Raw genomic sequence first — 144,179 nt, 5'->3', positions numbered from 1 at the left:
CACACAAAAAAATAAAAATAAAACACATTGCGGTAACGGAACAAAACTAGAAGAAAAGCTACGGATCGCTTTCGTTTTTTAGAAGTTCATGATATTTAGACGAATTCATTTCAGTTGCAATTGAAGCACGCAGCTGGTTCCACTCAATAATTTTTTGGGGTATGAATGATTTCGCAAAAGATGAAGTGCGGCAAATGATGCGTTTGGTCTTGAAAGGATGGTCACGGCGTGGAAAGACCGCCGATGGTGACTGAAAGAAATCGTCATGAAGCAACGGATGATGGTAAATGTTGTGATAAAGTGTTAAGCGAGCAAGTTTGCGACGATGGGAAAGGTTATCAAGGCTAGCACGAGCCTTTAACGCTGTGACGCTAGTGAAGCGTGAGTAATCTGAAAAAATGAAACGAGCAGCACAGTTCTGCAGGGATTCGATGTTATCTATGAGGTAGGTTTGATCCGGGTCACATATGGCTGAAGCGTACTCGATTTTAGGTCGGGTTAGGGTGATATAAGCAAGTTTACGCACAGGTGCCGGAGCGTGTCGAAGGTTACGTTTTAAGAGGCCAAGAGAACGATTAGCAGCTGCTAGAATCGGATCAATATGATAGTTCCAGGTTAAGTCGAACTGAAGATGAACTCCTAAATATTTGTAAGTAGAAGCTGCCTCAACTGTTGCGTAATTAATAGTGTATGCGGTTGGGATCCGGAAAGAGTTTCTTGTAAAGGAGACCAGCTTTGTCTTAGAGTGGTTTAGAATCATTAGCCACGGTGAACACCAAGTGTTAATTGAATTGAGGTCAGTTTGTAAAGATTGGTGGTCAGTTTCACATGTAATGACTCGGTACACAACACAGTCGTCAGCGAACAGTCTAATTATGGAAGATACACAATTGGGTAAATCATTAATAAATATTAGAAAGAGCAGGGGACCAAGCACGCTCCCCTGGGGTACACCGGATGTGACTTGAGCCATTGAAGAGTTAGAAGCATTAACAGCGGTGAACTGCACGCGAGATGAGAGGAAGTGTTTAATCCACGCTAAAACCTGAGGGTGAACATTGAGATGCGATAACTTGAGTAGCAAATTATCGTGGGGGACCCGATCAAATGCCTTAGAAAAATCAAGAAACAAAGCGTCGAGTTGAATCCCGGCGTCTACTAAAGTAAATAAGTCGTTAGTAAATCCAGCAAGCTGAGTGTCGCAAGAAAATCCCTTGCGAAAACCGTGCTGATATTTAAATATGATGTTGTGATCTTCAAGATAATTAATGATATGGGTGTGTATGACATGTTCAAGGAGCTTTAAGTTGGTGCAAGTCAATGAAATGGGTCTATAGTTTAGGAGATAAGAGCGGCTGCCAGATTTGAAAATTGGCATAACTTTAGCTACTCGCCAGTCATGAGGGGTGCAGCCAGATGATAAAGACTGAGAAAAAAGTGCAGATAGGGCTTTAAAACTACTCTGAGATATATTTCTAAGTATTTTGTAGGTAAAGCCAAGCGGGTCCGTGCTTGTAGTATCTTTAAGGTTATTTAATAAAGAAAGAATACCATCATCACTTATGACTATAGAGGGCATGGAATAATTGTGAAGTAAACTGAGTTCTAGAGAAGGGGTAATGACTTCATGAGTGAAAACAGACGAAAAAGCGTTGTTAAAGAGTTGAGCAGAATGGGCATCGTCCAGCTCGTAGTTACTCGCAACAGTTTTTACCCTGACTGAAATACGGGAACGACCCGCGCTGCTTTCCAAGCCTTTGGGAATGTGTTCGTGTTTAAAGCAGAATAAAAAATACAAGGGAGCATTGGAACAAGCAAGGACCCGTACGTCTTAATCAAAGCAGATGGAATGTCATCAGGACCGCACGAAAAAGACGGTTTTAATCGTTTGATGCTCTCAAAGACAAGTTCCTCTGAGATCGATAGACTTCAATCCATGGAAGGGTGATTCGAAAGCTCACTAACTCCGTCACTGTACGCTTCACCGTGCACAGACCCGAAATGTAGGGCGAAGGCGCCCGCGACATCTGGGAAAGGTTGGCTGTGGCCACTAAGTAGAGAGATATCTCGTTACGTATTGTTGGATGGCTCTTCACGAACGCGTCTGCAAAGATAATTTGAATTTTTAGAAGTATTAGCTTCCACATGTGCTATATAGATGGAATGATCAAGCTTGTGAAGACGTTTTCGAGTGCCCTGTACCTTTTAAAATCTATACGCCAGCGTTCCTGATTCGTACGCTGTGACTTCCTGTGAGCATGAACTTTAAGCTTCAAAGTTGCTTTCAGTTGAACAGAAAACCAGTGTGGAAATTTAGAGCGTTTAGCACCTTTTAGTGGTAAAAAGTTGTTCATTCCATCGTGAATAATATTCGTGAACGCCGTGACTTGGTCATTAACATCTCTTCGTTCTACTACTGAAGACCAGTCCGCATTCAGTGTTAAAGACCTACGTAATCTCCGCTTGAGAAATTAAAAGACCAAGGTGTTGCGGTATCCTTTAATCTCCTGCTACTAGGTATCGCGAATAGTAATGAAATATATGGCGGTGGATGGTATTTACCTGCATTAACAAGGGGAAAGTCACCATTCGACAATTCACAGCTACTGCGTTACTAAGGCATAGGTCTAGTACATTGCCACAAGAGTTCAGAATATTGTTAAATTGGCGCAGATATGTAAAAGATATAAGATCAAGTAACAAGTTGCACTTGGCAGATAAGTAAAAATAGTGGGTTGAAATTTCACCAGTTTGCCAGGAAATGCCAGGCCTAATAAAATAACCAATTATGAGTAGTTTATGGTTAGCATCGACCAATATTACACTTTCAATAGTGGCTAGAATAGTCATGTAGATTTCAATATTCATATCAGGCGCAACATAGAAATTCCCTACTTATACCCTACTACTACCAGCACCAAGCATCTCCGCCCAGACGAATTCCTTTGCACATTCTAAATGAGGTGCCAAACGGATCTGAATGATTGATTGATCGCGATCAGGACCCCACCGCTCTTTGATTTCGGTGAAGAAAGATCGCGGGCTTGTCGGAAAACTTGATAAGTGGGCGGTAAGTATGAACTAGATGATATTTCAGGGCACAACCTGGTCTCTGTTAAAGCAATGGTGGGGAAAGAAGATGAAATGACGTTGGAGAAAAATTCGTTCACCATTGTGCGTAATACACGAACATTATGATAGAAAACTCTCACATAACTGATGATTCTTTTCATCTTGCTAAACATTTTTCAGTAGCATAGTGTCGTAAAGTTCACCTCTGAAAGGCTTGTAGACGCAAGAGCTCAGCCACAGTGAAGCATCCCTTAGACGTTGATAGCAGTCCTCATTAACAGACACATAAAATAACGCGTAGGAATCGTACTTGGTTTTTAGTCGAGTGCAGGACAGGGGTTTTGCACCAACTGCTGATAGGTAGGTGGTCAGCTCTAAGGGATGAGTGTCAGGTGCAAGCTTTGTCACAAACATAGCCCGAGGGCGCACAGTGCGAGAAGCAGCAACAATCCCAGCGTTGTCGGAGCCGCAAGCACTCGGTGTTGACTTTCACTTCAACGTTGGCTGACTGGCAGGTGTCAGGTCCACTGAAGCAGGTAGGCACAGCAACTGGTGAGCAGTCAAAACACTAATCTTGGTTAAACAGAAAGCCCAGAATGGGCTTAAAGACGGTGTCTTTTTCCGAATACGTACGCTGAACGCCCACTGCGAGCAGTTGCCGCGACGGAGTCCCCCGAACCGGTTGCTTGCGTGAAAAGTAGGCAATCGCTAAGAGCAAACTATGTGAAATGTGTTCTTGTAGTGGGCTCTATGGGTCACGAAATAGAGCGTAACAGAATGAAGCCTCAATGCAGCGACCGCACGGGTTTGCAAAGACCGACTGCGCCTCTGTATATGTCCGCGCACCATGTTCAGCTTTCGCTGTGAGCAGGTTTTCGCACCGTGCCGTGAGCTTTAGGTCATGGCATATGAGCATTTAACAATGCGCAAGCAACCATTTTTGTGTGGATGCTATGAAAGGTGTTGAAAAATAATTTTGCTATAACTAGGGACTTCGACGCCTACGGTGACTTCTGATATGGCATCAGGACGATTCAATCTTTTTCTTCTTCCTTCTTGGGCGTTTTATTATAATCATTTGTGAACTTGCATCGGACTGTATGTTTATCGGGCTTCTCAGCGAGCAATCTCCCGATGCTTTTTTTTTCTTAATCCATTACATTCATTGTTTGCTGCTAACACAAACATGAGCATATGCCATGTCGTTTTTAATGTGCTTCAATTACCATTCCCTTTCCATTCCAGTGAGCTTGCCAGTATCTACCATCAAGAAGTTCATAGACCAGAGCTTCATAACATTAGCCGGGCAACGCGCGCAGGCGAGCGAGCGTCTCAGTGCGCTCTTTCTACAACTCACCCAACAACGCAGCCCCGACGCCGTAGCAGAAATCTTGCTCGCGGAAATGCTTGCTGCACACCGTCGTTGTAGCCGATGGCTGCTTAACGGTTCCAAGTTTCGCGATCCAACTTCACGCAGCTTCTCGTTCGGCGGGTACGTGTGAAGGCTGACACGGGGCTCCGTTGCGTACGCCCGGAACTGCGGCATGCTGGACCATGTTGGACGCCTTCAAAGGCAGCAAGCCACTACCTGACATCGCGCTTTCGACTGTTAAGCAGACATCCGAAGCTGGAAAACCTCCCTACTTAATCAGAACCGCAGCGCAGGTGGGACTTTAAACTTTCGTTTTCAGCTTGCTTCAACACTCCCGAAGCAGCTGATGCGGACGCTGTGTCCACGTGACCTCTCATACCACGCCACGCCGACGGCAGCGCCAGCTTTTCTAGTGATGGAGCTCACCCCCAATAGCGCAGCCACCTCGCACAATTTTGTTTGAAATATGAGTTGATGCGTCAGGAGACCCGCAAAAGTAGATGCTTTTGATACGAAAACTGAAAAAAGAAATCTGGCTGTGGCTTAGCTCAGCTAACCCTTTATATGCAAAAGGAAAGCTTGGTTTAGCCTAGTTAAGTCTCGGTTTCACTTGGTTAAATTTTGATTTAGCTGTAATTACTATACTTAGGTACACAATCATCGTTAAGCCAGGTATGGCGGCTGTGCCTAGGTCGGTGGCTATACATGACTGTGATTAGGCTTGGGTACGCACGCATCGTTCGAGGGTGGGATGCCTGTTGTGCCACAGGGATAGCGCCCGCTATAGCGCCCGCAAATCATAGCGCAAGTGCTAGACATGCAAAGAGACGCCACGAACATGCGCAGCGTCGAAGCGCAAACGGACAGGGCGCGAACGCGGTCGCTACATTGATCTCGACGGTGCGACGCCTGTTGCATTCCGAACCCTCTTCAATGAAGCAGTTCGCGTGGCACTATCCGTGGGGTGGTTTGATGCCGCTTGGCGACGACGCCTCAAAGCCTTCCCTGCTCCCGCGCAACGCTCAGAGAAGATGACCCCGCCTCGCTCTCATCCATGGCCAAGCTCGCACTGCCTAGGCGAGCGTGGCGCTCCTCTTAGCCAGGCGCGCGATGTGTCACGTGGTGAGGCGGCGACCCACATGCAGAAAGCGCATGCGCCAAGCCGGTGGCGAAGCTCGGCGCGGTGAGTCACGTGATGCGTTTCCAAGGCTATGGCGCAGCTGCGGTCAAATGAAAGTGCAAGTCATGGCGACCGCGAAACTCGGCTCGACGAGGTTAGTAAAGCTTTCGCTTTAAATATCGACAGAACCCATCGTACTATGACTCTCAACGATAATGCGTTTAGCACTGAATCAATGTAGTGATACACCGTATCGCCAGCGTCGAAACAAGTTCGGTATGAGGCGTGTACTGCAGCAGCATTCCTCTTTTGAGCTTCTCTGAATACACTCGGCGCCATCTAGTGGCGCCACCGCGAAGCCTGCACGTGACCGCAGAAATGCATAGCGCACCGGTTCGTGCGAACGCTGAAAAACGCGTCACGGGGTGACCGGGCTCCCCTCTCGCAATTCTTTCCGGAGACGCTGTGCCCTCTAGTGGAGCTGCCAAGAAGTCCGCGTATGGACACTGGGACGCGAAACGTGGAGCGCTGGTGCATGCGAACCATGAAAGAAAGAAAAAACTTAGGAGAGGCCCTGATGTCACTGTTTGGGAAGCCTCCATGACGCCGAAAGTTGGCTTTACTCCGCCATTTTGTCCGGGCATATACTGCTCTCTTGTTTACATTTCTCGCCTCCGGTGTGTAACAAGTTGCGACCACGCCGTGATGCGCGCACATTCGAACTGTAGCGATCCCATTAATGAATCCAAACGTTTTGTACCATCGCGATACTGTTGCCAAAGTCATGCCGCCTGAGTTTTGGGCTGTAGCGTTGAAAGTTACTCCGCATATTTGACCACGAGGCCGGTCCCCGCGGCTTTTGTGAAAATAAATCTGAGCATTTGTGTTGCTCTGCATGGACTCAATGGTAGATCCGCACCAGGGCCGGATGGTATCTCCAAGAAGACGTTGCGAAATCTGGATGATTAATGAATCCCCTGCCTCAAAGAGGAAATTAATAAAAATTTGGAGGAATGGAATCGTCCCATTGCCTTGAAATACTGCTATCCCAGTACTCATCCCCAAACGTGGCAAAACACCTAGCGTCGACAACTTGAGGCCCATCTCGCTTACATGCTCTTTGGGTAGGGTAGCAGAGCATGCGGTCCTGAATCGGCTCCCACGGTTCTGAGAATAACGACATTTACCCCCACAGTATGAAATGGTTCAGAGCGGGTCTGTCACCACATGATATTATGAAACTGATTAAGCACCAAATCATAGACAACGACTTTAACAACAAATGGGCCGCTTTGGGATTTTATCTTGAGAAGCCCTTTCATAACGTCCTACATTCGCATATCCTAGCCTAGATATCTCGGCTCAATCTGGGTGAGAGATTTTACAACTACGTCAGATCGTTTCTTGCGGATAGGAAGCCTACCCTCCGGGTGGCCAATCTCGAATCACAACTGCAGGAACTTGGCGAGAGGGGCACGCCAGAGGGGCGGTAATTTCCCCCTCTTTATTCAATATAGTCATGGTCGCTCTTAGCAGAGAGCTTCTCGAGATTGAAGGCGTAAAACACACCATGTATGCTGATGATATCGCTATATGGTCCACAGGAGGCTATGATGGTCAGGTTGAGGGAGCCTTACAGGATGCCATGGACACTATCAAAACTTATCTCGAACCCACCGGTCTCGGATGCTCCCCCTTGAAGTCGGAACTCTCACTGTATAGTCGAAAGAAACATGGCCCAAGGCCCAAAGGATGGACATCGTTAGAAGACAGAGACATCAACCGATATACTAGAAACGGTGGCCGCATACCCATGGTCGATTCAATCAATGTTTTTGGCATGATCGTAGAGTCAGGGGGTACAAAAGGCAACACTATAGGCAAGCTAATTGCTAAAACTGAAAGTGTCGTTCGTTTAGTTCGGATGGTATCAAATCGGCATCATGGACTCAAGCAGGATAACATCAGTCGACTAATCCATGGTTTCGTTCTATGCTACTTTACATACAAGCCAGCCATGCATCGATGGAAACGGGCAGAGCGGGATAAATTGAATGCACAGCTTAAGAAGATTCTAAGCGGGCTCTCGGGTTACCCGTATACACTTTGCAGGACGCTTAATGCAACTTGGCATTCACGATACTCTGGAAGAGATTGCAGAGGTCCAGGAGTGCGCACAGCTAACTCGCCTCACTACAGCGAAGGCATGGAGATCCATCTTGCAGGAACTCGGATATCACACCTATAGAATAGGGGAGTTCTCTGACGTTCCTCCGTCGATTCGGGAGAACATTACGGTGGCGCAAATATCTAGAAACATGCACCCCGATCATAATCGCGGTAGGAGGAGGGCAAGGGCTGCCAACCTCCTTAGACAAACAAATACACAGTGATCAGCGACAGGCCAGCTTTGTGGATGCCGCTTGTTGTAAGGGACGTCGGGCGTACATCATCGTCAGTGTCGATGGTGGGCAAGGAATCACCAATGCTGCCTTGGTTCGGACCAGGGATTCGGAAATTGCTGAACAAATGGCTATTGCACTAGCCCTGCTTGATATCTCACGGGATGTTATCTATAGCGACTTAAGGGCTGCAGTTAGAGCATTTCATAAAGGCACCGTTTCCAAACAGGCCCTGAGACTTCTTGGGGGCAAGGAAATCACGCACCACTTCATTTATTAGTTTCCCGCACATCAGGGTCATATAGAGGGTGCACCTCCCAACCTGAACCAGTCGGTTCACAGGGCTGCGCGCGAGCTTGCTGACCGCGCTACCCTTGACCAATCGGAAGCCGACTCCCCAGAGAACAGGGACACGCCTTCCACATACAACGAGATTACTAAACACTACTATCTGAGCCTTAGAACCTACTTTGTTCCTCATCCGCGGCTCAGTAGAGCTCAAGCATTAACGGTCCATCTACAACAACCGAATACGCATCCCAATCCGTCGCTCTTAGATACAATCTATCCGGATACTTACACCGATGGTACATGTCGCGATTGTGGAGCTCAGCACTTGTAGAACAGATACTCTGGCGGTGTGCCCGGTCACTCTCTGTCATCGATGACAGCTCGGCCAGATGGGAGGCGGTTCTCCGCAGCCCTCTTCTGGTTGACCAACTCTAGGCTCTCCAGCAGGCCCAGGATGCGGCCGAGAGGCTTGGCCTTCCGGTTCCCATGTGGGAGCGGCCCGCTTCGTGATGACTCACGATCTGCAGGACTTCAATAAATTTGCCACACCATATCATACCATTTTCACTGTACATCAAGAAATCACGGGCCATGAACGGCAACAAACTTTACGTACATCACGACCCATCGACTTATGGCTAGGCCATTTGCAGTTTAGGCCCACATATTGCAGTCGTAGTTTGAGGCTTCGATTTGCTTTAGTGAACAAGTTTTTAACGGCTGCGCACCGCGGAAATGTGACGAGCCACAGTATGTAGACGAGGAGGCCAGCAGAAGAGAACATGTTATGTACGTGTCCGCGTGTTGTGGTGTATCCTTCTGAGGGTATAGTGAAGCCTCACCAAAACAAATTTATGTGGCAGTCGCCGCGCGGTGCTAAACAGTGCGTGCGGCGTGCGGCTATCGAGTTGAGCGGGTTCTCTACTTGCGCTCATAAGCCGTTACATGTGCGCGTAAGCACACATTCTTCTGTTGAGCCTTGCTCTTATTAACGCTTGCCCAGCATGCTCCAACTTTCACTTCCCTGCGCCGTTAAAGCACACAGATAATATATCTGCGGTAAGCAGGGTTCGCCCCTTTAATTAAGCAAGGTTCGCCTCCCCTCTTTCCGCGTGCCTTTATTGCGTACAATTCCTCTCCATCATCATCATCATCATCATCATCATCATCATCATCATCATCATCATCATATTTTACATCCACTGCAGGACGAAGGCCTCTCCCTGTGATCTCCAAGGACGCCTGTCTGCCGCCAACTGATTCCAACTTGCACCGGCGAATTACATAATTTCATGACCCCACCTAGCTTTCTGCCGTCCTTGACTGTGCTTCCCTTCCCTTGGCACCCATTCTGTAACTCCAATGGCCTATCGATTATCTATCCTACGCATTACATGGCCTGCCCAGCTTCATTTTTTTCTCTCAATGTGAATTAGAATATGGGCTATCCCCATTTGCTCTCTGATCCACCCCGCTCTCTACCTGTCTCCTAACGTTACGCCTAACATGCTCTTTGCTCCGTACTTAACTTGTTCTCGAGCTTTTTTGTCAACCAAGTTTCTTCCCTATATGTTAGCACCGGCATATTGATTGCACACCTTTCTTGGCAGATGTTGGCAGCTTCCAGTCTGCCAATCTATGATCAGGGTCCCCTGTGAGCAACAGACCTAGATAAACGTGCTCGTTCACAGTCTCTAGAGGCTTATTGACGATCCTGAACGCTTGTTCTCTTGCCAGGTTATTGAACATTATCTTTGTCTTCTGCATAATATGCTTCAACCCCACTCTTACTCTTTTCTGTTGAATACACCTGTACAATCTCTAGAGCCGGACTGACGATCCTGAATTCTTGCTCGCTTGCCAGACAATTGTATCTTACCTTCAACGCCACTCTTACACTTTCTCGATTAAGGCCCTCAATCATTTGTCGTTATTCGTCCCCACTGTTACTCAACAGGACAATCTCATCTGCAAACCAAAGGTTGCTGAGATATTTGCCGTTGGTCCCCACTCCTAAGCCTTCCCAATTTAATAGCTTCAACACTTCTTCCAAGCCTGCAGTGAATAGTATTGGAGAGATTGTGTCTCCTTGCCTGACCCCTTAATTATAAGTATCTTCCTACTTTTCTTGTGGAGAATGAAGGTAGCTGTGAAATCTTTCTAGATATTTTCCCTGATATTCCCGTATGCCTCCTCTACTCCTTGATTACGTAATGCCTCTATGACTGCTGGTATTTCTACTGAATCAAATGCCCTTTCCTATTTTATGAAAGCCATATAGAGAGGTTGATTGTACTCCGCAGATTTCTCGATTGCCTGATTTACTTCATGGATGTGATCCATTGTAGAGTATCTATTCCTGAAGCCAGCCTGTTCTCTTGATTGACTGAAGTCAAGTGGTGCCCTGATTATATTGGAAATTATCTTGGCGAATATCTTATGGAGTACTGAAAGTAAGCTAGGTGGGCCTATACCTTATCAGTTCCTTAATGTCTCTTTTTTTGTGGATTAGTATAGTGTTGGCATTCTTCCCTTTCTCTGGACCCTTTCAAGTCATGATACGTCGCGTATAAAGGGCCGCAAGCTTTTCGAGCATGATATCTCCTCTATCTTTGATTACACCGCGTGGTATTCCATCTTCTCCTGCCGCTTTTCCCCGGTTCATATCTTGCAAGGCCCTTCTAACTTCACCGCTATTTATGGAACGAGCCACAATTCCTTGTCCGCCGTCAAAAGCACGAACACTACAAAACTGTCTCCGGCATGCAAGGTGCTCATCGTACACTCTCAAGCCCAGCGTTTTCAGTCTATGATGGCCCGCTTGTACGAAACTGTCGAAGGTGTCACACCATTCCCAAATTATCCTTTGCCTGTGACGCGCTACATGGTATACAGCATTGTATACGCGCTCGTTACACGCTTTTTGTTTCTTCGAGTCCGACCTGGCCACAGAAACAATTAGGAGAGCACGGTTTAGCTACCACGGCGCCACAAAACACGGAGACCAACGCAAACCTACACTTATGGCACCTTTACCACGGTACGAGGCTTACGGAGCAGCGCACACATGAGCACACACCCCCATAACAAAACTGCTATTGTGCCACGACACATGGCCACTATGGCGAAAAATACCACGTGACTTCCTCCACACTTTTCCCGTAGCATGCGGACTGGGTAGGGTCTCTCCTCAGTTTTAAAGCGCAGCCCTTAGGCGCCCTTTCCTGCGGCGAGTGTCGGCGTCGTCGGCGTAACCGTGCGAACGAACACAGCCAAAGATGAAAGGGCGAATGCGGAGCTGTATATGAAATACGCGAGCCGCGAACGGCAGAGACCAATGAGAGCGGCCTCTTCAGTGACGTGCGCGATGGAAACTGGCGTCAGGTGGACCCGCCCATAGAGTTTCGTAAAAAAATTACTACAGGGAACTCTGGCGCTAGTGTCTACAGGAGCTGCAATGGCAGCGGTTGTCCCAGCATGGGAATTATGGGAAGTACATGGATTTGCCTTAACTTCGTTCTTTTGGCTTCAAATGACTTTGTGACTTTGGACACTCCTGATTTTCAACATTGTATTGCGTAATAAGTAATAAAATAAACATCATTAAAATTGCCTGACGGCAGGATTCGAACGCAGGGATTCTAGCACAGAAGCCTGATAATGGAGCCATTCAGCCACGGACTTTTTTGCCTTTATTCATTAAGCGACGGACGCATGCATCGACAAGCGAATGAAACGCCCTTATGAATTTATCGCGGGCATGGCAGTGCCTTGAGACGCTTGACGCGTTTGGATTTGGCCACCTGGACAAGCTCAATCGTTGCAATTAATAGCAATTGTACGCGTTCCCGGCGTCTTCCGCACTTCGAAGAATATAGATTGCGCTGAAATATACGATAATGAGATTTATATAGCGTAATATACAAAGCCACAAGAACGTCTGAATCCACAAGCACGAAGATCAGACAAATCCATGTACTTCACATCATTCCCATGGTAGGACAACGACTGCAGCGCCAGAGTTCCCTCTAGTAATTTTTGTAGGAAACTCTATAGACCCGCCCAACCGCTCGATGCGTACTCGTAAGTGATCTCAGCCGGACCGCTCCTTTCGTACTACCATCTGCTCGCGTCAGCTCTCTCTGGCGCTTGTTTGGTTTGCTTGGTTTAGTCTCGCTCTCTCTGGTTTCGATTGTCATGGTTTGCGGTTGTTTTATCATCTGATTGTATGCGGGACTCGAATTATGCAGTGCTTTCTGGAAGCCACGCGACACCAGTGATCACAGTAGAACCTACGATGAGTCATGTATAAAAGCTGACGCGCTTGACCCGCATATCAGATTTTGGACGATCGCCGACTCTGCTACACGTTTATCTCAAATTCACTGCCTCAACATATCGCGAAACTAAAACGCGTGTAGAGCTGCGCTTAAAACTGCGCATAAGCGAGTATCGTAATGGTGAATAGTTTAGGCAATTGTTTCTGTGGCGAGCGTCGGCATTGTCCCTCGTAACGGAGCGAAAGAACACAGTGGATGATGACAGCAAACGCGGAGCGCAGGGCGGAACGAAAGGCGGCGATAGGGAAAAGAGGGCGAGCAGGAAAACGTGAGAAGAAAAAGTAGTGCCGCGCAAGGGGTATCAAGCGAAATCGCTACGAGATGGCGTCAAAGTACCGCGCGTCGTCTGCTTCATTATTTGTCTTGGTTCGGTCGCTGCTTTTCACCGGCTAACAAATGTTAAACGTTATATATGTTATCCCTCGACGCACGACGTGCCTGCATGTATCAGAAGTTTCTCCAATGTTATCAATATAGTTCTATCCTTTGGCTGTTGTCAACAAAGCTTTTTGTAACCCGATTGTATGCGCGACGCGAGTTGCGCAGCACATCCTCGAAGCCACACGGGCACGACTACATAGATCGGAACCTTCGACGAGTCATGTACTCGCATAAAAGCCGACGCGTTCGACCCGCAGGCCAGATTTTCGATGACCGTTGACTCTGCTCACCGTTATCGTTGCGCTTGAGTGTTACTTGTCTTTCTGGGCACAAGTCACTCTAGTAAAGTTAAATTTGTAACTCACAGTTTCGACGCTGTCGCTCTTCACTGTCACTACCACGTGACAACATAAATCATGATACAAACGAATTCTTTTGGCGCAATGAGCGGCGCAACCGGTGAAAGTGCTTCGTCTGCCGCAGAGTCTCAGCGTCGCCGCCGAGAGAAACTTATCGTTCCGAATCAAATTCGTTGCCACGATATATCGCGAATCCGAAACGCTTAAACAGCTGTGCTCAAAATTGGCATTAGGGAGTACCGTAGTGTCCCGTGAATTTGTTTCCTTCCTCCATGCTGCGAACTCTGAGAATTGTTCGTTCGCATGCCGTGCACTCAGTGACACATAATAAGTGACCCACGTTGGCCAGGGCTTTATTTAAAAGCGGCGCATGCGCAGTGCATTCATGGCGCAGCTCGCTAAAGCGTTGGCGGGAAGGACGTTGATTGAAGGGCGACAAATATGCAGTGCGTTTGTGGCGCAACCTGCTAAAGGGGCGTCGGGCTGCTGCCCTTGAGAAACACTCGTGACATCGCTTCGATTAAGCTTACCATAACAGACATTCAAGGGAGCCTTTTTTCTCATTGTAGAGTACTCTCTCTGGAACATACCTAGCTACCCAAGTTGGCGTCAAGGAGTTTCAGTGAACAGCGGCACCTACCCAGTCCCGCATTTACAGTGACGTATGGTGGAGGGAAAGGTGTTCCTTGAAAAGCGGCTCGTATGTAATTGCCAGATATTCAGTCCCCCAGTTGGCCGACAGTTGGTTTCGAACTTTCGAACCTTGTTCCCTCAGCCTAGCAACCAGATGCACTACCCTTTCGACCAGGGACTACCAAGTGACTGAGGTAAGCGGGAAAAAGGTTAGATACATAGTCAGCCACTGTAAAGTGCGCAAAATACCCGAAGAATGGTATCGCTAAAGAAACGATAACCTTACCGCTCGCAGAAAGTGACACACGGCTCGGAACATGCGGCTCATCGGCGTGACCTCCGAGATCGGCACGCAAGCTCAAGCGGTCTCAAGCGTTCCTACAGTTCCGTCGCATTTGGAAAAGTGTAGTAGGTAGGGCTTATGTGGCCTTCTGCATGCCAGAATGCTTACACCATGGTCGCAGACTCTATTCTTATGTGAACATTACCAGAAAGGTAATCCGTACCATGAGCGGGAGGCCTTCTAAGCTATAAAATACGCAAGAACAAAACACGGGTGCCGCCTTAAAGTTTCCAAATCAACTCGCCATGACCTCGCAGATCTTGATGGTGTCTGTTCAGGCATAATACACTTATTTATCGGTAAACGTGATGCGCACGGTGTTCAAGATGATCCAGTAGCCAATGTTAGCAAGCCTCGAGTACTGTCACTGCGTCCGCAGCCACAAAACTACAGAAAAATACATTGATGCATGTGGGGTTTAGCTGGCGTACTGCTGCCGTTTCAGCGCGAAATTCAAGAAACGGAAGTGCAACGTTTATTTCTTTCCTGTACGAAAAAGCCTCGTCCCACGAAATGAACAAAAATGAAACTTTCAAAGCATGCTTTATCGATATCAAATAATTTATTGTTTGCTATAGTGCCCCTTTAAAGACTGCTCGTAATACTAAGGCGTTCCTTAAACACTTTATTTAAAACGAAATTAATTACTAAGGTTTTAGGTGGAGAACTTAGGATCTGATTATGAGGCACGTCGTACGGGGGAAGTATGCTTTAGTTGCTGACCACTGAGGTTTTATCGACGTGCACATAATTCTAAATTCACGAGTGTTTTTGCATCCATATATATCATATCTCACAGGTTCGCCTGTGAGATACACCTCTCCTTTACTTTGCAAACAAAAAAAAAAACACATCAAATGGACTCGCGCATGAAGGATGCGCAGGAAGACCACCGCCAAGAACAAACAAACAAGCGGAGTAAAGTAAAGATTTCTAGTAGCGTTTTTTTTTAATTAGCTTTGGAAGAATTATGGAGAAATATATATTTGCGGAACAATCGCAGGTTCTTTTGGATCCCTCCTTCACTATTCTACCAATTTAGGTGCCAAAACCGACTCTTATTGTTACTTGGGAGCTTCCGTAACGATGCATGGTCAGCATTCCCGTTTACAACCGCTTAGAGCACAGGCCGCAGTGGTTCTAGACGTACTCCGCCCACCGCGGAAGGTTAGAAAAACACCTAGATTAGCACAGCATAGTAGTGGCTACGTCAGGAAGCTCGACAGATAACTGTAGAAGCGTCATTCAAAACACACGGAATTATTCTCAACTTCCGGCGGCATTTTCTCTACTTCCTTTTTAAATAAAACAATGTTGGTCAATAAATATTTTTCACAAATAACTGTTAAATTTGTTGCTTTTCGCTTTTCCTTCCTGTTTGGCGCTTGCCTTGGCTTTCTCCTTTAGTAGATCGTTTAATTTCTCAACTCCTTGCCTCTCTTGTTTCCAGTTGCAAATTTTGCACAAAAAGTGCTGTACAATTAGGGAAAAGCCAGGCGAGGTAACGGGTGACAGTCATATTTCTTACGGGTTTAACGGTTATTGCAGGGTCTTATGATTGACGAAGTCTTGAATTAGCTTATTTTCCACCTTATCTAACCGATGTCGCGGCTATATGGTTCCAAGGATGTACCAGTGTTGCGGCGAGCCGCCACTCGAGGAAATAATGAAGCAAAAGAAAATTTTTAACGCAACTGGCGTTCTCTACGGCCACAACTCGTTCCGCGAGCATGCAGACCAGCTGACTACGAACCGAATCCCTTTCCTGCCACTGGATCAATACAAACAAAGAAGGTTGAACTAACGAAGCAACAGCAATGCGGGTGATTGCTGAATAGATGGTGATATAAAAATTGTGTTGGGCATTATAAATAAAATAATATATCTGAAGCAATAAACTACGCAGTGCCTGATGCAATAGATGGTTACAGAAAGAGAGAGGCATAAAGCAGAGATGTATAGAGGGTGACAACTGAACTCATATCGAGTTAATCGCGCGAGCACCGAATCGATGAGAAAACTGGTCTTCACAACACACGAGATGTCGATAAATACCGCCATCCAAAAGGAGTGAGAAGATTGACAACCATTCCACTCTGTGAAGATGGAATGGCAGCGAAAACTGATGAGAGTCAAAGCTCTCAAACGAAAAGCAAAATGTTTCGCTTCCGTGGCGGGTCGGCCTGAAGATACAGCAACACCGGGATCGACCCGTGGCAAAGGTGAAGCAGGCGTTAAGCACTCCCCATACGTGGGCCAATCCCGACGGTAGTGAAATGCCGGGTCGACCTGCGGCAAAGCAGACATTAAGTATTCCCCACACATAGGCTGATTTCGAACGTAGTGCAATATCGGGCCGACCCGCGGCGGAGGTGAAGCAGGCGTTAAGCACCCCCCATACGTGGGTGGATCCCGACGGTAGTGCAATGTCCGTCCGACCCGCGGCAAAGCTGAAGCAGATGTTAAGCACCCCCCATACGTGGGCCAATCCCGAAGATATATTACAACACCGGGCCGACACCCCGGTGGAGGTGAAGCAGGCTTTAAGCACTCCCCATAAGTGGGTCGATACCGAAGGTAGTGCAATACCGGGCCCACCCGCGCCGGAAGTGAAGCATGTATTAACCACTCCCCATACGTGGGCCCATCCCGAAGATCACGAAGGACGCGTTATATGTTCCCGAACCCACAGGAGTATGTGCCATTGAGCTTGTACCTTTTCAGCATTATCATTAGGATCGGCCCACATGATGATTTTTCTGGGGACGGACGCCGGAAAAACTACGGAAGTTAGTCATATACTGCTTTCGCTGTAAAAGGCATGAAATTGTTGACCGCCGAGTAGATTGATTTGGCGGCGCTTTAGGAATATGTGTCAGGAGTGGTGGCGTGGGCGGAGTGGGGGCAGGGGGGGGTGTATACCGCTTAATTTCTGGGGGCCCGGGCCCCCCCCCCCCCCGGGGCCGCCCCCCCTTGGGTACGTGCCTGTAGCTATTACAAAATTTATCATATAGCTATTATAGAGTTTTGAATTACCGAACAGCAATGTTCATTCGAACATGCTTACGTGAACGTGTACAGTTAACAAACACGTTAGTTCCTGGCTTTGCAAATGCGTAGTAAACTTAAATCTGCGTCCTCAACCTTGCTTCGCTTTACGTTTTGTCTGCCCAGCGTACTGTGACGCCGTGATTGGGACTGCAAGCTGAAGTCATTTCTTTACTCAAAAATCTGGAGGACGCTTAAGCTTCGCCTTTAAGACTGAAAAGCGACAGTGTTGAAAGATCCGTGACTGCTTCTCACGTTTCCCGGCTACTGCAGCTTATGCAACCGAACTGTTTACCGGGAAACACTGGCCGCGAAGGCTGTGCATGAGGGCGAGCTTTCTGAGAAGACGAAATGATTCTCGTAGAGACCACTGTTCCTTCGCGCTGCAGTGTTTTCGGCTTTTCCCCGTGTTTTACTGGGAGACGCCACTCCCATTGTCACGGCAATGGAAGTGGAGTCGGCAAAATGCCAACGCGACTGCTTCGCTTCGGCAGTCTGCTTCGGCAGGTGCCGGCCCGAGGAAGAGAAATTGCCCTCCTAGTCAAGCTGACAGCGAGGACACTGTGCTGCACTCCTGCTCAAGCGATGACGCCTCAGATAACGAAGGCTTCGAAAGAGTGGTAGATCGCAAAGCCAAGAGAAGAAACATCAGAGGACGGTCATCGTCAAGTCAGTCTACCGTCATGCCACAGCGAAGGCCATCGGCGTTCACAATTCTTTTTGCGCCGGGCACACCTGCCGACAACCTCAACAGCCTTAATAGACAAGCGATTTCTGTTTCTCTGGAGGCTCTTGTCCCAGGAGAAATCAAGGATATCAGAATTATTACTTGAAAGAATGTCCTGGCTATTGATGTCCACAACCAAAGCGCAATCAATGCTTTGATGGCAGTAAAGCTCCCGTGCAACATCAATGTCCACTACCTTATTCCGCAGGACAACGAAACCACGGCTGGTGCCGTTTATTATATTGACACATTGATTAGCCACAGCGACCTGCCAATTTTAATCAAACCTGCCACAGATGGTGTTGCCTTACTACAAGCTCGGTGCCTTGGCAAGTCGACATGTGTAAGGCTCGTGTTGAAAGGTGACTGCCTACCATCACATGTAAAGGTCGGCCACTTTAGGCATGTGGTACGACCATTCGTACCCAAACCACTTCAGTGCAGAAGGTGTCAAAGAATTGGACATGTGAGTGCTGTCTGCCGAAATACAGCGACATGCCCATGATTTTCCGAACAACACGACACTGACACTTGCCGAGCAACAGAGCTCAAATGCCCAAATTGTCAAGGCTCGCACGCCGCATCCTCAAAAGACTGTCCACGCCTAAAGAAAGAGCAGAAAATCTTCTGAGAAATGGCCAGACACGGATCATCACACAGAGATGCTTCTGCAGCGATAAAGCGACATCGCTCCCGGAAACGAAGTCTACGAAATCCTCTTTCGGTTCAAGGGAAAAGTCTCGTCCGCCAGCGCCGCCTCCTGTTCCATCTGTCTCCGGTAAGAGCACGAATGTCAACGATAAAAACGGCCCTGCTATTCCTGCTTCGTCAAGTGAGGCGCGGCCAGCACTGCCAAAGACATGCCACGCGTCAGCGCCACAGCACACGATTCGTCACTTAATGTCAAATGTCACTTCATTTGACCAAATGCGAAACAAGGATTCACAAGTGATTGCTATGCTCAAATCCCTCACGAATGTCATGCGTCTACTACTGACAAACATGGACATTCCGGCTGCTCGTAGCGCACTGCAAGTGCTGGATCCGCTGACTCCAGTACTTAAAAGCATCGCATAGCACCATGGCCCACCCCTCGCTGCCCTTCCACAAGGAAGTCAAGAGAGCATCTCTATTGCAGTGGAATGCCCGTGGTCTCAAATCGATAATTTCAGATTTTAGACACTATGTCTTCGAAAACCGATTTCCCATCCTCGTAATTTGCGAACCGAACGTGCAGAATGTTATACGCATTTCTGGCTATGAAGCATTCATGTCTTCTACTTGTGGTGAGGGGAGCAAGGTAATTGTATATATTAGATGTGATCTGACATACGTGTTGCACCCAGTCCCGCCTCACGACGACAACCCGTACGTTTGTTTAATTGTGAAGACGAATAAGCTTACGTTCACACTTGTCGCTGTTTACATTGCTCCTTCAAGTGGCTTCGACTCTAAACGACTGCATGACGTGCTATCAGCGACACCCGGCCCTACGATTCTCACCGGAGATTTTAATGCTAACCATCCGCTTTGGGGGAGATTGAAGATGGACTCCAGGGGAAAGGGACTAGCATCCTTTGCCACACAACACGACCTTTACTGCCTCAACGACGGTAGTCCAACATATTTACGCGGGCTTACATACAGCAGCTGCCTAGACTTGACCCTGGTTTCTCGGCGTCTTGAAAGAAACGTTCAATGGTTTCCAGACATCGAATCACATGGAAGCGATCACATTCCGACGTACCTGAAGATTGAGGGACTATGTAAATGCCCCTCGACGAACCTCCGGAGAAATGACTGGTCGGCGTTTCGGTCGCACATGGAGGAAGTATGCCAGCAAGGGAACCATTCAAGTCTGGAACACGAAATTCAAAAAGCCATGCAAGATGCTACGCGTGCTTTTCAGCCTTTCCCGAAATACGAAGAATTTGAAGCCGAACTGCAACGACTACGAGCGATTCGCCGGCAGGCTGAAAGAAGATACAGGAGAACCAAATTCATCCATGATCTCAGACAGGCAAGGCGGATGCAAAAGAAGATTCAACGTCGCATTGATGCACTACAATCTCAAAGATGGAAACGTTTCTGTGAGTCGTTGGATCCACGTCAGCGATTATCTCAGATATGGAGAACTGTGCGTGGACTTCGCGTACCACCGCAACAGCGTGTTCCCTTCAAGTCCCTCGCTTTGCACCAAGGTCGCAGCCAAATAGACATTGCTGACGAATTTTGCTCAAGACTTACCAGCTCGCAGCTCCAACGCGCACTCACACCATGTGCCAGTCCTGTGCCACGGGATTCCCGCATGGATGTAATGTTTTTCGTGGAGGAGCTTGAAGCGGCACTGGCGACTTGCAGGCGCTCTTCGTCACCTGGGCCGGATGGCGTTACCTATGCGGCGCTCACCAATCTTGGGCATAAAGCACGACTCATGCTGCTAAACATTTACAACGAGTCTTGGCACAACGGTTTGGTTCCACGTGAATGGAAATGCAGCCGCTTGGTTCCACTTCTCAAACCTGGTAAATCACCGTTAGATTTGTCATCGTGCCGCCCCATCGCTCTGGCCAGTTGCATAGAAAAAAATAATGAAAAAATGATTTTGACTCGCCTGGAACGGTACCTGGAAAATTACAACGTGTACCCAGATGCTATGGCTGGCTTCCGGCGTGGGCGCTCATCCATAGATAATGTCATCGATTTGGTCACGCTTGTTCAACATCAAAAACGTCTGAAACGACTCACTGCGGCATTATTCCTTGACATAAAAGGCGCCTATGATAATATAGCACATTATGCTAATATAGAGGCTCTGATTGAAGCTGGAATCGGTGTCAGCACTTTTCAGTGGCTGTGCAGTTATTCGACCGACAGGCATTTCTTCGTGATGACCGAGTATTGCGCCACGACTCAACACCAAGCGTTCCGTGGAGTACCGCAAGGCGGAGTGTTGGGGGGGGGGGGGGGAGCCCGACGCTATTCAACCTAGTGCTCGTTGGCCTAGTCAGATGCTTGCCCAACACAGTTCAAGTACCAATCTATGCTGATGACATGTTCATTTGGGCTTCTGCTGTAACACGACTGCAGGTACGAGCACGGCTGCAAAGGGCAGCCACCTTAACATCACTGTACTTGCGAAAACAGAACTTACAGCTGTCTTCAGAGAAATGCTGCCTTGTTACTTTCACTTGGGAGACAATGAAGCGTTGCTCTGTAAGTGTCAGCAGACAAGCAGTTCCAAATGCACGGAAACACCGCTTTTTAGGGGCAATTATTGACGGCGACCAATCATGGAGCCCGCACGTTTCATAGCCAAAGAAGAGGTTGATGGCAATAATAGATCTCCTAAAATTTCTCGGCGGAAAGTCATGGGGCACATCGGTGCGGTCAATGTTGGAGCTTTATAACGCCTTGTTCCTCGGTTTCGCAAGATACAGCCTCCCTGTGCTTGTTAACACCTGCAAAACAAACCTGCGTGTACTCCAGGGACTACAAGCTCAAGCCCTAAGGACGTGTCTCGGTCTTCCGAGGTGAGCGTCTACAGCGGCAACGATTGTCATAGCTCGAGATCACCCAATATCAACGTACTTGTTAACCGACGCTCTCAGAGCGCATATTCGCTACGTTGCCCGACTGCCTTCTCACCATCTTGCCGCTCTACACGCAGAAAGGCCACATGCAACTATCAGTCGTATAATTGTTGCCAATCGTACCTCATTGCCACCGAACTACATGCCTGCAGCAAGACAATCCTCACCTTTATGGTGCATGCACAGACCTGAAATACGCCTCACCATCCCAGGAATCACGAAGAAGTCTAACATTCCGTCGTTTGCCCTGAAGCAGGCTACATTAGAACTTTTACATGAGGTGCACAGTGGCCGCGTACACGTTTACATCGATGGCTCAGTCACATCTGCAAGTGCGGCTGCTGCTGTGGTGATATCAACAAGATCCGTCAAAATACAGCTAAAAATGTCACATGTATAATCAACGACAGCTGCTGAACTGGTAGCCTTACGTGCGGCTCTTCATTTCATGCTGGAGGAACCACCCCATGCATGGTCAGTCTTCTGTGATTCCGAAGCAGCCCTACACAGTGTACTCTCAGCACTGCGCCATGGATCACATGAACAGCTCGTCACAGCGATCAGAGAAGTACACCATCGCATAGTTGACGAAGGACATGATATCAGATATCAGTGGTTGCCTAGTCACTGTGGCATACATAGCACTGATCGAGCAGAGGCAGCTGCCCGATCTGCCCATGACAGCGTCAACTGCGTTGCCATTCCTCTTTCGAGAGCCGACGCAGCGAAAAAACTTGCCGTACTTGTACACGTCCTGACATTAACTCAGTGGAATTCATCCGATTTCAAAAGTGCACACCTTCATACCCTGGACCCTAATTTACAACTGCGTTTCCGCCCGAGCTTCCACGACGCGACTGCGCCCTTCTATTTCGTCCATGGCTTGGAGTAGCATTTTCAAACGCGTACTCATTTCTTATTGGAATGTCCAACAGCCCACTTTGTGACTTCTGGCGGTGCAATGAAACAATCACGCACCTTCTTTGTCAGTGCTCTCGCAAAGACCCACAAAGAGCAGTCCTCTCAGCCACCCTAGACAAACTGGACAAGCGCCCAATGACAGAAAACAAGATCCTTGGAAACTGGCCTACGCGAGCATCGGCGCGATCGGCTATGACGGCGCTGCTGCGGTATTTAAAAGACGCTGGACTTTCTGACAGATTGTGACTTCACTGTGTGACGCAGGATTATAACGTGACACTGCATAACACTAGGAACTCCTATGCGGGCTGCGTGACAGTGCCCACAGAAACAGTTTGTGTGTACACGTGCGTGTGTAGTTTTCTTTTAATTGTTCTCTCTCTCACCTATCGCATCCCCTCGCCCCTCCCCCACTACAGGGTAGCCAATCAGAGATGACCTCTGCTTAACCTCCCTGTTTCCTTTGCCTTTCTCTCTCTCTCTCTTTCTGGTAGAAACGCGGATCCCGGAGGCCGTGCACAGCTGCGCCAAACCTCTAACGGCAGCGGGAAAATGGGGTTTTATTTGAGTTTCCGCGTAACATAATTATGTTCTAACGCGATAGCGTTAAGGAGCTCGTGTCGCAGAAAAGCCGGTGTCGTCGGTGTCGGCATCCGCGGCGTTGGCCGTGAGCGATAAATCACGGCAGGCACTTCATAAATAAAAAGCAACTTCCAAGATGGGCTGGGTGGGAATCGAACCAGGGTCTCCGGAGTGTGAGACGGAGACGCTACCACTCAGCCACGAGTTCGATGCTTAAAAGCGGTACAAAAGCGCTTATAGTGAATGCGGTGTTGCCTTAGAAACGTGCCGTAGAAAGTTATACTGCGGTGTATATCGGTAATTATGAGCATGTAACTTACAGAACTCGCAGTTACACGAGTAGCGAAGTACGTTTCCGCTGCATTTCTTCTGCGCTTACCGCACACGCAGAGCCATCTTGCGGCAAACACAGAAGACCCCCTCCTCACAATGTACGGCGCTGCCCCGACAAGTGGCGCGCCACGCGCGCATTGGGGCTGTGCGGAGACCCGTGCCAGGTGCGTCGCGGCCCCCACTCCCTCTCCCATGACGACGCTTCGCCGTGCTCCCACACGGGTTGCAGAATCAAGCGCCGTTTCTTTCTTTAGATTACTATCTATCTATCTCTCTGCCCGTGCCGATCACCACGTTTGGCTGGCGCAGATCGTTTCCCGCTCCGAGACACCGAGTTCTTTGGTTCGTTCCGTTTGCTGAGGCGCACGTTTCGTTGCCGCGCCGAACGCTACGTTGCTCGACGCTCACCGCGTGATAGGTGGGCGCAAAGTCCGATGCGGGGCGTCTCATAAGTGATCGCTGCGCCGTAGCGCATTGTCTTACACCCCTTGGCGGGTCGACGGGAACGCTGTCGCGTTCCACTCTTGAAGGCGAAGCTTAAGCGCCCTCCAATTTTGCTTGTATATTCAAATTACATCCCGATGCTATCATGTCTGTAGAATATATGCAAGTCGTATTTAACGGATTTTCTGACACATTTTACCTTGGAAGATTCAATTACCTCAGTAACGCTTATGTGCCACGCGGAGCGCGTGCGTGGTCCGGGATGCGTGGTGCGGGATTGCTTTTCTGTCTTGGAGAACGCCGCCGACGCCTACGATGAAACCAAACTTTCTGCATTGAAGGCTATCGCGCTAAAATTATGGTTCGCAGTACAAAAAAATTGGTGGCTTCACCTGAAGACAAAGCGCTCAAGGCGATACGAAGGCTTAGGGTCGCGCAGAATTCGTCTGAGAACGGTGGAATCGTGAGGATTGCCGCCAACGGCGAGGCAGGCATGGCATCTTGACGGTGCACGATATGACAACGAAATAAAACAATCAGCTTTCATGAGGGGCCCAATAAGGGTGACGCATATAGGGTGTCCCACGTAACTTAAGCGGAGCCAAACATTAAAAATATGCAAATGCGACGTAGCTGCGCAAAAGCAAGGTAATGTTGTTTGCCGTCGCTTGGAGACACTCAGATTATTTTTTTTACTCTGCGCCTATTTGCATAACAGGTGTTGATTAATTATTCAACTTCTGAAACATTATAATTATATGAAAAGTGCCAAGGAGAAAATTAACCGAGAAAAAATTCAGGGCCATTTCGCCCTGCGAAAGGTGGATGACCAGCGGAGCTGTAGACATCGTGGTAAGAAAACTTGCTGTAAAGGCTTTATTACTCATTGCGACTTAGTAACGACGGTCACAATAGCTTTGTGGTCATTATGATATACACTGACCGGCATACTCGCCACTGCAGACACATTTTTCGATAATGTCAAATCCATGCACGTACGCCACTGGCTAGTCGGTGTGGCCGGATCGGTGCGGCATCGCAGGCGAAATCTGTCCAACCCGAAATGTGTTAACCACTCCCTTTTTGGATAGCAGGATAGTAGTTGTATCGGCCGCATAAACTTGTAAACATAGACACAATAACTAAATTAGGAAGCATGGTGTCACGCGCGCACAAGCAAACGTGAATATGTCCCACTCGATGACCGCGAGAACTCACTGCCAAAACACTGCAGTGAGGAAACACGGCAGCAGCAGCAGCGATGTGAATTGACTTTCATGCTGCCGGTCGCATCAACGCGCACTATGACGCGAAAACACAGAGCCGCTCGGACTGTGTGCCCGTCGCAGGTGGCTTTCAAGATACAGCGGCCCAGGCGGCCACGCCTGCCCGCACAGCTTATGTAGTTGTAATGTTTACCGGGAAACGCTGGTGGCGAACGAAGGCGAGCTTTCTGGTAGAAACGCGGTCTCTTGCGTGGGCCGCGATGCGGAGGAGGTGAGCGCCATCTCGAGGTGTTGCAAAGAACCGTGCGCGCCGCTTATTGCCTTTGAGATTTGCGCGCGCCGGCGGGCGCATATCTCGGAGGTCACGGCCGCTCAATGGATGGCATAAACGCTGGAAAATGGGTTTGTGTTTCGAGTTTCCGCGTGAAAGAATTAGGCTTTCTCGTATATTCGAATTACAATCCGACGCTATCATGTCTCTAGGTTGTGGGTAAGTCGTACTTTACGATTTTTGTGAGGTATTTTACTGGGAGAAATTCAATTAGTTCAGTAATTTTCTTGGGCTACATAGAGGGCCTGCGTGGTTGGGTATACGTAGTTCGACGTGATTTTTGCCATAACGACGGTCGATGCGTGGACGCCGACGCCGGATTTTCTGCAACACGGGGCTCTTAACGCTTTGGCGTTGAAATCATTATAACGAATATCGTTTTTTTTTCAATCCTCGAACTTCAATTACAGGTCGCTTGCGCCTTATTTTGGTGTTGCTGTAGCAGCGTTGGTGCATTTTCGCTTAGCAAAACACGGTACACGCTCTGCGTAACTAACCTAGGTTAACGCTTCGCTTCCGCCTCGGAGCGATGTGCACAACTCAAGTCCCCCTCTGCTCATGTACCAGGTAGCACGTGCCGTTTACATGCATTGCAGAAAGCAGGACCTAACTAACTGGTCGCTCCAGGAGAAATACTACTCCTTATCGCGTATATCACGGAATAGAAGTCCGGCACAGGTATACCATTTCGTAGGAACTCATTTTGCATTGGATGGCTTCGGATTTTATTTCGGAAAGCGGGACATTTTCCAAAACCGTCGCACTTAAACGTCTTCCCAAGCAAACTAACAGCTCCGGTCGGTGTCTATCGCGTGAAATCAGGAAGTGTGCACAATGCCAGGCCAGCGTCCTTGGCGCTGTGCAAGGAACGCTGTTGCCCCAGGACGCGATAGTGTTCGGTGCTGAGTCACGTAAAATCATGCGAAAGTGATAGCATCCGCGAAATAATCTACCGAGTATAGGACCCCTAGTTTCATGGTCTGACAAATGCGTGTCACTTGCTATTTCAACAAGACATCGAATGAAATCGTGGTAAAGCGCCGGAAAATGCGTAGGCCGGAAAATTTTATCGGACGCTCGCAGGCTTCAATTACCCTTCGCATATTGTAAAAAACTGTTGATCGGAAAAGGAGCCATTCTCCATAACAGTAACACTATATTTCGTGGTACGGTGAATTAAAATCACCATGTAGGTACTTTTTATGATGCAAAGGCCAGATATGGTCGAAGAGCGACAATTTTTTTTTAGAAGATTGGAAGAAATCTGTGATAATGGGGTCATGAACAAGATGGTAATATGTAACAAATAGTTGGATGTATATATGTCTAAAAGCTACATTTATTTAGAGGGGGATGTCCGTCGCAAGGTGTAGGCGATGATATGTGAGTGATAAGTCAAAATGCTAAATTGGAATGACATTATAAAAGGGGCTTGGCTATTGCAACCCGGAGATAAAACTTGTATTGTGTGCATCTGAAATTTCAGTGATTGCTTTGCTAAGCGATAAAAATGAGAAGACAACATACTTTGAAACAGTGTATTTTATCTACAATACTGCTATTTTATTAGTACAAATTTATCTACAAGGCAGTTATACACGACCACAATGCAACCCTGAGTTGTAAAGGTGTAAAAAGGGCATAAAATGCATACAGCTGTTCTTTATACCCGTTTTGTTCCATACATTCTAAAACACAGCACAAGACAATGCAGACAACAAAAAAGAAAATGAACTGGCAGCCATATATGTAAATGGCGCACGTAGTTTACATGGTGCCATATTTTACATGCATAAATTATGGCTCGCACCGTTTCCATTCTGAACGGCAGTCAATTTTACAAGAGGGGCGCGTCGACGTGATAAATATACGCGTATAGCTTCCTTTGTTTTCATTCGAACTGCAATAAATGAAACAGGACAATGGAAGTGCCGCAACTCAGAAACTACGGCATAATGAAATTCAAGTTCTTGTGTGTTCAGTCCCCGAGACCTTGCAGAGTCGGCCACGCGCGAATGAATGGTCAGATTGCTATCACACCACTCGTCTTGCAGTAATTTACCCTATCTGAGATAAAAATATCGCGACAGCTCCACTTCACATTACATTGTGTGATGTGCTGGTGAAAAACGCAACAAGGCCATCGCACTATTTGAGCATTTTCGATGCTTTCATTTGGAAGAAATTACTCGCTTCAAGATAAATAACAATTTAACAACATTACATCAGACAACGTCGGCATATAACGCAATCGATGGGGTAGACAGACAAATTTTTCGAACAAAAAAGTGATCAGCAAGTTTGTTGTGTGTCATACGTCAAGCAGCATGTTCTGCTAGCGAATTCGCTGGCAAAATACAGGCCAAATTCACTGAAGGCGCGACTGGTTGTTTGCACGTACATGTATAACTCGCTGCTAGGTTTCATGGAAGGTTACAAAACGCAGCGCGACCGGAGGCTACAATTTAGTTGTTGACAGCACTGCATTGGGTAGCCCTTGAACCGTTCAGTAGCCCTCTCTATGGAACCCGTATGACCATTGTAAAACGCGAAAAAAGAAAAAGCAAACAAAACAATATCTACTTACGAATAAAAAAAGCACATCACACTTTTCTTTGCATCTCGACCTTCGCCCGAGGGCTTTTTATAATCTCTTGCATCAGAAAGTATATCCACGCGAAAAACAGAAAAAAAATACAAGTTTCATGACACTCCACGGGAAATGAACTGCAGAAATATTGAATTAAGTCAGCGAGTGTCCATAATAGTGCCTTCTTTTTTTTCAAAACTTAGTACTGTAGGGTCCATCCGACACATAGAAATTTTATTTGGAAGCCTTAGTCAGCTTCCTAGAGTCATCGGCTACAATATACCACAAAGATATAAACGCCAGACCACGATGAAAAATGAAATTAACGCCGAACGGTGTACTGTAAATAAAAAAAAATATGAAAGTTTTTCAAGCGACTAGAATAACATACAAAACAAACATACCGTTGTTTCACAGACATGATTTAGAGCAGCGCTTTTACTTTGAGCATCTTGGGAGTGTCGTGCACATAAAATGCATTTCTGAGTGCTTCATAAAACGCCAGATACTGGCATGCATACTATGGAACAAATGTTAACGACCTTTGATGAACAAATTTCGCACCAACTTCCCAAAAAAATGACGCCTAAAAATGCTCTCAAAGGCTTTGCAAAAACATGTTAATAAACACCGCAGGTTTACAACTTAACGAAGTCGCGAGAAAATGGGGCATTGCCCACTTCAAATAAAATAGTTAGCGCGCCCTGCGGTTGTAGCCTTCGCCAGCTTGGCGTTCAGGAAAAACAACAGCTGGAAAAGGCATTCGTATTGTCTAACGAGACCCGTGCGGTCAGCGTACGCATCAACATTTACACTAATTTATGGCTTTCCCGCACGTACAGTAAGGAAATCGTAAAGAAATACGTGATGGAATGGATTCCTGCCGCTCTTCATGTAGCACGCCTGCATCCTAGCTGAAACAGTGTCCCAATACGCGGATTCGGTTTCTTCCAACGTTGAGCTTACAGAGGCGTAACAGTGCCAGCCGACATAGATGAACCGGCCGAAGTGCATACCTTTTGGCGGTGAGGATTTTCCGTTAGAATGGCGGACTGTCCTCGTCGAATGCCCTGATAGTCAAGACTTGAGGCAGTATGAACGCAGTCGTCCACTTCATTAGAATACGCAGACAAGCATCATAGAAGCGAGCGACCACTCCACGAATCGACATACTGTCCTTCACGTGCTGCGAGCACTGTCAAGACTCAAGCCTGAATAGGAAGTACATAACGTGGTTGGCGTTGCTTCATCTTCACAATTTACTACACCTAAGCGAAAACGAAAAAAAGACGAGGGTTTCAAGTACAACGCCTTGCAATTCGCCACATAAAACGGCAGTTTGCCTACGCGGTGCACTTCATAGGCTACAGGCTGTTTTTTTTTAAACATTAATCGACCACATTCACTCTGTGACTCAAAGCATCAGTGCAGCGTCGGCAGTCATAACTTCGTGAAATACGGTCTTGAACAAGTTGGCAGCATAAATGCGGGCATCGATCAGGAAGATAGCAAATAGCGGACTGTAAAAGTGCTGGCTACCATGCGTCAAGCAGATCCCACTGGATAAATAAAAATTAATGCAAAAGCAAGAAAGAGCAATTTAAACTGGTATGTCAGTGCCAAAACTAATTGGATTATTCCAAATGAAGCTTCGAATGCGGGACATTCAGGAATAGGGCACCATAATAACACCGTGGTCTCCTATGTTTACTTGATGGCTGCAAGTCAAGTGAGCAAACATTCAGCCTTAGTTGCGCTTTTTTTTTGCACGAGATGTCTAGAACCATCATCGGAGGTTTACATAACCGGTCTTACCACAACCTTTTGTGACCCTACCTATGAGATGTGCAAATGAAGTTCCGACAGCTTTGACGAAAATTGCTGCTGTTACCTGCCGAGTAGTGGAAGGCGAGAACAAGAATGTTCGTCACCATCAAAAACCCTTGCGAAAGATTTCAAGCATTAATGCAGACATTAGAGTCCACCATGCTCAAGCGCAGTGGTACCGAAACTTATCTGAAAGACGTACTATGAGAACATGGATCAGGAGTCTTGGACATTGGGATACGAGAATGACAACTTGGGCAGGCCAGTGCTCATACGACATGTTATAAACAGAAGGTCACGAAAAATTTTTTATAAAGACGCCAGACATGCCCAATTGCTAAGTGCTTACCTATCCTTCTATTCTTACTTGTCGTCTTTCACGTTGTCTAAATCAGTTAGAAATACATCCAGAATTATAGTTACAAGTTTCATACAAGCCCCTTGACTACACTATATAAGCGCATCACCTTTCATCCTAGTCAAGAAATCTGTCAACACATGGCAGCTCTTGTCACACAACTCTGTCATTGGTGAGGGAAAGACAGTGCATAGAAGTCTACAGAAGTCGGCTGCCCGTTGGAGCCATACCTGTTGCGTCTTTCCAACCTGAAAGCATGTTGGTCAGTCAATTGGATTCACTTGGCGCTCGTCAGCCACTGAACGCTCTTGGCGCAGCTAAGAAACCGCGAGGAGAGCGATATTGCTTGTGTAAAGACGCACCATCACATTTCTCCCACGCCAATCCGTCAAACAAGAGACGCAGCATCAAATCCAATAGCAAAACTCCAAACTACGGTCAAACTGGAAGGCCTCCTGACGATCTAGCACCGCTGTAACAGTTAACACCGGAAGCTGGGAAATAATCCGCCATATCGTAAATGACCAGCCCTCAGCTCAGCTTCTGTTGCCTTCGTTCATAGCGCATCAGAGGCTGCGCTGTTTACCTGAAGCCGGTTGGCCAAGATCGGTTGTTCCGACCATGCGCTGACAGATCGACATGTCGCCGCTGCTGGCGCCAATCTCAGTGCCCAACACAGCATATGACAACACACCACAGCATATTCTGATGACTCCGATCCCCGCTGTGGGTTTAACGACGCCATACGAAGGGCCTTAAGGATGCGCACGCCACGTGAGCAGTGACAGTGCCAATCTGTTGGCACACAATGCTTGCACAGCCAAACGTGCGAAACGCGACTGGCAAACCTGTGTCGCAGCGCATGCTCAAGAGCAAGTCGTCAGTCAGCGGACTGCGAAATGGCTCTCATCGTGCGCGCTGCTTCGGTGCTCTTAAAGAGCGCAGCACTAGCTACGCTCCTGGAGCGCGGACCCTTCCGATTGGCCCGCGCGATCAGTCGGCGTGCAGCAGGGCGTCCGGCTCCATGGCTGCCAGCGCCGCCTGGTCGAGCCCCAGCGCAGCGGCGACGGCGGCCACGTCGAGTCCGAACGAGCGCAGTAGGTCGGAGAACCGTAGCTCGCGGCCGGTCATCGGATCCAGCATGCGCGGGCAGCGGCGGTTGCACTGTGGCCAAGCGCAGCTGTCCATGAGCCAATGTTGACAGAGGTCTTCGTGCAGCCGCCAACGGTGCTGGGCGTGCCGGCTGCCGGGCCGCTCGCGAGACCGACGCCTTGGCTCCTCGGGCCTCAGAGGCCCTGACGTGGCTGCTGCAAAAGACCAAGACGCCATTAAGCAAAGTGGCGGCGATGCGGGCTACATATTCCGACCGGTGGAAGCATGCGTTATTTTTTCTAGCAGGGTGGCATACGTAGACAGCGGGCGCTCGTGTTTTCTTGTAAACTGAGGGATAGTCCTGCCTGATAGAATTTTTTCGAAGGTTACTTCTTGCTGTATTTGCTGAGTGTGCTAACGAATAAAACTAGGCAATGAACCTGGGCCGGAAACTTGTTTGGGACCTACACCTGCTGCAATACAAAGAACACCAGCGGGAATGGAAGTGCGATGGTGGTGCGAGCATCCATTTTATATTCATATAAAGAAAACAAGTGAACGCGAGCACTTTTCTTTCGTAATGTTCTTTGGTCGTCCTGCATAGTTAAATGTAAAAAACTGGTTGACTGGTTGAGGAATTCGTTGTGGGTGCTCTGAAACGAAGAATAAGATGGGATATATAGGTGAATTATGTTGTTTTAAGACAAAGATCTAGCGAAATAACTAGCGAGGAACTACAGAAATATTGACTCCGTAGAAAGGATGAATACGTTGTCCACTTACAATATTCTCCTTTCCTTGCTTTCTTCAGGCCCTTTCTGTTGTGCCTGCAGTTCTTTCGTCTTGTCTTCATGTTTCGACGTCGTGTTTTAGTTTTTTGTGTATGGCCGTTCGTCATTACTGTCGCAGATACGTCTCCAAGTTTTCTGTGTAGAAAGCTGTAACGAAAGAATGCACGTCCGATATATGCGCAGGTAAATTATTGACAGTGTAGGCTGAAATACTCTGTTTTATTGAGTGTAGTAAGGAATCACGGCACGGACAAGGGTCTAATAAATCTCATTATGCTGGATGTCTATGGTAGACTTTGCCGCCATACAATATTTTAAAGCGGTGAAGCATCCGCAGTAATGTGGTAAAGCAAAAGGACGTTTTGACTTGTGTATGACCAGATCAGTTGGACGGGATACTGAGAGGACACGTAGCTATTATTGTAGAAATATTTCAACATTCCAGAGAACTTAAACGGCATGAACTACGGGTTGGTAAACAAAACATTACTTTCTTAATGCTAAGGTCGCATAAAACAAGGGGATAAATCGCGAGAGCCACGTCAGAAACAGCCTTCAATTGCTGCCAGTACAGTTATTAAGTGTCTCGGTGCTGGTACTGCGACCGGAGTTGGCGAGTGCGCGCAATATTATTAAGGAACACATACTGTGCCCCGTGACAGCGGCCCATTTCCACAATTGATATGCTTCAAGAAAATACATTGCGTATGTTTGACCGCGTAACATTACTCTATTACGGAAAAGCTAACTTTAGGAAACCGGCGTTATGCAACGTTTCTAGACACTTATCGCCTCACTTACCATTTCAATTATTGCTGGATAACTATAAAGGAAACGAGACGAACTTTAACCAGAACGTGCATCCGGAATGCTTCAGAAAGATAGTGATAACATATGTCATATTTGTCAGCAGCCAAAAGAACTTGAGCGCAACAGTGGGAACCTTAGCTTAGCGATGTATTTAAGGCGAAAGCCTTAAGTGTCACAAAACCAAAATAGTCTGGAAAACGCGGCGTGTGGTACAAAAGGTCATGCAAGTTTACCACACGCAAACACGCGCTCGTGCCACTGCTCCAGGTTACAGCTGGCTCCGATGCCACTCATCACGCAAAAAACGACATAATTAAGATATAGTTAATTCAGGCACAGGAACCCATGACCTGCAGTGGGAGTCGAACCCTCTAGCTTATGTGGAAGTCGAACCTACGACCTTTGGTGTCAAGGTGAAGTTAATGAAGGCACATATAATTGTTATAGAGTTAATTAATACACTCGAACCCTATACCTTTGGTGGGAGTCGAACCCACGACCATGGGTGTTAATTAGGGCGAAGTTAATTAAGGAACAGTAAATTAAAGTAGCGTAAATTAAGGCACTCGAACCTACGCCCTTTGATGGGAGAAAACAAGTAATAAGTAACAACGCATTCGAACGAGACTGGAAAATAATTTAATAAATGTCTCCTGAACAGACAGGCTTTCGTGTTCAACCTCTATATATATATATATATATATTGTGAGCGCGCCGCATGACCGACGCTTCTTCATCTTTACACATCATCATCACTTGGACAGATTCCTCATCTGTAATTATCATCACCAGGGTGGGCCAGTCCTGCTCTGGTGAGGGAATGCGTTACCGGTTCTGATCACCGGGGTCCAAACAGGCCGCACTCCAGGCCTGTTTATACAGTTTTATCAACACGCGGATTTTTTTTATTCCGGTGGAAAATTGCGCGGCACCGGGAATTGAACCACGGTTCTTTTTGCAAGCGAGGCGGATGCTATACCTGTGCGCCATCGCTACGCCACCATTAAGGGTTACGGACTGGATTCCAAGAGAAGGGAAGCGTAGCAGGGGGCGGCAGAAAGTTAGGTGGGCGGATAAAATTAAGAAGTTTGCAGGGATAACATGGCCACAATTAGCACATGACCGGGATAGCTGGAGAAGCATGAGAGAGGCCTTTGCCCTGCAGTGGGCGTAGACAGGCGGCGGCGGTGCTGCTGCTGCTGCTGCTGCTGCCGCCGCCGCCGCCGCCGCTGCTGCTGATGATTATGATTGGTGGAAAGTGTTTTTTGTTCCCGCGATCTCTCGCCCTTCTCACTGGAGCTCCGCTCGGGTCGCCGCATAGCACCTGTTGCCATGCTTGCTCAAGACAATCCGAGCCCGTCCGTTACTACCACCCCCTCACAGCCTTCGCCATCCGTCGTGGCCATCCACAACCGCCACCGTGACCCACCAGTCTTCGCTGATCTGCGGGGAGATGACGTCGACAAATGGCTCCAATACTACAACCTGGCAAGCAACTTCAATAAATAGGATAACTCACAGAACTTGCACAACGTGCCCTTCTAACTCACCAATGTCGAGACAACCTTCTTTTGGAACCATCAGCCTGATCTCCCCTACTGGGAAGCGTTCACGCAGCAAGTTTGTCAGATCTTCGGCGCTTCGGCTGTCTACACTGAGGTCGCAAGAAGCTCGGTGAGTGCGTTGTTTCCCGGGAAATCGTACATATCCTACATTGAGGATGTGCTAGTCTTGTGCAAACCTGTCCACGCCACCATCTCGCAGACCGACAGCATACGGCACATTTTTAAAGGCATAAACACCGTCCCGTTTAGCGCGCTCGCCAGACAAAATCCTGCCTCCATCTAAGATGTAACAGCCATTTGCCAGCACCTAGAGGAACTTCAATCTCTACGGCTATGCACGGAGAGGACAGATCTTCGTTTGCCTTAAGCAGTAGAATTCAGCACAATCATACGTGATATCGCTCGGGAGGAACTTCACGGGCGCTGCTGTTACTGTGCGCCAGAACCTGGCGTCGCCGCTTCTCCGACCGGCTTACGCGAGATAACCAAGCAAGAGATCGCCTCTGCGTCGCGTCCCACGTGCTCCGACGGCCCCTCCGCTCGACAGGTGCCAACATACGCCGACGTAGCGGCGCTCACTCCGGTCACCGCGGGGCCCCTCTACAAACGGACCACTATGTCCCTCTTGCTTCACTGTCGCCGCGAGTGCCTGTACAGCCTTACCACTTCGCTCCACTTACTGCTCGACCCATTTGCAATTACTGTGGCTACCGCGGGCATATCTCTTGGTTCTGTCGACGGCGTGAACCGGATGAGCAACGTGGGTATACATCTGAAGAGCGAACAGGCGTCCGTGCAGCAACGGGTTGCCAAAGAACCTCCTACCGCTCTTCATTTCACCGATCCCCCTCTCCTCCGTCCCCTACCAACACCCCTCTGAATTCTCGAGAATCTCGCCGCAGGTCGCCTTCTCCACGTCATCGTTCCGTATCACCTCTCCGACCTGCTTCTCACGTCTCTAGCGCTCACTCAGAAAACTCTCCGATGCAGTTTTAGGAGGGGAAACTGCATCCACCGGACAGCCTACAATTCCTCCAGAGCGACCGTCGAACTTGTCAGCGGTTGCGGAAGCTGCGCCCGTCGAAGCTTTCGTTGACACAGGTGCCGCCATTTCGATTATTCGGGCAGATTTTTTTCCTGATTCCTGAAAGTGATGGTGCCGTATCGCGGCCCGTCTCTTCGTGCAGCGACCAACGCCGTTCTTCGTCCCATCGCGCAATGTACAATTCGAGTATTCGTTCACGGAATACGTCATCACATTGCTTTTGCTGTGTCTCCCGAGTGTTCCCACGAAGTTATTGTAGGATGGGATTTCTTGTCTTCCGCGTCCGCTACTGTCTCTTGTCGTGAGCGACTCGTACGCGTGAATGCCACCGGTTACTCTCTTCCTGATTATGAAGAACGCATGCGCCTCGGCACCTTCTCCGATTATGTTCTTTGGCCATCAAGGGAAGAAATGATATGTGTCAATTCCAGTGCCATTGGAGATGACGACGTTCTCATTCTTCCCTACGATCATACGCTATCCGAAGGAATCCTCATTACTCCTGGCCTTGTTCGCTTCTCTCATGGCTCTGCATTCCTCACCGCGTTAAACCAAACTACCGATCCTCGACTGCTACCCCATGGATCAAGTGTCATTTGCGCTGTTGATACGCAGCCTAATGCAGTTGCTGCCCTTTCGACTGCACTACCAGAGTCAACCTCGTTGCCACTCCCTGCCTCGTTCACACCGCTGTCGGCAACCACAAGCCCTGATTTGACCCCAGCCCAGAGTCGCGATCTGCTTGCACTATTAGAAAAACACCGTCTTTGTTCGACATAAATTCGCCAGCCCTCGGTATGACGGCTTCTGCGACTCATCGCATACACTCTGACGGCTGCCGCATTGTTCGCCGGCGGCCATATCGCGTGTCTCATAAGGAGCGTGAAATCATCGACGGAAATGTATCGGACATGCTTCGACGGAATATGGAACGACCTTCCTCGAGCCTTTCGTCCCCTCCAGTTGTTCTAGTGCAGAAGAAAGACGGTAAAGTGCGTTTTTGTGTCGATTACCGTGACCTGAACAAAATCATGCGCAAGGATGTTTACCCTTTGCCACGCATCGACGACGCACTAGATTCTTTAAAGGGTGCCGATTATTTTCCTAGTCTTGATCTTAGATCCGCCTACTGGCAAATACCCATATCAGAGTTCGACAAGGAGAAAACCGCTTTTGACACCCCAGATGGGCTATATAATTTTAATGTGATGCCCTTTGGGCTCTGCAATGTGCCTGCCACCTTCGAATGCATGATAGATAATGTCTTGCGCGGCTTAAAATGAAAGACCTGCCTTTGCTTCTCAACGACATTGTAGTGTTTTCAATCACGTTCAAAGAACACATGCAGCGTCTTGAACAAGTGCTAACCTGCCTCGCAAACGCTGGCCTACAGCTCAACACGAAAATATGTACTTTCGCAGAAAGACAATCAAAGTTCTGGACCACTTAGCAAAGATAGCCCACCCCCGTGCCGTTCCATACTGCCGAGCTATTCTCGACCGCATACAAGGTTCTACTTCACCTCCGAACGCCCGACTCCGTCGACAACTTAAACGATTCAAGCTTCACGATGGCGCTTTGCATCGCTATATTTATCACGTCGATGGCAACAAATGCGTACCTATCATACCACGTTGTCTGCAACGTGAGGTGCTTGAAGCCTTTCATGATGATCTGACGGCAGGTCACCTCGTATACCGCAAGTCATACGACAGAATACGAAGTCTGTGCTCTTGGTCTGGCCTCTCTTCCGCCATAGCCAGGTACGTCGCATCATGCGCTCTTTGTCAACGCCGCTAACGACCTACGACTTCTCCTTCTGGTCCTTTGCAACCTCTTCCTTGTCCCTCTTCGCCTTTCGAGGTCGTCGGAATAGACTAGTACGGTCGTCTTCCCAAGACCTCTAATGGCAATCGCTGGATTGTTACTGTCGTACACCATCTGACACGCTAGGTCGATACAGCCTGTACGCCATCTGGGAGTGCCGCTGAAGTCGCCGATTTATTTCTACACAACATCCTCTTACGTCACGGCGCTCCGTGTGTTCTCCTCAGCGACCGCGGCAAAGCTTTCCTCTCGTCTTTTCTTGCCGAAGTTCTGCGCGCCTCAAACACTGTTCACAATACCACTTCGAGTTACCACCCGCAGAATAAGGGTTTGACAGAGCGTTTTCGTCGTACTCTATCGGATATAGTTGCAATGTACATCGGCTCCGACCGCGCCCACTGGAATGCATTCGTGCCGTTTCTGACATTTGCTTACGATCAGTTGTACTTCACACCACCGGATTTTTTTCCATTTTTAATCGTCTATGGCCGCCCACCAAGTTTCATCCTCCATGTCTCGTTTCTTACGGCTCCCGTGTCCTCCGCAACGCCCTTCTCCGAACATTTTTTGTCTTGCTTCAAAAAGTGCCGTCATCTGACCGCATTAACACCGACAACGCTCAGGATGTGCGGAAGCATCGCTACGACTCGACTCACCGTGTTCTCACTTTGACCCTGGTGACGAAGTTATTCTATGGGCTCCTCTGCGAATTCCCGGTATATGCGAAAAATTCGCGAGTCGTTTTATTGGACCCTACACGGTCATTGAGTAGACATCTCCGGTTATTTACCGCGTCTCATTCCTTAGACTTTCTTCCGACCACCGTTGCCGTGGTACAGAAATTGTTCATGTATCGCGCTTAAAACCGTACACTCGCCGCGTTTCATCATAATGCCGCGCGACCAGGCGGCCGCTTCCACCGCGGGAGGGAATTAGTTTGAGCGCCACCCGTGACCGACTGTTCATCTCTACGCATCATCATCCCTTGCACAAATTCCTCATCTGTAATTATCATCATCAGCCGCACAGCTTGTTCTTCGTCGTAGCTCGCGCTCGGATGGATGAAACGGTTCTTCATATGTATATATACCTGTATATAAAAGTAGAACTATTGCAATGTCGAAAATGCATGCGAAACACCGCATAAAATTAAAAATGACATGATAGTTGCTTCAATCCACCGAGGTTGAAGATGTCACTGGTAAATAGCATAGTGGACTTTGAAGGAATTTGGAAACTGGCACCATTCTTGAAAATAAGTGCTGTCGAAATTGGGTAAAATTTCACTGTTGTTCCACTTCTTTTGATTTTTTAAGGAAAGTGCCTTTTCATTCATTTAAGTTCAAAAGTATATCCACACCAATGCACTTAATCGCACCCCTTGGGAACGCACATCTCGAAGCTGGCTCTTCAGTGAATTCGTTCCAAGTGGATATTACTTGCGAATAATGCTACTACAAATCGCAAGTACTAATATCTGCAGTGATGTAATTCGTTCAAATGTAAATTAGCAGCATTTCGGTAATTCGGCATTTATGCATTTTCATTTTTCACACAAAATATGTCCACCTTTTAGAGTAATCGATCTCAACAAGTAAAACGAAACCCCGTGCCTGTGGTGGTTTAAGTACTTGTGTTAGTTTAACGAAACGCCCTTTGCAATGGGAATGTCAAAACTTTACTAATGCTAACGAGCTTGCTTTTATTATTTCTTTTTGTAGTGACGCTGATCAGGCAACAGATATATTAGATGAGGTAGAATTTCAAGAAGCTGGGTGTGGTAACGTCCTCGTTCAAATGTCATGTGTTCCACGTAACTTGTGCCAAAATTTCAAAAATATATATATGCGAGTATACATTGTTGGATAGACCCAATATAATGATATTTGCCGTCGCCTCGGGGAAGTCAGAATATCCTTTCTCTCTCACCTAGCTATATTATTCATTATTATTAATTATTCAACTCCTCAAATATTACAATGTGTATTCGAAACGTTCGGGGGCCGTTTGCTTATATTGAATTTATTCGCGGACCAGAACAAAGTCGTACACCTACAGCGCCATCTGTTTGCTTCTGAAGGCACTGAAGTTATTGTTTTAATTGAGCTGTCATCTGCTTGTCGGCTAAAGCAGAAAACAATGTTTGCGAAAATCGTTGCTCCCGCCAGTTGCGCAGTGTGTGCTGTGATTCCATTTTTTTGTGCGCAGAGGGATCATCAGCTGCCGAAATTCATCGAGGGTTGTGCTCAGTTAATGCACCTTAGTGAAGGAAAGCTTAGACAGCGGTGTCGATGCTTCAGAAATGGCCGCACAGATGTGCATGCTGAAGAGCGGAGTAGTGAGCCCAGTATCCAGACCAAGGAAATTGTTCAACAAGTGAAACGAAAGAACTCGAATTTGATCGACGACTGACGATTAGTGCTATGGCTAATGAATTTCTTCCTTCCAGACGGCGCACTAATTAGACTAACAGAAAAGCTCGAATATCACAAATTTTGTGTAATGTGGGCAGCGAAAATGCATACTCACCAACACAAAGAGCAAGGAATGTCATCTGAATGATAGTTCTCGCGCCGCTATCGACAAGACGGATATGACTTGTGTTACTACATTGCCACGGGTGACGAAAAATGCATATCTTACACCAACGCATAAACAAACTAACCGTCAATACAGCAGTCCCATTCTCCTTCACCATAAACATAAAAAAGTCGTACAGTTTCCTCACTAGAGTCGGAAAATGATGGCTACCATTTTCTGGGATGAGAAGGTCCTTCTTATGGTTGATTTCATAGAAAGTTTCACAAGAATTACAGCAGACGTGTAGAGCGAAACGCACATCAAACTGAGACGCGCGATTGAAAATCAACGGAGCGGGAAACTTTCGTGCGGAATAGCCCTCCTTCATGACAACGCGTGTCCTCACACCACTGCCTGAACCAGGAGAGAATATTCAAGATTTTGGCAGAGGACTTTTTGATCACCCATCCTAGAGGGCTGAACTTGCACAGAGCGAGTATTTCCTCTTCTTGCACCTGAAACAGTTGATTGGTGGACAACAGTTTAAAGGAGACAAGGAACTCAAGACAGCCGTTGTCAACTGGTTCGATTATCAGGCAGCGAACCTCTGTGCAGAGGGACTAATAAAGCTGGTGCAGCGTTACGAAAATTGCTTAGAAGTTAACGGCAATTATGTGAAAAGCGAAGTAGGTTTCTTGTGAAGCTAAAATCATCAATACTATTACTAACGAATATGCTTTTTTATGACCAAATGTCCCTTACGTTTAAAATATGCCTAGTATATTCATAGCAAGTGTCAATGGGAAAATGGGAGACCATCGTGAAAAAATTCCCGTTCGAGCTTTTTGTTGCTCAACAAGCGCTACATAAACATTTTTTCCAAACCTGAAGGAAAGCCCGCGAAACACGATAAAGTGCGGCGCGACACTTTTGCTCTGAATATTTGAGGTGCAAAGTCAAGATAATATCTAATTATCTGTTTAGGCGGAACACAAAATAGTCTGGCTAGATCCAAACGACCGCAGACAACGTTACCTTGGTTCTGTTCAGCTACATGGCATTTGCAGATTTTTATATTCGGCCACAAGGTTACATGGGCAACATGGTATATGAACCTTATTAGAGCTTGCATGATTGGTGGTGGAAGAAAAGGTTACCATCTAGGCCATATTGTGTTTATGGGGTGAACAATTCCTTGAGATACTGAACTTAGAGCTAATTTTGGATTCGGCGTATATGCCCTCGGGAACTACAAGATGCTGAACCGCGAGGTCATGTACACAGGGCACTCTCTCACCTCGTCTCATTCTCTCTAGCCGGGAGCCGGTCATAAAGGTTGTGATTCGAGTGGTGCTCATGGTGGTTGTGTTCATGTTTCTGTAGTTCCCAGCAGCGCAGGGCCTGAGGCAGAGATATTCCGCAGATTTCGATCGCCTGCCAGTTTCTGAAAAAATAAAATAAAAATGCGACGGTGAAATGGGCAACGAGCTGGTTGCCATAAAAGAAAGAACCTTCGCTGATATGTGTCAATCTAAGCACCTCAACATATTTAAGATAGCGAAACTTTATAATTGACTTTTCGGGGTTAAGGGCTTTCGTGATACTAGGGGTCCGTTTTGCCACTTTCCGAAATCTAGCCTACTTTGCAAACGCTCCAATATGCCAGCTGCTATTCCCTCTCTATTCAAGGGCGTTTTCATATGCTTCGCTATGCCGGAGCTTGGTGCGCCGTTAGTCTGCGGCATATCCGTCACGTGATCCTTCATTCTGCGCCGCTTCTACCTACGCCGGCGTTTGGCGGTGTGTTCTAACAACCTCGTAGCTCTGCGCAGCTCGCTATTTCTAGTGATACATCATCACCGACGCCCTGATCATACAGCCACCTCGATGCAGGCTGTGCTTCTGACTGCTTCTTCATTTACAGTTTTGCAATAACCACGCCGTCAGCCTTTCACGGCCACAGCCATACAAACTCCTAGCTGGCCACCAACGCGGAGCAGGCAATACCCGACTCGAGAAACGAGAATGACGGATTACTGCATAAAATAGGCAGCGGAAAGAAGTTTTCGTCTATCCGGATGAGGTATACACAAGGTGACGTTTTTATTATGATCATCGATAACTACGTGTCCAACCAAATTCGGGGCTTTGCAAAGTATTACTCGATTAACACTTGATACCACCGGGCCATCGTATGAAAAACCGCTGAGGAACTCCCCTAAACGCTTCACTGTAAAAATAAACTGAGCCCTTTCTCAATACCACTCAGCTACTCGCGAATACAGTTCATCTACATCCATTCCATCATGGCCTTTAAACGTGCAACTAAATCTAAGTATACGGGTGTTTACGCATTTCGATGGTGGCGAAACGCGAAAACACCCGTTGTACTTAGGTTTAGGTGCACGTTAAAGAACTCCGGGTGGTCCAAATTTCCGGAGTCCCCACTAAGGCGTGCCACATAACTATATCGTGGTTTTGGCACGTAAAACACGATAATTCCTTTTAAAAGCCTCAAATGGGTCCTTCAGCATAAACTCAGCTGTGCGTTTCAATTTCCAGTTGCAAACAAGTGAACATTGGTGTTCAGGAAATACACGAAGAATGTGTCGAGGGCGAGGGTAATCAACAGGTGCTTTCAAAGAAATTTAGCTTGAATTCTGCTAAAGTTGCGTCTGTATGTTTTCGGAACCAAATGCACCCTGACGAGGGGAATAAACTTACCTTTTAGTGAGAATCTCGTGTGAAATACAAGACGGTGCGAATAAAGCCCTGAAAAGAGAGTAGGATTGCTGCATTTTCATGAGCAGTTGCAAAATGTGGTAGGTAAATATGATTGTTCATTGAGATACGAGTCAACAGAACAGACATCGTAAGTTACGGCTTGGTACTAGATATAATATGAATAACTCTCAAGCGCCATCTTTGTTAGGCATCATTATTTAAGGAATTTTAAAGCAACGCTTTCGCACTAAGACTGTTTGACGGCGCTGCTATTCCGTGCGCTGCTATTCGTGGGCTTTCTGTTTGTAGGAAAAAGTAAACACGCGATGTGTACGTTGCTGGAAACACGTCGTTTTAACGCGTGTTATGAATCTCTGCCACCGCGCAATAGATGTTTTGAAAATTAGAGCAACAGTCTTTCTGAGAAACTCATATGAGTTTCATTTCTAGCTTCGTGCTACATTCGTGTCGACTACAATTTTCCCTGTCATAACTATTAAAAAAGTTAGATAACATGTACTGAATAAATAACTATATTCCAGGGAATAATAATTATTCGCGCTTCCTCTACAAGGCCCTGAACAACCTGCACTTGGTCTTATTCATGTAGAATAACCCACGTTTTTTAAATCTTGGTGCCTTACAGCTGAGCACTCAGTATATTGTTTCAGAGCATGGTATTGATATGTGGAATGTAATGAAGTTGAGCTTACGTCACATTCATGAGAGTGCTACGAAGCTTGCTGCCCAAGGCATGAATGTAGTCCCAGTGGGCCTTGCTTGAAGGGGCAGCGACATTGTTCACAGCCATCTGTGCTTCGTCAAACACCCACTGAAATACAAATGTTGGTGCTGCAAAAGGAATACGAGAAAAGAGAAACGTGTCATTTCTGCCTTCTGGTCAAAGTTCTGTATAAGTAAGGTTTGTACTAAGGTAGGCTCGCCACAGGTTCTTAGTTTTTAACAGACATAGACGAACAGTAAATCGCACGAACACGAGCGCTGTGTTTGCGTGATTTAGTTTTCGTCACTCTCTCAGCAAGTGAGCTCGCTGCCTTTGCAATGATAATTGTAACCGACTCACCCACCAATACCTGCTGACCAAGTTCGTTTATTTTACTTGAGTCCATTTTTTTACCATTCCTTGACATTTTTTGCATTTTAGAATTCACCTAGCGGTAGGTAGGTAGGTTCCTGCCTCGCCTCGTTTGTGGCTTTTTCAACAAAAATATTACATGTCCGAGGTTGTAATCAAACCAGCGTACCCTTTAGGTACCAAAGGCATCCATGGCATCAGTGACAGTGCGCCACCTTTAAAATCAAGGCAGTTTCCTCAGCGCACAAAATTCGGGATCACCCAAAGTGGTATCGAAATAGGCTATAACGTTACATTTCCGCTGTGCGATAACGGAGTCATGCCATCGTCGTTGCCATCATAGCCATCGTGCGATCCTCTTGCCAGTCTCTATCTACCTTGTAGCGCTGGCTATGCCTGTAACGTCTTGATTTCTTAAGCAGACGCGTTGCACCAATGGTGGTATTTTGCGAAGCCTCAGTCATACTCGAGAATCAGGTACCTGAAGAATGCCTCGCTTAGCCTTGATTCGCACAATACGTGGGATCAGCATTCATTTTTATGCGAAAGCATCAAATGAGTCCCTGAGCGAAAAAATCGACTTCGTCTGCAGCAGCGAAACTGCACTTAAGAATTCCCTTTGGCTGGGGCGCCGTGCCATGAGCGCACTTTGACGGAGCAGAGCGGTAGAATCGGAACGCCTGCTGCCGCCCTAGCGCACCAGGAGTTTGAAGGGAGAGGGCATCGCCGCGACACCACGTCACCTGCGCACCTCGACGGCGCAGCTAGGGCAGCGCGACGCAGAACGTCTTCGATATGCAGTGAAGTGTGACTACGAACGCCAGCGTCTGTTGGCTCGAAAACATCGAGCGTAGTCGGCGGCGAGTATCGGTGATGAGCCCCGAGGAACGTATAGTGAACAGTTAGCACAGAAATGCAAAGTGCAGATGCGTCGATGCGATGCAGTGAGACGGCAGCGGATCTGCAAAACTCGATAACATACCCCGCAGAAAAACTCGAAGGACCACTCAGTGGAGTTCAATTAGACGTTAATGCGTTCACATTCAGAACTCATAAGAAGTGCTTGGGTGTCCTCGGATTTCTTTTTATTGCGGTGCACATGTAGCAAATAGTTAACACATATATTTCGCGTGACAGCGCCCTTCCTGTGCACTTTCTTGTATATGTGTTTGTGTTACACTAGCGCACGTACAATGAACTATATTCTTTTATAGACAAAAACCCTTCCTTCAATTTCGTTTTTGCGACAACCCCACGGCATCGGTGCGCAGCCTGCTCCACATTACATCTTGCGTGCGCACTCAAAGCCATCACTCAAATAGAACATCATAAATGATAAACTTATCGTTACACATAAAGACACATTAGGTGTGGATGTGTTTCGTAGATCAGCAGAGCAAGATAGTTATGTATCAAACAGATTTTTTTAGAACGCGCAGGTACGAAAACCTGTTTTCGTGCATTGTTCTGCAATTAGTCGCAGTAAAAGTTTCGGTAGTGCTCTCACTGATCCCTAAGGTAGAGCGTAATAGATCGCAGCATTCAAGTTGACTTGCAGCTCTAGCACTTGACTAGAATTCAATGCAGTTATATTAAATGCCTGTATGGTAGGCGACTGCTACAGTGAAGCTGTGGCCATGCTGCGGAATGCTGTTTCATCTCCTAAATGTTTATTTTAGAGCGGAGTTCTCAGGCGGCTGTTTGTGCGTGGAGCGTCGCCATCCCTCTGCTTAACCACGCGAACGCATTCGTGCCACTGCTTGCGCGTTCACCGCCATCGTCTTACGCAGCTGGCTGTGATGCTGCTCATCATGTCAGCGTTCCCATACTGCCCCTCCCTCTGCCAAGGCGCTGACGGGACTGGCCCACTGTAAAGTCGGTGCGGTGACTTCGGTCTCGAATACTTTGCTTGAATATATCGCGAAACGAAAACACGTATACAGCTTCGCTCATATTTCGCATTAAGTAGTGTCGTAATCGTCGCACATTTGTTCTTCATGTTAAACAGCACGTGATCTCGCCAAAGCAACTACAGAACTGTAGAGGCATATAAAACGTTTCAACTCCTACTTCAGGTAATATGACGCAGAACATAACTCGCTCAGAAACCGCTTCACAAATTGCGAGAGAAGTTTCGAATTTGGATCCAATTGTTCATCTGCATGATATTCTATAAAAGTAGATTGCACCTATCATGCTTCGACGTCCGAGACCCTCACGAACAGCTAGCCGTTAACACGGTTAGGGACGCTGGGATTATTCCGTTAGCGGCATTCACGGCCATTTTTCGCCCCACTCTCTCCACACAGAATATGCTTCGTGCCACTATTTTATCGATCACTGCCACTGAATGCACTTAGGGATCAATACGACTAAAGTTCATTAAGAATTCATCGGACTTGTCTACTCTTCGAGCTGCTATTTTACTGGAAGCTTTCGCCCCTCACGATTATCGTGACACTGCACATATCGGTCTGTTTTATGTCCTCGTCTTGCAGGCGTCGAAATGCGGTGCCCTGATCCTATAGTTAAAACGAGTCTATGAAAATTTTTCTATATTTGCCAGATGTACGCATTTCTGTCACACTTTTGAAGCAATTTGAACACGTTGTTGCATGGCCCTAATTCAAAGTCGAAGTGCTGTAACCCACAAAATCCACTGCGGCGCTTAATGTTTTGCGTCGCTTTCCGCCATACGCCGAGTGCGAGCTGCGGAAGAACACAACCACTAATCGCCGGGCTTGTCAGTCGGAAAGCAGAATGGTGTGACCAGACTAACATAAAGGGGGCTTAATAAATAACGCACACACGCTTCTTTGCGTACGCAAAGCCCCACACCCTGCTTGAGATTTTTTGTGCTCAATTCGCTTCACTTGGTATTGGGGGCGAGGACTTACGGAGTCGCCATCTGTCGGAAGCGGCGCCCTTGCATAGTCTGAGGTATCACGCGGCGCGCTCCTCGCAAGTTTTGCTTACGGCGCTCAATAAGGACACCACGCGGCAGCCCTCCAGGGCATTTCTGTAAGTACTCTCAAAACGAGGGAAGTTTTTACCTGTCGAAATAATTATCTTGGGCAAACTGAAAGCACAGAATGGTTTACAGACGCTATGTCTTTACCGAATACGTTCAGTGAACGCCCCTGGACGCGGTCGCCGCGATGGAGTTTCCCAAACTGGCTTCTTGCCTGAAAGGTAGGAAAACGCTTTCAGAAAACTATGTGATATATGTTCTCATAGTGGGCTGTCTGTGTAACTAAGTGGAGTATAACAGAATGAGGCCACAACGCAGCGATCGCATGTCTTCGCATGGCCGACTGCGCGTCTGCATCCATGTACGCGCACAATGTTTCCCTCTCGATGTGAACGCGTTTTCGCATCGTGCTCCGAGCTCTAGGCCGCAGCGTATGAGCATTTGACAGCACACAAGCAACCAATGTTGCGCGGAAACTATCAGAGCTGTTCAAAAATAATTTCGTTATAACTAAGGACTTTGAGACCTACCTGGACGACTTGCAATTGAGATGTCCCGTCACGATGATTGAATCTTCTTGTTTTTTCTAAGGTCTTGGACGTTTAAATACCATTATTTTTCAAGTTGCCTCGCACTGTAGGTTTATCGGTCTTCTTAGCGAGCAATTACCCGCTGCTTCGTTTATTTATTCCAGCACATTTCCTTGGTGCTACACAAGCGTGATCATATGTCATGCCTATTTTTATGTGCTTTTTGTGGTTCCCTTTCCATTACTGTGAACTTACTAGCATCTAGCATCAACAAGTTCATAGGCCAAAACTTAGTGACATTAGCCGGGCAGCGCGCGCGGACCGAGCGTCTCAGAGCGCGCTTTCTGCTACTCACTGAACATCGCAGCTCCGAGGCCGTATTAGAAATCTCCCTCGCGTTTGTGCTTGCTGCACACTCGAGTTGTAGCCGATGCCTGTCTGCCGGTTCTAAGTTTCGCGAGCCTAGCTTCCCGCAGCTTCTCATCCTACGTCTCCGTTGTGTACGTCCGGCATTGCAGCACCGAGCAGTAGCCTACCATGTTGCACGCCTCCAAAGGCGGCCACTACCTACTATAGTGCTTTCAAATGTTGTCAAGGAGAGACCCAAGGCGGGAAATCCTCACCGCTCAATCAGAACCGCAGCACAGGTGGGTGTTTAAACTTTCGTTTTCAGCTTGCTTCGGCGCTTCCGAAGCACCCTACGTGGCCGCTGTGTCCACGTGATTCCTCATGCCACGTCACGCCGACGGTGGCGCCAGCTTTTCCACTGGTGGAGATAGCCCCTGCTACTGTTTTGCGTTCTTCGTGTGCCCGGCTGTCCACGTTCCCTAATTCTGGGTGCACAAAACCTAGAACTGTCTAATGACCACCAAGAATAACGAAATAGGCGGACAAACCGACAGCTAGCAAATGAATACTTGTAAGCGCAGTTTCAAGACGGAACAAGAGAAAACATTGACGCACGGGACAAGCGCTACTCGCAGCTAAAATAAAGAAAAGGTCTCATGCGTCGATGTCTTCTCTTGTCACGTTCTGAAACTGCGCTTTCCAGTATTCACTTGTTAGCATGAAGCGAGGGCGCTATAACGTAAAACTATAACATAATTTTCTATTCTAAGTCTGCAATCAGCCCTACACGATTGGTCAAAAACTTTTTCCGACACCCCCCCCCCCCACTTCACCTGTCTGTCACGCGACGTCACAAGAACCGCGATAGCTCCCCATCTGATATGACGTGTCGACACTCATTATGCATGATTTGACCGAACAAAATAAAAATAGTTATTTCTGATTCGACGCCTTTTCTCCGTTATCCCTCGGCTATTGGTTAAAAGATTTTGGGCTGCACCCACTTCACCTGCTTGTCACGCGACGGTACAAAAGCGTAAAGATTCACCGCATCAAAGTGAAGTGTCAACGTTAAAGATGCAGTAATATGCCGAACAGAACTGAATGCTTTTCTGAATAGCCGCAGGCTGCCCCGTTCCGAAAGGAATAATATATAGCTTCCGCCGATCGCCAGACACTGGTTACTAGCGCCTGCCGGAGAGCATGGGTTTATTTTTGTATAATAAATCTTTCTGCATGGCCGAATAACGTATTAGAGCACTTTCAGCACGTTTACGACCTCGTTCTGCCAATTCTTCATTGCTGAGGATTCTTTTTAGCGTAATTCTTAAGCGTCCGTTGCATGGCGCCACGATTTTCGACTAGCCACCGCAAGCTAAGTGAGGGAAAGCGGACCAATCGCAGACGCCGGCACCACCCTCTTCATCCGGTTATCGATTTTCAGTGCAGTAGGTGGTCCTATCGAATCCCTCTGCACTTGAGCGTGCTCTTCGCATCTTGTCAGCCAATTAGATAAGACAAGCCGCTCAGTGTAGGCAATGTTATTTATTTTTCAAGCAAACAAAAGTGACCTCCTACGAACGAGGGGAAGGTTTGATTGGTCTTGACAACCCTGCGGGTGACCGCCCGATGCTTGCGTCCGCAGTTACGCAAAGTAGACGCAAGAAGATTGGAATAAAAACATGTTGGAATAGTTTTACATTATAGGGCCCTTACTAACCTAGCAACGAATTCTGTTACCCGTTGCTCTCGAGCAGCGGAACTAAAATGGCAACAAAGTCCGTTCCGAAAGGAATAATATATAGCGGCCACGTCGGGTGCTTCGGAAGCGCCGAAGCAAGCTGAAAACGAAAGTTTAAACACCCACCTGTGCTGCGGTTCTGATTGAGCGGTGAGGATTTCCCGCCTTGGGTCTCTCTTGACAACATTTGAAAGCACTATAGTAGGTAGTGGCCGCCTTTGGTGGCGTGCATCACGCGCATGTACCGGAAATATACTAGTGTTCCTGTATGCGGCCCTCGCAACTATTATCTGTACACCACTCGCACCGTTATCCACGTAGTACTGCCACTGAAAGCACAATTGCTTAGCAGAGAAGCCAACTCGAAGGTCTCCGCGTCATAATTGTGTTTATTTCAGCGCAGCCGATAACATGGCTTTGCGTTCGTGCTGTTCACATGTGAGAACAGTCTTGGCATACTATTCGCAATACAGTTTCAACCCATACAATTTTCGCTGGTGCTATAATTTAACAAGCCAAAACTACCCATATGGGGCGTGGCAACTAGCGACACGCACAAACGTAATATATTTCTCTGTAGTATACTGGTACGCTTGCCGAAAAATTTAGTACACAGATGGTGATTTCAAGCTTCTTCTAAATTTACGTTGGCGAAATTAACCAAAATACTCTGCAAGTATTAGTGCGGAAAACCAACAAGAACGCCAAAATCATCGTCAAGCGAAAGGTAGTTCCGTTTCCTGTTTCCTATGAAATTTTCCCAGCGTGTCAATGGGCTAGGAATGTTTCCCTGTGAATTCTAGAAAGTCCTTACAGACAGCTTCTGAATTTATGGCCTTAAACTTACTGTCGGCAACATTCAAAAACTTTTCACAGACTTAAATAATTTGTACGACCTCTTTTTTTCTATAAACGTTACATAGACTGCACCAATCAGGAATGCACAAGTCTAAAGGAAAGCTAAAGATGTTTGATTGACTGCACTATATTCCAATCAAACGCTGGTTTCAAGGCGTTCAAATATATATGAAAAAACAATTAGTGACAACCGTACCTTAATAATGTAATAACCTTGGAGTGTTAAGCACGGGATAGTGTTCTGGTAGCGTTTTGTCTGGCTGCTAAACACTGCAGCATAAGATAGCGGTCTCTTACGTAACTCTGCTTCATAGGGAATAATACAACTATAAATAATAGAACTGTAGCCATGAGGTAGGGTGCTGCAGTCTTGCGTGTTGATGCTTATTGTTTTACCCTGACACGCAAGGTTGGACCTATATGCTTACGTAATGAGATATTTCGCGAATTTGATGTAAATATTTTCGCACGTGTTCCTCCGAAGTTCAATATAACAGCGAGTTATCAGCGTCTCGGGAGACAAAAGTACCAACCTTTGAGAGTAGGGTATATCCTGTAGCCAAAATAGCATCTCCATTGTTCATAATCAGAGTATAGTGGCCTACAGCGGTCTGGAACTTGGCCGTTCCACAACCTGAAAAAGAGAAAAGAAAGAGATAATCTGATCACTGGCGGCACGATTCGCTCGAGTCACAGAATGACGAGGTTTGAGGCCGCTAATCAACATTGTATGGTATCAGAGAAAATGTAAGTGCGGGCCACTAATTACTTCTGAGAACACGAGACACCTTGAAATTCCTTTTAAGGCACGTTGTGTAATTTCTTGATTTTACATTGCACCACGGGAAAGTGAGGTCGGTGTTCCGAGAATTTAAACTACGACCTAGCGATTTTTTGCAAGCGAATAGCATTTTGTTTTTCGTGATCTAATGATGCAACATGCCGAAGCAACACACACCTGCTTCTACATAGAATGACGCCTACGCATCGTGTAAATACTGTACAGATTCAATGGCATAAACTGTTCCTCAAAATTTACGTCTTGTTAAATAGAGATACAAGCTGCCTGAGGAAAGTGCAGTCTAGTGGAATTTGACGCTGCCATGGGTGCTCACCTGATGCCACGCTTGATAGTTTCCACAGGTGCGCATGAGTAAGGTTCCAGGCATTCCCTTGCTTCGAAGGGATCGTTATCGAGAAACCATCCTGAGTCTACCACACCGCGGACTTTGACTTTTGAGCCGAGGGACGCCAGCAGATCGGCGATCCTGTCCACGTTCAGCAGAACGCCTGCGCCACCAGCACTGCACAGGCAAACGAAAATGGTGGATTCACGTGCCTGGTGTTGCGCAAGACATACGAAGCCGGTTTCCTCTACCAGTTTTCAGTGAAAGCAGATGAGAAAGTGAACACGAGATCATCCAGGTTTCATTACAGAGCTTATAGCTTGTCCAGTGTTCAGGATCCAAGAGAATCACAGGAAGAGAACATGCCTGGTTCCTCGGTTCTGTTACATTGCGCACTCAAAGAAACATGCGCTTTAGAAAACGCTGCACAGGCACTAAATGAAATCGTAAATTTCATCACCTAATTGGCTGCTTAGAATAGCAATTAAACGAGCAACAAAAGCATGTACACGTTAAAGTATATAGTAGGGTGAAAACTAAAGCTAGCTCGTTTACCTCTCACAAGGTCGCTTTCATTTAAGAAAAACGTGGAGCCGACAGCGTCTTAATGTATGCACTTCTTTAAGCAATGTACTTACGTGAGAAAACAGACAGAAAAGAGCCAGCCGGTTGGTACGTAATGAATTGTGCATTATTATGAGAAGCAAACTACTCAAACTGAGAGCACCATTTTAACAGTGCAAGTTTAACGAGTTTAACAAAATCCAATGGCTGAATGAATAGTACGACGGCTATTATCTTGTCGGCCGAAGACAATAGTCACGCTATAAAAGCCAGCAAGCGCCATTTAGCTATTCACCACATGGCTATCAAGTTTTGCTAAGCTAATACGATAAGGAAGCACTAAATATGCATAGAGAAAACCCAGCAGTTTTAATTTTACTGATAACTTTTACCCCAGATCATATTGACGCTGTACTACTTGTTCTACTACCTGTTTACCTGTGGATTTACAGATGTTTATGTGGCATAGAATGTTTATGCAGAATACCCATCAAAGCAGATTGAGTTAAGGCTATCAGTGGCATGTGAGCAGGAGAAAATTTTGGTTCGATTGCAACAAACAGAGGTGATTTTTTCTACAAAAATACCACCGGTGTGGACGAATTGATTCCTTAATATGTTCATGCACGTTCGTATACGGTTTGCTTTTTTGCCTGTTAACTTCATTATCTTGTTAATTACTCCCCAGAAAAGTGGGAACAGAGGGGAGCTGGGAAATAGTATATCATTTCTCTGCTCAAGGCATTCGTAAGGAGGTCCATACATATTGAATTTTTAGCTGCGCCACTATCGCCTCCAAAGCCGGCAAAGAAGAGGGCTCGCGTGCAGATAGCGCGAGAATAGAACACACTAGCGGGCTCGCCCTGAGCGGCTACTCCCAAGATTCCGCCGCCATGGCAGGCCGGCCTAAATAAACGGTGCCAACGGCGGCTGCCTCTTCGCGCCACCTCCCGCAAATTGGTGACTGTGTACGACCGACCCCAGCCATTCCGGCGTCAGCGCACCGCACCCACTCTACCGAGTAGTGACTGTAGCCTCACGCGGTCTGGAAGACGTGCCGCGATTGTAAGGTGTCCGGGAATTCTACATTGACATGCCGGACATCTGGTTCGTCCAGGCGGACCGCTATTTCCTTCTCAACAAGGTTTCAGGCTCCGGCTGTCAGCTCCCGGCCCCAACGTCTATGCGGACTTGCGGACAGTCGTCCTTCCTCACTACGTTACCCCGAGCGATCACTCATAACAGCCCTCGCCATTTGAACTGTCGCGTCTTTCCGCGTCTTGTCGGCCCACATCGCCTGCGTCTACCCTTGCCGATCATCAGCATGCGCCGGACCCAGCATCAAACCTCTACTGGGTCCCTAAGCCTCCTCCCGAGCTCAAAGGCAGCTGCGCGACGACTCTTCCTAAGGAGATCACTGGGCCAAACGCGAGCGCTTTCAGCTACTCTACGGCCCGTCGTTGTCCTTCCTTCGAAGTTTCCACAAGCTGACCGCTTTCCGTTCCGGGGCACGTCACTCATCACCCATTTGCGCCTAGTCGAGCCACGGGCTCGACTAGGCGCAAATTTCACTTTTGCAGGCATCGCGATAACACAAGCACAACCTTTATGATGCCTTCAACGACCACCGCAACCCTGATGCTATTGGCATTCGGGATTTCACCGCAAGCAGCAGCAAGCGAGCTTTCCGATCTTATGTGCATGCACCTTCCGCGGATGCATGGCCTACAAAAATTTTGCAGGAGCAGTTGTACCATCTGGTTTCTTCAGCTCGAGAATCACGTTTAAGTCTACATCGTGAGTGCCCAACCCTTTCGCTCTCTCCAAGCAAGTCCCGAGTCACCAGATCGTCTACCTTTAGAGATCCGACTTCTACGGGCTCGAGCATCTATGAGAACCTAGGGCAAGTCATGATTTCGCACTACGGTACCACTGTGGCTGCGCCTCGCTCAGAACCTATGCTGTCGGTGCTGCCTGGTACATCTCTCCCGGACTACGCAAACTCGACACTACCAACAATGACACCATCTGCACACTTTACCTGGACTCCTTTACCTTGACTTTACCATTGGTCTTTATTTCAATCGCGCTTCCCAATAGAAGAGAGGCCCTGTAGCGTCGCGACTACCGCCTCCAAAGTCGGAAAAGAAGAGGGCTCGCGTACACATAGCGTGAGAATAGAACAAGCTAGCGCGATCGAACTGAGCGACCACGGTGTCGGCCGCTCCTGGAATCCCGCGGCGCCATGGTTGGCCGACTTAAATAAACCGTGGCAGCGACGGCTACCTCTTCGCGCCGCCTCCCACAAAGCTACTGCATGAGCACTGCAGGGAATGCGAAGTTGAACGATTGCGTGACTTTGTATCACAAAGGTGCTTGCGCTTATCAGGGCAGCTGCGTTGACTTGCGAGAGAAACAGCTAAACTCGTCATGAAAGTGACATGTAACAGCAGTGCAAGAATGGAAAGATGCTTTACGGATGCAGGGTTCCACAGGTCATGCGGCTAGTTTTGCCTTGCATCGTTTGAAGTATCTAGAATTGCTCCTAATGGTGACCATGCAACGCGGCATGCGAAACAAGGGACAAAAAACCAAAATGGTAACAATGACGCAATATCCTCGTTGCCTGCTTGCTTTTTGTCTCTTGTCTCGTGTAGAGCTCTGGTCGTCATCCTGACTGAACCGTTCCAACGTGCTCAAATCACCACTGTGTTACAATAAGTCAAAGCTTGCAGCACTTGATAAGGTCCAAAAATTTAGCATAAATGGTGTCATTGCGGATTTAATAACTTATGAAAGTGATTGACATAAGTATAGGTACAATATCATTGGAATATAGTACAAGTAAATCAAAAGTTATGTTGTGAAATTTTATTGAGAGGAGCACCTCCGTTTGGCGTATGTATGAGCTGCTATCCCTACCTGCTTCCGGCGAGCAGCAGCAATTTGCCTTCATAAAGTCCTCGTCCAAGCAATTCGCGGACGACAGACTGCAGAATGAGAGACCCCATAAAGGCATAGCCGGCTGTAATTAAAAGGCAAAGTAATTATTAAATGGACAATTTGAATGATGGTTATTTGCCAAAGCACTCATTCAGTTCCTTGTCAAGTACACAAAAAGCTCGTATAAACAATTATCAAGTCCTGAAAATGTCCGCTATTACTTCATTTTTGTGAAAAGCTTCTGCCATTTGGACTACTACTGTTGCCTCATCAACAGCCTTGACCAACACCGTACGATGTCTAGTAGTACGACTTTTATAACATTCTACCATGACGGATTGTAGTGCTATCTCTAGAACACCTAATCTAATAAATAGCTCGTGCTTTGATGCACGTAAAGCGCGAATCATTTTCGAGCGTTTTCTGCACACCATCAAACACTGACATTTTGATTCGAATACATGGGACAAAATAAGCAATTTACGATGGTACCTGTCATTTCAGAATTTTCAACAAAAGCATGAAATTCTCTACGCCAGCCGCAAAGTTGTAGCGACGACAACACGTAGCGATGTTTTAGTGACCTACTGTCCGTAAGCAGCCCTCCAGATTGCTATAGCATTCTATTCCGCGTAGCACTTCGTGCTTCAAACAAATGTACACTGACTTTCAAAACCAACGTAATAGCAATGTAGGGCATGTAGTGGCATATGACCGGAGGCAAATGCCAGAATAACCTTACAGAATACAGAAATTGCAGTAATAGCCGTAGTGGCACTCTTTTTCACTTGTTGCGTAGCCCGAATTGCATTATGCAGCATTTGAGCGAGCTAGGTACGTTAACTACGGCGACAACATAACTTTACGTAGCGCCGCAACATACTGTTCATATGCATGATGACACAACGAAACAAAACTGGTTGCTGTGCGGCATTGTGAGAGCTGCAAAAGGATTCAAAACAGAATGCTTATCCTACCTTGAAAAACATACGCCGAATCACCTTAGTTGGAGCTTCCCAACCCTATGTAAAAAAAGCAGAAACATTAATAAGCTGGTGGCACCTCTGAACATGACTCGCATGTTACGTGGCCCAGGTACACGAAAACCATTAAAAACCAAAGAAAAGGCAAGTATCATAGATATCCTGGGTCGATTTATGGTGCAGAATAAATGAAATCATCGTTGAATCATCGCACGAGCAATTTTTCAAGGTTGGTTTTGTTTGCCTTTCTTGAAGTGCTGACGCTCCGCCTACTGTAATGCACGCCATGCACCCGTCGCGCGTTTTTGAGAACAGAGCCTTCAAAATATTACTGATACATTTAATATACAAAAATGACACTCACAAGGTATAGTTTCTCAAAATGTTTGAAGATGTGATCACTGGTTACACAAAGCCTATTTAATAAAAGCAGAGAGGTTTCCCGGGATTAAGAATGAAAAACAGTGAAGTGAGCTTTAACATGCTCAATATCGATAATAGAGAATGTCTAGTCGTTTTTATGTACACGTGAGTGCTGGTGCACGTATGCACAGCCTATACAGAATACCTGAACTCGCAGCTTTTCACGCAACATATTTAAAACATCAATAGATCATTCATACTAACGTGCTTTAATACTAGTAGATAACCGAAGCTACCATAGCAGTCGACTTGTAACACATTGCAGCGATTCGACTCATTCGTAGTACGAAAGTTCATTTTGCCACCACAGCTCTAACCTAAAACCGATTACATTAATTTAAAAAAAAACAGCCAATGTGACCCCTACTTTGCTCGTACGTTGATTTCATCGCATGATTTCAAGTAGGAACAGTGGAAGGAATCCAGTGTAAAACAACGAAGCATAAATGGCAACTTATGCTGTTCACTTGATGGTACGTAAATAATTTTAATAAATTTTTAGCAATCGCCATGCAAGAAAGCACGTCATTTTAGATAGATGGGAATCTTTAGGTATTTATTTTATCTTTGTAGTCAAGGAAAACACTGACCATCCAAGACACCAGAAAATATGCAAAGCACGCACTCTTTGCGCAACTTAAGCAAGTCATGTTTTGCACTTTGAGAGCGCATACCCATTGTTTCGCGGGGCAAAATGTGCTACGGGAGTTGCCTATCACATTGCCGAATTACTGCGCCAACAAACCTATTAGGGGTAAGCGAGGTGCAGAGTAGGGGCACGTCACCGAGTGCCCACTGGTTCAAATGAGCACAAGCCGCACGTCGGCCTCACCTTCAGCTTTCTTCTGTCGTGATGCGCTTGGGAAGGTAGCCCGCGCCATAAATTAGCGCAGAAACCCTCGTGAGCAGAAACAAAGGAGGTTTCGACCATATAGGCAGTTTCCCATGTGGTGCCCGAAATGCCGCAATTGAAGTGGGGAGGCCTTCGGATTGGGGACAAACACCCCTTTCCAGGCGTTGAGGTTCCACAAAAGCCGAGCGCCAGGGCGGAAGCGCGCTTTTACATATTTTAGCGGTATAATACCCGGCGGCATCACTTGCCCCCCCCCCCCCCCCAGCCTCGGCGGATGCTCTTCAACAAGGCCTAGCGATAGAGTATCCGCCTCGGTTGCGGAAGGTACTCAGTTCTAATCCGGGAGCCGCAGGAAACCCATAAGTTCTTTTTTATGGTTAGATATGTCTCCTGGTCTGATGCTCGGCTTCTTATTGGGATTCACATGTCGAAAACGGGCCCACTAGAGATTTCATATGAGAGATGTGATCTCTGGTCGCCTCTTATCCAACAACAGACGGCCCTGTTGAAGAGCATCCGCTACGACTGTGGGAGTCAGGTGCTGCTACCGAGTACATACCGGTAAAATAGGCACAAGCGTGCTTCTGGCCTAGTGCTCAGCCGTTACCCAATGCTTGGAAAGGTGCGTTCATCCTCAACCCTAACGTGACTCTGCCTCAATAGGTGCCATTGGGGAAGCCATATCGAAAATTGCCGCCAAGGGAGCGGCCCTATCCTGCTTTGTGCTCTCGAAAGTTTTGACGCGAATTTTCCTTTCCCAGACGTATATCCCCTAGAGAAAGACGAATGCGAGGCCAGGGTACGCTTGAGCCATTTTGAACGAGTGGGTGCCCGGCGGCGTTGGGAACTGGACCCACACTTTGCGCAGCCGAGGAGGCGCTCTACATCAAGACCATGTAGCCGGCTCCTAGCGCTTTCTACTAGAAAAGTACACATATTTAAAATGCCACATCGACAACATCAGAGTATTCTCATAGAAAAGCGATTTACATGGTTCGTTTCACTGTCACGGGACCCTATAAACTAAAACCATTCCAATACGTTTTATTCCAATGTCCTGACTCCAATGTCACGTAACCACCGACGCAAGCATCGGGTGGTAATCCGCAGCGCTGTTTGAAAAGCCCAATCAAACACTCTCTTGGTTCATAAAGGGTCACTTTTTTCTGCTCTCAAAGCGAACAACATTGCCTAAATAATCAGTTTTTTCTTATCTAATTGGCTGACAAGAGGCGAGGAGCTTGCTCGAGTGGAAAGGGCCTCGATGGGGCCGAGCCAGCGCAGTGAAAATAGATAACCGGACGAGGAGTGGTGCCGGCGTCTGCGATTGGTCCGCTTCCCCTTACTTAACTTGCTGTGGCCGGTCGAAAATCACGGCAGCGTGCAAGAGAAGGTTAATAATTGCGCTAAAGGAATTCTCAAGAAAGAAGTTCGCTGAGCAATATTGCATACGTGCTGAAAGGGCTCGCTAAGGTTGTACTGCCACGTAAATATGTTTATTATACACAAATAAGTGCATTATCTCAGCAGCTCCGAGTAGCTAGTGTCTGGGCAATCAGCGCGCAGCCACCTTCTATCCTTTCGGAACAGAGCAGTACACAGCTATTCAGAAAAAGGTGAGTTTTGTTCGGCATATTAATGCATCTTTAATGCCTACACGCTACTTTGACGCGATGAATTTTCGTGGTTTTGTGACGTGGCGTGACAGGCAGGCGATGTGGTCGCAGCCCGAAATCTTTTGCCCAATAACAGAGGGCAAACAACGAAAAGGCGTCACAAAGAATTAGGAAATCAGAAATAACAAAGAACTAGTTGTCTCTTGTTCGGTATAATAATGCCTGATCACTGTGTATACGTCATATCAGATGGGGGGCTATCGCAGTTTTCGTGACGTCGCGTGGCAGACTTGCGTAGTGGGGGGTGCCCTAAAATTTTTTTGATCAATCGTGGAGAGCTGATTTCAGAATTGGGATAGAAAAGTTTGGAATAGCGTCACGTTCTAGCACCTATAAAATACATAAATGCGCCAGCATGCGAATGTATTCAACTCTAACCATGCCAGCACCGGTACTGGACTAAAGAACTTACTCTCAGTTTTTCCATTTGTCGCTCCGCTCCATGCATCGCTGGAACAGTAAGGCACCAACCTGTCAGAATAATAAGTAAATGTTTAAACCAGCTTTCTGGATCAGCGCAAGGAATATGTACAGTGTCCAACATCTACACTGTTTAACTGAAATTTTGAAGTGCCACATTGTAGAGGGATGTGGCCAACTGCACATTGTCTTTAATGACGTTTGATTACTCCGAAGAATTTTGTAATGCTAGTAGTTTGATAATTGCTTATTTATTTATTTCGTCTGTGCTAATTAGCACAGAAGAAATAAATATACTAAGTACTCTGAATCGCACTCAGATTAATTCATAACCGAGTCGGGCTGCTGTCATAAAGCACCCTCATTCATCGCTTCAACTGTAAAGCATCGTACGAAAAACTGAACTGGGACTGCTCTGTCATTCATGCTTGCTTTCGCTTCCTTAGTTTATTCACGGCACATACAATGTGTAAAATTCCACAGGACAATGCAGCTGTCATTGACAGAAAGTAAGCATAAATAAGAACTCACACGTGGTTTGCATTCCACCAGTATTGGTTTTCTTCTCTGTTTGCTGACAGTATACCACCAACTGAAAGATAAGAACGAGGATAACGTATATTTTAGTCGTTGCGATTTTCTTTTGACAGCAACTCATTCGAGTGCGACGTTCAACGGGCATGGACGTAATGTTCACACACCTCGCGTTCGGGTCTGAGGGCGCGGATTTTTGTGGCAAATATTTCGAGTGCCATTGTTTTAGGACACCTCATCCTGATCATTTCGAGATAGCGCTACGGCTCGTTTACCAACGCTATTCGGGAGAAGGAACCATATTGAGGACTTTGCCTATTTTTGTTGCACAGATGTAGCGTTATTCATCGTTTCAATATTTAGAAGCAACCAACATTGTGGGCTTCAGCAGGTGGCCCACTGAGACCGACATTACGTTTTCGACAGCTGGAAAAGATCAAAGTTCTCAGCACGGTATTCCGGCCCCTTTCTACCCTCGAATATGTAAGAACGTCGAACTTTAACGAAAGTTTACCTAAAGATCTACGTAGATCTTTATATTGAGCTGATACGCAAGCTTCGGTTGTTAAACAGGAGCCTGCCTAATCAGTTATAACTTCGCAGTTGGCATTGAAACGTCCGCGGTACCTGGGACGACATACTTTCGTTTTTGCCCTCATTATGGCAGCTGGATAAAAAAGAAAGAAAGATATGGTCTGCCGCGTTTATCGAAAACAGCGAATTGTGGCCTGCTTTCGACAGCCGCCTCCTCATGCGCTGAAGCCCTCAGCTCACAGCGCCGTCCATGGGTGGCTGGACACGTGCCGCAGTGCGTTTTTTGCTGGGGAGCGCACCGAATAGGACGGCTGAGGCTAAAGCTGCGAGTGCGCGCAATCTCGGAGGCCATGCTTGCGCTCACCCCTTTTGCAGCTCGTCTGACGCGGAAGGTAGCAACTTTTTTTTTCTCATCAAGCGGCCGTGGTTCTGATAAATGAGGGTATCACTACAGCAGCTTAAACCGAAGGAATCTGTTCTTCTGCCGTCAATTTATTCTGTATTCCTGACAAATGTATTGCCAACGCCTCCCTTTCTGAACTATCCCTTCCTGAAGCCAACCTGTTCTCTTGGTTGATTGATATCAAGTGTCGCGCTGATTCTATTGGAAATTATCTTGATGAATATTGCAAGCAATACTGAAAGCAAGCTAATCGGCCTATAATTCTTCAGTTTTTTAACGTCTTCCTTCTTATGAATCAGTATAATTTTGGCATTCTTCGAGCTCTTTCGTACACTTGAAGTCATAAGGCATTACGTATAAGGGTCGCTACTCTTTCCTGTATATTTCCGCTAGCTTTGATTAAATCGACCGTTATCCTATCTTTTCGTGCTGCTTACAGGTCAGTATAGAATTGTTCTGCTGCTTTCACGACATCATCCAAATTGCTGATGACATTACCCTGCTTAGGTTCCAGTGCCTATATCTTGCCTTGGGGGGTCCTATGCCAAGCTTTCGTGAAATCAATTCTAGGGTCCTACGTGCTGTAACCCCGATGTTATTATGAGGCAATATATGATTATGAGTGTGAGACTCCAGATTCAATTTGATCATCTTCAACGTAACCCCAATGCGCGGCACACGGGCGTTCTTACATTTCACCCCCATGAAATAGCGGTCGCAGCGGCCTGGATTTGATCTCGCGACCTCGTGCTTGGCAGTGCAGCACCAAATCCGCTAAGCCATCGCTGCGGACGCCAAGTTTTCATGTCACTGATTTCATGCTGCGTTCATTTTTTACGGCTTCCTCAATGTTTCCCCACGTTGTAATTTCTAATATCCCTCACTTTCTTCGTGTTGACCACTTTTGAAAGTTAAGCGACTTCTATCTGATCTCTTAAATTGGACACTTCCATACTTTACCTTTTGGGGTTTTACGCGCCAAAACCACGATATGATTATGAGGCACGCCGTAGTGGGGGACTCCGGAAATTTGGACCACCCGGGGTTCTTTAACGTACGCCTAAAGCTATGTACACCGGTGTTTTCGCATTTCATCCCCATCGAAATGCGGCAGCCGTGGCCGGGAGCTTTCATACTTTAACAGGGATAGCATTAGCGCAATACTGACCAAAATTAATTAGTACGAAGCCAGGATATGGCCCTTGCACGGCGCGCCTAGTTTATTGAAATGTTCCTCGATCAATGAGCTTCGTCCGTGCGCCAACGTGTGCTTCCTTTTCAAAACTTGGCAGGAACTAAGTGAGAAGCGAATGTAAAAAAATACATTACCGCATAACGGCAAGCACTGCTACTTACCCTGGCGGCTATCTGGCCACTGTAGAGATGACATGAGTTGGCGGGTGCGCATCCAGCGGCCCGCGCAGCTTTTATCGTCGTAGCAGTGCCAGCCCCCTGCACGAACATTGAACCAAGACGCTCTAAGTACTCATGAACTAAAATAACAATACGAGATTCTTCTTTCACGTGAATCTGTCAGTAAATAAATCATTCCCCTCTAAACCCTGAAAAAAAAATACCTGACCTATGGAGGCGCTAGCGTTGAGTGTTGTTGATTCCTTTTGACCTCTTGATGTTCTTAAAGGAGCACAAAAAACAACGGTACATGAACGGTTTCGCACGCCTCCAGGGCCGGCGCTCGAAACAGCGACCTCGTGCTTACGATCAGAGTACCATCGACCGATCAGGCACCGGGGCAGGGTCAAATAAGGAAGACAGGGGCAAGAAAACAATACAGACCCATGGGGATGACGCTGATCATTCCGCTAGCAAACGCGGTATGGACCGTATATCCAAGATTTGGTATTTCTCTAGAATTTGCGATAGCTCACCTGACGCATTCAGCACAGGCGCACTTACACGTCACAACGACCCTTGTCGTTGAAATGCAAGATATATTTATGAACCATTTAGCACTTCTGCGCGGTTGAATGTGAATGTGCGGCGCCTATGCAAAAAAAAAAAGGACGGTGTTTGCAGTTGTAATGCATTCAGTAATACAGCGAGAAGACAAGAACTTATATATATATATATATATATATATATATATATATATATATATATATATATATATATATATATATATATATATATATATATAGATAGATAGATAGATAGATAGATAGATATATATATATACACACGAATTTCATGACCTGCGGGAATCGGTGAATGCGATGGTTGCCGGCGGGTGTCACCAAGCTCTCAATATCGAGACACTGCTGGTCTCGTGGCGCAGGTGTACATTCTGTCAGAAAAGTTCCGAGACCGACTGTTAATTCCGTTTCTAAGATATTTAAACTAAAAGAATTGGTGGTTTGATCTCGCTTCGTATGCTTTCAAATGACTCATTTCCTTGGAAGGGTCACTACGTAAAATCGCAGGGCTTGTTTAGCAAACCACTATTAGGTCTGTCTGCGCATTTCATTGGACAACACAAGTGACGTCATAAACACAGACCCCGTGCAGAGAATAAAGGTTCTGCCGTAATCTGCAGGAAACCTTTTAGTGAGACATCGAACATGGCCTTGCAGGTTTATTGACTGAACACTATCTAGAAGCCGTGAATGTGAACGACACAAAAAGATTTGGTAGGGCAGAGATGCGATGCAAGACGATCCCGCAATTGGCCGCCCTCTAACGTGACATATCACTGCAAATGTGAAACGTAGGGCAGCTACTGCCTGAAAATCACGGCGCCACTGTGCGTATATCAGACGATTTGAAAGTTTATGGTTTCACTAGATCTCAAGCAACGAGTTAGGGAAACGCAAGCTCAATACAAAAGTCGTCCCTCGCACTGGCATACGAACAAAAATAAACCAGACAAACAATTGCTGCTGAGCTTTTATAAAGTGCCAGAATTATCCCAACATTTATATTGAGCATCTCTGAAGATGAAGCCTAGTACTACGTATGGCTTTCAAACGAAGTGATATATAGCTGAATGGCGGTTTCCCGGCTCCCCTTCCTCCAAACAATTGAAACGACTGCCATAATAAACAAAGAGAATGTTGGTAGAATTTTTTGCTACTGTAGCCTTTCGGCAGCTGAAGGACATAAACCAAAAGCTCGCAGGGACGTGCTAAAAAGCTTCCGTCAAGGGATTCGGCAGCGCCGTCCTGATTTCTCATTCGATTATGGGTTCTTGTTGCACGACCACAGAAGGCCCCAACCAACACTGCTGTATGAGTACTGTTGTGATCGGCCGTTCACCCTGCGACGACCTACGGTCACGGCTAGCGTGACTGTGGGCAACGGGCCGACGGCCTCGTCAAAATGGTTCTCAAAAAGTATTATTTATAGCCAGCGCGGGAGCACCTCGGTCAGTGGACCCTCGGTCAGCACCTCGGTCAGGAGAGGCTTTGGCAAATAGTGCAAGAATACGGCGATCACTTGCCAACCGTCCAAATTGGCATGTCCACTCCGGTGACGGCGTCAGTCGACGAGCGGAGTCAGTGGACAAGCGGAGTCAGTGTACGATCCCACTTTCCCCGTTTGTGCCCCGTGATGTGCGTGCTTTTCCGACAAGGCTCCCTTAGGACGGAAACGGCAACAGACCTCCGGATTGGTGGGACCTGATGTCATAAGTCTCCTGACGCCGGATTGGTGGGAATGACTGATCAATGACCACGCAGGGCATAAAAAAAAGCGATGGACACCTGGAATGATCGGCTGCTACAACTTCTTCATAAACTTTTTCGCACTACTTTGCATTTTCTGGCAAATTTGTAAATGTAAACTTGTTTGTAAAACGTGCTGGATATAGGGCCCAGCCCCACGTTCACTTATACTCCTCCACGATGAAACTAGATTCGACATCTTCGGACCCCCTGCCACAACAGTAAGTACTGGCCAAAGGCAAAGTGTTTGGTATGCGGCAAAAAATTATTCTCGTTAAAAGATCAGTGACTACCAAAGCAAGTGAGCCATAATGGCCCGCATGCTGAAAATGATTAAAGGACATGATATCCCCAGTTTCAGCGTAGATCACAATGCCATGCGAATGTTAACGAAAGAAAGCTTTTCAAAATACCTTCGAGGAAGAGAATCCAACGCCGATTTCCAGGCCTTTTCCGGATGTAGTACCTGCGAGAGAAAGCGGTCGAGTGAATATAAGTGAGCAAGGCGCAGCAAACCGTCATTATATACATACACTTATAGATATCAAAATTCCACTTCAGGCGAACGTGGAACTAATTTTACAAGGCACCATGTCGGAACAGTAGCGCTCTCGATTCTGAGATTCCAGGGTAGTGGCGCTCGTAGACTACTAGGAAGTTTTTTATAGCTGTATTATCACGTTGCTGCTTGTCCCATCAAAAAGAAAAAAAAAGCCTTTAGCACATCATCTACAGATCTTTTCCAGCTGCGCCCGTCTGCAATATGACAAGTTATTGAGCTAGGAAGGCAACGTTGTTGCGAAGGTGTTCCGGCAGGTTGTCACGTTACTTTTCGTGCACTTTATTTCGATAGAAATCCATCGAAATAAAATGAAAACACGTCATTGGTTAGCTATGCGGTTCTACAGAAGAGGCGAGGTCAACATGGAAGCAAAGTAAGCAGTTTCGAAGGCTGGTCCACTCGCGTTGAGCACGCGCGCCGGCAGGACACAATTGTAGCATCGTTCAGTGGTCATGTGATCTCAATATTTTGTCTGTTGCTAAAGAGCTTGCACGCTCATTGCACCAAAGAACACGAATTTCGAGCAACCCATGCAAGTGCGACATTTTAGCTAATTGTTATATATGCGGAAGAAAAAAATTCTCACAGCCGTAAGGACCTCATACCTCAAATCTATCAAACACTGTCAATATCAATCAACACTGACCGAAAGACAGAGAAAAAGATACGCATAGACACGAACATACTCGAGCTACGAAGGACGATGTAGTGCTATCGATGCTTTGTTTAATGACGTTGCTCGCATGTCTCAGAATGTTCGAACGCTAGCGCAGTGAGATTTAAAAAAAAAAGTAAACCGAGGTGTTCGAATGAAACCGAAGTACTGTGCCGCCACGTCTTCAGGGGCTAACGATGAGACGCTGGTTCCAATCGTACCGCGAGCGAATAACTCGATTACGAAAATTAACGTTTGGAAGACGCGGATACTTATTCGTATTTAAGGCAGAACATGAGGCGGTAAACGGCACATGATAAACTCTTGCACGATAAACGGCCCAAGCACGCTCGAATTCAAGCATGACTCTGACAGCACGCATAAGCGAACATGAGGCGACATCGTCGCACTTTAGAATCGAGAGGAACGAAACCAGACCTAGAAGAACAAGCTTGCGTTGTAGATGCAATTGGTAATCTTGGGGGGCTGCTCTAAACGGAAGGGCCAACGCGAGGTGCAAAGTACGTTGCGAACGCCTCCTTCGCAGCGTATGCACAAGCCCGAAACTTCTGGCACAGGCGTTGGTGTATCGTCCGTAGGTCGACAGACAGCTTTCGGCGCCCTGAGCCACACTACGGCATTAGATAGCGCGCAGTCCTTCGATGGTGCGGCAACATGTAGCACTTGCCCGCACGTGCGCGGTTCCCGAACGGGGCACAGTGCAGAGCTTCACGAGTCCGCAGCGCCTGACATATGCGCTATCATGACGCACTGGTCTTCATATACCTTCATGACGGATTAGGATCTTCGAAGACGGCCGCAGAAACAAAGCCACGCGCATACGAAAAGCCGCCAGCTGCAGGGGACCCCTGGTTTGCCGAAGTGGCAAGATGAGCACCCCTAACAGTCCATCTCATTCTGTTTTACTTGTTTATGTATTCACTTGTGCCGTACACGCATTACACAAGAGTTGCAGGCCGCACATCGTGGCAGACCGAAGGAGGCGGGTAGGTGAAGATGGCGGAGGGGTGGGGTGGGGGGGGCATCGCAAGAAGGGATTCGCATTCCTGGATGTAGCGAGGCCTGTCGTTAAGGCGACTCGCAAGATCTATGGCCTTCGGCCGGCGCCCTGAGTCAAACGAGCCGCCGCGCAAACAGGGCGCACTGTCCGTCCGCCGCCCTCTCTCGAGCTTTGCCGCGTTCGCCCAGTTCTCGTCTCCGATGGCCGAGCAGCGCCAGATCGGAATCGCGCGCCCTTCCGCTCTCGCTGCCGCATCGCGTCAGCTCGCAAAAGTGCCGCCCAGGCACGGCACGAGCGCAGCGCGGCTTCGAAGCATCTCACCGCCCTCTCCCACCCACAACGTCCCCGCTTACTTGTGGAGCAGTTTTGAGAGAGGGCGCGGGAAGGGGATTGCTCGTTGAAGGTGGGCAGAAACGGGATATGCTGCGCGGTTGAGGAGTGGCAAAGTTGGTGTGGGCAAGGAGGGCGAGAAAAAAAAAGGGAGAAAAAAAAGCAGCACGTCCTTCCGCGCCCCGCAGAGTCAGATCATTGCCGATTTACGGTGATTTACTGCCCGTGAAGAAAGCCAGCACTGAGGAGCCGCACGAAAACGGCAGCAGCTATGGGAGGAGATCGCGTAAGTCTCACCGCATTCCACCGAGTTTTTGCTCTTCATTCACCACTCGAGGCGCCTACTTTTCTTTTTGTATCTTTACTCGTCACCGAATACGCAGAGGGAGATCTCAGCACATGACATGCCGGACGCTGCGCACGCTACTCGCTTGCGCTTGCGCTGGCAAAAGCTCCAAGCCGGAGCCAGGGGGAAGAATCGATGGGCTCTTGACATGGACGGCAGTGCGCTGGAGTTTTCTAGCGCAATCAAATTTGGACTATCTTGAGTGTAGCACTCGTGTGCCACCACGTTGCAGTGTTGATGAAGGATGCTGCGCATCTTGTTGCTAGCGTGCGCGCGGTTTTACAGCTGGTCTGAAACACTATTGCACAGAAGCGTGCGGGCTTTCCACGGTCACCGAACCGTATTCGGACAAGCGAGCAATTACAAACACGCCACTCATCGAAAACTGAGCAACAGACGATACTACACCATATGGTGTATTACCCCGTGTGTGTGTATCCGGCGAAGTATCAGAGAGTTGGCTGGGTTCTCGGTTACAATATATAAAAAGCATGGGGTTGTGTCCTAGAATATCAGCTTTTAGAACATACCACTATGAGCATTTCTTTCAGCACAAGCTAAAGAAGCGGAAAAGAGCACGACCCACACACATTTCCCGAGTGTCTTTCTTTCCCATCGTGTCGTCCGCAAGCGGAGTAGTATGCTGTACAGCTGAACTACCCTAAAGTAAAGCACTGAGCCCCGTCAGAACGATGCACTGTGCTTGAATAGTGGAATGTGAAAGCAGTAGTACTATCGTCTCTGATTACTTTAAGATGCGCCTGTTCACAGCGACCTTCTCATCCAATTAGACGCGTTTGACGCGCGCAGTTGGCAGAGAAAACTGAAATTTGTCAAAAATATGAAACAGCACTAGCCATGGCTAGTGCTGGCTAATGGAATGCATTCCACTACAGCGCGCAGTCGTACAGGGGTCCAGACACCTGTCTAGAACGCAATCTAGGTTAGTTTCACTGTTTGTTTCTCCCGATTGACAATTGTTCGCTGCAAAGCGTTACGATTCCAACAGGAATATCTTGACCAGAAATAGTCATAGAGAGCACGCATGAAGCTTCGGTTCAACATCACTGTTAAGAAATCGCGTGGCTTCACAGCCAACGGCCGATTAAGACAAATTAGTGAGATTTCCAAGACTCGTCGACCTACATATCAATCTCCCATATTACATGCTGAGCACGGTAAAGCGACGCGTGGAGCTAGGTTGTTACCCAGCCATTTCGAATTAAAATTATCTGAAGTAATTTAAGGACATGCACCTGGTTAGTGACAGATCTTCTTGACATTGCCCAATAAAACCGGTGGCTGATTGTCCTGGTGCAATTCTGCTACGTACTGGAACCGGTGGATGCACGTTGCTACTTCTGTTTGCCGACAAGATGTCGCCGTTGAAGGATTGGCGATTTCAACACATACTTTGAGCTCATTTAAAATTCATCAGCGCATTGTTAATGTTCTATAGGCACAGGCATCTTGTTTCTCGTCTTCTTTCGTCTTTTGTTGCTGTGATCAGTACTCTCACGGAAGGAGACTGAAAATTTGCAACTTGGCGGTTAATTTTCGTGACATCATTGCTAATCGTCATCAGTCACAGCTTTGACTCAAAACCAGCGTCGAAAGACGTAGTTAACTGTGCGTAGCACAGCGATGATAGCCACCGATAGTCACGTGGCCTCAAAACCGTTCATCTATAGACAAAAATCCATAAGGATGCGAATGACTGTAATAGCTCAGCTGCAAAATGCTGAAACCGTCTGATAGCCACGCACATGGTATAAACAACGTATACTTTCTTTCTAGACACTGCCTGAATTGTGAGTGTCTTCGTCACCTTCGCGATGTCAAACCGGTGGCTTTCTGCGAATCGGAATCGCCGCTATACTGCGGGTAGTATAGTATAGCAGCAATGGTTAAGAGGAGGAACAATGAAGCATTTCTTTTACAAGAGAGAGTCTTATTTGTCAGCCGAATGTTGAAGGAGTTAAGCATTCTTTCATGCATACAGCAAACCACATCCACACTGGTGCACTGCAGTCCAGCGAGATATAAAGAGACGGTGCTGCTGGCAGCGACAGAACCATATGTAACTAGGTTTCCTTTCTATTTCGTGAAGCGTCGCGAATTCGCTGCGCTAAAGTTGAACGGGCCTATCTCCGAAACGCTGTATGCCCTGACGCCTTCATATTCCATGCACCTCAGTAGCCAAGACATTGGGTTTTTTTTCTGCTAAAGAGCCACCGCAAAATCAGGCGACCAGGTGCGGGTGCATCTCCCGGGCCTCGGGCCCGCCGTTGCGTACGATATGAAGTCCCCACACGGGAACACGAATTAAAAGCTATAGTGGCTACGGCGACGTTCCCTTGATTTCAGGGAAAGCAGTTGTACTCCGCACCGACGCCCCGTCACGGTGGTCCGTTGAAGACTCAAACCCTAGCTAATCGCTTTCTGGCGGCACTCGCGAGAGATCATGGATTCCGAAATTAGCAGCCGGGCATTGCAGCCGAAGAGTAGCCTTTTTTCCCCATCGTGCTCCACATAAGCACCTCGATTGGGGACGTCTGTGGACTTCGCCAAAAGTCCTTTAGGAGCATAAGCCTAAAACTCACACAACGCATCTCGTCGATGTCAGTCTCTCGAGGTGCTGCGGTTCGAAACGGTTCGCCCGTGCATCCTTTAAAAGGTGCACGCGCTCTTTAAACCCACACTGAAGTACGTTATCCGCGATTCCTTCCATTAATGCTCGATCAGAGCATTAATGAACCTGTCCATACAGAACAACAGAGGAGCACGCGCTCCTGAGGCTAAAAATGTTTGTTCGAACTCCATTGAACAAACTGGCACTAACGAATACACTGTCGTCACTTTCGCCAAACTGAGCATGAAAGCAGAACAGATCTCGTGCAGAGAGGGTGCACTAGAAGAGATAGCACCCGAACGCTGCCCTGCAACTGTAAGCGTCCAAAGGACAGGGATAGCTTGGCAGTACAGTCGTCCAGCAATCCCGAAGCTCAATGCGTTTACCGAAAGCACGTGCGAGAGTTGCGCGGAGTATACGCACTGAATTGGAGAACCTCAGTGTACCCTTTGAATGTATCAGGGCAAGCCTGCTTGCGCGGGAGCGTTTGTGTAGATGTTGCGACAAAAGGAAACGTAAAGATGACGCCAAGTGGTAAAGTGACACGCAGACAATGCATAAAGGTGCCGCGCTGCCACCTCCCCCAGACCTCCTTCCCCCATTCCGCGTGATGTCCCTTTCATCGCACGCTTCTGCAGCAGGGAAACGCAGACAATGACGGTGAAAGAAATCAAAGATAGAGAAAAATGATTCCGTTTCTTTTGTCTGTTTTCTGTGACGATATATAACAGAAAATCTGGGTCTGCAAATAAAAAAATCTGCTTTGTCTGTCTGTCTGTAGAAAAAATTTTGGGGAACTAAAATAAAAAGAGATTAAAATGCCAAAAGGGGAGAGGGGGTGGATTAATGCTACTAAAGGAAAAATGTGAAAAGAAGGGAAAGGGAGTGCGTTAAAACACGAATGTTGCAGGAAAGGCGTCGCCTATACGTGTGTCTACGGAAATGAGAAGATGGTGATGCTCCGAGAATACCTTAGCAGGTACTCATTTCAAGCTACACGATGCTAAATGTTACAGAAACACGCTTAGAGTGCGTACTTGGCCTTTTTCTTACGGCAGAAACCTGCCTTGAAGAAGAGGCATTGGAGCGGAAACGTGGTAAGCGCTCTCCAAGATCGTGAATAGTTTGTGTCAAAATTAGGCTGCAAAACCAAAATGACTAAGCTGATCCGGAGTGTGCATGAGTCCATGCACAGAGCTCAACATTCTGAACCTGCACGAGCAGGGAACGTTCCTGAACCTAAAATACCACTCATACCGCAACAGCTTTCGAGCCAGCGCCACTGTCCTGTCATTCAAACCCACGCCGTGAAGGCGAGGCTGCAGTGTTCACTCCCTATAACGCCCAGCCTACCTGCCCGCTGGTAAACGCATTTGACCGCGGGACAAACCGGCGCACCAAAGACTAGTCTTCGCGAACGGACTTGCCGCAAGCGTCTCTCTCCTTCTCGCCTCTAATTCGTAATGTGTGAATGCAAGGCCAGTGTGTGTGCGTGCGTGCGTGCGTGTGTGTGTGTGTGTGTGTGTGTGTGTGTGTGTGTGTGTGTGTGTGTGTGTGTGTGTGTGTACACACTCCTCTTGAAGTGAGGCAGTGGCTCGGGCAGCGTGGTTTTCAGTGCGACGCGCGAAGGAATCCCTGCCGCGCCACCTAGCGCGGCGGTGGTGGGAGACCCAAGGGCCACTCTCGCCTTCGGCACCCCTCAGCCCCCCTCCCACCCATATCGAAGTCTCGGGGATTGTGAGGAGTACGAGCCTCCCGCTCCTTCCTCAGTCCCGGGGGGGTGTTCGCGGCAGGTGCGGCTGCAGGCAGCAGCGGCGGCCACTCCATTAGGCCCATTGTCTCGTCGGGCGGCCGAGCAAAGAGATGAGTGCGCGCGTTCGCCGGCGGTCCCCTTTGAAGCGCGAGCGGCGGCTCCCTTTGATCGGCGCCGCCGCCTTTGAAGTGCGCCGCCGCCACCGGCCTTGGGTGCTCCGCACACCCCGGCGACGCCAGCGCGCCGCTCCCCGGGCCGGCCGCCTTTCCTCGGCAGCCACGCGAGGTCCCGCTACACGGCTCGCCCGCTCTGGCCGCGTGTGCCGTGGGTGCCGTCTCGGCGAAGACGCCCGCAGCGCGGGCGCGTAGTCGCGTATGAGCAGCCGAGAGAGAAGCGCTTTATGCGACTCCTCCAGGAACGGCACGCGCTTGGGGCATCTCGAATTAACGCCATGCTTCAACGTAGTATCGGATATAGAGAAAGGACGAAAATGGACACGCTCGAACGTTCGCGGCGAAGTGCATCCCCCTAAAATCCGACATCATTTAGAGCACGTATATTGCGCGTCTACTGCCCCGGCATCGCTTTGTGCCGTATTCGAACGACGAATTTCGTCGTCACTTCAAGCCGCGTTTCAGCGCACTCATTTGCAGTAGCTCTGAGGGAGATTCACCATGCTCGTAGTTGGTGAGAATTACCGGTACTCGAAACGCAACTTCGGTATCGCGGCGTCCACGTTTAGGATTGGTTGGCTGCTGCTTTCGTGGAACATTCCGGAGTGCAATGCCAGTGTGAATCTCTGCCCAGACATTATATACAGTTTGCATCGTGCAACCTGCGCTCGAACGTTTTGATGCTCCTCGACCCTCTCAAGTTTTTCGATCTTTTTAGTGAGTTATGTAACACCCTTACTTTAGCATAAATGCGTGTCATAGGCCAATGAGGCGTAAATCTACGATGCATAACTCCAAGGAAAAATACACATAGTATTTCTTGTTGCAATGCTAACAGTTAGACTGCTTTTTATACAGGTAACTCTACAAATAAGAAAAAGGAAAGGACAAGGGAGGCGAGCATGAATCTAGGAGGACGATGCAAATGTCACGTTTAATTTAAAGCATTCGAAGTCGAAAAATCGGAGTGTCATCAAGGCGGTTTCTTGTTTGGGGTGTAGCCCAGGGGAACGGGAAAATCGATATATGTTGCTCGTAGCAAACGCTTCCCGAGAGGTACCTACATAAAAAGCTCTCCCACGGCACCTCTAATAGAAGTCCTATAACCACAGCTCCTTCAACTTCCCAATGACATTTCGTGCTTCATGGTATACACTTTCACAAACACCTTCTAGATGCAGCGGTAGGCCGCTGGAAGGAGTAATACGTTGGCTAGACGTGGTGGCTGAACAACTATGGAGTTTTTGTCCTATTGATGAGTTGTATTAGGAAACTGAGCGAGTTCCGCCCTCGTCTCAGTAGCTTTGTCCCAATATCGCAGTTGATGACACTTGAGCATATGAAAGAAAACAGCTCTGTTTCGCAGTTGTTTTAACTTATGTCCAACTTGTCGAAGCCATAGATTTGTAAGACTCAGCAATATTACAGTAGTGTTGACCGTTGGTTCGCAAACATACTCTTTCGTACATCCTGCCGAGCCAGGAAACACATTTGCGTACAAACGCTCTGGCCTTTCTGCTTCGGCGTGGCCTGAGGTAAATCCCGATACTCAAGGCGCTGTGAACAAAAACAGATGAGCTCCAAGTGATACCTTCTAAAGAAACCGAGATCCCGACTTTGTCCCACTATTATATCCATGTGTCCTTTAAAATCAGCTGCCCAAAGATTAAGGCTGACGTTTTAACAGGAAAAGTATACCTCGAATGAACGTTTCTATGGATAGACCCATGTGGCCTGACAACTTCCGAGCCACCGAAACCGAAATTGTGCGGCCGAAACAATTAAAAAGAAAAGAAGTTCGAGGCACAGCTGGCGATATAATTTTCCGACACTTAAAGTGTGCGCCGCCCCGAAGATGGAGCACAGGCTTCTCCAAGCAGTTGAACCATCGTGAACCAGTTGAAGGAGCACTACGCAAAAGCGCATCAGAAAGGGCTGCCAATTTAACGCTTTCTGCCGGTCCTAAACTACGCTGTACGAACGCACGAAGGTCAAAGAACTTCCCCACCATTACGCGCTAAGCAAATAACGTAAATGAGTTGGCGCTGCGAGCGAGTTAGATAAAGGCAATGGCGTTGTTCCACTTCTCTGTTATCGCTCGCGTGCCTCGTCGCTGGGAACTGCGCGCCGCCGCTCGTAGCCTGTTTTGACTGCGGCACCCGGTAACCGCACAAAGGGCACGGACGTACCGCAGCCTAATTGGCAGTTTCGCGAGAGGGCGAGAGTCCCAAAGAGAAAGAGGGGGCGGCGCTAGTCGCAGCCACACGACGTATCCCTCCCCCCCTTCTCTCTCTCTGGTTCGGCCCGTCCGCCCAAAGCAACTCGGATGGCGCTGCGCTCCTCCTGTGTCGCATCATGCCGCCGGTGTCCCCTTGGCGCATGTTTACTTTCCCTCGAGCGGGCCGCCACTTTGAACGCCGCCGCTATTAAAGGAGCGTCAGAGTGCGCCCCGTAAACACGGAGGGTGGGTCGGCACCCAAACGGCGAGCGTCGCGCGCGGTAGACGGCGCTAGCCACGTGATCGAGGCGTAGAGGGCAATAAGTTTTTTTCCTCGAAAGATGACCTCAGGCCTGTCTGATTCTTGGGAGCCAACTGCTCCCCGAAACGTACATGCTCACCTGGATAACATTCCTCGCGGTCTAGACCGCTGTTGCATACGGAGGAGGAAGGCCGAGAGAGGCACCGCTACAGCTGATACACACTGCACCAAAGACAGCGAAAGTAAGGCGAATGCACAAGTCTAATGAAGCACACCGAACGAGTGGCTGGTTCGGTGTGCTACACAAGTCAAGGATTAAAATGAAAACTATATTATGGGGCTTTACGTGCCACAACTGCGATCTGATTGTGGGGCACGCCGTAGTGGCGGACTCTGGATTAATTTTGACCACCTGCAGGGGTTCTTTACCGCGCAGCTAAATCTAAGTACATGGGTGTTTTTGCATTTCGCCTACATCGAAATGCGATCGCGGGGCCCGGGATTTGAGCCGCGTGCTTAGCAGCGCAACACCAAACCCGCTAAGCAACCACGGCGGGTCACAAGTCAAGAGTTATGACACCTGTCTGCTCCTTTTCTCTTTCGCTTGCATTTGTCGATGATGGAAAAATAACTTTTGCATTTGACAGCTAATTACGGTGGCGTTTTGCAAGGCAAGCGATACAATAGGCGATGACAACATGGGAGGACTACAAAGTGATTATGAACCAGTGGAGCGCCTGAGTGAAAATGAGAGCCAGTACGTAGGACGTAAGTTTTGTTTTTCCCATACCGTAACTTGCCACTGAAACATGCTGATTACTATAGCCAGGATTAACTTCTCGACTCAATTATTAGTAAATTTGGCCAAAGCAAGGATGAAGCCCTCAATTCAATTACTAGTAACAAAAGCACGAAATGTGGCTGGGCAAATGGGGTCCTCGCGCTTCTATGGTAAATAGACAAGGCGAGACCTACCGATGTTCGGGAAGCTATCGGAAGTTCGCGCCTTCTCCTGTTCACTAACAAATGCCTGATGAACGCGATTTCTTGCAGCAACATAACATACGCATGTAAGCGGATCGTCCTCGTTTTTTTTTTCCTCGACATGCGAAACCTTCGTCCTTTCATGTAGCTTCAGAAACGGCAGCAGTTATCTCCACTCGTCGAAGCATGCGGGTATTAAAATTAAGTGATCGGGTTTTACGTGCCAAGACCAGTTTCAGATTATGAGGCACGCCGTAGTGGAGGACTCCGGAAATTTCGACCGCCTGGGGTTTTTTAACCTCCACCTAAATATAAGTACACGGGTGTTTTCGCGTTTCGCCTCCATCGAAATGCGGCCGCCATGGCCGGGATTCGATCCAGCGACCTCGTGCTCAGCAGCCCAATGCCACAGCCACTGAGAAACCACGGCGTTTATGCGGGTATACATCAGCACTACTGATCAGGTGCTCGAAATTCATTTTAAAGTCAGCTTAAGTTGGTACAGTTAGTGCTATATCGCATGGCGTTAACCGCACGCAATCAGTTAAAGAACAGTGTGCAGGGACTCCAGTATTGTCATGAGTCAGTCATTGCGACACACTGCATCCACTTGATTCCGCACAATCTCTGAGTCGATCATGCAGCGTGCCATCGTGAGATAGAGCGTATGCTTCATTTATCGTGTTGAGGAAGCGGAGAAAAAATGCGCATATAAGGCATTCTTGTGTAACAGTCAGCGTAAATGCACTTGCAGCCTGGAGAGAATGTTCCAAGTTCTCAGCGGTAAAAAGATTTACCTTAAGCAAAACAGATTGAATAAACATTAGGTTCGGTAAACCATCGCATTTAGCAAGAATTTCAACCATCTTTAGCGGACACTGCAACACGGAAAGTGACCCGATAGCACGCTTAAAGCGAATAACTGGTAGTCTTATCAGGGTCTTTAAAATGTAGTCTGAGTGACTTCGAAGAAGAAAGACAAAAGCGATTTACAGTAAACGTGAAAATCAAACGGAAGTTTGTCACGGTTGGTCTATAAGAAACTTGGCCGCACATAATGACGAAACTGGACAGGGCCATAGGTTCCGCTTTCGTCGGGCTGGATTATGTCATGGCGGCATGCTATAAACATCGCAAAAGAAGTATTGTCTAACGTAAATGGCAGATCTTCTTCAGTTATGCTCATCAAATGATCCCTGTCTGTATCTCATTCGGACGCATTAGGATGTGAACCTTTCTTAAGAGAATTGTGTCAAAAACGTTCACCAACACACGTTCTTTGTACTCGAACTGCAGCGCCACGTCAGAAATCTGTGGCAGCAAGGCTTCAGAAATTTCAAGGAATTCACGGCATACGCAGGTATGTGCTCACGACGCATTTACATTTGCAACGACAAGCCTGACTCTTTTTTCCGGTTGTCCTGAAAGCAACCATGTGTCATCTCGCGTTTTCTACCTTTCACATTCCCATGACTGCGCACAAAATGTCGCCCCGCTTCACAGGTGGGCGGCTTCTATAGTACAAAGAGGGCTACAGCGAAAGCGTCTGTGAGCGCGTTTTCATTGAAGCACCTCCACCACAATGTTACGTGAAGGACGAGTCACTAAGAAGAGCAACTATTCACAGGTTATATTTACAACAGCGGTTGCAGCGCTGACCGGTTAGATTGACAGCGCGAGCCCAGTTCGTTCTTCCTTCTCTTTTCTCGGGTGATGGCACCCACGCGCCTCGTTCAAACAATCCAATACCACACGCGTGTAGCAATACTGTCCTCGCGTCACGCTTAATTTGGGGTTTCACATTACAGCAGGAACAGAGCCGATTTCGCACTTATTTAAGCCATGGCTGTCGAGATCTCCACCTGCATTAGGCATTAGAGGAGGTTATTGCCGACTGCGAATATGGTTCCGGTGACCTTGGCACTTCAAACGCGACACATTTGCATTCGCCGAAGGTACGCCGACTGGTACGCCCACTGCAAGCGCACTACCACGGAATATTGCACGGGGATCTTGAACAGGTTCTGTGCATGACGGTGTGGCCCCGCCGGTACATGTTAGCTCCATTAACCGACATTAGGACATTTTTACCTATTCACAGACATCAGCTTCATAGCCCACCAGTCACCCACGAAAATACTAGTCTAATTACTCCCATGAAGTTTACACCAGCGCCGATCTTTGCCACTTATCTGCATGTTGCTTGAGAAAGCAAGCTTGCTAGACGCATACTCTAGTCTTGAATAACTTGACAGCGATACCTGACCAGGACTTTCTCCAACATTAATCCCACGTGGAGAACCTCCACCCTTTTGTTAGAGTGCATTCACCAGAAGTATGCTTATAGTGTTGGAAGCTACAGGAAAAAGGCGCGCGTTGAATAATAGAACATTCGTGTCATTGGCTGCACAGAGCGCGTCTCTCGGTGCCTTGGTCAGCTACCCCACAGCGCCATGCAAGATTTCTTAATTTGTACACATGCAGAGACACTCACCAGTGAACGCTGAACGGGAATAACAGTTGGCATACGGAAAAGCGACATGACTCGCGATATCCCATGCGGCCGAGCCAGCCACACTTCCCACTATATACTGTGCACCCCGTCCTGTGGGGGCGATTCCCGGTGGTGAAGCATAAAAGGCCACACACACAAGAAACAACTGCACGGCCATATTGTGTTAAGCCGGCCGTTCGTGCTCAGTCCGGGCGGTTCCATCTTTATACACACAGTGCCAAGCACGCAGGAATACGTCATCATAGAACTCGAGCAGGTTCGCGCATGTCGCGGAAGAAAAGATCACGCTGCAGCAGTGCCTCTGCACCTCTTCTTCGAGGAGCACCAACTGCATCAGGTGCGTGACTTGTAGGGCGAAAAAGCGTCTCGGTCAGCGGTACGCAGTAGTCAGCGGTTTCTGCGAGCGTTCAGCAGCATGTGCGAACCTGCTGCATGAACCTGCTGCATGCTGCAGCGCGACGCGCATGGCCACAGCGCGGCGCGCCACGAGCTTGCAACACCCGACGCAGTGTCGGCTATTCTCGGCGACGCTCATTCGCCAGTATACGCCTGTGGGGAATCTGCTCCCCAATATGACCTATGGCATTACCTGCCTAAACTCAGAATTAACGCTGGAGGCTTGCGTGATTTGGCAGTTAGTATTTGAACACAGGCTGAGAGGGTGAGATATAAGAAAGATTCCCGACGGAGATTTTCTTCTCTCGTACACAGTATTTTCTGCTTTGTTTAAACTTTGTGCAGGCCGGCTGTTTACGATTAATCACGTTGTCAAAGTCGCTGTGCAGCTTATAAACTGTAAACGTGATTCTATCCTATAGGAGCACACTCGTCTGCACCACCTGGACCCATCTGTGCCGACAGCAGCTTCGAGTATCTTTCAAGAATGCATTATCTCGCCGCATCTGAACGGCTCACAGTGCTGCCTCTGGCAGTTGCGGCAGCGAGCAAAGCACCGGACATGCTCTCTGTTATTGTCCTCGCTACAGCTCAACAAAAGCAGTCCCTCGTGACGGCTTTGACACGCCGCAAAGACCGGCCGCTTTAAGAGCAGACAATCTTGGAGAGCCGGCTGGTGCATGTGGTCGTCACAACAGCAGGCGATGAAGGCGCCAGTCAAGTTCCTCTGGTCAAGCTATCTAGTTCAACAACTGTGACACTCCCGCGTTCTTTGATGTCAATATGTGTGTGATGTTCTGTCTGTCTCTCATTCTGCTTCCTTCTTTATCTTTATGTCTCCCCTTACCCCTTCCACAGACAGGGTAGCAAGCTCGATATTTCGCTTCCGGTTAATCTCTCCGCCTCTTGCATCTCATTTATCTCTCTCTCTCTCTCTCTCTTGCTCTCTCTTGGCTAAGGCCATCAATCGTACAATAAACCACATTGAACAGTCGCCACGCCTGATCGGGGATTCGCTGTTTGGAACTGATACGCAAAGTGTACTTTGTTTGCTCAGCACACCGACTGCTCTGCGTTCAAATCGGAACCTCATAACTTACCCTGCGGGCGACCCGTCATTGCAGACCGCCGTGCCATTGGCCAGTAGGACCCTGCGCAGTCTGGCACGTTGTTCGCGTCCATGTCCACCATGGCAGGGCTGATTCCGACCCTGGGGCCGTTGAGACCGGTCGGCGTTGCCTCTTCCTGAGCCGGAAGGCCACGGAGGCCGCGCCGTCCCATGGCCCGTCACGCTCAACCAGACCAGCAGCAGCAAAAGCAGGGACGGACGCAGGTACACGTTCATTTTGGCGGAGAAACCCTGCGATGTGAATAACGAGGTGAGTTTCTTGGAAAAGAGCAAGGTCTATGAGCTGTAGGACTCATTCCCAACCTTACTTATCGCTACTCTGTTCACACTGAAAGATTTCCTGCCCGCGACAAGATCAGAAACCAGAAGATCTACGTCACGCGACAGAAATAAGCCTTCGTCGCACCGACCGGTCCCAAACCGACTTTAGTCAAACCGGAGGGGCAGTAAGGGGGGGGAGTAATAAATAAATAAATAAATAAATAAATAAATAAATAAATAAATAAATAAATAAATAAATAAAAAGTGTTCCTCGTCACAAGCAAATCAAAATGCGGGATTACCAAAAACGGAAGTGCTGTGGACTGGAAGTTAGTGCACCGTGGAAGGACGGTGCGATACTTTCAACAGTTTTGTTTAGAAAAGGGGCGTATTTATGCCCGATTCAACGACAACAAATGGCAACCCAAGAAAGCGGACACGGCATATCACCGCACGCACAGATCAACAGACCAGATACGCCATTTTGGGTCTACAGACGGGCGCCGATATACCGCGACTTTTGCGATAAAGATCGTTCCCATGATTTCCTGCGTATCTTTGTCCCCATTTCTGCACAAGACACAGCCTTGTTTAAACAGTGGCTCCCAGCCACAATCATCACAGTGTACCGATACACGATCGTCGCGATATTGTTTCAACTACTGCATATGCTCTCTTAATCTGTCTTTAAGCTCTGTGCATACTATTGGCAAAGCTACGGACAGAAAAAGAAAAAGTTATCTGCGGTAAACCGATCTATCAATGTGAGAAACAGATTCTCGGCGTCACAAACACAGAAAGGCAATGCATTGGTTGTCTTGTGCTACGAAAGGTTTCTGAATGAATACTAAACGCTGAGTGATTTGAGCTGACAATCTAGGCTGCGTGTTGTCTTTCCTCGCTGGCCACGACAATAGCCTTTTGGTGAAAATCGTTCTTACTACGTTCAACCAACGAGCTCAGGCGAACACTATTCTCGGTACAGTTGGCAGGCGGCGACGGACATACCGCCGCGCGGAACGACACCTTCAGTAGGCACGCGCACATTTTGTCACCGATGGAATTTATCCTATGTGCGCGATATAACGCTTCCAAGTGTGAACGCACCTTTGCGCCTGTATTCATCATCATCATCAAGCAACGAGAGGAATCAAGGAAGGATCAAGGAACGAGCCATCATCAAGGAACGAAATGCCAGGGTGTCGCATTTCGTTGTTTTGTCTGCGGGTAGATTTTGCGCGCGACCTTGACGTACCGGGAATCGTACGGCGGCATTAATGTTACATGTGTTCAGATTAGTATGCAACACGTGTGCTTTGGAGTTTTGCAACTTGAGAACGTGTGTCACTGATAAGCAGTGTTCACCAACCGTGCTTTTGCACGCGCGTTTGTACGAGCGTTTGTAGGGAAACGGCGGTACTCTTGCGCCTTAGAAACATCGGTACTCCACAGAGATTTATTCCATTCATCTTTGGCGCGCGGACCAGTAGCAAGAAAAATTGTAAGCCTTGAAACAGGGTGTAAAAAATATTACCTTCACTAGACGGAAAATGCGGTAGACCGTACACACGCAAGTAGAAGTAGAGAAGGTGGAAGCGATCGAATAGGCGAAAGCGGCGATATGTAACGTGAACGGTGCAGCATCACCCTGCGCGAGAACGTCGACCGATTCTGCCGTTCCGCTCCATCTCGCTAGGCCCGTGTGAACACGCCTTTACTCTATTTAGCCGCAGCACGTGAGCCTGCACTTGTCAGAGTCCGCGTTGTGCGCCTGGTTCCAGGTAGGTTTAGATTCTTGTGCACTTGCACACGGTGTTTGCCAACCGGCACACGTTTTCACGAAGTATGTTTGTGCAACTTCGGTCTTTTATTGCAACATATTAGTTATAGGAGGGATGTCAGTTACTCCGGAGACCCTGTCGTCGAGGTGGCCAGCCGCTCTGCGCAGCTCAGACCTCGGAATCCAGATGTGGGCAGTCCAGCAAGCCCGTGAGGTGGCGTTGAGGCAGGGCCTTGACGTTCCCCCGTGGGAGACCTGAGCCCGGGTCGCGTTAAACCTTGCCGGACATACAAGAAAGTTGTATCCATCCATCCTATACATTTATCATCATCTTCATTGCAAAGCGCGAATGTAGCTATGGTATGCTACTGACCCACCATCTTTTGTCTCTTCGAAAGGGCGTGCGCTCATCGAGCTAGTGGAAAGCACTAAAGCTTACCATAGTATGATCACGTGCTAGGCCGAATTTTTCTCGCTTCCATTTGCTCACGCGACGCTCTCATCTAGATTTTCCTTCCCGTACACATTGTGCCAGTGGACACCATCGAGCTGCTGTGCAGTGTGTCTGATGCGGACGGTGTTATAACAAAGGCAGTCTTAAAGTTAAGACATCGGTGAATTGTACCACGTGACCCTTCTGTCCCCGGCTATATCATTATCGTGCGAGCACGTCACCTCTCACTCTCTCGTCGTCTTCACGCACATTGGCTCTCACCAGCTGGCCCCTCCAGTGCTGACACCCATTCAATAAAGCGAAAACCTTGTGACATTTCATGAATACCTACGCAGTTAAAATACGTTACAAATGAGGAGCGTAAGAGAATAAAAATTATAGCAGAACTCCTCTCATCACGACTGTCGATGGTAATGCGATTAGCATTCTAGCAAAGTAGCAACAGACCGTATTTTTAAAGTAAAGTTTCATTAACATCTGTAGAATTGCCATACTGAGACTTCCGTTGTTTTGGTCATATGTGGCATAGTCCGGCATCCTCCCATGTTTCTATGGCACTCGCTTGCCATAGTAACGCATGGATGATGAGTGTATGGCACCAGCGCATTAATGACTATGGAATGACAAATAAGGAGTGACGTTGATTCAACGACAAAGGCAGCACGATGACAATGAGATGATCATTCCTAAATTATATTATTGGTATTACGACGATAGCGTGACGACAGCCACGTGAGGGCAATTGGATGACGATGACTATATGACGACGATGGCGTGACGACGAAGGTATGATGAAGCTGTAATGACGACGATGGCACGACGAGTACGGCATGGCGATTACCGTATGACAACGAACGAATGATAGCGGCTCTCTGAAGACGCGCCGTCTTCAGAGAGCCGCTATCATGACGACGATGGCACGACAACGGTTGCGTAATCATGATTGAAAGACCACAGCATAATTACGACATAATGACGAAGAAGGAATGACGTCGATAGAACGACGAATGCAGTATGATGACGACGACAGGGTGACAATGGGAAGATGATACTGAAGTGATGACAATGGTAAATGAACAGTGTGACGACGACGGCATGACTTCAAAGGTATGAGGGCGACGCGTGACGACGACGTCATGACAACAGTTTGAGGACACTCCGATGACGACGAGAGTATGACGACTCGTAACGACAATCTTTTCACGCAACCTATGACGACGATGACCTGACGACAATGGAGTGACGAAGTCGGCGTGAAGAGAGACAACTGGCAAAGCTAGAATTATAATATCGCGACGACCACCAAGGCTTCTCCACCAAGTCCACATATCCAGTGGCCAGGCTATTAGACAACTTGGCCCGCTGGGTCGGCGCAGAAGACTTGTCGACAACGCGATCATGAGAGTCAGGTGACAAAGTTGAAACGACAGCGATAAAACGACATGACGGCATCACGATCATGAGGACATACCAAGTGTCCCAGGTGGTATGCAACTTGGGTCACTAAGTAAGAGAGAGAAATAGAAGACAGGAAAGGCAGGGAGGTTAACCAGACGCGCGTTCGGTTTGCTACAATGCACTGGGGGAAGGGGGTATGGGGATGAAGAGAGAGAGGAGAGAGAGAGAGAGCACGGTTTTGCGCACAGTGGAAGGTTCGGACCGAGTCTACACACGGTTCCCAAGGCCTGTCGATTTGAGGTATTTCAAGAGCGCTTTCGCGGCCTTCTGTGCCATAGACGCGAATGGCCAGGGTTTAAGAATCTTCCTTACGGAAAATGGTCTAGAGTCCAGATTTAAGAGGCTACATAGACACACGCGATAGATAGGCTCAAAACACGTGAAGTATTCAAAGAATGGCAATCGAATTAAAGAATCCCTCGGTGGCAGCGCGAGTGCATACCTGCCAGGCGACATAGTCCGAACACCGCTGGAACGGGTGGGCGTTACCAGGCCCACGGGGACAGCAGAGCCCACACCTACGCATGAGGTTTGCAAGAACGAGGGCCCGTCTACAGGATGGGCCTTGCTATCGAGACTGTTCCCTTCGGCCGTTTAAGATTGCTGCTAGCTTCCGTTGGAGTCGGCTGCCTTCTGCCAAGTCCGGTGTCACCTACCCTTCCTTCCCGTTCTGCCCTTCCTTCCTCCCACGGCGGCCATAGCCTCACCGGAGATAGTGGTACCGCAAAAGGCACCACCAACACGGCAACTCTTCGGTCTTAGCCTGCGAACTTGACAGACTGACTAGCTTTATTTTAGAACCCCTCGTGTTTGACTGAGCTTTCTTTATGTCAAGTGTCTGCTGCGATTTCGTATAATTTTTTTAGTCCTAACAGAATGCCTTGTCCAATTTATCTTCCTCGCCTCACACGCCTATAGCAACGTGCAGATCGTAACCTTCAGAGTATTAAATCTGCGCATTGCGCTGCCATGCTTATTATGCGTAATTTTAGCTGTCGTGCACGGTCAAATTTCTCCACCACCTAGCATTCATCAGTTTTCCGTGTCGTACATGTGGACTAAATCGATCAAGGCAGTTCTCAGCCTAGCTAGCCCGACCGCAGTGGATCTCGTAAAAAATAGACAGATGTGAATCGCAAGGACGCGAGCGACTACCGCTGCCATAGGCAGACAAGAATTTTTTGTTTGGTTGAGGCGGTGACACAAGTTACTTGGCCGAATTTGCGTCATATATCATTGCTGGCAGGTGCTCGCACGCCGCAGGAAGAAAGCGTAAGTGCGACGCCTGTCTCCACGGCGTGTGCACAATTACAAATCAGTGCTTGCACGGCCGTGGGTGGCCCTCGCGTTCCGCAGAAAGGTCCATTAGGTGGACACCGTGAGCAGACCGTAAAGTAACGAAAGATTACACGTCCCGTTTCCTTTTCCGTGACGCATCTCACAGGGGAGGAAAGCAGGCAAGACGGATGCACGGGTGTCGTACAGAAAAGCGCGCTTGCTGCATAAGGCGATCCGCTGGGTGGTTTGAACATACTTGACGGTAGGAGATGTTGCTTGAATAATGTCGTTTACTTTCGTTTCGCGCTATTGTCATTTAAATTATGTTCAGCCATTCTACTTCGCCATTGAAAATCATACGGAACCATGTAATTTTACGACAGCTTCTATGGTCAGTTCGGTGTACTTTCGCTGTTATTGTTATTGATGATTAGTTATATTACGACACGCCTGCTTGCGTTGCGGTGCAGTTGTTTGGTGCTCCTCCGTCTTCGCATTATTACGAAGTGTTCTTGATGACCACCGAATCAGCAGCAGCGCGGACAGCCGTGGAAAAAACACAGGCGATTCTAATAAAGCCAAACGCTTATGCATACAGGGTCTGGTAGAAAAGGCTCCCAATAATCATCAAACATACTTTTGCAACAACGTAGTGTTGCTAGGGAAACACGTTACGCTGCAGGTTTTCGACAAACCAGCCATAGAGGTGTCGAGCTGTTCGTCGCTCTCAGGTTCTTGTAGTCGGACAGTTACGACTGGCAAGGGCTCATCATTTTAACGAGCGGCGTGATTCCGTGGGAATCATGTAAACTCATAAAGCTGTGTGGCCAGAAACCTCTAGATTGAACAGTGGCAATAGCCGTCTACTAGTGCCGCGTGTTTGTGAGCTACGCTAATATGAGTTGCGATATTGTCGCCCCGGATGCCGACCACTCGTGCTAATATTGTTTCGTTTTACGGGCAACTGCACATGGCCTAATCACAACAGTTCGATGTGCAAGGACCTCAAAAAAAAAAAAAAAAGACTGAATGTGAGCATTAGTAGAAGAAGGCCTCATGCGGAAGGGAAGTCGTCGGCACGCTTCAGACAGGTCGGGAGACGGAGAAGGATATTTTCAGTTGGCGGTTATGTACGAAGCATATCATCACAAACTGAATGCCAAGTTTCCAAAATCAAGGCTAACTCAGTGTCGCGCAAGCTGAATGCACAGGAACGGGGCTAAATTGGCAAGGGATTTTGGAATGCCAAAGCGCATCCTGCGAGGCATTCGCAGATTAGAGTTGCTCGACTAACTAACACGACATCGCGGAGTGACAAAGAATACTGTGTTCCATGGTAGTTGCGCTGGATATCGTTCAGCATGGTGAAGATTGCCAAGTGGATTCAATAGAAAAGGCAGCTGGTATATAATTAGAAAAGAGAAAATGTCATGGATGAAGGCCACAGGAGGCTAAGGCGGCAATACATCATCGATGACAACCCTTAAAGGAGTACTACAAATAAATAGGGAGTCAGTTTAAACTGATAAAGTACTGCTTCAAAATGATGCGTAAATAGTAAATACTTTTCGGCATGATAGCTTTATTGGTAGAAGATAAAACGATTAACAAAGCTGATTGATGTTTAGAATTTTGCGAAGAAACTTCAGTGCTGATACTACACTGTTACGTCACAGATTTCAAAGTATGTTCTCTTGTTGAGGCCATTATGCCTGACTAAAGTTTATCGAAACTTACTAAATTGTGTATTTGGCTCTTTCAGTTCGTAATATCACCAATATTTACTGCTAAAAATATTTAAATAGGCCCGAGGGGACGCCGGCAAAATTCATGACGTCACGCCGGGCTGGTGCTCGAAGTTGAAGGCGGCCGGTCTTTTCTGGGTTACCAGGATTCCTCACACGCTATGTGTGGCATTTTAGGGTTGCGCAAGCCTTATTTAGTGATTCAGCTAAACTTCCTTTTCCCTCTAGGTTCCCTTTACACTGAGAATCAAAACATCCGGACGTGACAGGCGCTTCCGTGGCATTTCTTTGAATGCCTCTCGGATATCCCTTATGAAGAACCATTTACTACCTGTGCTTTGAAATTACTCAAGATATTGAATTTGACCTCTACAAGACTCATCGAATACAGCACACGTCACCGCTACATGGGGTAGGCTGAAGGCTAACTGCCTGACGAGGCCTGCCCGCCTGATGACAAACAGTGCATGTGACAGATGGCCAATAATGAAGCATAACACATGCAGCATAAAAAAAAAAACATGTTCTCATACCCGAGGAAGTCTTCGTGAGAAAACTCTTTGAGATTTATTCTCAGCACAATCTTTATTATCACGACAGTCACACTTCTTTCTACGGCCATCCCTCTATCCGCTGTACACCCTTCTTCCGTTATGAACGTGCCCAAGGTATGCCGCCCACAGTCGTTATCCGTCCCGTCACTGTTACGGCACTTGCATCCGCTAGGAGCGGGTGCCTTTTCGCCGATTACTCCTCGAAAACCGAACACCGGTGACTTTAAGGGCTTCGGTGAGGTTAGCCGCTGTCCCGTTTTTCAGGGGAAACCGGCAAGGAAGCGCTCTCTCCTCCTGACGGGAAAGTGCCGTTATGGGACGGATAACGGCTTGTGTCAAGCAGGCCTAGCGCACGGCGCAGCGGCGTCAACTTGCATTGATAGAATCTCACTAACCCGCATCGAGGACATCATCCTCGACTTCAATTGTTAAAAATTGGATCGGAGATTTTAACGACCGCAAGATGCACTGTGCGATTATGAGACATGACGCAGTGGAGAGCAGCGGTTTAACTTTGACCCATCTCGGGTTCTTTAAGATGCACTAATATCTATAAGTAAACGAGCGCTTTCCCATTTGACCCGGATCGAAATGCGACTGCCGCATTCGGTAATTCAACCCGCGACCTGGTGTTCAGCAGCTCAACGCATAGCTAGTGAGACACGTACCGCAGCGGGTAATCAACCGTCAGCGAAGACATACTGAAATACGCCGTCGTTGGGAGCGTATAGATTGTATTTCTGTATACTACGGACGCTTAGCTATGTTCTCTTTACTAGACAGCGAAGTCGCTTCGCTGCTGCACGAACTGCCGCGGTCCCAGCGGTCTGATTAATGAGTAGAGTACCGAGAGCTCAGTTTCACTCTCAAGAACATTTTTTGCTGATCCAAGCACGAGCTCGGGGCGCTATACATATGCAAAAAGCATACAAGTACAAAACTTCAATTTTCAGAGCACTGCGTGTCGTCTGCTTACTTAACCTAGTGGACGGCCGACAGACGACCGATGCGCTGTACAACACGCGCGCAACAAAACGCGGCTCTAGTACCAGCGCTGGCAAGTTATCACAAATAATAATGATGAACGCACGTGGTGGGAGCAGCGTGAGTTACCGTCTACTTGACGCGCGCGTATTGAGGCAACATGCGCGAGTGACGTCACAGCTGCGTTCCGTTCCTGTGCAGCTCACCGCCCTCTCTTGTGCGGCGCTTCTTTTCTCCACGCTTTTTACCATCGTCTTCTATGATACATCATTTCACTTCAGCAGCTCTGAAATGCGTGTTCAAGGAACCCAAATGGTCAATAAAACATACATAAAAACATTTTCGCGAAAGCGAAACTATAGCGCCTCTGCTGGCTGACTTCAACCTATTGCTATGATAAAGTTTTTCGGCTCATCGCAACATGCATTCTGAAATTTACTTTGCTTTAGCTTGACATGTCATCGAAAGGTCTGCCTCATCGACCTCACCGACCGAATTGTGCTCACCGTAGGACGGACCGCTTTAGTATAGATGTCTAACTGATGCTGTGTTGCCCAAGCTGAACTCTGCCTGAAAACAAAATTGCCTAATCTCATCACTCATGGTTCGCCTGCGCTGGAGCCCATTAATTCCTTTGGATGAACTCCACACTTTTACTCAATGATACAAGCCTTCAAATACAGGGCAAACTACCTCCAATTCACGTGTTATTGCATTTGCCGTGTGTGTTTGTAGATGCGTATGTCTTTCTCTCATGTTTTTTTTCATATCTTATTTGCTACACCTGTAGTAGCGCGTCAAATATATGGCTAGGCTAATCTGTCGAGATAAGGTTAACATTCACCTCGCTATCCTCAATCCTTCATGTGTTCACGCATTATATCATGACGCAAACCTTATCTGTAGCTGGCGCCGAATATGGCACATGGCATGGTAGCTTTGACAGTAGACAATTAACGACGTGGGGCTTCTTATAAAAATTATCATCATCATCATCATCATCATCAGCCTGGTTACGCCCACTGCAGGGCAAAGGCCTCTCCCATACTTCTCCAACAACCCCGGTCATGTACTAATTGTGGCCATGCCGTCCCTGCAAACTTCTTAATCTCATCCGCCCACCTAACTTTCTGCCGCCCCCTGCTACGCTTCCCTTCCCTTGGGATCCAGTCCGTAACCCTTAATGACCATCGGTTATCGTCCCTACTCATTACATGTCCTGCCCATGCCCATTTCTTTTTCTTGATTTCAACTAAGATGTCATTAACTTGCGTTTGTTCCCTCACCCAATCTGCTCTTTTCTTATCCCTTAACGTTACACCTATCATTCTTCTTTCCATAAAACAAATATAAAAAATATAAAAAATTATATTTTAGAATAAAAAAAAAGTGCTTCCACGGTATGGTGAGTATGGGGCCAGTCGTATTGGTGACGGTAGGCGAACTTACTAGGTTTTCTTTTCGCGTAATTTTCAGGTGTAAATGTCAGACTTTCATAAAATATGTCGAAGAACGCATATGATATTTAAGTTTCACTTCCATAGTTGTTTTGTTCTTTGATGTTGGCTCCACTCCACAATTTTCATATATGAGTCGTGTTCAAGTACTGGTTGTATATGTGGCTAAATAGAGAGCGAAGCGAACAGCGAACATCTGCTGATATTTGCTGCTCCGGACCGTGAGACGTCATCTGGACGGTGAGACGTCATGGATTTATACAGAATCTGCTTGAAATTTCTGGATATCATGTCGATAAGGAGGGGTTACGTCGCGTTAAAAAGTAACAAAAGCTCGGGTCCCTCGAGAATTTTTCTCGCACGGACAAGGCCCAACTACCCAATAGCTGCACTTTATAATCCGCGATATAACACCGACCACAATTCTGAAGCGCACACTATGTTGCGTTTTCCGATCTAGGACATAGACGCCTTTTGGTGAAAATAGATGTAAATGAATGGCGCGTTCAAACTAAACCGCGTGATGTTGAGCCGATCCTACTGTTGAACTTTAATGCATACCTTCAAGCCGTGTCTAGAGTAGTCGCTCCAGCTCATTTCATCGCATTACGGTCCACCAGCCTTTCCTGCTTTCGGTCAAGCCCACACGAGGCCGATTTCCGTGACATAAGCGGGCGCTTCGGTAGAGCTTGAGGGAGCCCTTGCACGTACATTTGGCTCACCGCAATAAGCGTTATTTCCCGCATTAAACCGCCACTACGGCCCGTAGCGGTCACAGCAGCGAGAGAGCTTGCGCTCGCGTAGGTGCATGGCTCCACGAGGTGGCCGGTCGCGGTCCACAGTATAGAAAAGCTACTTAATTCAACTGATTACAAGGATAACGCTAACGGAAGGGTTGAAGATAGAGGTATCGTTATATATTACTCGGTTGCAAGACACTAAGCTAACACTGTGACATCCATATAATCCGCCAATTATTAAGCAGGATTCTACACAGAGGTTGGTGCAAGCGCGAGCCCGGCTTATGGTTATTTAGATGGATTGGTTAGCTACGCGAGATCGCTTGCTGCGGAAGGCAAAGGAAACGCCTTAGCTTTGACCATGTACCGCTCGGCATTTTATGGTCCCCTGAAACGTTGCACTTGTTTAGTCTTTGATGAACCAGGCTAAGGGCTGTCGGCAGTCTAGTTAAACACAAACCGCACTCGTTCTGGTCCTCTTGTAGCCTACTGTGTTCTTGCGACAATAATAATCATTCCGGAAACGGCTATCAAATCATCATCATCAGCCTATTTCATGTACACTGCATGACGAAGGCTGCGATCGCCATTTACCCCTGTCCTATGCCAACCGATTCGAACTAGCACCCGCAAATTTCGTAATTTCATCGCCCAACCTAGTCTTCTGCCATCCTCGACTCCGCTTTTCTTCTCTTGGCACCCATTCTGTAACCGTAATGTCCCGCGGGTATTTAACCTACGCATTACATGACCTGCCCAGCACCATTTTTTTTTCTCTTGATGCCAATTAGAATATCGGCGATACCCGTTTGCTCTGATCCACACCGCTCTCATCCTGTTTCTTAACGTTACCCCTGATATTATTCATTCCATCGCTCTTTGCGCCGTCCTTAACTTGTTTTCTGCCTTTGTCAGCCTCCAAGTTTCTACCACATATGTTAGCACCGGTAGAATGTACTGAGTGTACACTTCAACGATAATAGTAAGCTTCCAGTCAGGATCTGATAATGTCTGTCGTATGCGCTCCAACCCATTTTTATTCTTCTGTAAATTTCCTCTCATGATCAGGGTCCCCTGTGAGTAATTGACCGAGGTAAACGTACTCCTTCACAGACTCTAGAAGCTAACGATCCTAAACTCTTGTTCCCTTGCCAGGCTATTGATCATTATCTTTGTCTTCTGCATATTAATCTTAAACCCCACTCGTACACAATCTCTGTTAAGGTCGTTAATAATTCGGTGTAACTCGTCTCCAGTGTTGCTGAACAGGTCAATGTCATATGCAAACCGAAGGTTGCTGAGATACTTACCATTGATCCTTACTCCTAAGCATTCCCAGTTTAATAGCCTGAATACTTTTTCCAAGCACGCAGTGAATACCGTTCGATAGATTATGTATCCTTGTCTGAACGCTTTTCTTTATAGGTATCTTCCTACTTTTCTCGTGGAGGATTAAGGTAGCTGTGGAATCCCTGTAGATATTTTCCAAGATAGTTACGTAGGCCTCCTGTACTCCTTGATTACGTAATGCCTCATGACTACTGGCATCTCTACTGAATCATATGCCTTTTCGTGATCTATGGAAGCCATATAGAGAGACTCATTGTACTGTGCGGATTTCTCGATTACGTGATTGATGACATGGATGTGACCCATTGTAGAGTATCCCTTCCTGAAGCCAGCCAGTTGCCTTGGTTGATTGAAGTCCAGTGTTGCCCTTATTCTATCGGAAATTATCTTGGTGAATATTTTATGTAATACTGGAAGTAAGCTAATGAGCCTATAAATTTTCAATTCTTTAACGTCTCCCTTTTTGTGGATTAGTATGATGTTTGCATTCTTCCAGTTCTCTGCTACCCTTGAAGTCGTCAGACAGTTCGTGTAAAGGGCCGCCAGTTTTTCAAGCATTGTCTCCTCCATCCTTGATTTAACTCGACTGTTATTCCATCTTCTCCTGCCGCTTTTCCCCGTTGCTTGTCTTGCAAGGCTCTTCTAACTTCATCCCTAGTTATAGAAGGGGCCTCTGTGACCTGCTCATTACTACTTAGATTGGAGGCAATGAAGCAACCTCCCGAAAGACTCGTTAGAACAACCAATGGCCATCAAACAACATCGTGTTAAACGCTCCTCTGCGAAGAATAAACTGAACTTGCATGTCTAACGACTATTACTTCGGGTACTTAGAGCGTAACTTAAACAGTAATGTTGTTGTAAATTTTCTTCTAGCCGTTTTATGCTGGGCGCCATTTGTGCGTAGAGTTGAAATCTCTGAAACTGTCAGTGCGTTGGACGCCGGCCAAAAGAAGGGTCCAAATGCGCGAACGGAGGTTCAACGTCCCTTACGGAAAAATGTCACACACCAGATTGGAATTATCCTTGCGGGACGTTGAGCGCGGTAGTTGAGGCAGGGTCGAGCAGAACACGAATTCCAGCAGAGCAGAAAACATAATATCAAGAGAACGGCCTATTTTTTTATTGACGGTGAAGGACTTCGTCTTGACACACTTTTTAACTATTTTTCAAAAGAGATAACGTTAAAAAAGGACTATGCGGAATTATAACTTCGACGAAGTGTTTGCCATTTTTAGATTATATGAAACTTCTCTCGCGAGTGTATCAACTTACACTGGACAAGTGCACTGGACTTCTCATGACAACCAATAAAGGCATGCAGCGGCTCTAGGTTTTGTTGTGACAGGTCACACTGTATATTTCTTTTACGCAATTACGGAATAATATCATTATTAAATTGAATTATGTGATTTAACGTCTTGCAACTGAAGTTGGTTAGGAGGGACGTGGTAATGGAGCGGCCTTAGTATTAATTTTGACCACGTAGGCTTTACTAAAGCCACCTAAATCTAAGCGCACGAGCGTGTTTCCAGTTTGCCACAAGTGAAAATGCATAATAATAATAATAATAATAATAATAATAATAATAATAATAATAATAATAATAATAATAATGTATTTAGTTTTCGTTGTCGGCATTGTTGCTGATGTAACTTTTTTCTTGCCCGTTTCCCTGTGCCAGTTGTCACTCCTTCACTTAGCTTACGTCACTCGTTTGACGGCACTGCACGATGGCTATGCTACCACCCACAGTACATCGCTTTAGAGCCTTGCAAAGTAGAGCGGGAAACAGTTCGCGCCGATGACGCTTAGCATGAGCGCGCGAAAGCGCACCGCCGAGGCGCTCACCTGTGCGGCGAGAGTTCGACGCGCGATCCGAGGGACGCCCGGTGTCGAACGCTTCCAGCTGGGACGGGCGCAAATCCGCCTTGGAAGCGGCAACCACTCCTCGGCACACGCAACGCGATGACGTCCGCCTCTCTCCCGAGCGCTCTGACAGCGGCGCTCCAACGAATGCCGGCTCGTTTGTGTCCCGAGCGAGCTAAGCCGGCTACGCGACGCCGCCGCCGCGCCGCTCAGGCAGCTAGCGCGCCCTACCGGCGTCGCCATCCGCAGGTTAAACCGGAGCGCGCTCTCTTTTACGCCGAGGCGGTCACCGCGTTTGATAACAGCGATAGAAGTTATGCTTCGAACTTCGTACAGGTGTAACGTGTCCGAAGTCGCAGTAAGCGCCCCTACCTCTAAACTGACACAAGAAAAAACAATGACCCAATCTAGTGCGACAAAGGATTCCTTCGAAACTATGCTTTCTTAATTTCACAAGGATAGGTTTATTATTAGAAGAAGCGAACGCAAATCTTTCGTTTTCCTGAATTTCGCGCCGGAATTGCAGCACCAGTTGTTTAGTGCGACGTCACTGATTTCAGTCTTGTTCTTTTCCATTTCGCATTTCGAGCTCTGTGTCTCAATAAAAAAAAAAAGTTCTTGACACTTGCTGAATTCAGCCTTTCTAGGCTTTGGAATACAGTGTAGTCCATCTCTTACGATAACCAATAAGCGAACTACGCCTGAAAAGTTACCGTCAAAATCACAGACATCACGGTGGGCTCGTGCGAATGTTTCATGGCGGTGTCGCCACTTCTTGCCGTTCTCCCGTCTTTTCTGGCTTGGCAAGCCTCTTCTGACGGTAAGAGTGCTCTTTTGAGGACTCTGGAAGGGTAATTACCAAATGTAAGGAGGAGGGGTCAGGTGATTATTCCCTTCGATGCCCTTTAAAAGGTCGCTAAAAATGGACGTGCAGTACACTTGTAGTACTAAACCATGTTTCCGCAATAAGCTGAACGGCCACTGCTATCGAAGAAAAAGTCTTGGCAGGCAAAAAAAAGAAAGAGGGGGGCAATGCGGGTAGAGGTGGACACAAACTAAAGACGGGTAATTTCGACGCACCCTCAGTTTTCGCAGCAGTTCCTCAAATTTTCAATTACATTCTCAGGTTTTACGTGCCGACCATGAAGCACACCATAGTGGAGCATTCCGGATTAATTTTGACCAACGGGGGTCTTTAACGTGCTCCAAATGCTCAGGACACGGGAGTTTCTTGCCCCATCAAAGTGGGGCCGCTGCAGCCGGGATTTGATGAACTTCAGAATTGTGGCTAGCCGGGCTTGTTGGTACGAACACATACTTTACCGAACACCTATAATAACGGGATACAGAAAATGGGTACACCAGCTCGTGCTTATAGCGCAACCCCACAGCGGCTAAGCCATCGCGGAAGCGGAACTTTCCTGAAAATTTGGCATGGATGGGAAAGGACACAGGACAGGTTCTCACTGACAACTATTGTAGATCGGAACCAGCGTGTCAAATTAAATTCTGCGAGGTTGTCATTCATGCGCAGAGCGGAGAAAAGAATCCACCAAATGCAAGAGAAAAGAATTATGCAGCGCATCGAATTTAATTCTTCTGAGCAAAATGTCGGTGTCACTGATGCAGGTGCCACCTTTCCTGCGAATAAAGTATTAACGTCTAAACACAGGATTAAGGAAAAGGTAATAATGTTGTTTCATGCGGGCACTCACTTTTTTGGCTACTGGGATTGAGCGTAAGCTTCCTGTTTTGTGCTTGGTTCTCGCGCAAAAGGCGCGATGGTGAACATTCAACCTCACATGCCCTGTAGTTCTAGTTCATTTTGTCCTTCAAACATAACTACAATAGTGAACAGGCGTTGTCGTATCATATAATTTAAGCAAATTCATCTTACCATGACCTCGATCAACTAAAGAAAACATAAAAGAACGTCAGGCCTCTGCGACGGTCGTTTGTCAGCCAGGGCCGCGTGCAAGACAGATGCTAAACGATTCCTCTCTCTGTTCAGGTTTGAACTTTCCTGATTCCTAGTCCACTATTTCAATCGTATCCTGCTGTCTCTGTTGCCAATTTTACCTGCTGTTACGTGTTCCCAAAACAGCTCTGATGATGAGTGGTGAAATGGCTGTTTTGAAGTGCGATCAGCGTAGAGCAATTCAATGAAAAACAGCGTGGACCTCATGAAGAAAATGTTTGAATCTGTGAAAGATGACTGCAATGAAGTCAAGAAGGAAAGCGCCTCACTCAGAGCAACACAGGAGATGTTTCTGCGGGAACTTGAGGCGTTCATGAAAATGTTAATGAAAATGCACTGACTGTTACAGTTCAAGTACTCTAGAAATAAGAACGTCGACCACAAGAAAATTACGCAGAAGAAAAACAAGAGCCTCGAAGGGACACGTGGGAGGGTAGGTGGTCCATTTTTTTGCATTCTAGGGTATTACATGCCAAACCCACGATCTGACTATGAGGCACACCGTAGTGGGGTACTCCCGATTCATTTGCACCCTCTGAGGTTCTTTAACGTGCACCCAATGCACGGTACACGAGCGTTGTTGTATTTCGCCCCCATCGAAATGTGGCCGGCACGGTCAGGTTGTGATCCAGAGACCTCGGGCTTAGCGGATCTACGCCAAAGCCACTAAGAAACCACAGCGGGCAGGAGCAATTGGTGAGTCCATAAACAAATATGTAATAGACATTTGCCAGTGGCTTCCTGTGCGGAGTGCTGAATCTGTCCCAAGCGTTGTAGTCGTTTATAACAGCCACGCTAAGCCAGACGATATCCTTGAAAGGGTAAGAAGAACCGGGTTTACTAAGTCTGACATCGGTTGTACGAAAAAGTAGCCTGTTCTTGTCAATGAGCACCTCCTTCCGAGACCGAAAAAGCTCTCGGAATGACTATAACAAAGAAGGAGAACAGAAGTAGCGCATCACTTGGGTCAAATGTGGCAAAGTTCTCGCTCGTCAGACGGAAACATCCCACCATCCCGGTGTGAATCGGACTCGGAAAAAGTTATCGACCAAACGTCAGCTTACTAATCGTGCCCTTGCCAGCACCTCGCTTTCGATGCTTTCGACAGCGAAGCTTATATGGCTAGCCGATTCGTGCATCCGTTCATCGGTCCGTTCCCTGTACGCCGAATACTCCTCCGGTGCAACCCCATGTGCATGCATGAAAAAAAAGAGAAAGATAGGGGCGCGACTGGCAGCGCCAGTAGTGACGTCGTTGCTCTCCGTCGAAGCCGAGCGCCGAATACTCCTCCGGTGCAACTGCATGCGTATGCATGAAAAAAATAAAAGAGAATGAGGGGCGCGCAACTAGCCGCGCCAGTAGTGACATCGTTGCTTTCCGTCGAAGCCGAGCGCCGAATTCTCCTCCGGTGCAACTCCATGCGCATGCATGAAAAAAAAAGAAGAGAAAGAGGGGCGCGCAACTAGCCGCGCCAGTAGTGATGTTGCTCTCCGTCGAAGCCGAGCGCCGAATACTCGTCCGCTGCAACCCCATGCGCATGCATGAAAAAAAATTGGAGGACGCTTAAGCTTCGCCTTCAAGAGTGGAACGCGATACCGTTATCGCACCCTGTTCGCACTGCCCACTCATTGGCTCGGCATGCTCTTGAGTCACGCAAAGACATAATTTTCATACAACACTTCTAAGTCCGCAACACAACTTCTTTCTAATTTTATGCGAAGCATATTAACGTAGGTTTCGGGCCTTCGCGCGACGCCCGGCGGTGGCCACCATTGACCCTGAAGTGGGGTCACGTGACATGACGTCACGTGATGACGTCACACAGGCTGTAGATGGGGCCTCATATCGCGCCGTCGGTCGCCTCCCGGCGGTGGCCACCATTGACCTTCAAGTGACCTTCAAGTAGGTCACGTGACATGACGTCACGTGATGACGTCACACCGGCTGCAGATGGGGCCTCATATCGCGCCGTCGGTCGCCTCCCGGCGGTGGCCACCATTGACCCTGAAGTGAGATCACATGATGTGCCGTCACGTGATGACGTCACACCGGCTGCAGATGGGGCCTCATATCGCGCCGTCGGACGTCGCCCGGCGGAGGCCTCCACGCTTCGGTTCGCGCTGTCGCGCGCGACGCGGTGGCGGCGCCACCATCGCTGCATCACGTGATATGTGACGTCACGCCAGGGATGAAGCGGCGCGCGCCCGCCGTCGCTTCAGTCTCTGTGCCCGCAACCGCGCCAGCGTCTTTGCGCCGGGCGTGTATGCGGTCAAGATGCCTCCAAACGCTAAGAATACGCTAAGGTTAAGCCCAGTGGATGCGAAGCATCCACTGGGCTTAACCTTGATAAGCCTCCAATTTTTTGTTCCAGGAGCACCACGCAGACGCATGCCTCCTCGCCAGCAGCGCGGCACACATCGCAGGGGACGCTTTCCCACCAGACGCACTACGGCGCAGCGATCACGTCAGAGGCGTCCCGCATCGAACGCTGCACCTAGGAATCGCGCTGCGAGCGGAAAGAGGAGTCGCGTCGCCTAAACACGAGGGTTTGAGTGACGCACGTTGGAAGTTGGAAGGGAAGAGAGCGAGAAAACTTATTAAAGGCAAGGGTAAACTGATTAATCGGGGCATCCTCGCACCGGTCCCCGCACGGCCCCAATGCGCTCAAACGAGACGAAGGGTAGAAGCGGGCGAGTGGAGCGCCACCTGTCGGGGCAGCGCCGTACATAGCGAGGAGGGGGTTTTCTTGTATTTGCCGCAAGATGGCGCTGTGTGTGCGCCAAGCGCTGAAGAGATGTAGTGGAAATGTACTTCGCTACTCGTTTAACTGCACCTTCCGTAATTTACATGCTTATAATTGCCGATATACACCGCAGTATGACTTTCTGCGGCTCGTTTCTAAGGCAACACCGCATTAACTAGAGGCGCTTTTGTCGCCCTTTGAACCATCGAACACATGGCTCAGTGGTAGCGTGTCCTTCTCACACTCCGGAGACCCTGGTTCGATTCCCACCCAGCCCGGCGTTTTCATTTATGAATTGCCTTACGGGATTTTTCGCTCACGTACGCCGACGACACCGGCTTTTTTGCGACTGACCGCGCTAGTAGCGACGTCGTTGCTCTCTGTCGAAGCCGAGAGCCGAGTACTCCGCCAGTGCAACCCTATGCGCATGCATGAGAAAAAAAAGAGAGAAAGAGGGACGCGCGACTGGCCGCGGCAGTAGTGACGTCGTTGCTCTCCGTCGAAAGCGAGCGCCGAATACTCCTCCGTGCAGCCCCATGCACATGCATGAAAAGAAAAACGAAAGAGGGGCGCGCGACTTGCCGCTCCAGTAGTGACGTTGTTGCTATCCGTCGAAGCCGAGCGCCGAATACCCCTCCGTGCAACGCCATGCGCATGCATGAAAAAAAAGAAAGAGGGCCACGCGAATGGCCGCGCCAGTAGTGACGTCGTTGCTATCCGTCGAAGCGGAGCGCCGAATACCACTCCGTGCAACCCCATGCGCATGCATGAAAAAGAAAAGACAAAGAGGGGCGAGCGACTGGCCGCGCCACAAGTGACGTCGTTGTCTCCGTCGAAGCAGAGCGCGCGCGCAGCATCTGGCTCCGAAATGGCCAGGCCAGGCGTCATACGTACTCCAGAGGAGCAGGCAGCATTACATCAGCAAAGCCGCGTACGGAACCGTGAACGAGCTCGTCTACGCTGTGCCGATGCTGCAGCCCGGGCACAACAACAGGTCTGTGCAGCCGAGCGCAAGCAGCAACTGCGTACCGAGGATCCGGCAGCCTACTAAGCCGTCGTTTAATGAACCATCAGGGTTCATTATAATCAGCCTGCTTACGCCCACTGCGGGGCAAAGGCCTCTCCCATACTTCTCCAACTACCACGGTCATGTACTAATTGTGGCCATCTTGTCGCTGCAAACTTCTTAATCTCATCCGCCCACCTAACTTTCTGCCGCCCCCTGCTACGCTTCCCTTCCCTTGGAGTCCAGTCCTCAGCCCTTAATGACCATCCGTTATCTTCCCTCCTCATTACATGTCCTGCCCATGCCCATCTTTTTCTTGATTTCACTAAGATGTCAATAACACGCGTTTGTTCCCTCACCAAATCTGCTCTTTCCTTGTTCGTTATCGTTACACCCATCATTCTTCTTTCCATAGCTCTTTGCATCGTCCTCAGATTAAGTAGAACCCTTTTCGTAAGCTTCCAGGTTTCTGCCCCGCACGTGAGTACTGGTAAGGCATAGTTGTTATACACTGTTCACTCGAGGGATAATGGCAACCTGCTGTTCATGATCTGAGAATGCCTGCCAAACGCACCCCAGCGCATTCTTAATAATAATATTTGGGGTTTTACGTGCCAAAACCACTTTCTGATTATGAGGCACGCCGTAGTGGAGGACTCCGGAAATTTTGACCACCTGGGGTTCTTTAACGTGCACCTAAATCTAAGCACACGGGTGTTTTCGCATTTCGCCCCCATCGAAATGCGGCCGCCGTGGCCGGGATTCGATCCCGCGACCTCGTGTTCAGCAGCCCAACACCATAGCCACTGAGCAACCACGGCGGGTCCCAGCCCATTCTTATTCTTCTGATTATTTCAGTATCATGATCCGTATCCGCGGTCACTACCTACCCTAAGTAGATGTAATCCCTTACTACTTCCAGTGCGTCGCCATCTATCGTAAACTGCTGTTCTTTTCCGAGACTGTTAAACATTAGTTTTCTGCAGATTAATCTTTAGACCCACCATTCTGTTGTGCCTCTCCAGGTCAGTGAGCATGCATTGCAATTGGTCCCCTGAGTTCCTAAGCAAAGCAATATCATCCGCGAATCGCAAGTTACTAAGGTATTCTCCATAAACTCTTATCCCCAATTCTTCCCAATTGAGGTCTCTAAAACCTCCTGTAAACACGCTGTGAATTGCATTGGAGAGATAGTATCTCCCTGTCTGACGCCTTCATTTATTGGGATTTTGTTGCTTTCTTTTTATAGGACTACGATGGCTTTGGAGCTGCTACATAAATCTTTCGGTATTTTTACATACGGCTCGTCTACACTCTGATTCCGTATTGCGTATATGACTGCTGAGGTTTTGACTGAATCAAACGCGTTCTTGTAATCAATGAAACCTGTATATAAGGGTTGGCTATATTCTGCACATTTCTCTATCACCTGATTGATAGTGTGAATATGGTGTATCGTTGAGTAGCCTTTACGGGATCCTGCGTGGTCTTTTGGTTGACAGAAGTCTAAGGTGTTCCTGATTCTATTTGCGATTACCTTAATAAATACTTTGTAGGCAACGGACAGTAAGCTGATTGGTCCTTAATTTTTCAAGTCTTTCGCCTCCCCTTTCTTATGGATTAGGATTATGTTAGCGTTCTTCCAAGATTCTGGTACGCACGAGGTCATGAGGCATTGCGTATACAGGGTAGCCAGTTTTTCTAGAACAATCTGCCCACCATCCTTCAACAAATCTGCAGTTACCTGGTCCTCCCCAGCAGCCTTCCCCCTTTGCATAGCTCCCAAGGCTTTCTTTACTTGTTGCGGCGTTACTTGTGGGATTTCATGTTCCTCTAGACTATCCTCTCTTCCATTATCGTCGTGGGTGGCACTGGTACTGTATAAATCTCTATAGAACTCCTCAGCCGCTTGAACTATCTTATCCATATTAGTAATAATATTGCCGGCTTTGTCTCTTAACGCATACATCTGATCCTTGCCTATTCCTAGTTTCTTCACTGCTTTTAGGCTTCTTCTGTTACTGAGAGCATGTTAAATTCTATCCATATAATACTTCCTTATGTCAGGGAAAAAGAAGAAGACCGCGTGTGAAGGATGAACTCCAAATGGGCTCCGGCTGTTTGAACACCTCACAGCTGATGTTTGGTTTCTACAACGTGCTTACCACCACCAGTCGACGGATGTTAACGGGTGAAATCTTTTGAGACCAACATCTGCCAGATCCGGTGAGACCTCGGCCCTTGGACATTTCGAGGCAAGCAGGCCGCAGCGCTAGGCCTAACGTAGGTGCCGCGATTACGGCGTGACAGCATCGCGTGCCGCACATACCCACTGCACTGCTACCGTGACGATGGCTGCCGAGACCCCCTGCCTGCTGCAGCATTGGACGAAACCACACCAGCCGCCGCTATGGATCAAGAACCGACTCAAGACAACGAAGACGGGATTTGGTTTCTCGTGGCCCGAAAGCGCAAGAAGCAGGTGCAAGCTACGTCGAGCTTGCCACCCAACACCGAACCCGCACAGCAGGACCACCTACATCTGACATTGCGCAATAAGAGCTCGCAGCTGCCCCCGCTACCGATCGACGACTTGAAAGTGGTCTTCCGACCAAGCGATGGACTGAATCTTGGGCAGTGGCCGCAGCACTCTATAGCCAGAGCTATAGGCACAGCGGCTCAATTAAAGGAGAGCACGCTCCACCACTTAACCATCCGCATACGCCGAGAGCAGAACGTCTCAGTGGTCAGCACATCGGAGGAAGAACTAGCGGGAAGACTGTAGCTGCTCAAGTCTATATGCCTGGAAAACAAGCAGTACGAGGTTCAGGCCTATGTGGCTGCTCAGGATGCTTCCTGCAAAGGAGTCATCTCCGGCATAGAAAAGAACACAACGCCGACAACGGTGATGACGATTGTCCGATCACCGATGGCTCAGGTCCTGCATGCAAGAATGATGGGAAATTCAGCCACGGCCATCATCACGTTCTCTGGCATTCGGGTTCCCCGGTACATCTACTATTACGGAGCAGAATACCGGTGTTACATTCATAAACCCCGGCAGCAGCTGTGCAGCGTGGGCCTCTCCACGGGTCATCGAGCAGATGTTTGCCCCACCCCGGATAAATCCTGGTGTGCTGCGTGCGCAACTTCCAACCCTTCCGAAGGACATGATTGCACGCTGAAATGCTTTTATTGTGGTGATGAGAATCCCGCCACTGACTCTCGATGCCCTGTAAGGCAACGCAAACCCTTTAACAAGAGCCACGTGTTCCGAGAGCAGCAGAAATTGGCGGAGCAACAACTCCAGCTCGACAAGAAGTCCAGCAAGGTAACGACATTCAACGGTGCGGCACCTCCGACTACTGATGCAACACGTGGTCGTCCTCGCTACCGATCCGGGTCCGCAGGCCGTCCAAGGACTAGAAGCAACCACGTGGTCGACGCCGTTCTGGGAGCCGCAGCCTGACGCGGCAGAAACAGCCACCGAAGGAACCTCAGGCCGCATGGACGAAAATGCCCGACCATCACACCAGGAAGGCGACAGCGGTGAGTTGGTCAGCGCAGTTTCCCCCTCTTTCCTCCTCCCTTTTTTCACCTCCGTCCGCACAGAAACAAACAAACAAAACAAACTGTCTCCCACAGCAACGCTTTCACGCACCCAGACACAGACACTCGCACCTGAGAAACTCCCTCACAATTCCTGCACAAACAAGAAGTGTGCGAAATGATAGAAAAAATGGCGACTGTTTTAAGAGCGGAGATGGAAAAACTGAAGGAAGGGATCATGGCTGATGTCAACCAGATGCTACAACAGGTCATACAACAAGCCATGACTGACATGAAACAATTCATCAGTGCAACTTTTAGCTCAACTTTCAGCCATCAAAACGACTCACTTCCACATGACACTAACGCCACTAGAGAACCGAGGTCACACCCTTATACCCGTCCGGCTCGTACAACACCTGCCCTCACCAGCGAGGCGGCATCAACCAATCATGGCCAGCAAACCTAAGAGGCGCACTACCACCACTTTCCGGGTGTGGCAATGGAATTGTAGGGGGTACCGAAGGAAGAAGGGTTCCCTCACACAGTTCCTAGCCACACGTCCTCACCCACCAGACGTTATAGCACTCAAAAAGTACATTGCACTCCCACATTCAGCGGATACAATGCATACACCGACAAGCATGACACCACCAAACAACCACTAGCTGCCACCCTTGTGTCCAAACAAATCACAGTGATCGAGCACACGCTCGACAGCTCCCAGATTCCGCATGTGCTCTTAGAAATTGTACCTAGGAATCGATATGAAACCAGCTTGTTTTTACTTAATATCTACAGTGCACCCAAATCGCGACGAGACGCCTTCGGACAACTTTTTTCGACCGTCAGTAAACAAGCCAAAAAATTGGTTATTCTGGGAGATTTCAATGCGTCCCACCCAGCCTGGGGGTACCAAACAGAAACTCCAAAAGGCCGCCGTCTAGCCCACGCCATGAACCTTCATCAATTCAGTCTGCTGACAGAACCTGACAAACCAACCAGACCGGGAACAGCGTAAGCAGGGATACCTGCCCTGACCTAACAATGGTCAAGGGGTTGATTCAATGCTCCTGGAAGAACCTAATCGAAAATCTAGGCAGTGACCACAGCTTTCTAGCCACAGACGTCCAACTGGTGGCCTTACGGCCCCCAGAACGTTCAATTAAGATAACGAAGTGGGACACTTTCCGGCGCAACAGAACCAAATCTGAACATGACCCGCCATCTCTACGCGCGTGGACACAACAGCTACAAGCAGATTTTAAAGCAGCCACTAAGCAACTTACTGCAACAACGGAGACACCGGATGTGGACAGACATCTGCTCCATCTCTGGGATGCTCGAAGAGGCCTGACCAAACGATGGAAGAGGCAGAGGCACAACCGTAGGCTGAAAAAAAGAATCGCCCGGATCACAGCAGAAGCTGAAGAATACGCCACCAGCCTCACTAATAGCAATTGGCACAACCTCTGCGACCGCCTTATTGGCACACTAACTAGTTCTAAAACGTGGTCCCTCCTCAGAGCACTACTCGACCCAACTCACAAAAAACGCACACAATGAACACAGTTCGCACTATCATCCACAAAGAACAAACGAATGATGACGCGCTCCTCCAAACATTGCAACAAAGATACATTTCTACAGGCCACCGACCGGAGTACAAAGACAATTCACACGAGGATGAAACACAATTGAATAGCGATATTACAGAGACAGAAGTGAGGGCAGCGCTACACGGCATAAGACGAAACACGGCGCCCGGAGCAGACGGCATTCCCTATGCACTGCTACGCAACCTCGACGACCAGACCATACGGCAACTCACTGCATACTACAACGACAATTGGCAAAACGGAACGCTTCCACAGTAATGGCGACACGCCGATATCACCTTAATTCCGAAACCCAGGAAACCGCTGTCCCTCCAAAATCTCAGACCCATTTCCCTGACTTCGTGTATCGGCAAACTCTTCGAGCACGTAGTTCTAAATCACCTCCAGCCTCACATCGAAGCGAACCCATTCTTTTCCAATACCTTATTCGGCTATGAACCAGGTCTGTCTGCGCATGACATACTCCTACAACTTAAGGAGGATGTTGTGGATGGTCCAAGTAAAGCTCAAACAAGAGCCATTCTGGCGTTGGACCTCAAAGGAGCCTTCGATAACGTCTCACACGACCTCATTCTAAACAACCTTGCATTTTCCCGTTGCGGAATGCGCATCTATGATTATGTCGGAGCCTTTTTATCTGATCGAACAGCCACCATCGGCCTAGGTGATATTCGGTCGGATTTCATAAAACTTTCCGGCAGAGGGACTCCCCAAAGTTCGGTTCTCTCACTCCCCCTGTTCAATGTGGCGATGACAAAGCTACCACCGCTCCTCGACAAACCTCCGAACGTGCAGCACGCCCTGTACGCCGATGATATTACAATCTGGGTGACCACAGGGTCAGACGGCGCCATTCAAGACGCACTACAGGAAGCCGTAAATATAGTTCAAGAGTATACAACAACCGGAGGACTCACATGCGCAGCTGAGAAGTAGGAGCTCCTGCTTGTATTCAAGAAACGGAACAAGGCCGATATTCCATCAGCCATCACATTGCATCTCAATGGCAACGTTATTCCTAGGGTAGACAGACTACGTGTACTAGGACTTCACATACAACACAACTGGAAGGCCACACATACCCTACACGTGCTCCGCCAACAACTTACCGAAATAACGCACATGATAACGCGCATTACAAACCGCCTACAAGGACTGAAAAAAAGAGACGTACTCCGAATCGTGCAACCCTCATAATTAGCCGATTAACCTACCACCTCCCCTATCGTAATTTGACTCAGACTGAGGTGCACCAGATGGACACCCTCCTCCGTACGGCACTAAAGGCAGCGCTGGGACTACCCCAACATGCGTCTACGCAGCTCCTACTACGACTCCCCAATTCCCCGGAATATGCACCCTGACGGTTATAAATGTCGACGAAAGGCAAGAGCACAAGCCCTGGCTCACCTATTTGGCGATGACAAATCAAACACTCCAGTCCTATACACCGACGTGGCCCGCTACCCACAGAAACGTGCCCTATGTCTAGTCGTACTAGATAGTGCAGACATTCTGAGAGCTTCGGCCACGCTCAACACTGTGGACAGTGGCACGGGGGAAGAGGCTGCTATTGCCCTAGCCATCGCACACGCCTCAACCATGCCGGCGCCTAATGGACCTTTCACAGTGGTCACTGATTCTCAGACCGCCTGCAGGACTTTGGCACAAGGAAGCGTGACACCCTACACACACCGCATCCTTACATCATTACACCCCACAGCGTTACACAGGGTGCGTATCGTCTGGACACCTGGACACGCCTCTCTCCATGGTAATGAACGCGCTAATGCGGCAGCCCGAGAGCTCGTTAACCGGGCGCCTGGAAGAGCTGTCCAACCCAGTCGACGCGCCGACAGAACCACTGAACTACACTGAAACTCTACAATATTACAGAGATACCAGGTGACACTACCCTCCACCACATAATTCCCTTAATCGAGAAGATGCCGTCGCGTGGCAACAGCTTCACACTAATTCATTTCCCTGCCTTTTTCTTTTATCTTTTACCTCTTCCACCCCACACAATATCCCACATACTGTCCCTATTCAAGAGCAAAGCCCACAGTACATCATTGCGCCTGGGAGTGCCCACACCCTCCGGGCTACTCCCCTATTCCTTCACCTTCCCCTTCCTCCTGGGAGACTACGCTGACCAGCTCAGACCCGCAAGATCAGCGACGGCTCATCCGGCGGGCACGCGGAGTGGCGCGAGCCAATGGGGCGCTGAACTAAGGGCCCTGCGAGGAAGTCGCCCAAACTCATGATAAATACATGTTCTCTCTCTCTCTCCTTATGTCAGCTGTCTTACGCTTGTTGATTAACTTGGAAAGTTCACCCGCAGTAGTTGCTCAGTGGCCATGTTGTTGGGCTGCTGAGCACGAGGACGCGGTATCGAATCCCTGCCGCGGCCGCCGCATTTCGATGGGGGCGACATGCGAAAACACCCGTGTACTTAGATTTAGGTCACGTTAAAGAACCCTAGGTGGTCGAAATTTCCGAAGTCCTCCACTGCGGCGTGCCTCATAATCAGAAAGTAGTTTTGGCACATTAAACCCCATGATTTAATTTTTAATTTCAATTTTTAAAGTTCTGCCAGTTCCATTCTAGCTGTAGGGTTAGATGCTTTCATACATTGGCATTTCTTGATCAGATTTTTCGTCTCCTGCGATAGCCTACCAAGATTCTGTCTAACGGAGTTAGCACCGTCTTCTATTGCACCCTCCTTAATGATGCCCTTAAGATTGTCGTTCATTGTTTCAACACTAAATTCCTCTTGCTGAGTTAAAGCCGAATACCTGTTCTGTAGCTTGATCCGGAATGCCTCTATTTCCCCTCTTACCGTTAACTCATTGAACGGCTTCTTATGTACCAGTTTCTTCCGTTCCCACCTCAAGTCTAGGCTAATTCGAGTTCTTACAATCCTGTGGTGACGGTAGCGTACCTTGCCGAGCACGTCCACATCTTGTGTGATGCCAGGGTTAGCGCAGAGTATAAAGTCTATTTCATTTCCAGTCTCGCCATTCGGCCTCCTCCACGTCCACTTTCGGCTATCCTGCTTGCGGAAGAAGGTTTTCATTATCCGCATATTATTCTGTTCTGCAAACTCTACTAATAACTCTCCCCTGCTATTCCTAGGGCCTATGCCATATTCCCCCACTGAATTGTCTCCAGCCTGCTTCTTGCCTACCTTGGCATTGAAGTCGCCCATCAGTATAGTGTATTTTGATTTGACTTTACCCATCACCGATCCCACGTCTGCATAGAAGCTTTCGACTTCCTGGTCATCGTGGCTGGATGTAGGGGCGTAGACCTGTACGACCTTCAATTTGTACCTCTTATTAAGTTTAACAACAAGACCTGCCGCCTCCTCGTTAATGCTATGGAGTTCCTGTATCTTACCAGCCATATCCTTATTAATCAGGAATCCGACTCCTAGTTCTCGTCTCTCCGCTAAGCCCCGGTAGCACAGAATGTACCCGCTTTTTAGCACTGTATATGCTTCTTTTGTCCTCCTAACTTCACTGAGCCCTATTATATCCCATTTACAGCCCTCTAATTCTTCCAATAGCACTGCTATTGTCGGGATTAACCCAGTGATAAACACCAGGGCCGAACGTTCCAGCTTCGCTGGTTCATCGACTGTACGGAGTGCTTGGGTGGTGATTTTTACATTGCTCAGTATGCGAGGCAAGAATATTGTCACGTTGTAGTGACGGTGAAAAACACAGTAGTAAAACTGTGAATCAGGAAACTAACTCTTTAGTGGGTGAGCATGTGCGCACAAAAACAATTGACACTCAAAATGCCACGACAGAGGCGAGCACAGTCGGCCATGGTAGAAAATTTGATCAGCGGGTCGTGCGCGTCTGCTTTTGTGCATAACTGGACGAAGGTTCGAGCGTAACCGCTCGTAGCCGCGTGCCCTCCAGAAAGTACTGCACAACTGGCGAAGCGCTTACAGTAACATTACACAAGGGTCGCTGACAACAGACAACGGATAGGATCGTCGGTACATTTCGCGAGACTTCCGGCACATGCAGGCGCGTCCTTCACCGAGCGATGAAGTTTAATATTTTTAGCGGGTGTAGGGCGGCTATTACAGGAAGATAAACAAGTGCACCTGTCAGTATGATGAGCTAACTGTTCTTTAATTGATTTTTTTTAACTTTGACGTGATAATGATATCAGAAACCTGATACAATATAATGATGTACTTGGCACTTCCGGTTACCACTTTCCTTTCAAGTACGCCTCTACGTCGTTGGGGCGCGTGTTGCAGTTATAGTCACGAATGTATGATCCAGCACGCTCTTTGCAGTTTTCACTTATAACATCAGACTATGAAGTGTCAAGTGTGCATTGCAAATATTGTCACGAAAAGACAATGGAAGATGTACCCGGCGTCGGCGAAGCAGACAGCTATACAAGATGGCGTGCAATAATTCAAGCCGGCGTCCTCAGCTTCTACTTCTTCTCGGCAAGAGGCGGGCGCGCCTCTTGCCGAGCGCGCGTTCCAGTCCCAACTTCTTTCTTAGCGCTGGTTCGTGACACCTAGCGGCATTATTCCCCCGCCAAAAGAAAGGCATCGCCCGATGCTTACTAAACTAGAAAGTAGAAGTGTGGAAGTCGTATGAGATCGGATTGGCGCCGCCTTAACGCGCGAAATACGGCTTGAGGCGAATAACATGCACTATCTCTGAGTGCTGCTGTCGACGCCGAGGCGACGCGGCACCGTCGGGAATGACCTCATAGTTCACTTCACTAACACGGCGTATCACTTTGTAGGGTCCAAAGTATCTACTAAGGAGCTTCTCAGACAACCCCTGGCGACGGACTGGAGTCCACACCCAGACTTGGTCACCTGGCTGGTACTCGACTTGCCGATGTCGAAGGTTGTAGCGTCGTGCGTCTGTACTCTGCTGCTTCGTGATGTGTATGCGCGCGAGTTGACGAGCTGCCTCTGCGTGTTGAGTAAGTTGCTCGGCGTCGGCAGTAAGTGATGCGTCGGTGTCGTGCGGGAGCATAGCGTCTAGCGTGGTCTGGACCTCGCGCCCGTAGACAAGACGGAACGGTGTGAATCGTGTGGTTTCCTCAATGACGGTGTTGTACGCGAATGTAACGTGCGGCAGGACTTGATCCCATGTTTTATGCTGGACGTCCACATACATAGACAGCATGCCAGCAATGGTTTTGTTTAGCCGTTCCGTCAGTCCGTTGGTCTGCGGATGATAGGCAGTCGCCTTGCGATGTTGTGTGCAGCTCAGCTCGAATATGTCCTCTATCAGCTGGGCTGTAAAGGCAGTGCCTCTGTCGGTGATGACATGTGATGGGGCACCATGTCTAAGGACTATGTGATCGATAAAGAACTGGGCAACTTCGTAGGCCGTGGCACGTTGTACAGCTTTCGTCTCGGCGTAGCGTGTTAGATAGTCCGTGGCGACTATAATCCACTTGTTTCCGCTGGCTGACAAGGGAAAGGGTCCCAGAAGATCCGTGCCGATTTGATACAACGGCGCGCTAGGTGGTGCGATCGGTTGGAGTAACCCCCCGGGCTTCAAATACGGCGATTTCCTGCGTTGACACTCAAGGCAGCTTTGCACGTAACGCTTCACCGTGCTAGAAAGTCTGGGCCAGTAGAACGTCTGGCGTACTCTTGCAAGAGTGCGTGAAAATCCCAAGTGTCCAGACGTGGGCTCATCATAGACGCTAGGAGAATGTCATCACGGAGGGCGGCAGGTACGACCAATAGATACTCTTTGTCGCTGGCACTCGAGTTTTTCTGTAGAGGACACCCTTTCGGAGGCAGAAGGTCGAGAGACTGCGAGAAATGTGTCGTGGGATTGTAGCATTCTTGCCTTCTAGGTGATCGATCAGAGGGCGTATTTCGGCTTCCTCACGCTGCCGTATGATCAAGTCAGATGCGGTGAGGGCGCCAAGGAATGTGCCGTCTTCGTCCATGTCCTTATCGCAAGTTTGAACGGGAGCGCGCGACAACGCGTCCGTATCTTCGTGTTTGCGGCCCGATTTGTAGACGATGGTAACATCGAACTCCTGCAGACGGAGACTACTCCATCGAGCAAGTCGCCCGGACGGCTCTCGTAAGTTGGCTAACCAACGCAGGGAATGGAGGTCTGTCACCACCTTGAAGGGGCGACCGTAGAGATAAGGCCGAAATTCCATGAAGGCCCACACAAGCGCTAGACACTCTTTCTCGGAGGTGGAGTAGTTGATTTCGGCGCGTGAAAGGGTGCGACTGGAGTAAGCGATGACTCGCTCGACGCCTTCCTGGTGTTGAACGAGTACAGCGCCAAGACCGATGTTGCTTGCATGGGTATGCACCTCGGTGTCAGCGTCCTCGTCAAAGTGAGCGAGGACGGGCGATTCCTGCAGGCGTTGCCGTAACTCGGTGAAAGCTGCGTCCTGCTCATCCGTCCAAACGAAGGGTGTGTCTTCTCGCGTTAGGCGTATGAGTGGTTCGGCGATGCACGAGAAATTAGCGATGAAGCGACTATAGTACGCACACAGAGCGAGAAAGCGACGTACTGCTTTCTAGTCACGAGGAGTCAGAAAAGCAGCAACAGCAGATGCTTTGTCTGGGTCAGGCTGGACGCCGTCGGCGTTTACGAAACGCCCGAGAAACTTCAGCTCTTCGTAACCGAAGTGACACTTTTCTGGCTTTAGTGTGAGATTAGCGGAGCGGAGCGCCTAAAGTACCGCCTCTAAACGCTTCAGATGTTCTTCGAAAGTCGCCGCAAACATGTCGACGTCATCTAAGTATACTAAACAGCTGTGCCACTTCAGACCCGTCAGAACAGTGTCCATCATTCTTTGGAATGTGGCCGGTGCAGAACACAGGCCGAATGGAAGTACTTTAAATTCGTACAGTCCATCCGGGGTAACAAAGGCAGTTTTTTCGCGATCTCGTTCGTCAAATTCTATTTGCCAATATCCGCTCTTCAGATCTATGGATGAAAAATACCTGGTTCGCCGCAGTCGATCTAACGAATCATGGATCCGTGGAAGCCGATAAACCTCTTTTTTGTGACGTTATTCAACTTTCTATAGTCAACGCAGAATCTAAGCGTTCCCTCTTTCTTTTTGACGAGGACTACCGGCTACGACCAAGGGCTTTGGGATGGTTGTATGACGTCATCGCCGAGCATTTCTTTCACTTGTGCATTAACCACGTTGCGTTCTTTCGCCTATACGCGATAAGGCAGTTGTCGTATGGGACGAGAGTCGTCATACATGATTATTCGGTGTCTTGGGATGGGCATCTGGCGTACCTTAGAAGAAGATGCGAAGCACTCCTTGAACCGAAGGAGCAACTCGCGCAGCGATTTCTGCTTTTCCTCCGAAAGGCCTGAATTGATGTCGATATTGCTGAGTTTCTGAGCTGGGTTTTCCTTCGTCATTGACGCAAAGCATTCAGCAACGTCGGCAATAGGCTCAGCGAAAGCGATAGTAGTATGGCGAAATAGGTGCCGATGTTCCTGGCTGAAATAAGTCACGAGGACCGCCGAAAGTCCACCTCGAAGCATAATGAGACTGCGGGCTGCACATACACCATGAGTCAGCATAAGAGAGGAAGTGCCCTCTGCAACAGCTTCGCCGTCACGCAGATCGTCGCATACGACCATTACCAGGACACTTGCGCGGGGTGGTACAGTTACACTGTCGGCGTAAACTCGAAGCGCCTTACGTCGGCAACTGTCGCGGCTGTTCGCTGCTCTTTCTGTCGAAAAAGTCACTGTTCGCTCCCGGAGGTCTATAATGGCGCCATACTCTCGCAGAAAGTCGACGCCCAAGATGAGGTCCCAAACACAATCGCAAAGTATAAGGCAGCTGGCTGGAAACGTACACCCACGAATTTGTACTCTGACCGTGCACATGCCCGACGGTGTTACGATATGCCCACCAGCAGTACGAATTTGTGTTCCAGACAAAGGCGTGATATCTTTTCTAAGTTCCATCGCTAGTTTCCGCACAAGATTGAGTAGTCGGCACCCGTGTCCAATAACGCACTAACGTGGCGGCCGTCGAGCACAACAGGTATGTCTAGCGAGAGTATGTCGCTGAGTTCGGCTGCTGTTGTCGCTTAATCGTGCTGAATAGACTGTGCACGCGTCGTGGGAGGTCTTCGGAAGGGTGATTATCAGTAGCCTCGCCCCCGAAGGTCGCCGTTCTTAGTTTTCCCGGCGAGGGCTTGGCGATCGTCCCTGCGGCGCCATTGGAGGGCTTCTAGGAGCTGGGGAAGATTGTTTGGAGGACGGCGAGTGCGACTGCCGCCGCGGAAACAGGGCCATACTCTGCTGGTTCAGTTACTCTTCAATCGCCCTAGGCCTTTCGCCATATCTGGGCCTCAGTGAATCCGCGGAAAACCTTGGAATCCGAGGCGGTGGCATGGGCACTCGCGGTACACATAACCGGCTTCTCCACAGTGATAGCACAGATGCCTTCTGTCCTAGGTACGCCAGACGTCAGATTTCCTTTCGAGCGGGCGCCGATCCTCCATACGTTGGATCGGTTGCATTGATGGGAGCGGCGGCACGTATGACGCGGTGTAAGACGTGGCGGGGTCCAAATGGGTCGGAGCGGAGACAGGGACTCGCCTCAAAACTTCCGCATACGACGGCCGCGGATAGTGTGCTCTCGCAGGCGGCGCATTGCTGCTTGGAACGGGACCTTGGATCGCTTGCTGCACTTCCTTCCTCACATGGGCAGAAATGGAACCTAGCGTGGGCTGAGGTGGGCAGGTGAGCCGTTGAAGCTCGTCACGCACCACAGAGCGGATAAGGTCTCGCAGAACGTCCACGTTTCCAAAGGCGATCGCGTCCGTCAGTGAAGAAGCGTTCCCGTGCCTCTCATACGGAGCTGAGCGCTGGTCCGAAGGTGAAGTTGCGTTCAATTGCCTTTCAGAGACAGCTGAGCGCTGGTGGAACATCTTTTCCATCGTGGTGGCTTCAGTTAAGAATTCAGGCACGGTCTTCGGCGGGCTTCGAACAAGGCCAGCAAATAGCTGTTCCTTAACTCTCCGTGTTAGATGGCGCAGCTTCTTTTCCTCGGACATGGTTGGGTCCACCCGAGGGAAGAGGCACGTCATATCCTCGACGTACGACGTCACGCTCTCGTTCGGCAGATGTCTGCGGGATTGGAGCGCCCGTTCAGCTCGTTCGCGGCGATCAGCATTGGTGTAGGTATCTAGCACGGCACGACGGAACTCGAGCCGCGATTTGATGAGCCCTTCTCGGTTCTCGTACTAAGTGCGGGCACCGCCGTCCAAGCTGAAGTAGACGTTCCTTAACTTCGCCGCGTCGCTCCACTCGTTTATCTCGGCAACGCGCTCAGACTGGACTAACCAGTCTTCTACATCCTCGAAGATATCCCCGTGGAACACTTTCGGCACTCGGTGATTCTGCAGCAGATACTGAGTTGTCGTTGTGGCCGTACCTTGCCTAATGGTCGGTAGGGACGTCGACGTTCCTTCCATACCGGTGTGTGGAGGCGTCGATGTTGTTGCGGAGAGATGATCAAGGTTCGTAGGCAACCCTCGGATTCTCCTGCTTGCCCGGTGAACAGGTGTGTTCACTAGTAGAGGTGTGGTAGTCCTGCTACCAGGAGGGGTTTGTGGCATCAAATGAACCGTACCCAGCACCTCCACCAGTTTTGTCGCGAAAAGACAATGGAAGATGTACCCGGCATCGGCGAAGCAGACAGTTATACAAGATGGCGTGTTGTTGTTGTTGTTGTAGGCTGTGGCACGTGTGGCTCCTACCCACGATGGGGGATTGGCCTGCAATAATTCAAGCCGGCGTCCTCAGCTTCTACTTCTTCAGCGCCCGCCTCTTGCCGAGCGCGCGTTACAGTCCTGACTTCTTTCTCAGCACTGGCTCGTGGCACCTAGCGGCAATATTATGGTTTCGCCGTGACGTCCCACACAATAGGGGTCCTTCCCACCCCTGCCGCCCCCGGCCATCGAGGACCAGAAGCAGCAGCAGAAAAAGAAGAAGCCCAAGGGTGGCACGAAGGTGAGCTGGGAAGCAGGCCCCCCAAAACTTTGTTTCCGCACTCGGGTAATAACCAGAACAATAGAGAGAAACAGCTAGAGGAAGAAAACAGGGCACTCAGGCGAGAGCTAGAAATTGGCCGTAGAGCGCGCGAAGAGCAGGACGCAAAAATCAATAGACTAATGCAGGAAGTACAGGACCTCAGGTCAGGTAGCGCTCCCAGGCCGCCATCAACACCCCCGCAATGTCAACCTACCGAAATGAATCAGGCCAACCTCACCAAGTTTATAGCAGAAATACAGCAAGCTATGCAAAGAATGGAACAGCAGATAACCGTGCCAGAAATCCGCACCCTATGAAAACAGAAAATTACCCAAGGCGTCAAAGACAAGTTCAACCAGAGACGCCCGGCGTTAGAAAACTACAGTACGAGAGACGACAACACCGAAATTTCAGCATGGACACTACAATGAAAAGAACTAAAAAAGAAGAAAAACTAGAAATATGGCAGTGGAACTGCAGAGGATATAGAAGAAAACAAGCACTACTACAACAGTACATCAACACACAATTAACTCCACCCGACGTAATAGCTCTACAAGAAACAGGGATTACCCCAACACTACAGGGCTACACGTGCTACGAGAATCCGGAGGAAGGGAGAAGAACGGCAATCCTAGTCAACAAAACCCTCATCGCCATAAGCCATGACAGGATAGCCGACACAGACGTAGAGCACGTAATAGTCGAGATCATACCAAAAAAGAAAAGGAAGGGAGGAAGCATACTTATCGTAAATATATACAGCCCCCCGAGACAAAGTAGGGCGAAATTCGACGCGCTGTTCAAAGGAGCAGACAAGCTGGCTAAAGGAAATGCACCAGTCATACTGGGAGATTTCAACGCCAGAGAGGAGAGCTGGGAATACACGAGAACGGATCAAAAGGGAAGAGCGGTAACCGAGGCAGCTCACAATATCGAGTGTGAACTCATCACGGAAACCGATACCCCTACGAGAATCGGGAACAGCGTGAACAAGGACACCTGCCCCGATCTCACGTTCGTCAAGAAAACAAGGCCTGCGGAGTGGGACAACCTAATGGAAAACCTAGGTAGCGACCAGTATATCCTAAAGACGCAAATCACAATAGCAGACAAAATTAGACGACAGATAGGGAAAGCAAACATAACGGACTGGAAAGCGTTCAGAGAAGCATGTGGCGATACAATAAAAAGCATCGAATCTATAACAGACTGGGGGAACATGCTCAAAGAAACACAACGCAATTTCACCAAAGAAATTGAGCGTGCGCCGCAGACGCCGGACGTGGACTCTAGACTTCTCAGAATATGGGAAGCCAGAAGGGGGCTCACAAAAAGGTGGAAAAGACACAAATGCAACAGAAAGCTCAAGCTAAAGATCGCGGAAATCACGAAAAAGGCAGAAGAGTACGCGGCGCAGCTAGCGAAGCAAAATTGGCAACAATTTAGTGACTCTCTAAACGGAACCTTGAGCACTACAAAAACATGGCGCATACTCAAGGCACTCCTAGATCCGGCAAAATCAAAGACCGAAAACAACAGTCATATACCGACTGGTGCACCAGTACGAGGGAAAAGACTCGGAACTATTAGACAAAGTACGCAAAAAGTGCTACGGTGACGGCGGCCCAGCAGCCTACACAGAGCGCTACAAAGGAGAAGAAAATGGAAGGCTGGATAGATCCACCACCCGGGAAGAGGTGTACGCGGCGATAAGAAGCGCAACAAAGAACACAGCCGCAGGTGCGGACAAGATCAAAAACGCGCTCATCCGCAACCTCGGAGACGAGCTAGTTGAAAAGCTAACCGAATACCTCAATGGACACTGGCAAGCGTGACCCGCACCAGAAGAATGGAAACACGCGGAAGTTATCATGATCCCGAAACCCGGCAAGAAACTTCAAGTGGCAAACCTCAGACCAATCTCCCTTACATCATGCCTAGGCAAGATCTATGAGAGAGTGGTTACGAGGAGGCTACAAAATAATATGGAAGAAAACGAGCTGTACCCCCACAGCATGTTTGGTTTCAGAGCCAGGCTCTCGACCCAAGATGTACTCCTGCAAATCAGAGAAGTACTGAGCAATATCCCGCTCAACGGAGACCACATCATCATGGCACTGGACGTCAAAGGCGCCTTTAACAACGTAAACCACGAAGCCATCCTGACAGGACTAGACAACCTAAATTGCCGCATGAAAATACAAAGCTACGTCAAGGTATTTTTGTCCAACAGAACAGCAACAATCGGCCTGGGCGAGCTGAGATCCGAAAAGTTCAACACCCCAAACAAAGGCACACCGCAGGGATCGGTCATCTCACCCATCCTGTTCAATGTTGCCATGATTGGACTGGCCCAACAACTAGACCAAATCGACGGCGTACGCCACGCCATGTACGCCGACGATATCACTGTGTGGGTCACCAAAGGCTCACTCAGGGAAAAGGAAGAAAGATTACAAGAAGCTGCGACATGCGTAGAGGAATATGTCAAGGCAAGAGGTCCAGCCTGCTCAACGGAGAAGTCCGAGCTCCTAAGAGTATGGCGAGGCAAGAAGAATCGCACCGTCCCAGAGGAAGTAAACATGAAGTTGAACATCCACCTCGAAGGACAGCCAATCCCGGAGAAGACGCTCATCAGGATATTAGGAATGTGGATACAATCGAACCAACGATGTGCCCACACCCTAACACTACTTAAAACTGCAGCCAACCAAGTGGCCCGCACGATAACGCGGGTCTCACGGAAAAGACACGGCGTGGAGGAAGCAGACACACTTAAACTGGTCAGAAGCCTGGTAGTCAGTAGAGTGACGTACAGCCTCCCGTACTACCACTGTACGAAGCACGACATGCAACAAGCGGACGCAATCCTGAGGAAAGCCCTCAAGACGGCGCTCCACCTACCGCAGTCAACATCGACCGACAAACTCCTGGCCCTGGGGCTAAACAAGTCTCGAGGAGCTCCAAGAAGCGCAGATAATCGCGCAAATGCAAAGGCTGAAGCTATCGGCAACGGGCAGAAGACTCCTGAGCAGATACGGCGGTGAAGCTACCATAAAGGAGACACAAAGCACGGAGACCATACCGGACGAATACAGAAATACCATCAAAGTAGCACCGATACCCAGCAATATGGACCCGAACCTATACATGGCACGAAGACAAGCAAGAGCAGAGTATGTACAAAGAACAATGGTAACTAGACAAGACACAGTGTACGTAGACGCTGCTACCTACACTGAGGACAGAAACCACAAGAAAAGCAAAGTCGCAACGGTGATCAACTCGGACCTAAAAGAATCACCAGCGCATCAATTTGGAACTGTACGGTAGTTGAGGCCGAAGAGGCAGCCGTGACTCTAGTGGCAGCGGAGGGCTACCGATCCAACAGGTCCTTAACCATACTCACAGACTCACAAGCAGCATGCCGCAACTACCTAAACGGTAGAATCAGCCACAGCGCGCTCCGCATCCTCCGCTAAGGTGGCAAAACCGTCAACAACCAGGCCAAACACACGACAGTTTGAGTGCCGGGACATACCGACATTACGGGAAATCAGGAGGCGGATAGGATAGCTCCAGGGCGCGCAACCAACCGAGCATCCAACAATCCGGACCCCGCTGAGCAACGCGAGCCGGTAGCCCAAAGCTATTCAGAGATACTAAACTACTACATAGGCATCAGACGAAAATACCCGCCTCCTCACAAACAACTAAATAGAGAAGACGCCGTAGCATGGCGACAGCTACAAACGGGAACATTTCCGTGCCTAAACATGCAAAGCAAGATCTACCCCACGCACTACGAGAGCAAGTGCCCATGGTGTGGAGACAAACCAACCCTATGCCATACCGCATGGGCTTGCCAGAAAACAGACGGGCTAGCCATAATAAAAAACCCGTGTGCGGAACAGTGGGAGAGGATGTTATCCAGCGACATCCTGAAAGTCCACCAAGGACTAGTAAGGCGTGCACGCAGGGCAGCTACCCTCAGCGGAGCTCTGGACTAGGGGAACCGACCCTGGAGAGATCATGGAAGACTCCATCTGAAGCCGCAAAAATTACTGAAAAATAGAGAAAATAAACGCTTTTTCATCATCATCATCATTCCACACAATAGATCAAAATGCAAACGTGTGCCTTTTTTTTTCTTCGACAGACTGCTCCGTTTTGTGTGTCTAGATGACTTATATCTTGCAGTTAGTTGTGACTTCGAGCTAACCCTATTGCCAAATACCAGAAGTGCGCGTGAGCTGCAACTCGTTCTTGAGTAGTTTTATTGTAGATATGTAATTACAACACCTACGCGGATTAGCCACAATTTTGAAAGCCTGCCTGACTTGTTTATAACAAACAGCACAGACATAGACCAAATATCAGGTATTATTGTAGGTCAGATAGAGCTTCGTTTGCCTATGAATATGTTGGGTTATGTCCCTGCGGCGCTTCTAAGGGAGCTAGTCACCCCGAAATATTTGTTGTCCATGAAATCAACTGTAAAACACTATAGTCATGTTCAGTAATCAAATTGAAAACAAAGATTTGACGCGTGCTTGTGTGCGCTGACTCTGACAGAGCATAAAATGTGTTGATACGTATTCTAAAGAATGTGTATAAAAAATGTGTCAAGTTAAAAATGCCAGGAAATGTGCCAAGTTTCTTATAAGCCGTAGTTTAATAATCATTGCATCGTGATGACACGGAACACCGACAATACGATATATGATAATACGGTAGACCGAAGATGCAATTGCGGTGCATACGTCGGCCAGCTGTCCTTCCCGCTGCAGCTTTCGCAATCTGAAATTTTCTCACTGACTACCTCAGAAACGTACAAAACTAAAGTCTTAGGAACATTTGAGTATTTGTGAGTTGTAGCGGAAGAAAGCAGCCGCACGATTTACTTAATAGCGAAGCATGCAGGGCCGGAAAATGTAGATAGACGCTGGCGGCAAGGCCTGGTTAAGTGCTTTTCGACGTAGAAATTTCATTCGTACGCAGCAAAACAGAATACAGAACGAATTCAATTCCGAATAATATCGTTACGGGGAGATCCATAGAAAATGGTGTTTACTTGCACTATGTACAAGGAGACTAAAAATGGGGCAGCAGCAACAACAGAGATGGCCGACGATAGACCTCATTTCGTCGTCCCTCTTGTCCACTCTATACTTGAGCATATTTTTCTACATCCGCAGGACAATTGGCTCATGACACTACCCTCCTGCGCCGAAAGCACCGACTCGGTGCAGGCGAACAAAGCTACATGAAAGAACTAGCAAACAAGGTAGCAAGGAGTGTCCGGGGCATGATAGGGCTTGATACCGACAACGTGGACAATGTCCGTGCGGGATAGAACAGATGATGACGAAGGTAGCAGTGGAGCGATTTCATAAGTGACATCAGTCGCTTGGCAGCACGCGCGATATGGACCGGTGTACTGGAAAAGCAGTATTTAGGATAATCCAAAGGTCTTGCTGGGGACCACAGGAGCACGAGCGATCCATGTATAAAGCTGGTGATCCTGTGGTGGCTAGTGTAGTGAGACTTCTGGTGGATTTGGGACTCAGAAAATTGACTGCGAGCAACTTGACGTTCATGGTTGGCCAGGCCTATAGTCTCTCGAGCATATTCAGTGGGTGGGCACCTAGAAGAAGGCGCGAGGGTGTCCATGGGTAATGTACGATTGCGACAGTATAAGAGAAAAAACGGCGAATGACCAGCGGTCTCATGCTTGGAATTGATGTACGCAAATGTCACAAAGGGTGATGCAGCATCCCATTCCTGGGGTCGTCAGACACATACATGGCGAACATGTCAGTAAGTGTTCAGTTCAGGCGTTCTGTCAAGCCATTCGTCTGTGGATGGTAGGCCGTAGTCAATTTATGTTGCGTTGCGCAGAATTTCATAATGTCCTCCAATACCCTCGACAGGAACTGTGTGTCCCGGTCAGTTAGCAGCTGTCGAGGGGCCCATGTTGGAGTATGACGTTATGCAGCAAGAAATCTGCAACGTCGGTGGCACAGCTAGTGGGAAGTGCACGTGTAATAGCAAACCGCGTCGCATAATCTGTCGCAATGGTGACCCACTTGTTGCCAGTGGCGGATAAGGAAAACGGACCAAGTAAATCGAGGCCCACGCGGTGAAATGGCTCGTACGGAACGTCCAGAGGCCGAAGCTGGCCTGCAGATGGCAGTGCCGACATTTTCCGGCGCTGGCAAAGGTCGCACGAGCCCACGTAACCGCGCACTGAGCGGGACATCCCAGGCCAATAAAAACGGCGGCGTGCGCGGTCGTATGTGCATGACACGCCGAGATGGCCCACCGTTGGTGCGTCATGCAGCTGCACCAGGACAGTGTGACGGAGGTGAGCCGGGATGACAAGCAACAGGTCAGGACCATCAGGGAGTAAACTGCGCTGATAGAACGTGTCATATTGGAGTACAAAAAATCGGAGAGAAGGATTGGGAGCGTGGGAGTAAAAATTTCCGGTGATCTTACGCCAAGGCGTTTTTCGGCAGCGATGTTGAAGAGTTGAGAGATGGAAAGAACAGAACGGCTGGAGTCGCTCACGGCAGTGTCCGGTAGATCTACGGGGTATCTGGAGAGGCAGCCGGCATCATGGTGCAAGCGGCCAGATTTGTGAACGACGGTGTATGAATATTCTTGAAGTCGCAGTAGCCAACAACCAAGGCGACCAATGGGATCATTGAGAGACGACAGCACCAGCAGAGAGCGTGGTGGTTATTAATGACGGTGAAGGTTTGGCCGTAGAGGTAAGGGCGAATTTTGACGATGGCCCAAACAAGAGTGATATACCAACTCTGTATCATCGAACAGTTTCGTTCAGTAGAGGAAAGAAGGCGACTGGCATAAATAATAACAGAGTCCTGACTACGCTGGTATTGCGCTAGAACTGTACCGAAGCCGTGGCCACTCGCGTCGGTACGGATTTCTGTAGCCGTAGATTCGTCGAATTGAGCCAACGCTGGTAGTGATGCCCAATCGGCTCTGAGAAGGCAGCCACTCGTTCCAGACCTCAGGGAAAAGTCACGTCTTTCTTAGGAAAGCAGGTTATGGATGGTGCTATTTCTGCAAAGTCTTTCAGAAACCGTCGAAAATAAGAACAGGGATTAAGAAAGAAACGGATGTCCTGAGTAGAACGAGGCGTCTCAAAGTTGGTAACGGCGCTTACTTTGGCAGGGTCAGGCCTTATACCTGTAGCATCTACAAGATGACCAAGTACAGTGATCTCTCGGCGGCCGAAGCGGCGTTTGGCAGAGTCAAGTTGAAGACCTGCGTTGCGAAGGACAGGCCGAATTGCCGAGAATCTATGTAGATGACTAGAGAATGTAGGGGAAAAATGACGACGTCATCGAGATAGTTCAAGCAAGTGGGCCACTTGAAACTGCGAAGAAGGGAGTCCATCATTCATTCAAACGTTGCTGTGGTATTGCACAAGACAAATGGCACAACTTCGAACTGGTAGTGCCCATCGGGTCTTATTCATCAATGACTATTTGCCAGTAGCCGGACCGAAGTTATATAGAATAACAGTACTGTGCGGCAGGCAAAGAATCGAGGGCGTCTTCAATTCGCGGAAAAGGGTACACGTCCTCTTTAGTAATGTTATTTAGATTCCTATTGTCGACGGAGAACCCGGATGTGGTGCCTTTTTTTCTGACAAACCCCACAGGGGACGCCCAAGGACTCTAGATGGTTCGATTATGTACTAGGTAAGCATTTTCTCGACCTCCGTTTGGATTTCGCGGCGTCAGTCGCAGACACTCGGTAAAGACGCCTATGGATGGCACTGGCATTCCCAGTGTCAATGCGATGAGTCGCGACTTTGGTCTTGCTCAGATGGGGCGAAGCAAAATCGAAAACGTCGCCGTAAGCGACGAAGGTCATCAGAGTGAGTAGCCGAAAGTTCTGGGGAAATCTGCGTTAAAACGGGCTTCATATGAAGCGCTGATGTCAGGGTTTCCAGAAGTCTGCGGGACATCAATAGTAAGGGCTAGGGGGTCGTACGCATCAAAGGCGCCATGCTGCCCAGCGTGATATCTTCGGGAAGCAATTGTGATGCGTTCCCAAAGTTAAGAATAGGGATACATGCCCTGTTCACAAAAACAGTCAAATAGCGTGCGGGAGGGCTACACGCCTTGTAAAAAGAGCGTCTAGGGAAGGAGGGATCACGTAGACGTCGTCACAAACCGTTTGATCTGAGGTCAGTGTGACATACTTCGAGGTAGCTGGTGTAAGGCGAACAAGCTCGGCGACACATGAACGTAGTGGTGACTCGGTGGTCAGATCGGACACAGAAGGGAGGTCCAACTGTAGAAAGCCAGAAGAGCAGCGTATGAGGGCAGAATGGCTACTCAGGAAGTCATGGCCGCGGTTGACTTCGTGTGGCCACTGGCCACTGGTGGTGTGTGGCCACTGGTTCTTAGTGACGCCGTGCTTATTAATTTACCGCTCTCATCGACCACGGCAATAGCGCAGCGGTTGCCCGATTCATAACTAGTTGCATCGACAAAAAGAGCTGAGCTGTGTTGTTGGTGCAGTTTACCCAGAATGCATTTGGCCCTGGCACGCCTTCTGCCCTTGTTGTGGACAGGATGAATATTTCTTGGTATGGGGTCTACAAATAATTGTGCCTCCACCTCCTTGGGTATTTTGAACTTAGAGACGTCTCCTCCTCGAGGCAGTATTCCGGCTTCATCTAGAATTTTACACCCTGGCTTAGTGTTTGAGAGTCTTGCAATTTGTGACATCGAATTTGTCTCATTGAGCTCATCTATAGTGTTATGAAGTCCTACCTTGTTGAGGAGTTCGGTACTCTTTCCGTGCGGGAGTCCCAGAGCCCTTTTGAGTCCGGAGCGTATAAGTGCATTTAGCTTAGCCTTCTCTCCTTTCCCCCAGTTCAGGTATGATGCAATGTACGTCACATGACTGATGAAAAATGCATGATATACTTTGATGAGATTGTCCTGCTTGAGGCCTGCATTTCGATTTGAGACCCTGCCCAGGAGCTTTAAAGTACTGTTGGCCTGACCTATGAGACTGTTGAGGGCCGTAGCGTTACAGCTCCTTGCGTCAATGAGAAGACCCAGAATTTTAATTTTCTCTACTCTGGGTATGACCCGTCCTGTGTTGTCTGTGATTTTAATTGACAGAGTTTCTAAAGGCGCAAGGTTTCTAACACCTTGTCTCCCCTGTCTAAAGGGCAGCAGCTCAGATTTACTAGGTGATAGCCTGAGTCCGGTGCCCTTAAGGAAGGATTCTGTGGTGTCTACCGCTGCCTGTAGGGTCTGCTCTAGTGCTGCGAGTCAGCGTATATGACGTGCCCCATGCTCGGGATTTTGGACAATTCCTCCGAGAGCCTGTGCATGGCAATGTTGAAGAGAAGTGGGGACAATACAGAACCTTGTGGTGTGCCGTTGTTGCCTAAATTGTATGGACCGCCTGTGGACTGTTACATTATACTCTCCACAATTTCCCCAGGCTGTTCATGATTGTGGTGCGTACATAAGCACTAAACGTTTTTTTTTCCTTGGGCAGAAACAAAGTCACGTGACATATAATGCGGCCTAACTTTTCACTCGTTTGAATTCTACGGCAAAATGAACTCGACGCTGGCGACGATTCCGAAGACGTCGCAGAAAACATGAATCGCAGCACACGACAATGACTTTCCCTAGTAGTAGTAGTAAATTACTTTATTGGAGTCCTGAGGAGCTAAGCGGGGGCCTGTAGGTCCCTGCCCAGCCGTTGGCTAGTCCCATGTCGGAACAGAGAGGCCATGCCTCTCCGCTCGTTCACGGGCCCTCTGGACAGCCAGGAGCTGGATGTCTTGTTTCGGGTCTGTGATGGCCTTCGTCCAGTCTTCTTCTCTGTTAAATTCCTGTAACACAGGGCACTGCCAGAGCATGTGATTTAATGAGCTAAATTCAGTGCCAGAATCTGGGCAGACTGGGTCAATGTCCAGCTGGAGCATGTTCAGAAAGCCCCCAGAGGGGTAGGATCCCGTCTGGAGCTTGCGGAGCGCGCTGGCTTGTGGCCTGTTGAGCTTATGATGGGGGAAAGGAAAACTCTGCCTATTGCCTCTGTAATGACAGGTGATTTCATGAAAAGTAACTAGTGGATCACTGTGGACGAGCTCTCCCGAACTCACTCGAGACACCATCCCGTCGCGGCATACGAAACCTCGCGCACGGTCGCGGGCTATCTCACTGGGGTTCAGGTGACCCGGTAATACGTCTGGTCCCATGCGAGCTGGGAACCAGACTACATGGTGAACAATGTCAGAGGAGTGTTTGCCGTTTAGAATCCTGGCTGCTTCTTTGGCTATCAATCCCGATGCGAATGCTCTAATGGCTGCTCGGGAGTCAGTGTACACCGTAGTGCGTTTTGAGTCCAGTAACTCGAGAGCTATAGCAGCCTGTTCCGCCACATCGACCGAAGAGGTCTTCAGCGAGGCTGCCGAGAGAAATTCTCCCCTGTCATTGACTACGGCTACGGAGAACTTGTTGGCACTGGCGTGTCGCGCCGCGTCAACAAAGGTCTCTGTTGCGGATATGTTCTTTAAGAAAGTTCTAGCCCTCGCAAACCTTCGACCTTTATTGTGTTGGGGGTGGACATTTCTTGGAAAAGGGTCTCCAATAAAGGAGTTCCTTGTTTTAATATCAAGTTGCCTGGTATTTCCCTGATTAAAGCTAGGACGTAGGCCTGCCGCATCCAGAAGTCTTCTGCCTGCTTTGAAGTTTGATAATCTAATAATTTGTGCTGATCTTTGTGCTTCTATTATTTCCGAAGTTGTGTTGTGTACTCCCAATGTCAGGAGTTTCTCTGTGCTAGCCGTGACTGGCACGCCGATTACCGTTTTGGTACTTTTGCGCATAGACGTGTCTAATTTATCCATTTCCGTTTTCGTCAAATTGAGGGCCGCGACTATGTAAATGGCATAGTTGATGAAAAAAACATGGTGAGCCCTAAGGAGTATATCCTCGCCTATGCCGCCATTCTTATTGGACACTCTCCTAATTAATCTAATAATGTTCTCAGTTTTCGTGGTGAGTTGGGCTATAGTCTTAGCGTTGCATCCCTTTGAGTTTATTGAAAGCCCTAGTACTTTGATAGAGTCTACTCTCGGGATGGTGTGCCCATCTCTAGTACGAACGCTAATGGGCACCCGATCGAGTGGGGTGAGACCCCTAGCACCTCGTCTAGCCTGTCTGTACAGCAGGAGTTCCTACTTTCCAGGCGAGAGTGCCAGTCCCGTACCTTCCAAGAAAGACTCTGTAACATCCAGTCTCCTGTAGAGCTTGTTCGACCGTAGCCTCTGACCCTCCAGGACACCAGGTTGTAATATCGTCCGCATATAATGCATGACCTACGTAAGGAATTGCTGCAAGGCTTTCCAACAACTTGCGCATTGCTATATTAAACAGAAGGGGTGAGATAACTACCCCTTGGGGAGTACCCCTTTTTCCGAGCGTGAAATATTCTGAGACTGATTGCCTCAACTTTACGGCCGCCGTCCTGCCCTCAAGGAAGGATGCAACGAAGGAGAAGAATTTAACTCCTAAGTTCAAGGCCGATATCTCCTGAAGGATATAGTCATATGCAATTGTATCGAATGCCTTGGAAAGATCAGGTTCGAGGGCCCCTTTTACATCTTTGCTTCGAGAGTCGATTATCTGTGTTTGGAGCAGGAGCATGACATCCTGCGTTGAAAGCAATGGCCTGAAACCAACCATATTATACGGGAATTGCACTCGATATATCTCGATATCCTGTTATGCACTGCATGTTCCGCTACTTTGCTAATGCAAGAAGTGAGGGAGGTAGGACGGAGGTTCTCCAAGCTGGGTGATTTACCTAACTTGGGGATTAGGACCCCTGTGGCCTTCTTCCAACTCTCCGGTACAACGCCCTCCTCCCATACCTCATTTATCTCCTTCACTAATGCTTGAATAGCTTTGTCGTCCAAATTTCTTAAGAGCCGGTTTGTAACTCCGTCGGGGCCTGGGGCAGACCTTCCGTTTTAATTGTGCAGCACTTCTTTGATCTCAGCTTCCGAGAAGGGGAGGTCCAGATCTGGAGCAGGCGCGCCCGCATACTGAGGGAGGGGAGCACCTGGGCTTTGGCCAATTGGAAGGTATTTGTTCGCTAGTTTCTGAAATATGGAGGCCTCTGAGATGCCTTTCATTTTTTCCTTATTAATTAATCAGTCTATGACTAGTCTCTGATTACATTTGGATTGTCCATCGTCTAAGAGATATTTGAAGAGGGTCCATTTGCCTCCTTTGCGCAATTTCCCATCCGCTGCCGAGCCGGCGTCTCTCCATTGCTGTTTAATAAGTTCGGAGCAATGCTCCTCAATGAGTTTATTGAGCTCCGCGATCTATTTCCGTAGCCTGCTATTGAGCCTTTGTGTCTTTCATCTCTCGAGGAGAGAGCGTTTGGCTTCCAGGAGGTGCGCTAACCTTGTGTCCATCCCTGGGGCATCAAAATCTCTAACTGTTGCCTTGGTGGCCTTCTCGACATCCATCTGAATCTGTACAAGCAGTTCACTGAACGTTTCGTATACTGCCTCATCTTCACCTCTTATTTTCGCAAAGAGGTCCCAGTCTGTGTATTTATAGGTTTTGGGAGGCGCTGCTATTATTTCCGCCCTGAGTTCTATTATGTAGTGGCCGCTCCCGAAGTTCTCCTGTAAGTTGGACCACGTGGCCACCGCATTTCTAGTGAAGCTGAGATCAGGCGTCGTGTCTCTGGCGACCGAGTTTCCCAGCTTCGTGGGGGAACGTGGGTCTGACACCAGCGTTAAGTTTAGGTCTGTACTCGCTGCAACTAGGTGGCCTCCTTTCTTTATTCTTGTTACATAACGCCAAGCCGGGTGGGGAGCGTTGAAATCTCCTGCAACTATTAAGGGCTGCGATTTCGCAGCGGTTGCGACCCTATTTAGTAGTGAGCGGAGATTATGCTTATAAGCGGAAGGAGAGCTGTACAAGTTGAGAATGAAAATCTTACGTCGTATTTTTCCGTGGGGGATGATTTAAATTAACTGTGCCTCTAGACCGGATTTCTTATCCGAGTTACAAACTTTGACCTCGTGCTCCTGAAAAGACGTGTCTTTCCTCACGAATGTGGCGATACCTCTGCCATTTTCCCCTTTTTGGCTAGCCGAACGGTAGCCCGATAAATTTACCTTCTCACTAAGTGTTTCTTGCAAGAGCAGGACGTGCGGCATTATCGCTTGTGCTTTGATGAGCTGCAATAGAGCAGCCTTGCGCCTTAAGAAGCTTGCGCAATTCCACTGCCAGATAATTAGGTTTCCGGTTTGTCCCGCCGTTTTGATTTCTATTGAATTAGCAGAGCCTGCAGGGAACTCGTGTTATCGGAATCCTGCTGTACTTAGCTTTTGCAATGGTGCCAGTGGTGATGCTTTTGATTTTGCTACAGTCTACTATTTTCATTTTAGACTCGAGAATGCCAACTCTACGTGTTAGGTGGAAGATGTTACTGTCCATATGCTCGACAGTGCTAGATTGAATCGCTAAGGCCTCTCGCATCTGCGTGAGCGATTCCTCAATTACCTTCAAAGACGCGAGTGGGTTTGGCTCTGGCTTAGCGTCCTGAGCGGGCGACTCGTCAGTTTGCATGGGCTCTCTTTCCGTGGTCGGGGTGGAGGGGGGGGGGTAATAGCTTTGAGCTTATTCGACCATTCTGCTTAAACTGGGATAGGTAAGGCTATTTCGCGGGGTTCATGAGAGTTACGAAAGAGCTCGAACTCAGACCTCAGCGTTCGTAGTGCATCTTTTAGCTCTGCATTTTCGTTCTTAACCATTAAAATCTCAGATTGCTCTCTTTTATGCTCAGGCGAGATGCCCTGTGTTACCTTTTTGCCGCTTGGGATGTTCATCCATGCTGGCCTTGTCCGCCCAGGACATTCGTTCATGGATTTGGACCCTGGAACCCGATCATCCTCTCGAACGGGAGCGCCTGCTGCTATTCTCGCGCCCTCTGGAGCGAGAGCACCATCTGCTGCCGGGGCGCGCTCTGGATCGGGAGCGGGAGCGTCCTCTGGATGCAGATATGTTGCAGCGGGGGAAGTAGAAGGGTTTCTCTCCCGACATTGCTTCTCCGCCGCTAGCTATGTAGAAACCACGCGGTCCTGCCGCCAGCTGCGCGTGGCGTGCGCGCCTGAGGCGCCTCCGTCTTTTGCGCACGATGTATGGCACCTGGAAGCGCTATTTGCACTTGCAGTCTGCCGTTTGGTGCGCCCCATCACTTTCCCAACTTTTTTTTCTAGCGAAGCTCTTTATGCGGACCCTATTACGTGGTTGTCGGAGTTCGCTAAAACTACCATCATCAGTAATCGTTCGAGCATCGTCGTCTTCTACCACAGCTGACTCCGTCGCCTCTCGTCATTCGAGTGTAGAATTTTACTTCTGTCGTCGTAATGGGGAGGCCACCTTCACTGGGGTATGAGCCATTGCTTAAGGGGGTATTATCCATTCATTGTGTTACGTGACGGACAGATTTAACTTTAGAGCAATGTAAGTTTGAAGAGTAGCAAGTGGCAATGCCGGGCGGATGCTGCTAAACACGCCGCCGAGCAAACTCGACACATCGAACTGCAAGCGACTATGGCGGACTGCGGGCATACCGTCACAGATGTCGTTCTCTCCTTCGCAGCCGAACGTGTATGTAACCTCATTAAGAAACACAAAGACGTTGCCAATAATTGAGAAACACTTTAATGAACCACCGGTATTCGCCCAGTGATAAAAACAGGGGCCGCATGTTTTAGCTTCGCTGGTTGACCATCTGTACGGACTGCAAGTTCTGCCTGCCGGACACGCCCAACACTTTGCGACATATGGTGCAGGGGGGCAGGAATAACCGAGAAGTACCACCGTCACCATCCCCACTATGCGATAACATGCAGGAAGAAGTGGATTCAGAGAAATAATTCGAAGACCAGTGGGAAGCCCTGCTGGTGACGCAAGACCCTGATAACCAGCTACGGTTGATGAACAGGGCTCGGGCGGCGGCAGTGAGCCATGGCCAACTGGACTGAGGAGGCCACCCACCTCTGTGCTCAAGAAGCCTGATCTAGCAGTAAAGTTTATTTCTCTCTCTCTCTCTCTTTCGCAGCGTACTGGTATACTGGCGGAGAACTTTCTGTGGCTATGAAGGAAAAGCTATGGGGTTGGAGCTTAACAAATGGGTTACCGCGAGAAGTACTCCGCCAGCGTTTGGCCGTGCTTTTTGGTTGCTCGGAACAGACGCTCAATCGGCGCAGCTTCCCCGTTCGACGGTTTCGCGTTTGCCCAGACGCAGAAGGGAAAAGCCGCAAAATAAGTCAGCTTTTACATTAAGTAATGTGCTTGGCCCTATTTAACTGTTGCTTATAAGGTGTTTATGTTTTCTCTTCCCCCAGCTTAAACTAGCACGGGCTCTTTGCAGAAGCGCTATCACTTTTGCGCGCTTTGCCTCCGTAGCTTTCCCTTGATAGCCAGAAAGTTGTCCGCGAGTATAGCGTCTTGGCAACTCGAGCAACGCTTTGTTTTAAAATTGCACAAATGAAGAATACGCTGACCTACACGACAGCCGGCTCTCCTATTAGAATAGATACTCTAGCCACTATTGGGAAGGTGAACGAAAAATTATTCATCGTCATGCGCGTAATCTATAGCTGCGTAATGTCGGTCGCTAAACTGTTCTATTTCCGGAACGTGCGAGTGTTATTGAACGTTTTTTTCACGTATACATTGCGTTAAACGCAGAAAAATACGCCCCTGCTTGGCTTATATTGGTATTTCATTTAATGCTGTGGCCATGCCTGTGTGAACATGCTGCAGGCCTCTACAGCGTTCGCTTTCAAACGATTCGTCATAGAGTCCTCAACAGCAGTGCCCGAAAGAGCGGTGACGAGAAGGAAGAGTTCACTGGTCGTCGTTGAAAGGTATGTCCGACTTGAAATACTCCAGGTTGGCGTAGATGAGCAGGTTGATGGCGATCACGGCAATAACGATGGCCACCTTGATGGCCAAGGAGAGGCTCCTGCGCGGCCGCTCTTCGGTCAGCGCGCTCACGTGGTTGCCGCTGCTGCCCGGCTCATCTATCCGTGCCGAGCCCCTGCGATTCAATCGATCGATCAATCAATCAATCAATTAAACAATCAATCAATCAATCAATCAGCCAATCAATCTTTTTATTGGAGTTCCTAGAAAAATTAGGGCGGCGAAAAAGAAAAGCTAACTTACAGTGCCGCATCATTAGCCTCGGCACCCAGGAAACTTGTTTGCGATAATATATGCGCGACAGATGGTTAAGAAATACGTACAATGGAGAACAATAGCCTTCGAAAAGGACGCGCAATTATGTGCGCAAGAAATTGCGTTGGGAAGCAACGTCTTTAAGTTAACCACCACTAAAAGCAGGATGTGCTACTTATACCCATCTGATCGCTACGCTCTGTCGAGTACAATCGAATCTAACGGAATTTCATCACGTGACAGAAGCTAGCTGGAATACCGTCTGGTCCGGAAGCCGGAGCATGCGCTGCGAGTTTCCACAAAGTGCTCTAGAAGATCCGAACACACAATAAACGACGAGACTCTTCAGGCACAACCGAAAGGCCCTGCGGGATACATAAACAGATAAACGAGCTAAGAACTTTCTTCCAGTTGCACGGCGACGGACACACACGCACACACAGAGATCACTACAGAATTCCAATGAGACATTGTGAACGTGCGACATACCATCTGAAGCCACAATTGCCCGGATACTTCTATCGCGCCAATGCCAACTATTTCTTTCAGATGATCGCCACATGTGCCGCATTCTGCAGCACGGGTGTGCGAAAGTCCAAGAGTACTAGCCAGTTTTCTTTACGCCGAAGATGAATGATGTAAATGGGCAAAGTTGTAGCTTTTGGTTATTCGTTTCACGAAAGCTCGCATGGATTCCACAGTTTCACATAGATTCCAAGGTGCGCGCTGGGAATGCATTTCTTTTTTGTGCGGGGTGAATAAAAGTACGAATGGGATCCGTGAGAACCTACATACCGTTATAATAAGTAAATTATTTTTAACATTTTCAGCTGAACGTTGCTCAAAGGACTACTCGGTGAGGCCTACATCTTTTGGCGTCTGCAATGACCTTAACAGTTTGGATACGCGAGTTTGAAGGTGTATAGTTTTTTTGTTTTCGTCTTAGACGGATTCCTTCGAGGTCTCTATCATTTCGTTTATTTACCCCAAAAACCTACACAGACATTACTTGGGTGTGGGAGGGGAGGGCAAGGGTGTCCTGTCAAGTGCGCGCATGCCGTGAGCGGAATGGGTCAGCCCTGTGAAGACGACGACGAGACGCTGCAGGGGTTGTAAGATCGCTGAAACAAATAATTTCACGATTACAATGACGGCGGCGTGAGCCATGCAATCAAACATGAAGCGCTCAGGCAATCACGGCAGAGCTGAAGGCGAAAATAAAAAGAAAAATGAATCTAGGGCGACGGAGAAGAGTAAGCCAGCGGGGAGGAAGCAGATCGCCAGTGATCCAGGCGCAGAAGTGAAGCCGTCGGGTGTTGGACCCGTGCCTCGTAGCTGCTTCTTGGCCAGGATGACCTTCTGGAGACAATCGCCACATTCTACTGATCGCACGGAGGAAGGTGCCGAACGACATCGGAGAAATGAAGCCCATGCACCAGGAGCAGATGTGAATTCATTGGACTTTCTGTCCGACGTCGAGACCTCTACCATGCCAAGGCTACCTGTCCATGTTCGCGAGGTCAAAACCGGGCTTCCTGCTGCATCGTTGGATCCCTGGTGTTCACCTGGATGTGACGAGGACTTTTTCTTCACTAAGATGACTGTATGGGCATGTTGGTAGGACGTGAATGCAGCTTTTTGTTCACAAGACGAGGACGAAAAAGAGGCTTAGAGATACGAGCGCAGACTTACAGTGCTGTCTTCTTCCGTCGCAGCTACACTCTGAGCGCTGCCTCCGCCACCACCTCTAGTCCATCGCGCAGCTCCAGTGCAGACCAAGAAACTGTAGGTCCTTTTGACTTTCGAACTTTTCTTTGTAGACTTGTGTGCGTGTGCTTCATTAGCTCGTTGAGTTTCGTTTTCTAGTTGTGCTGCGTTTTCTTAATCGAATGCCTCGTTGTGTGGTAACAGATGACTTCGTTATTTGATGCGCTGAGGCTGTGCCGGCACAGCGATTACTTCATTGAAAGAACCTGATCAAAGGTAGGTATATGACATAAAAGACAAGAGAGATGACGTTTAATCAACGCATAAATATAGGTACAAGTCAGTAACTATAACAAGCTCACTATACGCACGCAATCTGTACATAGAAAATACAAACAAGAAATCTGAATATATCCAAGAAGTGGAAGGCACACATGTGCATAACACGTAGCGCACCATAATACGCACTATAAAAGCCTGTATTTCAACACTGAACATAGCTAGGTACATAAGTATTTTTAATTATTTGATTCGGCATTACTCAACTCTTGTATAAACTGTTCATTGTTTGTAATGCCGACTGTTCCACTCATTAACAGCAAGATCTCAAAAGAGAAATGTCATTATACCGGTGCGTGTAAATGAAGCTTGTACTTTATTATTTATTTATTTTATTTACAATACTACCGGTCTCTACTCAGACGATAGCAGGTCTCATATTGTGATGAATTTGTGTATTATTATTATGTAGTTGTTAGGACGACGAAATATTTTTTGGAAGGAAGCAGGCAAGACTACGTTGCCTCTACTTCGTAATTTGTCGAGATCGAGAAATCATTTAATCATTGAAATGCTTGTATGTGTGGAATAGTGCCCTAAAATAAAACGAGCTGTTTTATTTTGCAACTAATCCAGAGCGGCTGCATGGCAGTTTAAGCTCAAAAATTACCTACAGATCTATACTGCAAGTAGCACAGATAATGTTTCCATTAGAAGGCCAGCATCGCCGGGAAGATTACCTAGTCGTCCTTGCTCGAAGTGCCATAGTCAATTTGGGATCAGCCTTGCGGGATGGTTGGCCGGACTTCGGACAGCCTTGCCTTGTAGCCTCCGGTCTTCCAGCACTGTACGGTGTGCAGACTGGATCTGGTTCTCTGGGGACAGCAGGGAAAGCGGAGAAGTTGTGAAGATTGATACAACACTTCATTTTTTTCTCTCCTAATATTATGAAAATCAAGTGAAAGCTGCGGCTGACGGCAGAGCCAATCAAGTGTGGGATGCTATGTACGTGTCCCACTCTCGAGCGTAGTCTGGAACGCCGCATCACTTGAGAGTGATACAAAACAAATTTACTTGCGATTTAGCGGTAAATGCTAGAGAAACTGCGTCATACCTCTTGCGTCATATTGCGTCATACCTCTTTGATGTCCCGAATACTTAGTTTATATCGCGTGCTCCGAATTGCAAAGTGTTGTTCAGGAGCTCACTCGAGAGACGTTCCTTCGGATGACCGACTATATATATATATATATATATATATATATATATATATATATATATATATATATATATATATATATATATATATATATATATATATATATATATATATATATATATATGTCGTACTCTTTTTCCTCGCATATATAGTATAAGCTCTCCTATCCCCTCTCTACTTTTACCCCGTGACCGACTTCCAGCCCTTCTAATGTTAACGCAAGAAAAAGTAGCTGGGTCTGTTTGCTTCGAAGGCGGCCTCGTAGCTTTCGATCTAGTGCCACATTATGAGAAAACGGAGCACCGGCGACATGGTTCTCAGGGCAATACCAAAAACGCGGGCACGACGTAGCTCCCTTTGCTCACGTCTCTTGGCCGTAAGACATAGGCGTATAGGTGTCTGTAGCTGCTGTTAAGCGGCTTTCTCTACTGATAGTGAACACTCTACTTATAGTGAGTACTGTAGTGGTGTCATTTCGAGAATTCGTTTCAAGGGGATGCGTCTTGCAAACTCGCTGCCTACATTGTCTTAATTGCCATATGTGCCGTCAATGAATTAATAAATAAGATAATGCATTTTTGCTATTAAGTAGCATGGTGGTTTTGCTTCCTCACCCAAGTAATGTCCGCCTCTCATAATGATCCCGCTCAAGGACAAGATTTACCTTATCTCCAACAGCAGACCTTTTAAAATTCCATTAAACTTTAAGATTATGCCCCCTCTCCCGCATATAAAATGTACACTTTTATTTACTTGAGGGGTGTAGAGGTTATCTATTGTTCCATGGTATCTACAACATCCCCCGTATTTTGATAGTGAACATACCGCGAGATCTCTGACTACAGAAGAAAAACGAGATTCGGGGCGTAGGTGCTTGCATAGGACCATACTAAAAATATTACTGACCAGCGCAGAAGGACAGTGCCTTGCAATGTGGGAGAGTATAGTATTGGAAAGGATAACAAATGACAAAATGCCTTCTTGTGAAGCGATTCTATTTACAACGGCGCTTTAAGGGCCTGTCACATTAGTGTTTAAGGGACACTAAATAGAAACACTAAATCAGTTTAACTGATGACGTATTCTTCCAAAACACTGTTTACAATAGCTTCGCAGAAATAGATTGCCAACAATAACAAAAATAAGGTTAAAGTTCTTCATTTTTTGTTTTATTTCCTGTGGTAAACACGGTGCGCGTACATCAGTGTGACGTCGTGAATTTCAAAGTACATTTTTATGTTTCTTGGCCGTCATGACCTAGCGAAAGGTTTTAAAGCTTACCTAATTGAGCCTTTCGTCAACTAGACCCGAGCAGACGCCGTCAAAATGGGCACCGTCAGGCGAGCCAGAGCGGGAATTTCAATGCGGCGTCACCACCCGTCATTCGTTCTTGCGTCTTACGTGCTTTCTTACTAAGGTTCCTTCCACGGTAAGAGGGGCTTCTCATTCTACATCAGGCTCAAATTATTATTCTCCTTAGTGCCCCTTCAAGACTTCAAGGAATGGGTCACAAGCCACCGACCCTTGTTAGACCTGCGCCTAGGAGTCCGCAGCACAGAGTTAATTACGCACGCGCATGAATGTGGTCAGTACTGGCCACTAAATGAGCTGACCCACTGCAAGCTGTATCCGATTTGCAGTCGCACTTGCAGCAAGCGGCTTGTGCATCGCCTTGTGTTGGCAGTCGTGTTCGAACCACTAGCAACTCGCTTAACTCGTTGCTCACCGCCGCGTAACACCTACGCACGATCCAGCGAAGGAAAATTCCCAAACACGAGTGACTCGCGCAAACATTTGTTGTTTCTCTTAGTGCGTAAGCATTCTTAGGCGACTCAGCCGGAAAATCTGTCCGCTGTTATGTCGGTCCCTACGTAACGCGCAACACGATGCTTTCCACGCACACACAAAAAAGCTGCATAAATTTGACATGAAAAATTTCAAGCAAAACGTTAGCAGTGGCGAGTTTAAAACCTATATATACTCCCCCATGCTCAGGAGTGTCGTACTCAGAGGGCTAAACTTCCACGCTTGTAGGAGGCAAACCTATCGGAACCATATGAATGAGTTGTAGCACGTATTGTGCGTTGTTGTGCAACACAGACAGATAAGCATTCAATTAGGTTATAAGTATGATAAAGAGTGATGAGGGGTCATATTGGTCTGATCGCGGTTGATAATGGTTTCACGCTGATGGATAAGGTACTTAACAGCGATAAGGGCATATAATTGTCCGAGCGATTCTGACAAAGTTGATAAGGGTTCATGAGGGTCGGATCAAGTACGATAAGGTTCCTAAGGACCGATAAGGGTTTAGAAAGTTCGGATAGATTTGTTAGACACAGATAACGACCGGTACAGGTTCATAAGGGTCGATAAGGGCTGGATCAAGTCAGTTAAGGTTGATAACCACCGATAAGAGTTGATAATGGCTTAAACTGGTCGGATCAAGAGCCAAAGCAAATTACATCGATAAAGCACATGTTTAATGACCTATTCACTGCTTCGTAAATCGCGTTAAACAACATGCGTCGCGTCGTATGCATGAAGATGAGGAAGTGGCACAACTCTTAAGCATACTTATACAACTCCAGTAGAGTTTCTGCATAATTTATTCTTTCGTGTCTGCTTCATTTACTCGTGTTATTTCTCAAGTGCACATTTCAGCTCACAGCGTACGTCACCGAAGAGCCAACAGAGAAATGGGACGTGATTTGTTCTAAGGCCGCTCTTCACAGTATCAAGTTTGCATAACATCACAGAACTTACAAGCAGATGACAGCGTACATCAGGGAAGTGCATCACCTTGCTCTGGAAAGAGGGCACAACATTATCTTTCAATGGATTCCTGCTCACTGCGGCATCGTCGGCAACATCCTTGCTGACAAGGCGGCCTGGTCTGCCCACGAAGATACCCAGACGCGTCAAACACCTCTTGCGAGGTCGGACGCTGCCAGGGAACTTCGCCTACTTGCACGCAAAAAGTCAGAAGATATCTGGAGTTCAAGTGCCTTCAATTGCCGATTACATAAATTCGACCCCACGTTACGGATACAACTGCCACCTACCCTTCCCCGCGGCGAAGCAACCTTGCTGTGCCGCTTGTGGCTAGGAGTGGCGTTCACAAACGCCTACTCCTATCGTTTGGGAATGGCCGAGAGCCCGGTGGGTGACTCCTGCGGGTGCGAGGAAACCATCGAGCACCTATTGTGTACGATGTACAACGCCTCTCTCTGCAGGCAACTTAATACTGACTGGACTCAAGGCCGTTCACCGAGTCAACGATACTCGGACCGTGGCCACACCCATCACTGGCACGAAAAGCGATTCGGACACTGGTAAAATATTTGATGTGCACCGGCCTAATAGACCGTTTATAGTGTCTCTGGTATAGTGTCCCTCCCACACGCACTTACACTGTCCCTCGCACACGCACTATTCCTTTTTCCCTCACCCCAGTGTATAGTAGCAAACCGGGTGTTCGTCTGGTTGACCTCCCTGCCTTTCCTGCCCTTGCTATCTCTCTCTCTCTCTCTCAGTTCACATACAACGCAGTTAACAAGTGCGAACATTATCTCACATTTTAGTGAAGTATCCCTACCACACTTTTGTTCCTTTCTTTGGACGTGGGTAAATAAGGACCTGGAAACGCTAGTTGATACCGGGCCGGGGAGGGGGGGGGAGTAGTTAAATACCGCATTTGCACAATTCCACAGTGCTCCCGATTATAACACGCAGTTATATTACCGGTCAAATTTCCAAACACATAACTTGGTGCCGATTCTACTGCGCACATCAAGTAACGAAACATGAGTACACGTACCATGTTGAAAGAACTCTATGGAATATAGAAAATGGCACACAGTCTTGCACGTAGCTGACTATTAGCCGCCAGTCACAATCGGAGTCCGACGACGCTTCCTTTTCGCTGTCTACAGACCACAGAAAGTCATCTTCAGTTCCATCTAATTCACTAGAAATGCCACTCATACAGCCAACTGGAACATTGCGATCGCATACCAAGGCATAAAAGAAGCAACGTTCGTATGACGGCAGTGTGGCTAGCTACCTTGCATTGAGCTGTAGACGTGGTTTCGTTTTTGATTATGTGTAGACTTGTTACGATTGTAACGCGCATGCAAATTTGAGCGTACGCTTTATCGAAAAGAATAGTTCGCGTTAGAATCGTGCAAATACAACAGCGTGAGTATCGGTGGCTCACAGGTACGGAAAAAAGAACAGAAAATCTAAATATGAACAATAGTAAAACACACCGAAAAAAAGTATGGAAGAATGTGCACATAACATAGCACAAGGTAAAGAACTCATATGACATCTCATCTCACGATGACTGTCGATGGTAATGCGATAGCAGTCCAACAATCCAGCGAGACCATATTCCTGAAGTGACGTGTGTTCAACACAATCAGTGGTCATTCTTAGAGTTTCAATGCTTTGACTATATGCCACGTACTCCGATATCGTCCTACTTTGATATGGCGCTAGCTTGCTAAGGTCGCTCACGAGCACAAAGGCATGACAACTACTGTATGACGCCGGCGCAGTGACGATGTAATGTCGAAGGAATGATATCGGTGTAATGACAAAGGCGTATATTGACGACGGCATTACAACAATGGGATGTCGATAAATTGTGGCGATAGTATAACGACAGCGAAATGACGACGACGACATGAGGAAAAAGAGATAATGACTGTACAACGGCGCTGGCGGGACGACGATGGTGCGAAGACAAGTGGTTGAAGAAGCGGGAACGATGTCGATGATACGACCAATACGGCATGATCATGGATGCATAATAGCGTCTTTTTGGCAACGAGGCACTGACTATGACGGTCTGAAAACGGTCGTCTAATCACTATTGAATGACGACAGCATGCTTACGATAGACTGATCAACAAGAAATGACGTCGATCTGTCGACGAAGCTGGTATTACGACGACGGGCTGAGTATACTATGATGCCATAATGGTCGTTTTATTGTCATCATTTCAGCTTTATCATCCGACTCTGCTCATGCCGCCGCCATCACGCCGTCGTCGTAACGCCGTTGTCGTCACGGCGTCGCCGTCAAGCCATCGTTTTATCATTGTCATCGCTTCGGTAACGTCATCCATTTGGCTGAGGATACTGAACTGATTACGAAGGTGAAATGACAGCGCGACGGCGATGGCATGACGACAGTGGCATGGCTAAAGATGTTTGAAGACGGTGGCGTTACGACGGTGGCATGACAAGAGTCGGATGACGAAGCTGGAGTGACGATGGCATGACTACGATGGCACTACAACGACGGTCTCACAATGGAGGCATGGCAGTGACTGTCTTACGATGACGGCGTGAAAAGTTAGGGGGTTTTACGTGCCAAAACCACTTCCTGATTATGCGGCACGCCGTAGTGAAGGACTCCGGAAATTTAGACCAACTAGGTTTCTTTAACATGCACCTAATTCTAAGTACAAGGGGGTCTTCGCATTTCGCCCTCATCGAAATCCGGCTGCCGTGGGCGGTATTTGGTCCTGCGACCTCGTGTTTAGCAGCCCAACACCATAGTCACTAAGCAACCACGGCGGGTAATGACGGCGTGAGAAGGGCAGCCTAATCAAGGTTGAATAACGACAGCATCAATAGAGTGCAATCACGAAGAAAGATTGATATCGCTGTAACGACGATGGCAGTACGACAACGACGCCATGGCGACGGTAGGTTGATGTTACTGAAGCAATGACAATGATAAAACCATAGCGTGACGACGACGCCACGTCGACAACGGCGTTACGACGACGGCGTGATGGCGGCGGCGTGATGGCGGCGGCATGAATAGAGTCGGATGACAAAGTGGAAATGACGACAATAAAACGACCACTGCGGCATCATGACCCCGTACGCATACCATATAATGACCCAAACGGCTAAACAACTTGGACCACTAAGTAGGAGTAGACATGATGACGACAGCATGTGGAGAATCAGATCCCGAAGCTGGAATGATGATGAATGAACGACCACAATGACGTCGCTATGGCGATGTGACAACGAATGCATGACGACGGTGTGGCGGTGATAGCGTAACTACGAGCGCATGCGGAGTGTCGGATGACAAAGCCTGAATGACTGCAATGCAACGACCACGACGGCATCGCAACCACAAGCCCATACCTACAGGCGAAACGTAGCAGGAATTTGGGCCAGTGGGTCGGTGTAGAAGGCGGGGCGAAAACGGAAGGACGAGAGTGAGATAGCGAAGGGGGAATGACCACGACGCCATCTCGACCAGGAGCACGTACGTAGTGGCCCAAGCAGGTAGACAAATCGCGCCACTTGGTCGACGTAAGAGGATAGATAGATAGATAGATAGATAGATAGATAGATAGATAGATAGATAGATAGATAGACAGACAGACAGACAGACAGACAGACAGACAGACAGACAGACAGACAGACAGATAGATAGATAGATAGATAGATAGATAGATAGATAGATAGATAGATAGATAGATAGATAGATAGATAGATAGATAGATAGATAGATAGATAGATAGATAGATAGATAGATAGATAGATAGATAGGCTAAAAACGGCTGAAGTAGGCAAATAATGCTATTCGTATTAAATATACGAAAGTGTTTGTCTCACGGCGAGTGCCGACGGTAATACGAATAGCAATACAACAATGCAGCGAGAAATCGTATTCCTGAAGTTACGTTTACGAGACACGGGTGGCAGTAATTATGAGACGTACATTGCTTCGGCTATATGCCACGTACTCAGATATCGTTCCATTTTGCTATTGCACTCGCTTTCCAAGTTCTCCAAAGAGCATCGCGGCGTGACGACGACTGAATGATGCCGACGCAGTAATGATGGAATGACGCAAGAAACTACAATGACGCATGAAACTACAATGGCGTGTAACGCCGAGTGCGCGGCGACAATAAGGTTAGATTATGAAAGTATGACGATGGAATTGCGACAACGTGACGACATGACAATGAAATGATTTTGATGTATGACGACGACGGTATGATGATGGTATGACGCAATCGAATGAACAGGCCGGAATGATGACTATGGCATTACCGCATGAAGACGATGGTATGGCAATAGACGCACGATTGCGTCTGTGCGACGACGACGCAATAACGACGACGGCATGATAACGGCAGCATAAGCCCGATTGAACGCATGGCTACGACAGAATGAAGAACAAGGAATGACGCCGATAGATTGGACAAGGCTTCACGAAAGTCGAATGACATTGCTCAAGTGATGATGACTGTGAAACGACAGCGTGACGACGATGGCATGACAATAGTGTGACGGCGACGGCATGACGAGAGTCGGATGTAGAAGTTACAATGACAACGCTGGAACGACAGCGACGGAGTCCCGACAACAGCGTGGAATGATATGGATGAAACGACAAAGGCGTGTAACGAATACGGCATGGTGACAATAACATGTCGATTACGAAATTATGACGGTGGAATTACGGCGTCAACGAGACATTAGAACAATTATATGTTTACGAGCCGTTACGACGAGGGTATAGCGACAACCGAATGAAAAATCAGCAAGGACGACGATGGCACTACTAAGACACGCCGATGACGCGTTTACAATAGCATGACAACGGCGGCATAATCACGATTGAATGACAACAGTAAGATTACGATAGAATGAAGAACAAGGAATGACATCAATGGATTGACGAAGCCAGTGGATTCAACGTCAATGAGTTGACGATGACGGCTTCAACGCAATGGGATGGCATTACTGAAGTGACCACGGTTATGAAACGACAGCGTGAAGACGATGGCGTGACGACGACGGCATGGCGAGCTTCGCATGTAGAACTTGCTATGACATAAATGAAATAATCACGACTGCATCCCAACCGAGGTGGGACAACGAATGCTTGATGACGATGGCATGACAATGGCATGAGGACAATGGGATAACGACGAGGGCATGGTGACAATGACGTAATGTTGACAGTATTACGAAACCTGTATAACGGCGATGCCATGAAGACGACGGCGTCGCAAGAGTCGTGTGACGGAGCTGGAGTGACGATGAGGACATCAACACGACCACATTATGACGACGGTCTGACAATGGAGACATGATAAAGACGGCATAATCACGATTGAATTATGACAGTGTAATTGCAATACGATCATGACGAAAGAATGATGTTCATAGAATGACAAAGGCGGTATGGCGATGACGGTATGGTGACAATAGGAGGATGTTTCTGAAGTGATGAGAATGATAAATCGACAGCGTGACGACGACGGCATGACGACAACTGTGCGACAACGATGGCGTGATGACGGCATGACGCGATTCGTATGACAAAGCTGGAAAGACGACTATGCAGAGACCGCTACATCATTACGGCCCCGAACACATGCCTAGTTTGCCAAGCTATTAAGCAACTTGCACCGCTTAGTTGGAGTGAAAGCCTTGATGACGACAGCATAACAACAGTCAGATCACGAAGCTGGAAAGACGGCGATGGAAAGACCGTGACGGAATTACGAACGCGATGTGATCGTGAATGCATGGCGACCAGGGCGTGTTTGACGGCAAAGCTGGAATGACGGACGATGCAAAAAAGACTACGACGGCATCTCTACCTTGAGCGCACATTTAGTGGCCTACGCTATTACGCAACTTCAGGCACTAGGCCGGGAGCGAAGGCGCGACGACGATGGCGTGGAGAGAGAGAGAGATCAGGAAGCTGGAATAACGACAATACAACGACCACGACGGCATCACGACCAGGAGCACACACCTAGTGGCCCAAGTAGGTAGACAACGTGGGCCATTGGGTCTGCGTAAGGACAGACAGACAGACAGACAGACAGACAGACAGACAGACAGACAGACAGACAGACAGACAGACAGACAGACAGACAGACAGACAGACAGACAGACAGACAGACAGACAGACAGACAGACAGACAGACAGACAGACAGACAGACAGACAGACAGACAGACAGACAGACAGACAGACAGACAGACAGACAGACAGACAGACAGACAGACAGACAGACAGACAGACAGACAGACAGACAGACAGACAGACAGACAGACAGACAGACAGACAGACAGACAGACAGACAGACAGACAGACAGACAGACAGACAGACAGACAGACAGACAGACAGACAGACAGACAGACAGACAGACAGACAGACAGACAGACAGACAGACAGACAGACAGACAGACAGACAGACAGACAGACAGACAGACAGACAGACAGACAGACAGACAGACAGACAGACAGACAGACAGACAGACAGACAGACAGACAGACAGACAGACAGACAGACAGACAGACAGACAGACAGACAGACAGACAGACAGACAGACAGACAGACAGACAGACAGACAGACAGACAGACAGACAGACAGACAGACAGACAGACAGACAGACAGACAGACAGACAGACAGACAGACAGACAGACAGACAGACAGACAGACAGACAGACAGACAGACAGACAGACAGACAGACAGACAGACAGACAGACAGACAGACAGACAGACAGACAGACAGACAGACAGACAGACAGACAGACAGACAGACAGACAGACAGACAGACGTAGTTAATCAATGTATGAAGCTCAAACAACAGTACAAAGCTCGGAAAACGATGACCATGGTTATGAGAAATATTCAGGTCATGAAAATAGACTGTATAATGACTCTGCACTCTGTTGACGGTTGAGTATTAGCGATGATGACAAGCAGTATCATGGAAAAATCTTTGTTCTCTGATGATATTGTGGGGAATAAGAAAATAGTAATAATAATAAAAATACGGAGGAAGGTATCTCAGGATGACTGTGGACATTAATGCGATTAGCATTCAGGGAATTAGCGATGCAATCGAAACTCGTCATGTATAAAGCGCATACTACAAATAGCCATCATATCTCACGCTTCCCCTTCGACTCGCCGTGCCATCTAGCGTCCACGTGTAGCGCGTGTCTGAATATATAATCAGATAAGATTTATGAATATATATTTAAGTCCACCAAGCACCAGATATATTTCAAAAGCATTTTTTGTCATCCAAGAATGACGCATACGTAATTGTCATACCCTGCGACTTCAACAGGTTTCTAAGAGGTTTATTGAAAGTGATACTTAGCCTGAGACTCACGTTCACGTGAAAGGTTCATTGAAGAGCAGAACATCACCAGTGGCACACAGTGACCCAAGTCGGCGTGAAAGACATTAGACGAGGACAAACAAAGATACCCGAAAACTGGACGAAGCTACCAAGAAATGCGAATTGCAAAAAAAAATTCCGCAAGAACCCATCTTACGATGACTGCTGACGGTAATGCGTTTTACATTGTACCAATATAGTCATACAACGTACTGGCACCATCGAAACGAGTGAGGCCCTTAGAACACGCGGCGCCATCTAGCACCGCCACC

The 144,179-nt window shown here is 48.1% G+C and overlaps 1 protein-coding gene across 1 annotated transcript; it reads right to left on the bottom strand.

Annotated features, from left to right (window-relative positions):
- Positions 1-31,106: 31,106 nt before the first annotated feature.
- LOC142586158 (palmitoleoyl-protein carboxylesterase notum1-like) lies at positions 31,107-93,389 on the bottom strand. The gene is made up of 15 exons (XM_075697411.1): positions 93,240-93,389; positions 79,299-79,558; positions 64,765-64,817; positions 62,028-62,123; positions 59,732-59,792; positions 59,193-59,251; positions 55,850-55,867; positions 54,825-54,927; positions 51,327-51,515; positions 50,745-50,845; positions 43,381-43,519; positions 42,668-42,715; positions 41,241-41,387; positions 32,169-32,323; positions 31,107-31,600 (listed from the first exon to the last, which is right to left on the bottom strand). Exons 2-15 carry the CDS (start codon positions 79,541-79,543, stop codon positions 31,287-31,289), a joined length of 1,728 nt encoding a protein of 575 aa, XP_075553526.1. The 5' UTR covers positions 79,544-79,558; positions 93,240-93,389; the 3' UTR covers positions 31,107-31,286.
- Between the last annotated feature and the right edge of the window lie 50,790 nt (positions 93,390-144,179).

The sequence above is a fragment of the Dermacentor variabilis genome, chromosome 6 (assembly GCF_050947875.1).
Source record: "Dermacentor variabilis isolate Ectoservices chromosome 6, ASM5094787v1, whole genome shotgun sequence".
NCBI lineage: Eukaryota > Metazoa > Arthropoda > Arachnida > Ixodida > Ixodidae > Dermacentor > Dermacentor variabilis.
This window is presented reverse-complemented; position numbering and strand designations above follow the sequence as displayed.

Bases quoted from the DNA above. Each gene is read 5' to 3' on its own strand.
- LOC142586158 (XM_075697411.1), bottom strand. From the start codon at position 79,543: ATGAACGTGTACCTGCGTCCGTCCCTGCTTTTGCTGCTGCTGGTCTGG. The intron at 50,846-51,326 runs GTGAGCACCCAT...TCTCTTTTTCAG, and splicing joins ACTATCAAGCGTGGCATCAG to GTTGTGGAACGGCCAAGTTC. The intron at 41,388-42,667 runs GTAAGTTTATTC...TTATTTTTTCAG, and splicing joins CACGAGATTCTCACTAAAAG to AAACTGGCAGGCGATCGAAA.